The sequence below is a fragment of the Scleropages formosus genome, chromosome 2 (assembly GCF_900964775.1).
Source record: "Scleropages formosus chromosome 2, fSclFor1.1, whole genome shotgun sequence".
Lineage (NCBI taxonomy): Eukaryota > Metazoa > Chordata > Actinopteri > Osteoglossiformes > Osteoglossidae > Scleropages > Scleropages formosus.
The window spans coordinates 1,755,107-1,858,541 of record NC_041807.1 but is presented as its reverse complement, the minus strand read 5'-3'; the positions used below and the strand labels follow the sequence as shown (position 1 = coordinate 1,858,541).

Sequence of the window (103,435 nt, the reverse complement as noted above, 5' to 3'; positions counted from 1 at the left end):
TCTGCGCTCGCCTGCTTTGAAACCGACCGTCTTGAAACTGTACTGATCGGAGTGGCCACGCTGCTGAGGCACCACGCACCCGGCGTGCTTGGATTTCTTAATGAAAAGTTAACCTTTTATTTAAGGACCTTAAACTGTGTTATACTTTTGCAGTACGCATTTATTAATACACAGCCACCGTACGTAGAACCTTAATGGAGCCTCTGCGCTCGCCTGCCTTTGAAACCCGACCGTCTTGAACTCGTACTGATCGGAGCTGGCCACGCTTGCTGAGGCACCACGCACCGGCGTGCTTGGATTTCTTAATAAAGTTCACCTTTTATTTAAGGACTTAAACTGTATACTTTGCATTACATTATAATACACAGCACCGTAAATGGCAACTTAAATGGAGCCTCTGCGCTCGCCTGCTTTGAAACCCGACCGTCTTGAAACTCGTACTGATCGGAGCTGGCCACGCTTGCTGAGGCACCACGCACCCGGCGTGCTTGGATTTCTTAATAAAAGTTCACCTTTTATTTAAGGACTTAAACGTGTATACTTGCAGTACATTTATAATACACAGCACCGAACGTAGCACCTTAAATGGAGCCTCTGCGCTCGCCTGCTTTGAAACCCGACCGTCTTGAAACTCGTACTGATCGGAGCTGGCCACGCTTGCTGAGGCACCACGCACCCGGCGTGCTTGGATTTCTTATAAAAGTTCACCTTTTATTTAAGGACTTAAACGTGTATACTTTGCAGTACATTTATAATACACAGCACCGTACGTAGCACCTTAAATGGAGCCTCTGCGCTCGCCTGCTTTGAAACCCGACCGTCTTGAAACTCGTACTGATCGGAGCCTGGCCACGCTTGCTGAGGCACCACGCACCCGGCGTGCTTGGATTTCTTAATAAAAGTTCACCTTTTATTTAAGGACTTAAACGTGTATACTTTGCAGTACATTTATAATACACAGCACCGTAAAGTAGCACCTTAAATGGAGCCTCTGCGCTCGCCTGCTTTGAAACCCGACCGTCTTGAAACTCGTACTGATCGGACCTGGCCACGCTTGCTGAGGCACCACGCACCGGCGTGCTTGGATTTCTTAATAAAAGTTCACCTTTTATTTAAGGACTTAAACGTGTATACTTTGCAGTACATTTATAATACACAGCACCGTACGTAGCACCTTAAATGGAGCCTCTGCGCTCGCCTGCTTTGAAACCCGACCGTCTTGAAACTCGTACTGATCGGAGCCTGGCCACGCTTGCTGAGGCACCACGCACCCGGCGTGCTTGGATTTCTTAATAAAAGTTCACCTTTTATTTAAGGACTTAAACGTGTATACTTTGCAGTACATTTATAATACACAGCACCGTACGTAGCACCTTAAATGGAGCCTCTGCGCTCGCCTGCTTTGAAACCCGACCGTCTTGAAACTCGTACTGATCGGAGCTGGCCACGCTTGCTGAGGCACCACGCACCCGGCGTGCTTGGATTTCTTAATAAAAGTTCACCTTTTATTTAAGGACTTAAACGTGTATACTTTGCAGTACATTTATAATACACAGCACCGTACGTAGCACCTTAAATGGAGCCTCTGCGCTCGCCTGCTTTGAAACCCGACCGTCTTGAAACTCGTACTGATCGGAGCTGGCCACGCTTGCTGAGGCACCACGCACCCGGCGTGCTTGGATTTCTTAATAAAAGTTCACCTTTTATTTAAGGACTTAAACGTGTATACTTTGCAGTACATTTATAATACACAGCACCGTACGTAGCACCTTAAATGGAGCCTCTGCGCTCGCCTGCTTTGAAACCCGACCGTCTTGAAACTCGTACTGATCGGAGCTGGCCACGCTTGCTGAGGCACCACGCACCCGGCGTGCTTGGATTTCTTAATAAAAGTTCACCTTTTATTTAAGGACTTAAACGTGTATACTTTGCAGTACATTTATAATACACAGCACCGTACGTAGCACCTTAAATGGAGCCTCTGCGCTCGCCTGCTTTGAAACCCGACCGTCTTGAAACTCGTACTGATCGGAGCTGGCCACGCTTGCTGAGGCACCACGCACCCGGCGTGCTTGGATTTCTTAATAAAAGGTGAACTTTTATTAAGGACTTAAACGTGTATACTTTGCAGTACATTTATAATACACAGCACCGTACGTAGCACCTTAAATGGAGCCTCTGCGCTCGCCTGCTTTGAAACCCGACCGTCTTGAAACTCGTACTGATCGGAGCTGGCCACGCTTGCTGAGGCACCACGCACCCGGCGTGCTTGGATTTCTTAATAAAAGTTCACCTTTTATTTAAGGACTTAAACGTGTATACTTTGCAGTACATTTATAATACACAGCACCGTACGTAGCACCTTAAATGGAGCCTCTGCGCTCGCCTGCTTTGAAACCCGACCGTCTTGAAACTCGTACTGATCGGAGCTGGCCACGCTTGCTGAGGCACCACGCACCCGGCGTGCTTGGATTTCTTAATAAAAGTTCACCTTTTATTTAAGGACTTAAACGTGTATACTTTGCAGTACATTTATAATACACAGCACCGTACGTAGCACCTTAAATGGAGCCTCTGCGCTCGCCTGCTTTGAAACCCGACCGTCTTGAAACTCGTACTGATCGGAGCTGGCCACGCTTGCTGAGGCACCACGCACCCGGCGTGCTTGGATTTCTTAATAAAGTTCACCTTTTATTTAAGGACTTAAACGTGTATACTTTGCAGTACATTTATAATACACAGCACCGTACGTAGCACCTTAAATGGAGCCTCTGCGCTCGCCTGCTTTGAAACCCGACCGTCTTGAAACTCGTACTGATCGGAGCTGGCCACGCTTGCTGAGGCACCACGCACCCGGCGTGCTTGGATTTCTTAATAAAAGTTCACCTTTTATTTAAGGACTTAAACGTGTATACTTTGCAGTACATTTATAATACACAGCACCGTACGTAGCACCTTAAATGGAGCCTCTGCGCTCGCCTGCTTTGAAACCCGACCGTCTTGAAACTCGTACTGATCGGAGCTGGCCACGCTTGCTGAGGCACCACGCACCCGGCGTGCTTGGATTTCTTAATAAAAGTTCACCTTTTATTTAAGGACTTAAACGTGTATACTTTGCAGTACATTTATAATACACAGCACCGTACGTAGCACCTTAAATGGAGCCTCTGCGCTCGCCTGCTTTGAAACCCGACCGTCTTGAAACTCGTACTGATCGGAGCTGGCCACGCTTGCTGAGGCACCACGCACCCGGCGTGCTTGGATTTCTTAATAAAAGTTCACCTTTTATTTAAGGACTTAAACGTGTATACTTTGCAGTACATTTATAATACACAGCACCGTACGTAGCACCTTAAATGGAGCCTCTGCGCTCGCCTGCTTTGAAACCCGACCGTCTTGAAACTCGTACTGATCGGAGCTGGCCACGCTTGCTGAGGCACCACGCACCCGGCGTGCTTGGATTTCTTAATAAAAGTTCACCTTTTATTTAAGGACTTAAACGTGTATACTTTGCAGTACATTTATAATACACAGCACCGTACGTAGCACCTTAAATGGAGCCTCTGCGCTCGCCTGCTTTGAAACCCGACCGTCTTGAAACTCGTACTCATCGGAGCTGGCCACGCTTGCTGAGGCACCACGCACCCGGCGTGCTTGGATTTCTTAATAAAAGTTCACCTTTTATTTAAGGACTTAAACGTGTATACTTTGCAGTACATTTATAATACACAGCACCGTACGTAGCACCTTAAATGGAGCCTCTGCGCTCGCCTGCTTTGAAACCCGACCGTCTTGAAACTCGTACTGATCGGAGCTGGCCACGCTTGCTGAGGCACCACGCACCCGGCGTGCTTGGATTTCTTAATAAAAGTTCACCTTTTATTTAAGGACTTAAACGTGTATACTTTGCAGTACATTTATAATACACAGCACCGTAAGTAGCAACTTAAATGGAGCCTCTGCGCTCGCCTGCTTTGAAACCCGACCGTCTTGAAACTCGTACTGATCGGAGCTGGCCACGCTTGCTGAGGCACCACGCACCCGGCGTGCTTGGATTTCTTAATAAAAGTTCACCTTTTATTTAAGGACTTAAACGTGTATACTTTGCAGTACATTTATAATACACAGCACCGTACGTAGCACCTTAAATGGAGCCTCTGCGCTCGCCTGCTTTGAAACCCGACCGTCTTGAAACTCGTACTGATCGGAGCTGGCCACGCTTGCTGAGGCACCACGCACCCGGCGTGCTTGGATTTCTTAATAAAAGTTCACCTTTTATTTAAGGACTTAAACGTGTATACTTTGCAGTACATTTATAATACACAGCACCGTACGTAGCACCTTAAATGGAGCCTCTGCGCTCGCCTGCTTTGAAACCCGACCGTCTTGAAACTCGTACTGATCGGAGCTGGCCACGCTTGCTGAGGCACCACGCACCCGGCGTGCTTGGATTTCTTAATAAAAGTTCACCTTTTATTTAAGGACTTAAACGTGTATACTTTGCAGTACATTTATAATACACAGCACCGTACGTAGCACCTTAAATGGAGCCTCTGCGCTCGCCTGCTTTGAAACCCGACCGTCTTGAAACTCGTACTGATCGGAGCTGGCCACGCTTGCTGAGGCACCACGCACCCGGCGTGCTTGGATTTCTTAATAAAAGTTCACCTTTTATTTAAGGACTTAAACGTGTATACTTTGCAGTACATTTATAATACACAGCACCGTACGTAGCACCTTAAATGGAGCCTCTGCGCTCGCCTGCTTTGAAACCCGACCGTCTTGAAACTCGTACTGATCGGAGCTGGCCACGCTTGCTGAGGCACCACGCACCCGGCGTGCTTGGATTTCTTAATAAAAGTTCACCTTTTATTTAAGGACTTAAACGTGTATACTTTGCAGTACATTTATAATACACAGCACCGTACGTAGCACCTTAAATGGAGCCTCTGCGCTCGCCTGCTTTGAAACCCGACCGTCTTGAAACTCGTACTGATCGGAGCTGGCCACGCTTGCTGAGGCACCACGCACCCGGCGTGCTTGGATTTCTTAATAAAAGTTCACCTTTTATTTAAGGACTTAAACGTGTATACTTTGCAGTACATTTATAATACACAGCACCGTACGTAGCACCTTAAATGGAGCCTCTGCGCTCGCCTGCTTTGAAACCCGACCGTCTTGAAACTCGTACTGATCGGAGCTGGCCACGCTTGCTGAGGCACCACGCACCCGGCGTGCTTGGATTTCTTAATAAAAGTTCACCTTTTATTTAAGGACTTAAACGTGTATACTTTGCAGTACATTTATAATACACAGCACCGTACGTAGCACCTTAAATGGAGCCTCTGCGCTCGCCTGCTTTGAAACCCGACCGTCTTGAAACTCGTACTGATCGGAGCTGGCCACGCTTGCTGAGGCACCACGCACCCGGCGTGCTTGGATTTCTTAATAAAAGTTCACCTTTTATTTAAGGACTTAAACGTGTATACTTTGCAGTACATTTATAATACACAGCACCGTACGTAGCACCTTAAATGGAGCCTCTGCGCTCGCCTGCTTTGAAACCCGACCGTCTTGAAACTCGTACTGATCGGAGCTGGCCACGCTTGCTGAGGCACCACGCACCCGGCGTGCTTGGATTTCTTAATAAAAGTTCACCTTTTATTTAAGGACTTAAACGTGTATACTTTGCAGTACATTTATAATACACAGCACCGTACGTAGCACCTTAAATGGAGCCTCTGCGCTCGCCTGCTTTGAAACCCGACCGTCTTGAAACTCGTACTGATCGGAGCTGGCCACGCTTGCTGAGGCACCACGCACCCGGCGTGCTTGGATTTCTTAATAAAAGTTCACCTTTTATTTAAGGACTTAAACGTGTATACTTTGCAGTACATTTATAATACACAGCACCGTACGTAGCACCTTAAATGGAGCCTCTGCGCTCGCCTGCTTTGAAACCCGACCGTCTTGAAACTCGTACTGATCGGAGCTGGCCACGCTTGCTGAGGCACCACGCACCCGGCGTGCTTGGATTTCTTAATAAAAGTTCACCTTTTATTTAAGAACTTAAACGTGTATACTTTGCAGTACATTTATAATACACAGCACCGTACGTAGCACCTTAAATGGAGCCTCTGCGCTCGCCTGCTTTGAAACCCGACCGTCTTGAAACTCGTACTGATCGGAGCTGGCCACGCTTGCTGAGGCACCACGCACCCGGCGTGCTTGGATTTCTTAATAAAAGTTCACCTTTTATTTAAGGACTTAAACGTGTATACTTTGCAGTACATTTATAATACACAGCACCGTACGTAGCACCTTAAATGGAGCCTCTGCGCTCGCCTGCTTTGAAACCCGACCGTCTTGAAACTCGTACTGATCGGAGCTGGCCACGCTTGCTGAGGCACCACGCACCCGGCGTGCTTGGATTTCTTAATAAAAGTTCACCTTTTATTTAAGGACTTAAACGTGTATACTTTGCAGTACATTTATAATACACAGCACCGTACGTAGCACCTTAAATGGAGCCTCTGCGCTCGCCTGCTTTGAAACCCGACCGTCTTGAAACTCGTACTGATCGGAGCTGGCCACGCTTGCTGAGGCACCACGCACCCGGCGTGCTTGGATTTCTTAATAAAAGTTCACCTTTTATTTAAGGACTTAAACGTGTATACTTTGCAGTACATTTATAATACACAGCACCGTACGTAGCACCTTAAATGGAGCCTCTGCGCTCGCCTGCTTTGAAACCCGACCGTCTTGAAACTCGTACTGATCGGAGCTGGCCACGCTTGCTGAGGCACCACGCACCCGGCGTGCTTGGATTTCTTAATAAAAGTTCACCTTTTATTTAAGAACTTAAACGTGTATACTTTGCAGTACATTTATAATACACAGCACCGTACGTAGCACCTTAAATGGAGCCTCTGCGCTCGCCTGCTTTGAAACCCGACCGTCTTGAAACTCGTACTGATCGGAGCTGGCCACGCTTGCTGAGGCACCACGCACCCGGCGTGCTTGGATTTCTTAATAAAAGTTCACCTTTTATTTAAGGACTTAAACGTGTATACTTTGCAGTACATTTATAATACACAGCACCGTACGTAGCACCTTAAATGGAGCCTCTGCGCTCGCCTGCTTTGAAACCCGACCGTCTTGAAACTCGTACTGATCGGAGCTGGCCACGCTTGCTGAGGCACCACGCACCCGGCGTGCTTGGATTTCTTAATAAAAGTTCACCTTTTATTTAAGGACTTAAACGTGTATACTTTGCAGTACATTTATAATACACAGCACCGTACGTAGCACCTTAAATGGAGCCTCTGCGCTCGCCTGCTTTGAAACCCGACCGTCTTGAAACTCGTACTGATCGGAGCTGGCCACGCTTGCTGAGGCACCACGCACCCGGCGTGCTTGGATTTCTTAATAAAAGTTCACCTTTTATTTAAGGACTTAAACGTGTATACTTTGCAGTACATTTATAATACACAGCACCGTACGTAGCACCTTAAATGGAGCCTCTGCGCTCGCCTGCTTTGAAACCCGACCGTCTTGAAACTCGTACTGATCGGAGCTGGCCACGCTTGCTGAGGCACCACGCACCCGGCGTGCTTGGATTTCTTAATAAAAGTTCACCTTTTATTTAAGGACTTAAACGTGTATACTTTGCAGTACATTTATAATACACAGCACCGTACGTAGCACCTTAAATGGAGCCTCTGCGCTCGCCTGCTTTGAAACCCGACCGTCTTGAAACTCGTACTGATCGGAGCTGGCCACGCTTGCTGAGGCACCACGCACCCGGCGTGCTTGGATTTCTTAATAAAAGTTCACCTTTTATTTAAGGACTTAAACGTGTATACTTTGCAGTACATTTATAATACACAGCACCGTACGTAGCACCTTAAATGGAGCCTCTGCGCTCGCCTGCTTTGAAACCCGACCGTCTTGAAACTCGTACTGATCGGAGCTGGCCACGCTTGCTGAGGCACCACGCACCCGGCGTGCTTGGATTTCTTAATAAAAGTTCACCTTTTATTTAAGGACTTAAACGTGTATACTTTGCAGTACATTTATAATACACAGCACCGTAAGTAGCAACTTAAATGGAGCCTCTGCGCTCGCCTGCTTTGAAACCCGACCGTCTTGAAACTCGTACTGATCGGAGCTGGCCACGCTTGCTGAGGCACCACGCACCCGGCGTGCTTGGATTTCTTAATAAAAGTTCACCTTTTATTTAAGGACTTAAACGTGTATACTTTGCAGTACATTTATAATACACAGCACCGTACGTAGCACCTTAAATGGAGCCTCTGCGCTCGCCTGCTTTGAAACCCGACCGTCTTGAAACTCGTACTGATCGGAGCTGGCCACGCTTGCTGAGGCACCACGCACCCGGCGTGCTTGGATTTCTTAATAAAAGTTCACCTTTTATTTAAGGACTTAAACGTGTATACTTTGCAGTACATTTATAATACACAGCACCGTACGTAGCACCTTAAATGGAGCCTCTGCGCTCGCCTGCTTTGAAACCCGACCGTCTTGAAACTCGTACTGATCGGAGCTGGCCACGCCCCCTGAGGCACCACGCACCCGGCGTGCTTGGATTTCTTAATAAAAGTTCACCTTTTATTTAAGGACTTAAACGTGTATACTTTGCAGTACATTTATAATACACAGCACCGTACGTAGCACCTTAAATGGAGCCTCTGCGCTCGCCTGCTTTGAAACCCGACCGTCTTGAAACTCGTACTGATCGGAGCTGGCCACGCTTGCTGAGGCACCACGCACCCGGCGTGCTTGGATTTCTTAATAAAAGTTCACCTTTTATTTAAGGACTTAAACGTGTATACTTTGCAGTACATTTATAATACACAGCACCGTACGTAGCACCTTAAATGGAGCCTCTGCGCTCGCCTGCTTTGAAACCCGACCGTCTTGAAACTCGTACTGATCGGAGCCTGGCCACGCTTGCTGAGGCACCACGCACCCGGCGTGCTTGGATTTCTTAATAAAAGTTCACCTTTTATTTAAGGACTTAAACGTGTATACTTTGCAGTACATTTATAATACACAGCACCGTACGTAGCACCTTAAATGGAGCCTCTGCGCTCGCCTGCTTTGAAACCCGACCGTCTTGAAACTCGTACTGATCGGAGCTGGCCACGCTTGCTGAGGCACCACGCACCCGGCGTGCTTGGATTTCTTAATAAAAGTTCACCTTTTATTTAAGGACTTAAACGTGTATACTTTGCAGTACATTTATAATACACAGCACCGTACGTAGCACCTTAAATGGAGCCTCTGCGCTCGCCTGCTTTGAAACCCGACCGTCTTGAAACTCGTACTGATCGGAGCTGGCCACGCTTGCTGAGGCACCACGCACCCGGCGTGCTTGGATTTCTTAATAAAAGTTCACCTTTTATTTAAGGACTTAAACGTGTATACTTTGCAGTACATTTATAATACACAGCACCGTACGTAGCACCTTAAATGGAGCCTCTGCGCTCGCCTGCTTTGAAACCCGACCGTCTTGAAACTCGTACTGATCGGAGCTGGCCACGCCTGCTGAGGCACCACGCACCCGGCGTGCTTGGATTTCTTAATAAAAGTTCACCTTTTATTTAAGGACTTAAACGTGTATACTTTGCAGTACATTTATAATACACAGCACCGTAAGTAGCAACTTAAATGGAGCCTCTGCGCTCGCCTGCTTTGAAACCCGACCGTCTTGAAACTCGTACTGATCGGAGCTGGCCACGCTTGCTGAGGCACCACGCACCCGGCGTGCTTGGATTTCTTAATAAAAGTTCACCTTTTATTTAAGGACTTAAACGTGTATACTTTGCAGTACATTTATAATACACAGCACCGTACGTAGCACCTTAAATGGAGCCTCTGCGCTCGCCTGCTTTGAAACCCGACCGTCTTGAAACTCGTACTGATCGGAGCTGGCCACGCTTGCTGAGGCACCACGCACCCGGCGTGCTTGGATTTCTTAATAAAAGTTCACCTTTTATTTAAGGACTTAAACGTGTATACTTTGCAGTACATTTATAATACACAGCACCGTAAATGGCAACTTAAATGGAGCCTCTGCGCTCGCCTGCTTTGAAACCCGACCGTCTTGAAACTCGTACTGATCGGAGCTGGCCACGCTTGCTGAGGCACCACGCACCCGGCGTGCTTGGATTTCTTAATAAAAGTTCACCTTTTATTTAAGGACTTAAACGTGTATACTTTGCAGTACATTTATAATACACAGCACCGTAAGTAGCAACTTAAATGGAGCCTCTGCGCTCGCCTGCTTTGAAACCCGACCGTCTTGAAACTCGTACTGATCGGAGCTGGCCACGCTTGCTGAGGCACCACGCACCCGGCGTGCTTGGATTTCTTAATAAAAGTTCACCTTTTATTTAAGGACTTAAACGTGTATACTTTGCAGTACATTTATAATACACAGCACCGTACGTAGCACCTTAAATGGAGCCTCTGCGCTCGCCTGCTTTGAAACCCGACCGTCTTGAAACTCGTACTGATCGGAGCTGGCCACGCTTGCTGAGGCACCACGCACCCGGCGTGCTTGGATTTCTTAATAAAAGTTCACCTTTTATTTAAGGACTTAAACGTGTATACTTTGCAGTACATTTATAATACACAGCACCGTACGTAGCACCTTAAATGGAGCCTCTGCGCTCGCCTGCTTTGAAACCCGACCGTCTTGAAACTCGTACTGATCGGAGCTGGCCACGCTTGCTGAGGCACCACGCACCCGGCGTGCTTGGATTTCTTAATAAAAGTTCACCTTTTATTTAAGGACTTAAACGTGTATACTTTGCAGTACATTTATAATACACAGCACCGTACGTAGCACCTTAAATGGAGCCTCTGCGCTCGCCTGCTTTGAAACCCGACCGTCTTGAAACTCGTACTGATCGGAGCTGGCCACGCCCCCTGAGGCACCACGCACCCGGCGTGCTTGGATTTCTTAATAAAAGTTCACCTTTTATTTAAGGACTTAAACGTGTATACTTTGCAGTACATTTATAATACACAGCACCGTAAGTAGCACCTTAAATGGAGCCTCTGCGCTCGCCTGCTTTGAAACCCGACCGTCTTGAAACTCGTACTGATCGGAGCTGGCCACGCTTGCTGAGGCACCACGCACCCGGCGTGCTTGGATTTCTTAATAAAAGTTCACCTTTTATTTAAGGACTTAAACGTGTATACTTTGCAGTACATTTATAATACACAGCACCGTACGTAGCACCTTAAATGGAGCCTCTGCGCTCGCCTGCTTTGAAACCCGACCGTCTTGAAACTCGTACTGATCGGAGCTGGCCACGCTTGCTGAGGCACCACGCACCCGGCGTGCTTGGATTTCTTAATAAAAGTTCACCTTTTATTTAAGGACTTAAACGTGTATACTTTGCAGTACATTTATAATACACAGCACCGTAAGTAGCACCTTAAATGGAGCCTCTGCGCTCGCCTGCTTTGAAACCCGACCGTCTTGAAACTCGTACTGATCGGAGCTGGCCACGCTTGCTGAGGCACCACGCACCCGGCGTGCTTGGATTTCTTAATAAAAGTTCACCTTTTATTTAAGGACTTAAACGTGTATACTTTGCAGTACATTTATAATACACAGCACCGTACGTAGCACCTTAAATGGAGCCTCTGCGCTCGCCTGCTTTGAAACCCGACCGTCTTGAAACTCGTACTGATCGGAGCTGGCCACGCTTGCTGAGGCACCACGCACCCGGCGTGCTTGGATTTCTTAATAAAAGTTCACCTTTTATTTAAGGACTTAAACGTGTATACTTTGCAGTACATTTATAATACACAGCACCGTACGTAGCACCTTAAATGGAGCCTCTGCGCTCGCCTGCTTTGAAACCCGACCGTCTTGAAACTCGTACTGATCGGAGCTGGCCACGCTTGCTGAGGCACCACGCACCCGGCGTGCTTGGATTTCTTAATAAAAGTTCACCTTTTATTTAAGGACTTAAACGTGTATACTTTGCAGTACATTTATAATACACAGCACCGTACGTAGCACCTTAAATGGAGCCTCTGCGCTCGCCTGCTTTGAAACCCGACCGTCTTGAAACTCGTACTGATCGGAGCTGGCCACGCTTGCTGAGGCACCACGCACCCGGCGTGCTTGGATTTCTTAATAAAAGTTCACCTTTTATTTAAGGACTTAAACGTGTATACTTTGCAGTACATTTATAATACACAGCACCGTACGTAGCACCTTAAATGGAGCCTCTGCGCTCGCCTGCTTTGAAACCCGACCGTCTTGAAACTCGTACTGATCGGAGCTGGCCACGCTTGCTGAGGCACCACGCACCCGGCGTGCTTGGATTTCTTAATAAAAGTTCACCTTTTATTTAAGGACTTAAACGTGTATACTTTGCAGTACATTTATAATACACAGCACCGTAAATGGCAACTTAAATGGAGCCTCTGCGCTCGCCTGCTTTGAAACCCGACCGTCTTGAAACTCGTACTGATCGGAGCTGGCCACGCCTGCCTGAGGCACCACGCACCCGGCGTGCTTGGATTTCTTAATAAAAGTTCACCTTTTATTTAAGGACTTAAACGTGTATACTTTGCAGTACATTTATAATACACAGCACCGTACGTAGCACCTTAAATGGAGCCTCTGCGCTCGCCTGCTTTGAAACCCGACCGTCTTGAAACTCGTACTGATCGGAGCTGGCCACGCTTGCTGAGGCACCACGCACCCGGCGTGCTTGGATTTCTTAATAAAAGTTCACCTTTTATTTAAGGACTTAAACGTGTATACTTTGCAGTACATTTATAATACACAGCACCGTACGTAGCACCTTAAATGGAGCCTCTGCGCTCGCCTGCTTTGAAACCCGACCGTCTTGAAACTCGTACTGATCGGAGCTGGCCACGCTTGCTCAGGCACCACGCACCCGGCGTGCTTGGATTTCTTAATAAAAGTTCACCTTTTATTTAAGGACTTAAACGTGTATACTTTGCAGTACATTTATAATACACAGCACCGTACGTAGCACCTTAAATGGAGCCTCTGCGCTCGCCTGCTTTGAAACCCGACCGTCTTGAAACTCGTACTGATCGGACCTGGCCACGCTTGCTGAGGCACCACGCACCCGGCGTGCTTGGATTTCTTAATAAAAGTTCACCTTTTATTTAAGGACTTAAACGTGTATACTTTGCAGTACATTTATAATACACAGCACCGTAAATGGCAACTTAAATGGAGCCTCTGCGCTCGCCTGCTTTGAAACCCGACCGTCTTGAAACTCGTACTGATCGGACCTGGCCACGCTTGCTGAGGCACCACGCACCCGGCGTGCTTGGATTTCTTAATAAAAGTTCACCTTTTATTTAAGGACTTAAACGTGTATACTTTGCAGTACATTTATAATACACAGCACCGTACGTAGCACCTTAAATGGAGCCTCTGCGCTCGCCTGCTTTGAAACCCGACCGTCTTGAAACTCGTACTGATCGGACCTGGCCACGCTTGCTGAGGCACCACGCACCCGGCGTGCTTGGATTTCTTAATAAAAGTTCACCTTTTATTTAAGGACTTAAACGTGTATACTTTGCAGTACATTTATAATACACAGCACCGTACGTAGCACCTTAAATGGAGCCTCTGCGCTCGCCTGCTTTGAAACCCGACCGTCTTGAAACTCGTACTGATCGGACCTGGCCACGCTTGCTGAGGCACCACGCACCCGGCGTGCTTGGATTTCTTAATAAAAGTTCACCTTTTATTTAAGGACTTAAACGTGTATACTTTGCAGTACATTTATAATACACAGCACCGTACTTAGCGTGTGTTTGTTTTGTGCTCCTTCTCTCACAGTGAATACACACACACAGCCCTGTGAAGTCCATTGTACATGCTCATCCTCACAGATCCACAGCGTTCCATAACCAGTCTCCATGGCAAGAAAAAAGGTTTCCCTGGCAACCGAATCTTCACTTCGTTCAGGATCAGTGTTGGTGTTTTGGAAAAACACCACAGTGGTGAGCAGATGGAGAGACGTGACATACATCCTACAGCAGTGAGACTCGGAGAGAGACACCACACACGGTAGCACTCAGCGGGCGTCTCTAAGAAAGTGCACAAAGAGTGCCCAGCTGGACAGCAGCGGGAAACGCACCACACACAGCTGGGTGTTAATCTAAGTGACGCTACGCACAGATGGGGGGCAGTCTGAGTGAGAAAACACACACAGTGGAAGGATGACCGCAGGTCACGTTTGGGGGGTTGTCACACACTCTCACGTGGTGGTTGTCGGTGCCGCGGCACGAGTGTCAGTCAGCACAGGTGAGATCTGCACCTTGGTCGAGGCCACGTTGCTGACGGAGCGGTGCGTTTCGATGATCTCCAGCTGGTCCAAGCACCAGTCCAGCTCCTCCAAGGTCTCGCGAGCCAGCTGCTGGTAGGTCTCCTCTGTGAGGTCACATGAAGGCAACATCAAGATCACATGACTGTGCTGATGTTTGTGCGTGGATGAGTGCGATTGTGAATGTGAGTGATGCAAAGGGTATCGAACTAAACGTACCGGAGAGCACTGTCCTGGGAGTGGTTTGCTGCATTCCCAGTGGAGACCTCCTGCATGTTACAACAGGGATACGTGAACAGCGCCACCTACTGGCCATTGTGGGGAATGTAACATTATTTTGAGGCCGATGGAAAAAAGGCTTCACCACGTTCGAGGAAGCACACAAAGCATCATACTTTCACAGTTCAGTGACACAATGCTACTCACACACACTCTGTCAAACACGCTCTCACACACTCACAGACTGTCACAGACGAGGTGGTAACATGGTTTTCATTGACTGCAGTGACAGTTTGGATTGGCAGGTTTCACCGAAAGCAAGACACTGACTTGACCGTGGGTGATGAGACGTTGGCGAGGAGGGCAAAGTTGCTTCTTACAGATCACAGACTTGCCAGAACCTGGAAAGAGAGGAGAGCCCGATGAGTGATTGTGAGCGATGCTCTAGGCTGGATGAGTCGTCCTCAGGGGTAAACCCAGCTGGAATTCAGGGCTCAAGAACCGAGGGACTCGGATCACCAACTCCGTGTGCAAAACAGCCTCACCTGAGCAAAAGGGGGGACAATGAAGTCTTCTGTGAGCCTGAGGAGAGGAACGACAAGGACGTAAAAGTCAAGCGTGCTAGCAACAATTAGTGAATAAAACAAAGTACATAAAATTTCCTCCCACAGTGCAAAGACATTCTGTTCAGGTGAGCTGGGAACTACAAACTGACCTTTCTGAACATCAGCGCATGTGTGAGAAACGTCCAAAGAAAGGTCAGGAATGAGGAAGGTGATGGCATGTGAAGGTACAAACAATGGGACTTCAAAGTCACAGTGAATGAAACACGCAGTATTGGAGGAGAAGTGATTACTAAGCATTTTACGCACAGGCTCCTCAGGTTTTGGATGTCTGAGCCACAAATTGCTAAAGGCAAAAACATCTTCCAGTTTATTTGTGATTGCACTTTTCTTTAACTCTTTTTTAAAAACATCTGTGGAGGAACAAATATGACCTGCATTTACCCTCTGAGCTGAGAGATGGCAGTAAAGAGCAGCCAAATGGAAGAGGAGTGTGGGACCACCTGAATTCAGCTCACTTCCACAGTGTTTACAGCTCCTGCCTGGGGATCCTGAGTGTCAGCGATCAACAGCAAGATGAGGAACGCTACGTACGCTTATGGGATCAATCAATCAGTCATTAACTGGCATTCAATGAGAACTTGTGGAGGTCACATATTTTTATTTACATTTATTCAGTTAGCAGACACTTTTCTCCGAGGCGACGTACATCCCAGCGAAAATACAATGTGTTCATTACATTAGGAGAAAGAGACGGGTGATTCTTAAGTACAGTTAGTTTGTTTCTTTCCACCATATGAACCAATGTTCAGTCATATTTTGAGTCATTGTTAAATTCTGCAACGGAGTGTCATCACATGCAGAGTGTACCCTGCCTAGCCTTGGGCTCTGTGTTTCTGGAACAGGCTCTGGACCACCAGGACCCCAAACTGGCCAAGTGGTTAACAACAGGAAAGGTGAAGTGGATCATTTTTCAGTTGGAACACAGCTTGAAGTCCATCCAAGATGCCATTCACCAACATTATAATTACTTGTTAAACACTGGCTTACAAATTGTTATGTTCTAGAATGTCCAGGAGGGGTGGGCTACCACTGGCCCATGGACCCCCAGAGGTTTTTTTCTCCCTCAACTTTCAGTTGGGAGTTTTTGTTCCTTTCCCCGGTGGCTAGTAGGTATACTTATAGCTCTATAATAAGTTCTTCATTATGGCAGCCATTAGTTGACCGTCTTCTTTGTTTGTATCTGTTTTTCTTGCCTCATGTCTGTGTTAAAGCGCTCTGTGTCACTGCATGAGAAGAGCGCTTTATAAAAAAATAAAATAATAATAAAAATACTAATGTCTCTAAAGGTTTTTTTTTTTAACCTATTATAGCTATCTGAGACATTTACAGAAACCAATCAGCAAATCAATCAAGTGACACCTCAATAACAATTAACCTTCCATGGATTATGGATTGTGACTCGGTGGTGAAAAATGACTTTGGACTTACAAACAAAAAAGACTTCCGAACACACATGGAGCCCCAGTTGTGTTTGCAGCTGTGAGTTCCGAGGACTAGTCAGTGAGTTTGTGAGATACACAATGCATTTAGAGACTGTGCAGAGATATGGAGCGGGAGCCTCTTACCCTTCGCTGGTAAGAGAGGAGTTGCGGGACATGGCCCTGGGAGACGGGTCATAGTCGGAGTCCGAACGGTACAGGAAGGACTCGCTCCGCTGGCTCAGTGGGAAGTAGGGGTGCAGCAGCAGACCTGGACTCTCCTGCAAAGCCAGAGGACTCCGTTCTTGGGATGGAACATTGTCCACCTCCAGGCTATGAGAAACACGCAACTTGTGAGACCAGGGAGGGACTAGTGGAAACATTCACCTGGCCAGGTGCACCTCCCGCACGGCTCCTACCTGTCCGAGTCAGCGTGAGCGATGACGATACGCATTCTGCTGTCAGACGATACATTCGGGATGGAACTTACGTCGAACAGGGACTCGATTCTTTCGAAAGACGCCATCTCGGCTACCGGTGTTCGACTCCTCGCTCTGGACGCTCTGCACGCTCTGCCTCCCTCTCTAAAGGAGAGATGTAACGCTGCACACTGTATGAAGGAGCAGGAACTAACAAAGACAAACTGGGTAAGAAAACTGTTGTGTTGATGCTCTCATACACAAGTAGAGACCGAAACAGGGCACGGTGACCCAAAGCTGGAGACAAAAAAAATAACGCATTTGCGTCAAGTGCGGAAAACAGAATAAGGTTCACATGTTTGCAAAATCCCCAGAAAAGAAGAAGCCCAAGAAAGAGGAAAGATCCAGCCCTAACCATAGCTCTAGCCATAACCTTAGCTCCAATCCCAACCCTAGCTCCAACCCTAACTGTCACATCCTGAGTTGTGACAGGCATGCTGGTAGTAAAGAATCAGTAAGATGCTAGCAAAAATTTGTTCAATGAAGTACTGAATCATGTTGTTGCTGCTACTTGTTCACATGCATTTCACTTTGTACTGTTGTACTGTTTGTTTTGGTCCAGTATTTCACTTAACATTTTCTGTTTGAACCAGGTTGGGTGTTGGGAAAGGCTTACCGGTATCCGTTTGTCATTAACTATTAACATTTCCTTAATTAAAATATGACAAGTACATGCATGTGGTTGTTAAAAGTAAAGACATTTACTGCAGTTTTCAAGGATCATTTTTGTAGTTTCTTTGCTTACCATTCAGCAGTTGAACATCTTTGTTGTGCTGGTTAGCCTGTATTGCAAACCAGATGGACTGAATCACTCAGGGTATTTCTAGGTAGGAGTCCTTGGGCACAACCAACTTGACAGGGGTGATTTACTGTGTAATGGGATAAATGTAGGGGGTGCGGTGGCATGGTGGGTTGGACCACAGTCCTGCTCTCTGGTGGGTCTGGGTTTCGAGTCCCGCTTGGGGTGCCTTGCGACGGACTGGCGTCCCGTCCTGGGTGTGTCCCCTCCGGCCTTACGCCCTGTGTTACCGGGTTGGCTCCGCAACCCCGTATGGGACAAGCGGTTCTGAGAATGTGTGTGTGTGTGTGTGTGTGTGTGTGTGTGTGTGTGTGTGTGTGGGTGGGTGGGATAAATGTTTTATACATTGTAAGATAGGGATATTTATAATAGACAAATGTTTCATATGGTTTGTATGCTTTTGTATTTATGTTGGGTGTTATTTTTGCGGAATATGCATTTTGGAATTAGTTGTTGAGGCTGTTATGGTGTAGCCAGAAGGGCGAAGTTTCTGCTCTAAAGCTTGTATTTGGTCACTAATTAGGAGACTCACGCAGACTCATGCAAACAGGCACTCACTCAGAGAATGGGAGAGCTGTGTATTGCTGTTGGTGTGAGGGGATTAAGCCCATGGCTCATAGGCCTTATTTTATTTTGTAACCCACTGTTTATTTTTGTATTTGGCTGGGGTTAAAGTGTTCTTGAATACCATCTTTTTAATTAGAGAAAAATAAAAATTTTTGGTCCTACTACTTCGGTTCTCCACTGTTGCTTCCATCCATTGTCCAAACCCTCACACTAACTCCAAACCTAACTATAGCACCAACCCAAAACCTAGCTCCAACCTTTTCCATATCTCCAGCTCTAACCCATGCTCCAACTCTAATCCTATCTCTAGCCCTAGCTCCAGCCCTAACCCAAGCTGCAGCCCAAGCCCAAGCTCCAGCCCTAACCCTAGCTCCAAACCAAACCCCACATCTAACCCTAACCATAGTTCCAACCCCAAAACTAGCCCCAGCCTACACACGACTCATACACACTCAAAATTTTTTTTTTTCTTAAAAAATTTCCCATCCACAGCCTACCCCTATCCAAGAATACAAACCTGCTCTGGATACCTAAACCCCAACCACATCACAGCACATTCACCACAGAAATTTCAACCTACCTGCAATTCCATACAAGACTCACAAGGGGGGGACATTACTCTGCAGCAAAAAACTAAAAAAATTCTCTGACAACACATGCTCTCCCACAACTGGACACCCCATAAACACACAGACACACATACGTAACGCCTTTACACACCTCCCAGCAACGCTTCATTCACCAGCATCACTCCACCATGCACAAACACACCGAAAACAAAACTGACATGCTAGAACCTGGAAGAGAATTCGTGTTGCCAGAACAACTGAAATACAATTGTGTAAACGAAGTCCATAACTCTCCTCAGCCTAACCTTAACCCTAGCTCCAACCCTCAGCCTTGCTCCAACCCTAACCTTAGCTCCAACCTTAACCCTAGCTCCAACCCTAGCCCAAGCTCACACCCAAAGACTTGCTCCAACCCTAGCCCTAGCTCACACCGTAACCCAAGCTCTATGTGTAGCTCCAGCCCTAACCCTAGCTCCAACCCTAGCCCAAGCTCCAACCCTAGCTCCTGCTCTATCCATAGTTCCAACCCTAAAACTAGCTCCAACCCTTCGCCTTCCTCCTACCCTAACCCTAGCTGCAGCCCTATCCCTAACTCCAACTTTAACCCTAGCTCCAAGCCTACCCTAAGCTCCAACCATAACCCTGGCTCCAACCCTACCCCTAGCTCAAACCCTGACCTAAGCTCTAACCCCAGCTCCAGCTGAAACCTTAGCCCCTACCTTAACCATTGCTCCTGCCCTATCCATAGATCCAGCTCTTACCCTAGCTCCAACCCTAACCATAGCTCCATCCATAACCCTTGCTGCAACCCTAAGCCTAGCTCCAACCCTAACCTAAGCTCCAACTATAACCCTTGCTGCAACCCTATGCCTACCTCCAAATAACCCATTTTATTAAACCTTCCTCACCTAACAACATTACGTGACAGACAGTACAAAAAAAACATGGAGGCCTGGATGAAAAGTAACATGTATATACTCCAGGCCCATTATGAAGGCACAATACATACACAAAATCCCATTTCTGACTTAGCCAGGGAGGCAGAATGGGAGGTGGTAGTGAAGTTGGCAAAAAGTAGATACAGACACCAATTAAAAGAAGAAACATTGATCAGAATGAAACATACCCTGGGTCTTAATAAACAAACGGAAAACAGTAAGGAAAAAGACAGGGTCAGAACATTAACCTGTCTGGGGCCGGCAAACAGCCACTGGACATACACACAAGTAACAAACACGGAACAGAACAGAGTAGGAACGGGTAGGACAGGTAAAACAATAGCACAAGTACATAGGGAAGCAGACACACCACCCAGGGCTCCACAGGACAGACAGAGCGGGACAAAAGGAAAAACAAAATAAACAGAAAATGGATACAGTGAAGTAAATAAACAGAATGACAAAGGGAAGGAGACGGAAGAAACAGGCAAGGGAACGGGAGGAAAGGGACAGAGACGTACAGGACCTATAAGAACCAGCACTAGTGTAGGGTCCCAGGAGGTAGCAATAATTGAGGCCCTCCCGGAGAGCAGAACAGTTGTGGAAAAACAGACAAGCGGGGAGGAAAATAGACAGACTACAGTGGAAAGGACACAGAATTTACTGAAAGTAGAACAGGCCATAGACGGCAGTGCAACACTCAGTACAGAAAGGGGTGTAGAACAGGAGCAAACCGATAACATAAGAAACATGCACAGGAGCCGGAGCCCCCCCTGTCAGTTCGGAGGAGGAATTGGTGCCACAGACTGCAGTAGCACTTCGGAAACCTACACGACACTCGGCCACAGAGAGGAAGATTGCAGAGTGAGAATTACAAACGCCATTTCCAGAAAAGTTGGGACACTTTCTAAAATGCAGTAAAAACAAAAATCTGCTATTTGTAAATTCTCTTGAACCTTTGTTTAACTGAAAAAAAAGTACAAAGAAATTTCTTTTAATCTTTTGGCTGACCAGTTTGATTCTATTTTGTAAATATAAGCAAATTTAGAATCTGATGCCATCAACACACTCCAAAAAAGTTGGGACAGAGGCAAAATAAGAGTGAAAGCTTATAGAATATTCAAGTAACACCGTTTTGGAAGATTCCACAATAAGCAGGTGAATTGGTAACTGGTGAGGGTATCGTGATTGGATCTAAGAGGAGCATCCACCAAAGACACAGTCTTTGCAGACAAGGATGGGTCGTGGCTCACCAGTTTGTGCCAAACTTTGTGAGAGAATTGTCAATCAGTTCAAAAAGAACATTTCTCAATGCAGGATTGCAAAGAATTTAGGTCTTTCACCATCTACAGTACATAATATTCATGTAACCATGAAAAGATTTATGGACTCCAGAGAAATTTCAGTGCATAAAGGGCAAGGCGTGACCTTCGAGCCCTTAGATGGCATTGCATAAAAAACCGTCATGCTACTGTGACAAATATAGCCACATGGGCTCGGGAGTATTTCAGCAGACCATTGTCACTTAACACAGTCCGCTGCTGCATTTAGAAATGTAACCTGAAACTCTATTATGCAAGGAAGGCATATATCAGTTCTATGAGGAAACGTTGCCGAGATCTCTGGGGCTGAGCTCATCTCAGATGGACTGAAATGTCGTGGAAATGTGTGCTGTGATCAGATGAGTCCACGTTTCAGCTCGTTTTTGGGAAAAATGGATGTTGAGTTCTCCGTCCCAAAGACAAAAAGAACCATCCAGAGTGTTAGCAGTGAAAGGTGCAAAAGCCAGCATCTGTGATGGTATGGGGGTCCATCAGTGCCCACGGCATGGGTGACTTGCGTATGTGTGAAGGTTAGGCGTATATTGGGATTTTAGAGACATATGCTGCCATCAAGGCAACATCTTTTCCCAGGAAGTCAATGGTTATTTCAGCAAGACAATGCCAGGCCTCATTCTGGACGTGCAACAACAGGGTGGCTTTGTGGACACAGAGTGCATGTGCTTGACTGGCCTGCCAGCAGTCCAGATCTGTCCTATTGAAAATGTATGCCACATCGCAAAGAAGAGAATCAGACAATGACAATCATGGACTGCTGAGCAGCTGAAGTCTTGTATCAAGCAAAAATGGGCAGAAATTCCACTTGCAAAATTGTAACAATTAGTATTCTCAGTTCCCAAGTGATAAAAAAGTGTATTTAAAAAGAAAGGTGATGTAACAGAGTGGTAAACATGCCTCTGTCCCAACTTTTTTGGAGTGTGTTGCAGGCATCAGTTTCTAAATTTGTTTATTTTCAACAAATAGAATTAAGTTCATCAGTGAAAACACTGAAAATCTTTGATTGTCCTTTTGTCTCTTGAATAAAGGTTCAAGTGAATGAACAGATTACAGTTTTTAGTTTTTGTTGCATTTTTAGAAAGTGTCCCAGCGTTTCTGGAAATGGGGTTTGTAGAAGCAAGGGAACCGACCGTAATTATAGGGGATGGAAATATAGGAAGAATTGCAGGCACCACGCCAAACGGGGTTCAGGTAGACCGCTACCCAGAAGCCAACTTCTTTCACATAGCCAAAATATTAGAAAAACAAATGTACACCTTCAAACACAACAGGTAATATTAGCTGTAGGACTTCATAACCATCTGCAACAACCATACAAGACAGCTATCAAGCAACTACAGCACATGTGGAGGGAGGCAAGGGAAACTTTCTCAAATGCCTCCATACACACGCCCCTGATACAATACTCAGACATGTTACCCAGGTGTCATGCCCCTGGGAATGAGCCAGGCAGCTGCACCTGCATCCACTCAAGAAGACCGGGCATAAAAGGGCTCTGAGTCCACACTCGGGTGTGGATTCTTGCAATCGCCTCGTGCTTTGCCTGTTTCCTGTTCCTGACCCTTGGCCTGTTCTCCTCGACCACAACTTGGATTACCCCATATATGATGTTTGCGCCTCTCAGACCTTCGACTGTCCCCGACCTTGATTTCGCCTTGTCCCTGGAACCTGGTAGCTTGAATAAAAACTCACCCACACTTGGGTCCTCCACTTACCTGTCTCCAGTGTTCATCCCTGACACCAGGGATCAACAGAACACACTGGATGCCATCAGCAAACACATTGAGCAACACGGGAGTTTGTTACCAATGATCAGCAAACTTCTATTCAAAGTTGACCATATTAACGTAACACGGTGGACAACAGGAACAGCGCATTTGACCGTCGGACACTGGCTGGACCAGTTAAACTTTTAAGGGTGGAGACGTGTGACAAAAACACAAAGCACACCAACATTATCAACTTGTCCAAAACGTTCACCCTGACAAAACCGGAAGAGGAACTTCTGGAGAGAGGCCTCACTTTCATTCCCACACCAGATGGACCAGACTTGGGGGAACTCCACAGGGACATCCATTCATACAACAGAAAATTAAAACTATTAGACTACTTCAATTTCCATCAAAAGAAACAGCTAACTCCATTTACCAAATTATCTAAATGGGAACAAAATTTAAAACAAGTCAGTCCCAATATTCAGAAATTAATCAAATACAAAAATACACACATACACACACAACCAAAAACGTAACCTCAGCCCACCCCTAAGGGGGCCAATACAGACACTAAGGAAAAACAAACACATAGTCATTAAACCAGCAGACAAAGGTTCTCCAATCGTAATAATGGACGCACAACAGTACAAATAAAAGGCCACATGACAACTAAGTAATACGGAACATTACACTCCGCTCCCGCATCCACTGGGACCGAAAACAAGTCGAGATTTTAACAGTTACAAATCAAACAGTACATAACACACATACACACATTTTCAGAACCGCTTGTCCCATACGGGGTTGCGGGGAACCGGAGCCTACCCGGTAACACAGGGCGTAGGGCCGGAAGGGGAGGGGACACACCCCAGAGGGGACGCCAGTCCATCGCAAGGCACCCCAAGCAGGACTTGAACCCCAGACCCACAGGAGAGCAGGACTGTGGTCCAACCTACCGCGCCACCGCGCCACCGCACCCCCCACCAGTACATAACAAAGAAACAAAAACATTACTTAATGGGACCTGAAATTTCTACCTCCTCCCAAAAATACGCGCAGACCCTGAAACATGGATGATCCCTGGAGAGATCCCTAAAGGAAGATCTATAGTGTCAGACTGCAATAGTGAAATGTACCATATAGCAGAGTACATTGACAGCTACCTGAACCCTCTGTCCCAGCTACATCCCAGCTACCTGAAGGACATATACGAATTCATTAGCAAGCTGGAGAACGTTTCCATTCCAGAGGATGCAATTTTATTCACTATTGACATCAACAGCTTGTACACAAACATTGCCGCAGATCTGGGCCTAGAAGCGGTAAGGAGACTCTTCAAGAATCCAGACCAGAATAGACCAGATGTAGAAATACTAAAACTACCGGACATAAGCCTAACCAGAAATGACTTTGTATTTGACTCCAAAAGCTACTTACAGATCCAGGACACAGCAATGGGCAAGAAATTTGCAGCAGCCTATGCTAACATATATATGGCAGACTGGAAGCAAACATTATTTGACAAATGCCCAATCAAACCACTTCTCTACTACAGATATCTAGATGACATTTTTGTAGTCTGGCACCACAGCCTCGCAGACTTCAACATTTTCACAGCTATAATGAACACACACCATCCAAAAATAACAGTAAAACTACACTGGGACACACAGGAAGTAAACTTCCTGGACACCACTGTATCTCACAGTGAATCTCAGAATGGCCTTAAATCACGAAAAACTAAGGTCTTTTTTCAAAAAAAAAAAACATTGTCTGCTACACAAATCCAGTTATCACCCTAAGCACACATTCAGAAAACTAATAAAATCGCAGCTGATCAGGTTCCACAGAATCTGTTCAGAATGAATTCGTTTGAGGAATACAGCCACAGTTTTGTTCCAGGCTCTCCGACCAAGAGGGTTCACAAGACAATTGTTAGGCCACATAAAATCACAAACACTGAAATCATTACAACAGCAACAGTGCGCAGGGGTGCCGGGCTCCGAAAATGTCATATCTCTGATAACAAAGTACTCTCTCCGGAACACAACACTCAACCACAAACTAAAAAACTGTTTTACTGAAATCAAGGAGGGTCATCCACCACTGCAAAGCTTTAGAATAATTTCAGCATACAAAAGGAAGAAAAATTTAAAAGAGTTATTAGTCAGGGACAAATTTAACTCAGGTTCAAAGGAACCACCAGACTACTACAAACATTTCACACCGTTAAAATACATTATACAGGGAGGAGGGGGACAGCCTGTCCGACAATCAATCACACTGTCCACAAAAAAACGCAGTGTACCTGATCACCTGCAACAGGTGTCAAAAAACGTTGGGGAGACCAAACACAAGCTCAACACCACGCTGAAACAACACCTATACAGCATCTCCCACAGAACTAGGACCACTGCATTTATTAACCACTTCATAGACCACGGATTGGACAGCCTAAACATCACAGGTCTAGAAGCTAACATCCACTGGTCCACCAGGAACAGGCGTAAAATGGAACGAAAGTGGATTCATGCGCTCTGCACATGAACTCCCGAGGAGCTCAATGAAAAGTGAGGTGGACCAAGCACACACAACCCTAACCCTAGCTGTAACCCTAACCCAAACTCCATCCCTGAAATTCGTTCCAACCCTAACCTAGGGGAGCAGCTTAGAATGCATTGCACCCACCCTACACGTCTCCAACACCCTCTGATTACATTCGTCGGTTGCCAGCGTGACGTCAAAAAAGGACAACCGCCCATTCAATTCACACACACACACACATTGTCAGAACCGCTTGTCCCTTACGGGGTCACGGGGAACCGGAGCCTACCCGGCAACACAGGGCGTAAGGCCGGAGGGGGAGGGGACACACCCAGGACGGGACGCCAGTCCGTCGCAAGGCACCCCAAGCGGGACTTGAACCCCAGACCCACCGGAGAGCAGGACTGCGGTCCAACCCACTGCGCCACCGCGCCCCCCCCCCCATTCAATTCAATTCAATTCAATTCAATTCAATTCAATTCAATTCAACTCAATTCATTTTTATAGAGTGCTCTTCTCACGCAGTGACACAGAGCACTTTAACACAGGCATATGGCAAGAAAAAACATACAAACAAAGAAGACAGTTGACTAATGACTACCATAATATAGTACTTTTATAGAGCTATAAGTATGCCTACTGGCCACCGGGGAAAGGAACAAAAACTCCCACCTGAATGTTTGAGGGAGAAAAAAATCTCTGGGGGTCCATGGGCCAGTGGTTGCCAACCCCTCCTGGGCATTCTAGATTAAGTAACAATTGTAAGGCAGTGTAACAAGTAATAATGATATTGTTGCTAAATGGTATCTTGGATCCCCAGCTCAGCATGAAACACTTCATTCATCATGGCAGTTGATCATCATCCTCAGTCAGCATGGGATTTGTCTGTCACCACTGGCCAGCTTCCGCAGGTCTTATGTAGCGAGGTAGTGCTCAACAAGAAGAAAGAACAGAGTTAGTAATTTGTTACTTAAGTTAATTTATTATGCATTCTTATAATAGTGGTGGGGGGCACAGTGGAGCAGTGGGTTGGACCTTGTCCTGCTCTCCAGTGGGTCTGGGGTTCGAGTCCTGCTTGGGGTGCCTTGTGATAGACTGGCATCCCGTCCTAGGTGTGCCCCCTCCAGCCTCATGCCCTGTGTTGCCGGGTTAGGCTCCAGCTCCCTGCAACCCCATATGGGACAAGTGGTTCAGACGGTGTGTATGTGTGTATAATGGTGGTAAAAAACAACCAAGAGAAGTGGAATTACATTTTGAGGTGGAATGCCTGAGTGAAAATGTAAGTCTTTAGTCAGAATTTGAAAACAAAAACAGACAGGGCATTTCTGACAGTAACTGGTAGACTATTCCACAGTTTAGGTGCTCTATAGCTAAAGGTGCAACCTCCTACTAAGGACTTATTGATCACAGGTACTTTAAGGTAACCTGCATCTAATGAACAAAGATATCATCCAGGGATATGAGAATCGATAATCTCACAAAGGTAAGCCAGAGCAATGCCACGTACTGCCTTATAGGTCAAAAGAAGGATTTTATAATAAACTCTAAATGTGAGCAGGAGCCAATGTAATGATTTAAGTACCGGTGTTATATGGTCATACTTCCTACTTGTAGTGACAATTCTTTCAGCAGCATTTTGTACCAGCTATAGCCTGGATACAGTCTGGTATGGACAACCCAATAATAAAGCATTACAATAATCCAGCCTGCTTGAAACAAAAACATAAACCACTTTCTCAGCATCCCATCTAGATATGAATCGCCATAATTTAGCTATGTTTCTTAACTGAAGGAAGCACGACTTAGTCAAAGCATTTACATGAGATACAAATGACAGCTTTCCATCCAGCAGGACACTCAAATCCTTGACACAATCTGAACGCTTGAAGCTAATACCATTTGTTGTAATGATTGGCATGATAATGTTGAGAGTTTTGGCATCACCACCCACCACAAGTACTTCTGTTTTACTGGCATTTAGAGATAAAAGATTTTTACTCATCCATAATTTTATACTGGTAAAACAATTAGCTAAAGACACAACACATGAGGGATCATCAGGCTTAAACAATACGTACAGCTGTGTGTCATCGGCATACGAATGTAAATTCACATTGTGTTTGTGAATAATGTCACCCAACGGTAACATATAGAGTGAGAACAGTAATGGTCCCAACACAGAGCCCTGTGGCACACCATACCAAACTGTAGTTGAGATGGAGGGGGTGCAGTCATCAGATTTCAATACAAATTGTTCAAAGTTAGTTAGATACGATTCAAACCACTTCAGAAGGGTACTTCTTAGTCCAACCAGGTATTCAAGTCTGCTCAGTAGGATACTACGGTTTACAATATTGAATGCAGCACTCAAGTCCAGTAACATAAGAATAGAGATCCGACCAGCACCAGAAAAGGTGAGAATATCATTAACAACACGTGTGAGCGCCGTTTCAGTGCTGTGACCAATGCGAAAACTAGACTGAAATTTTTCAAATATATTATGATGATTAAGATATTTTACAATTTGGGAAGCTATGATTTTTTCTAGAATTTTGGATAAAAATGGTAGATTGGAGATGGGTCTATAATTACATGGGTTATTACAATCCAGATCCGATTTCTTTAGTAGGGGCCTAATAACGGCTATTTTAGAAGCTTTCAGAACACAGCCATTTAGTAATGATGTATTAATATTAACAATAGTTTCTGCAAGCACCGGAACTGCAGCTTTCAGTAATTTAGTGGGGATTGGGTCTAAAGGACAGGTAGTACCTTTCATAGAGCGAATTAGCACGGTAAATTCCTCTACAGTTATTACGTCGAAGCAGCTGAGATGGTGCGAACAACTAATATTATCATCATCATAAGCACTTACACTGGCTAAGACGGAATTAGAGGGCACTATGGATTTGCGGATATTCTCTAATTTATTATTGAAAAACTATATAAATTCATTGTTAGTAATGGAAGCAGAATTACATTGTTTCTCTTTGTGTTTACCAGTTACAGTTCAAATAAATTTATTTTTTGTTGGAGCCGCAGAGTCTATGGTGAATTTTACCACCGAATTATAATCTAAAGCCATTTGATCAATATCTACGCTCATTCCAAAATCTGAGCTTCTATATGATCAACAATTTTAGTAGTAGTATTTTCATCAATACACCTCACGATTTTGGTCTAACTGTGGTCGGACGGCACCGGCAGATATCAAAGGTTAATAAGTAATGATCAGAAATAGCCTCGTTTAAAGGAATAATATCAACATCATGAACATCTACGCCGTAGGTTATGACGAGATCGAGTGTATGGTTACGGGAATGAGTAGGACCATTAACAACTTCAGTAACCGACGGAGTTTAAGAGAGACGTAAAACTATTAGCGACAGTATCCGACGACATGTCTGTATGAATATTGAAATCACCCATCAGGATTATTTTGTCATGATTAATGACTAAATCAGATAGGAAGTTGCTAAATTCCTCAAGAAAAGTCTGAGGAGTACGGTCCAAGTGGACGGAAGTCAAGTAATAGAATTATATTGGGTTTTGACTTGAAATCGAGCTCTAAAACTTCAAATGAGGTAAAATTCTCACGATTTCTCAATGTTATTTGTAATGTATTATTGAAAAGAACGCCGACTCCACCTCCATGACGTACAGAACAAGATTTATGGAAATAATCATATCTGTCCGGAGCAGTGTCTATTAGCGGAATCGTATCGGACTCACCTAGCAGGTTTCAGTAAGAAAGAATAGATCGGACTTGTAACTTAATATTAAGTAATTTACTTGAACAGCTTTACTTGTTAGAGAACAAATATTTAACAGATAGCATTTTATATTACAGTTTGGCCTCGGTGGTAAGTTGAGAATGTTTTAATGTATTTTAGGTTTCTGCAAGCGCTCCTATCACTAAGTCTAATTAAACGCCGTGGCCTTATAATAGTTTGTATGTTTCGGCTGCATTTAATGCTTTTATTTAAAGTTTTGAGGCCCACACTGGACAAAGCACAAGAAACCCCATCACATGAGAAATGACCGCTGGTACCAGAACGAGTAACAGACCCATCAGTACACACAGCTGCTAAAGGAGGCGACCCATGGATGAGTCAGTCCTGTAGCTTGCAGGCCAAGTTCTGGGAGAGAACAAATGAACCCCTCCGGTTGAGGTGTACACCATCATGCGTGAAAAACCTAGATATTTCCCAGAAATCATCCTAGTTATTAACAAATGATATACAATTAGAGCGACACCACGTCTCCAACCACCTGGTAAAGGACATCAGTCTACTTTAGACTATGTCCCCCATGAAGAGTCTAGGTAAAAGGCCAGACATTATTAGATTACAACATTTCCTTCTGGCCTCTTTAACACCTCAAACTGTTGAAAACGAATATCATTACCACCAACATGAACCATCATAGTTGACATGACATTATCGGCCAGAGAACTGACACGAGCCTTCATGTCGGACACACGTGCGCGTGGGAAACACTTTACATTAACACTTTGATCCCCAGGCCCCTGAACCTTAACATTTCAGATAGCCGAGTCCCCCAAAATAAGCACATTATTATTATTATTATTATTATTACTATTATTATTATTATTGGGGGCGCGATAGCGCAGTGGGTTGGACCGGGTCCTGCTCTCCAGTAGGTCTGGGGTTCGAGTCCCGCTTGGGGTGCCTTACGACGGACTGGCGTCCCGTCCTGGGTGTGTCCCCTCCCCCTCCAGCCTTATGCCCTCTGTTGCCAGGTAGGCTCTGGTTACCTGCGACCCTGTATGGGACAAGCGGTTCAGAAAATGTGTGTGTGAGTGTGAGTGTGTGTGTGATTATTATATTATTATGTGAACTGCTAAGAGCCGAATATCTATTTTGGGTTTGGACAGGAGAACCCGAACTAGGAACCCATGGCTTAGGCTTCGCTTTATTTGACTTACTCCAAACAGTAACCCAGTCGCCGTGAGAGCACTCTGGGGTACCCGGCTTCTCATTAGCTGTACTGGGGACTGTAAGTGTCGACGCCGAGTTTGACACTACGGAGGCATTGGGACACACCGAGTCGAGCCAACTCTCCGTTTCTTGGACAGAAATCAAACTCTTAATGCGTTCTTCTAAATCACGGACCTTCCACAATAAGTCATTATTTGTCACGCATTTCGAGCAAATGAAATGTTCAACAATGTTACTAGGTGCAACTAAGCAATACATGCTACGTGATACACAACACATAGGTGTGCTGTCAGATGATACATTCAGGGTGGAACTTACGTTGAACAGGGACTCCATTCTTTCCAAAGACTTCATCTCATCTACCGGTGTTGGACTCCATGCTCTGCCTCGCTCTGGACGCTCTGCCTCTCTCTGGATGCTCTTCTGGATGCAGACAATGTCCTCCGCCAGAAGTCCCAGGAGTCCGAAGACAATCTCAGAAAAGAATGGAATGTGCTTGTGAAATCCGACGACGTTGTCCCGGAAGTGGATGATATTCTTCAATGCCTGCATCCTTCCAGCCATCGTCCCTGCTGCCAGTGATGGTCTCTCGTTCTCCCCAGGGGTTGCCAACGTCTTCAAGGGAAACCCTACTCTGGACAATCTAGTACAAAACGGTTAAAATCAAAATCTCTGCGTCACCCTGTGGGGACGGCGGACAAGCCACCCAAAGCCCTGCACCTTAGGCTTAGTGGGCTACTTAAAAATAAAATAAAACTCTACGAGGAAGCAGAGCTCCACCCCAGGAAAGCTGCGGACATGCCACACGCAGTCCTGAACACGGCTCCACTCTGCCCCCTGCTAAAATCTCCGATACTACACTTTGATCTTAGCCAAAAGGCCGAGAAGTTTAGGGCTACAGGTAGTGTTAAGGGCTTCATGTTTAGGGCAACGGTAGGGGGTTTGGGGTTAGAGTTAAGATAATACTTAGTGCCAAGGCTTAGGGTGATGGATAGGAGTTTGGGGTTAGGGTTAATTACTAGGGTAATTGCTTAAAGTTGAGGGCTACAGTTAGACTTAAGGGCTTGGCATTAGGACTTTATGTTCAGGACAACAGTAGGGGGTTTGGGTTTAGGGTGACAGAAGTTTGGGGTAAGGGTTAATGAATAGGGTAATTGCTTAAGGTTGAGGGCTACAGGTAGCTTTAAGGGTTTGGCATTAGAACTAAAAGTTTAGGGCAACAGTAGGGAGCTTAGGGTTAGAATAATACTTTGTGTCAGGGCTCAGGGATTAGGGTGATGGTTAGGAGTTTGGGATTTGGGTCAATTAATAGGGTAATTGCTTCAGATTTAGGGGTACAGGTAGTGTTAAGGGTTTGGTGTGAAGGCTTAATGTTTAGGGCAACAGTGGGGGTTTGGGCATAGGGTTGGGATAAGACTTTGTGTCAAGGCTTAGGGTTTAGGGCGACGGGTAGGAGTTTGTGGTTAGGGTTAAGTAATAGGAATATTGCTTAAGGTTTCAGGCTACAGCAGTGGCAAGGGTTGGAGCTAGGGTTAAGGTTGGAGGTAGAGAAAGAATTAGAGCTAGGGTTAGGGTTGGACCTAAAGAAAGGGTTGGAGCTTTGGTTTTGCTTGGACTTAGAGTTAGAGCGAGGGTTAGGGGTGAAGCAAGGATTAGGGATGCAGCAAGGGTTAGGTTTGCAGCTAAGGTTAGGGTTAGAGCTACCCCTCACCCTAGCTCCAGCCCTAACCTATGTTCCAACCCTAACCGAAGCTTCAATCCTATGCCTTGCTCCAACCCTAACTCTGACTTTAACCCTAGCTCCAACCCTAACCATAGCTCCTGCTCTTAATCTAGCTCCATCCCTAACCCATGCTTTAACCCTACCTGAAGCTCCAACCCTATACCTTGCTAAAACCCTAACCCTAACCCTAGCTCTAACCCTAACCCTAGCTCCAACCCTAACCCCACCTGCAGCCCTAACCCTAGCCCTAATCTCCTCTATTCATTTCTCTGCACTGGCTTCCTATAGCTGCCCGTATCAAATTCAAAACCCTGGTTACTGTGTACAGATGCATCAATAAAACTGCTCCTGGCTGTTTACAGGACTTGATCAACCAGTACACCCCAGCCAGGCCCCTTCGCTCATCTACTTCTGCTTGCTTGGTGGTCCCGCACACGAAAGGCAAAGCTCAGAGGTTCTCGGTTCTGGGTCCGTTGTGGTGGAATGACCTTCCCCTGTCACTCAGAACTGCGGAATCTCTGTCTGTTTTCAAGAACGGTCTGAAAACCCACCTTTTCCAGATCCACTTTGCCCAAGATCTCTTCAGACCATCTATGGTGTAACTGTTCACGCATCGTGATTCCAGAAGCATCCCCAGATACAACCTTTATTCAGTCATTACTCTGGTATTGTACTGCTCATTTGTGTATCTTATAATATTTAATTAAAAAATTTTTAAAAAATTTAAAAAATTGGTGTGGGTATCGGGATTTGTCTGTATCTTATGCATCTACTTGAATAATGAACCTCGGTGTAGCAAGTGGTAGGGAACAAACTAGGTTTGCTTGAGACTTTCATGTCTGCAGCTATGTCTCCTCTCAATGTAATGCATGAATTCTACTTTTGCTGAGATGTACATCACTTTGGACAAAATCGTCTGCTAAATGAAGAAATGTAAATGTAAACCCTAGCTCCAACCTTCTACCTTAGCTGTAGCCCTAAACCTAGCTCCAACCCAAACTTTAGCTGCAGCCCTAAACCTACCTCCAACCCTAACCCAAGTTCCAACTCTAAGCCTTGCTCAAACCCTAACCCTAGCTCCCAACCCTAACCCAAGCTCCAACTCTAAGCCTTGCTCCAACCCTAACCCTAGCTCCCAACCCTAACCCTAGCTTCAACCCTAACCAGAGCTCCAACCATAACCATAGCTGCAGCCCTAATCCTAGCTCCAACCCTAACCATAGCTCTTGCCCTTACCCTAGCTCCAACCCTTACCCAAGATCTAACCCTAGCTCCTACCCTAACTATAGCACCTGCCCTTACCCTAGCTCCAACCCTAATAAATGCTCCAACCCTAGCCCTAGCTCTAACCATATCACTAGCTCCACCTCATATCGTTGCTCCAACCCTGACCTAATCTCAACCCCAACCCTAGCTCTAACAATATCCCTAGCTCCAACCCAAACCTAAGCTCCAATAGATACCCTAGCTCTAACTTTAAGCCTTACTCCAACCATAACCCTAGCTCTAACTCTAGCTCCAACCCTAACCCCTGCTCCAACCCTAATTCTAGCTGCAGCCCTAACCCTAGCTCAGACTCTAACCCTTGCTGCATCCCTAACCCTAACCCTAGCTCCAAACCCTAACTCCAACCCTAACCCAAGCTCCAACCCTAATCCTAGCTCCAACCCTAATCCAAGCTCCAACCCTAACCCTAGCTCCAACTCTAACCTAAACTCCTCCCCAAGCCTTGCTCCAACCCTTAACCCCAGTCCCGACCATAACCCTAGCTCCAACCTTAACCCTAGCTGCAGCCATTACCCTAGCTCCAACCCTAACCCGAGCTGCAGCCCTAACCCTAGCTCCAACCCTAACCCTTCCTTTAACCTTAACCCTAGCTGTAACTCTAACCCTCATGGTCCGCATACTCGGCATTAAGTCAAGCTCTTTCAATGTGGGTGTTGGAGTCCGCCAAAGTTGTTCCTTGTCCCCACTCCCGTTTGTGGTTTTCATGGACAGGATATGAAGACGCAGCCCAGGTCAGGAGGGCATTCTGTGTGGGGGCCGGAAGGTGGTGTGTCTGCTTTTTGTGGATGATGTTGTCCTTTCGGCATTGTCACATGGATGCTTCCAGCATGCACTGGACTGGTTTGCAGCCAAACTTGAAGCAAGTGGTATAAGGACCAGCACCTCCAAGTCTGAGTCCATGCTTCTTTCATGGAAAAGGGTGGCATGTCCTCTTCAAGTGAGCAGAGAAAATCCGCCCCAGGTGGAAGAGTTTAAGTATCTTGGGCTCTTATTCACGAGTGAGGATGAGAAGGGAGCGTGAGATCGGTTGCACAGCGGCAGTAGCGGCTGCAGTAATGCAGTTGCTGTATCAGACTGTAGTAGTGAAGGGAGAGCTAAGCTATAAGGCAAAGCTTTTCATTTACTGATCAGTTAGTCTGCATCCCTACCCTCACCTATGCTCATGAACTCTGGGTAATGACCAAAAAGAATAAGATCACGGATACAAGAGGCTGAAAGGACTTTTCTCCGCAGGGTGGTGGGACTCGCTCTCCATGACGGGGTGAGGAGTTCAACCATCCAGGAGGACCTCAGAGTAGAGCCGCTTCTCCTCCGCATTGAGAGGACCCAGTTGAGATGGTTCGGGAATCTGCTAAGATTGTCTCCTGGGCATCTCCCTTTGTGGGTATACCAGGCATGGCCAACTGGGACGGGACCCAGAGGTTGGCCCAGGACCCGCTGGAGAGATTATACCTCACAGTTGTCCTGGGAGCGCCTAGGGATCCCCTGGGTTGAGATGGAGGAAGTTGTGAGGGGCAGGGACGTCTGGGCTTCTCACCTCTCCCTATTGTCACCATGATCCTAGAAGGACAAGCGGGCGAGAAAATGGATGGATGGATGTAATACACTGCTGCAAGCTTAATGGAAGCATAGCAAACGCAGCTCGGAAAAGTCTTGCGCACTCCGTGTCAGGGAATGGAATTTCTCTCTCCCATGTGACAGGCAGGGATATTCGCTATTATACTAACGGGGAGGCAGCTCCATACTGCTCTTCGCTTCTCGGTGCCACTCGAAAGCCCACCCTGACAGCGCCTCGGCCTCCACAAGTCATGTAACAAGTGCAGGAGGGCTAGGTCAAGATGGCTGAGCAGTCTAAGGCCCTGTGTTAAGGTTACAGACCCCCAGGAGACGTGGGTTCGACTCCCACTTTGGACAGCTCATCAAGGGTCTTTGGCTGGTTTCTTTTGCCAGTTTACACTGGGAGGCAGGGGTGTCTTACTTTCCAGTTAGTCGTGGCCAAGTGGTTAAGGCGATGGACTTGAAATCCATTGGGGTCTCCCTACAGAGGTTCAAGTCCTGATAACTATGTTTTGCAAGCGGTGGGTGCTGGTGCTTTCATGCACCGTTGCTTGAGGTACTGTAGCAAACACAGCCTTGTACTTACTCTTCCTTTATTTTATTTATTTATTTATTTAATGCGAAAAAGTCCACAAGTAGCCGGACAACGCGCAACCCTCCATATCGAGGACAGACTTCCAGCTGGACTTGGTGGCACAGATCAGTAATCTTTGCATCTGGGAGACTGAGGTTGCTGGACTGCTTGAGGTGGGGGTTGCAGTCCTTGTGTGCGCTATAGCGAATGGGAGTCCTGGTGACGATCAGCATCAACATGATGCTTCTTGGGAGGCTCGGCACACCAGGTCATCTAGGGAGGGGTGAACCAACCCAGGCTGGTGACAGAGCAGGTGAACGCCCCTGTGGTTTTGCACCTGTGAGTAGCAGCTACGGTGCTGCCAAGACAACACAGCAGGCCTTTTGCTTTTCGCTACAAAGCGCTGTTGCAAAACAAACACCATATTCGAACACAAGCATGCTCATAAGTATACTTGGTACCAGAGCTCCTTGGATCAAAGGTCAACAATCAATTTTGTAATCGTTTCATCTGACTCGAGGCCACATGTTCTGGGCGCTCGGGTGAAGAGAGGTGCTGAACTGTCAACCGGTCACCGATCAGGGTGGTGAGCTGGATCAGATGGAGGGGAAAACTGACAGACAGATCCGGGAGACCCGAGCACATAGTGAGGGTGTGCCGGGAACGACTGTCAGAGGACCCTGTCCAGAATGATTATAATTCCCGTCTCCATGAGAACTTCTCCCATGTCTCGGAGGAGACAGGGGACATGGCATCTGAATGGACCTTGTTGAAAAGCTCCACTGAGGAAGCAGCCAGGCGCAGCTGTAGCCACAAGCTTGTTAGCACCAGTCACAGCGGCAACCCAAGAACCTGCTGGTGGACAGCGGTGCTGAGGGAAGACATCAAGCTGAAGAAGGAGACCTTTAGGGCTTGTTTGGCTCTGGGGATTCCCGACTCAGCAGATAGGTACCGGCAGGCAAAAAAGGCGGCAGCAGCTGTGGTTGCAGAAGCCATATCCAGAGCACGGAAGGAGTTTGGAGAGGCTATGGAAAATGATTTTGGGTTGGCCTCAAAGATGTTCTGGAGCGGCTTAGGAGGGGTCGGAGGAGCTTCGCTCAAGCTGTGCTCAGCAAAGGTGGAGAAACTCTGACCTCAAATGAGGACATTGTCAGGAGGTGGAAGGAGCACTTTAAGGAACTCCTAAACCCGAGAGATTTGTCTCCCTTACAGGAGTCAGGGCCCAAGGCTCCCAGGGTATCAGAGTCTAGTTCCCTGCTGGAAGTCACTGAGGTGATAGCTGGAAAGCTCCAGAGTGGCAAAGCATCGGTGGTGGACGAGATTTGCCTGGAATTGCTTAAGGCTCCGGATGTTGTGGAGCTGTCATGGCTGACACGCCTCTGCAATGTTGCATGGACCTCGGGGACAGTGCCTTTGGATTGGCAAACTGGGCTGGTGCTCCCTATCTTTCAGAAAGGGGACAGGAAAGTGTGTTCCAACTATGGGGTATCGCACTTCTCAGCCTCCTTGGGAAAGTTTATGCCAGGGTGCTGGAAAGCAGGCTCCAGCCGACAGCTGAACCTCACATTGAAGAAGAACAATGCAGGCTCTGTCCTGGCTGTGGAGCAGCACATCAGCTTTTTACCCTCTCGCCGATACTTGAGGGGGCATGGGAGTCTGCTAATCCAGTCCACATGTGTTTTATGGGCTTGGAGAAGGCCTAAAACCAAATTCGCCGAGAAATTCTGTGGGAGGAGCTTTGGAACACGGGGTGCCAGGGCTTCCTGTGATTCTCAGACACACTCCTGGGTACTAGTTGTGGAAGTCTTTCCTCGAGCTTTCCGTTTTTATTTTTTGAGCCGTCAGGTTAACTCTGAAGCTCAGCTCTGTCCTCCCAACGATCATGCTTGGACTATGTTCCTTCGCTGACTCGCTCAACACCCAGCAGAGCAGAGCTGGCTTTGGCATCAGCTCACTTCAGGCGAACTCAACACAAACCTTTAATATATATCTTAAGCCCAGTCCTTCACATGACCGCCCTGTCGAAGCCAATGAAGAGCATTTGATGCCACAGCGTCGGGGGCCTACACTGGAAATCAAGACTGGGGTGTGGAAGCCTGTCACAGGTGCTCAATTCTCCCTGGAAACAATAGCCGAGTCAGGCAGAACTCATTCCGGTGAGCTGTGTGCAACTTAATTGTAAGAAGACTGAATTATTTCTGTCTTTGGAGAGCACAGTGGAGAAGGCGAGGCAGGAGGTTTGCTCCTGTCAGTTTAACCTCCTACGCTATGCTGATTAAAATGCCCCGCCATGGATTACAGTTGCTACCACATCAGCCTTCCTCTGCACCACTGGATCTTGCAGCTGCTGTGATAAACAGATTCATCACATAAGCTGCTATCACCTTTGTAAACGGATGTCAGGAGGAAACTACGTATGGATTTCTCAGGCAAAGCTCTCAGGAAGAAGCTAAACAAAGGCAAATATATTGGTAGGAATTCTGACACAGCAAATGAATGTCATTGGAAATGGAGCCCAACTTAATCTCAGCTTTACAGCTCGCAGCCAGAAAGCATTTTACTGGTTCCAGTTAAACTGTTATGCACCAAGTGGCTGAAAAATGAAAACTTCAGCTGAAGGAAATTACTTTCTCAAAACATAGAGGGAGCACTGGGGGCTGGGAGTAACGACCATTCCTTTTTATTATTTTTCACTGGTTCCACACCCACTGAGTACAGTCAACTTTTGCCTGGCACAGACATGTACATGGTCAACGTTCTCTGCTCCAGAGCTCAAACCTGGGACTACCACACATTGAGGGCAGAAGTACTACATCAGAAGTATTCTACTCAAACATGACCTCTCCTGGACAATCAAGGAATAACCAGCAAAAACTAAGCTCAGGTGCAATTACTTGTTTCATAAGACAGTAAGGACGGGGATGAGCGGTGCAGGCTGCTCTTCCAATGAAAAGACAACTTTTCACTTCTTTGATAAGGATAAAATTAAAAGAAAGTAATGAATTCCTTACTAGATTTTTTTATTATACATTAAATAGCAGTGGTGAAATTTATGACAAAATATAGTAATTTCATCCCACCATACAGCACAACCCCTTCAAACACCATACAAGAACTTGTTAAATAGTGGTCAGTTTCCAGACATGAAGCGGACCCTTCCACAGTCCACACTCAAAGAAAGAAAAAGGTTGAACCTGGATCACAGCACCATTCATTGAAAATAAAGCACAATCTTACGCACCTTCACAATTGTTACCATACAACCATGACAAAACATTTTACATAAAAATTATATATCAGTAATTTAGCCCGAGCTTGGCACCCAAAAAAGAAATCTGGGGGGGTGTAATTGCAAACCTTTTTGCTTCACATGCTTTTTAGAGCATTTATCACAAAATGTTTCTGGTCTTAATACACATACATTGCATATTTTATAAAAAGCAGAAAAGATGCAAAAAAGTTCAAAAGAAGGAATGACAAAGTGTGTATGCTATTTTGAGAGAACTGTAGTTTGGTTCCAGTCAATACTATTATAGCCTGCCGTTACAGACAAGGTGTTGAAAAAGTGACTGCTTCCAGTATGTTAGAGCGCATACTTAAACCAGAAGTCTGCTTTCCCCCAGCACTAACAGTGTTTTGGAGCTGCTTCTTACATCCAACATTAAAACTGCAATCCCAGCCAATATTCGTATGAAGTGACTGCAAATGATGAACCACTGAATTCTCACTGTATCACAAGTTCATGATTACAGAGAAGCTTCCTCCTGCAGGGATAGGACCGCTTCCACAACTAATTCTGAAGCAGGATACTCAGCGTAACAACGTCACATCAGATTGTGCGATTCATCCACTGAGGAGTGAGGCTTGTCTTCAGAGAGAAGAGGAAAGAAGGGTTTTTCTTAAAAAAATGCAGAAGTCCCATCTGTTACAAGAGGGCTGGAGAGTTCTAGAGATTAACACACAGCATTTCAAAAAGTCTCATCTGACAAGAAGCAAGACAAGATCTGGTGTAACAAAGGTTACCGTTCAGATCTTCCATCACTTAAAGTTTACAAAAATGCCCAATGAAATTTGAACTATATCCGAGACAACAACAAAAAAAATTTACACTGATCTGGATGGCTGGGTGTACCGTTTGTATGTTTTCCTCACAGTTTCAGCACCTTCTCTAAGATGCTAAGACACTATTGGTATTATGCTGTACAGTTAAAAATTCTTTGGCAACTTGTATTACTATGGGGATGGATTACACTATAAAAATTTCAACCAGAAAATGAGAACTTAACCTTTCATTTAACTGAAAAACAGTTAGCCAGTTAAATTTAAAAAAAAAAAAAAAAAAAAAAAAAAAGGTTATGTATCCTGTCCAGAGCTGTGCATCTACAGACTAGGTTGCCTGTATGTGAATAAACTCAGCTGGCTGTTCCACTTGCATTTTGTACACTTCCATGTTTAAGGTCCTTGAAGCAGCCAGAGCACAGCCTTAGGGGACTGGTAAGCACAGGCCAGGCAAGGTTATTGAGGATCATGTCAGCACAGCTGTCTTAGCACAACACAGCACTCACTGGATCAGTAAGCAGGGAAGACAGCTCAAGGGTTTCATTTACACCAACATCAGAGTGGACAGGGTTAATAATTTAGTGTGAATTACAAAAATGTAACACTCTTGACAGAGAGTATTTAGGATGCCATTTGCTGGTTTGCTTGTGCTACAGGGAACAACAACCCTTCACATGACCATACACTTGTTCTTTGACTTCTTTTTCTTCTTCCCCTCTTTGCTCATCTTCTCCTTGTGTTTGCGAATTTCCCTCACTAAAGTGTAGAAGGCGTCATCCACACCCTGGAAGATGAGATAGAACATACACTTACAGATGCATCCCCAGCCTCGCCACCGCGGTTAAATTAAGAAATCTGTAGTTACATTTTCATGTGCGTCTCTCGTGCGCTTTTCCCTACAAAGCAAGATAAGACTGAACGCACAAAGGTGTATTCAACAGAAGACAAAGAGCTTTATATGCATATTCAAATATAAAAGCAGAACTTCATCTGATAGCTAGTTATATGTCAGTAAAATGGTGTTATCTATAGCAACATTTAAATAGCATACACATGCACAGTAGTAACAGAATGTATTGGACTAATGTTCTGTCAGGTGATTGTTAAAGAACTGATCAAGAAAGATGGTGTTTCGGGCCCTTCAGGAATGCTGGAAAGGATTCAGCAGTTCTGAGGGAGAAAATGAGCTGATTCTAACACAGTGAAACTGACTTGAAACTAAGAACCACTAGACTTGTGGTTTTGGACCCCTTGTGAACAAGGTACCAAAACAGAGGAGCATAGTGCTCTTTCTGGGGCATAAGCATCATCTAGATACCGACAACCCAAGGAAAAAAAATGAGGCAATTCAAGAACAAGTCCGCTTCAGCTACCGCTGCACTTACCTGTCTTGTCTTAGCAGATGTCTCTATGAAGGGAATGCCATAGCTCCTGGCCAGATCCTGAGCTTGCTTTGTGTCCACTGTTCGGGATGGCAGGTCACACTTGTTTCCCACCAGCACCATTGGGACATCCTCAGAGTCTTTCACACGCTTGATCTGTTCTCTGGTGTAACAGAAGGAGACAGCAGTCAACCACAGACCTACCTACATTATCACCTTTACCAATCAGCTGTGAATGTTCCTATCGCTCATTACCTGTAGTTGTGAATGTCCTCGAACGACTTGCTATTGTTGATGGCAAAGACACATAGGAAGCCCTCTCCTGTTCTCATATACTGGTCTCGCATGGCGCTATACTCTTCCTGCCCTGCCGTGTCCAGAATGTCCAGCAGACATGTCTCCCCATCGATCACCACCTGCTTACGATAGGAGTCCTATGAGGAAAAAGAAGAGGGAGCATGAGAAAGAACCCATAGTGACGCCAAACACCTTTCTGAGATAGCCTACAGCCTCTCAGGACCCAGGCTATAGCTGGATACTGCATCTCATCACTGAACGGAAGCTCTACCACCCGCAGGTACGAGAACACTAAGGGTTGTCTTGAATCCAAGTATAAAACACGTATTAAGCCAAAGAAAACATTATTATGGCAACAACGCAGTCTCAAACATTAAAGGTACATAATTGTACACAAGAAGCCACTAATTCATAACCACAGCTGGGTGTTCAATCCTCAGCAAGTCAAACCTGCTCTTACTAATTTTTTCTTCCAAAAGTACTTCTGGCTGGAAGCTGAGACATGTACCTCATTGCGCAACGCACGGGGGACATGAAGAATGACCGAAGCGCGAAGTAGACATTACCTCAATGGTGGGATCGTACTCGTCCACAAAGTGGTTCTGAATCAGCTGTATTGTCAGCGCACTCTTCCCGACGCCTCCCGCCCCCACCACCACCAGCTTGTACTCCGTCATGGCTCACCTGCAGGGGGTTTATAGAGTCAGCGCGTGCGGACGGCGTGCGTGACACAGACCTCAGGCCGACTGCTCGGAGCACATCGCCGCAAGACCTGCGATGGACTAACCAGTCCAGCCTGTCGGTTCACCTGCATACAATACCTGCGGTCTTGCTGGAGCAGGGCTGTAGAGCCATGGGCTGAAATTCCAGGAAAGAATGTGAACGTATCGCCTCTGTGCCCAACTGTGACACAGGCCACTGTAAAAATGACACACCTCAAAAAACACCCAGGACTTTGAAAAATGTGGCCTCCACACATTCCCATGAACAAGTTTTTATTTTCATAAAGTTTCAATTTTCTTCAAATTCCTACAATTTACCCTTTTCCTTCAGCAAAGATGGGGGTCAGGGTGGGGACCCCTCCGGTCCATTCGGATTGAAAGGCACACCAACAACTAGTCAGCAGGAAAGGCAAATGGTACAGCACCCTCCCAGGCCTGGGTGTCACTTTGGTTATAACATTCACATTTATTTGCACAGCTGATGCTTTTCGGGTTTTCTCCAAAACAACTTGCAATGTTTAGCTACCTACTATTTGAACCCATTTTTATACAGCTGGGTATACACCCGAACAGTCAATAACACAATGGTCCATTCTTTTTTCTGGGCCAATGAATGTGAAAACTGATTCACTCTCTGCACGCAGCAGGGTGGCCAGCAGACACACCGCTTATCAATAATTATCGCTTTACTTTACAATTTGCTTCAAATGAGCGCCATACAACGATGGGCAAAACGCGCTGCGTCGCGCGCCCGCAGGAACCGCTCAACCACAACGACGTCCGCGAGAGCGCATTCCGCACGTCAGCCTCGCGCTCTTTTGTCATCTTTTCGCCCGTAATTTGCGCGCACGGAAGTCCGAAGGGAGACGCGCGCTGGCAGAAGAGAGTAAGAGAACGGTAATAGCGATAAGAGGCTTGCAGGAGGAGCATTCCTCGAGACGTCTGGGCGCATTCAGTCCGCTGAGAGAGACCGCAATGTCATTAATGGCGACACACTTCAAACAGAGGAGGGGAACCCAACAGCGAACGTCCAGAAAGAGCCACATGATGATGGGCGTGTGGGCACTGCAGCAGGCCGGCAGACACTGACTGCGTTAACCGCCGATCGGCTCCTACACGGTTTCATTTCATCCTCGGAGCAAAACTACACCGCGGTGGAGCAATAAAGCGCTAAAATCATGTGTGTTACTTACTGGGTGGGTTTAACAGCTTTTTTTGTGTCGTGTGTGTGTGTGTGTGTGTGTGTGAGTGAGAGAGAGCACGACACGAGTCACCCGGGGCCCGGGCCGGCTCGCACCTCGCCTCAGTAGGGTCGCGGAGCGAGCACTTCTCAGGCTCTTGACTTCATTATAATTATTAGGATTAGTATTTAACTATGACTGAGGAGGAAATGCAGCGAAATGTGTGAAGTGTTGCTGGCTACCGTGCGCCGGGACGCGGCGGAAAGGAGCGCGCGTGTTACCTCGGAGAGTCGGCGCTCCGCCGCCCTCTTCGCTCTTCCCGACACCCACCGTTACTGGGACCTTCCTGGGCGCGATTCCGGCATCGTGGCGGATACTTCGTTCACGAGCGACGATGCGGACACGAGCAATGTTGTAAACGGCGAGGAGCGGACCTTCCCACGGCCACGCCGGCAAACGATTACTTGCACACAGGCGGGTGCGCGTCCTCGCCGGGCGGATATCGAGTGTTGGGAGAGTTCATTCGCCGAGTTCATCACTTACCCAGAAAGCCGAAAGAGGGAAGCCGCTGGCTTCCTAGTTTCCCCTCCTTCCCTTCCCTTTCCGTCCCGTTCCTTTCCTTGTCGCCACTACAGTATTATTATTCCACCATTGTAGTTTTTTTTTTGTTTTGTTTTTAAAGTAGAGATTATGGTGAAGTGGCCGGGAGGAGCGTTTGGGTTCCTGACGGGGCAGAGGGAGAAGAACAGCCCCAGATCACTTACAATAAGCCACTTCACCCGAGTAGGGGCCGTTAAGAAAACGACACGAAACCCCCCCCCGCTTTGATCACAGCGAGTGTTTACTGGAAGGTCAGACAGTCCGCATGCAGGCTATGCGTTCAAAATAATATGTTGTGGTCCTAATGCGGAGAACAAAACAATCGAACGAACGAAATGAAATCCAGATTCAATGGAGTTCACACGCTTGGTTTAGAGCTACCGTTTGCACTTCGCCTACTTATGATAGCAACTGAAGGAGAAAACAAAGGTGTTTTAATGTAGACTTTGCGTCATTCACAAGGAGACGCTACTACGTGTCAGTGCAATATGCGCACTGTTTCACTGCAGACAACAATCGCGCACTAAGCTCGGTGCAGCCTTTAAATAGGCTCTATAAATACACCCGGAAGGACCTAGAAACTTCGTCACTGCCTGTGCAAAATGTGATTGGTCAGCGTCCTGCCCGTCGCAACCCTACGCAAAACCGGGCACGCGACTGCGAGGGAGACAGCGCTCCCACGCGTTAGTGTTACGCGGTACACCTTTAGTAGCATTCTTAAAATAACTTAAGTCCTAAAAGCATTTTTATTAACATTAGTCACGATTTAGTCTGGCTTTGGTATTGTTTACGTGGACCACTGGTTCATTTGGGTTTTTCGCCAAAAGGGTCTTACAATGCAGATACAATTTAAGTTCATAATTCAATAATAGATGAGATCTTCAAACTTACTATGCAAACCATTCCCTCGGTTGTTAAACAGTTCATGTCAACTCTCGGTGAGCCCATTGCTATAGATTGCCTCCTTGAGCTGGAGGAGAGTGCGTCTTGTCATTGTGACTGACTCCATTCATGTGCTTGCTGGTCATCTTTTTTGCTTTTAATCAAGCTTTTCTGAGCATTATGGTCTTTTTGACAGAGTCAGGTCTTCTCATGATGAGTTCAAAGTGTGAATTTTAACATCAGTGCCTTCATCTGTGCTTCCAGTGTGATTTCTGGCTGGATTTGATCAAAGATCCGTCTGGTTGCTCTCCTGGCCTTCCAGGATATTCTAAGAAGTCTTCTCCAGCAGCACAGTGTGTTTGTCCTATGCCACTTTTTCAATGTCCAGCTATCATATCCTTGTTGCCTTACTGAAAATGACTGCCATTGCCTGAACAATTCTAATCCTTGTTCTACTGAAAACATGAGCACATCTGAGGACCCTTTCTAGATATTCCACTGAAGCTTTAAGTGCTAGTTTTCTGTGCATCTCTCGAATGTTCAGCCCCTTGCTGCTGTTGTTCCCAAGGGCCAAAGTTGTCAAGTACGTCTGTGTCTTCACCATTGAAGCTAATGTTCATTGTGGAGGAAGTTGTCATGATTTCAGTTTTATTCAGATTTATTTGCAGCCCCACATGGCACTGCAACTCCACTGTTGCTATGAATCTAATTGGCAGTAAAAACATTTTTAGAAATGCAAGAGTTGCTTAAACAACTGTGGCTGTGTGCATCATGTGATTGCTCTGCAACAGAAGTGTCCCATCTTTATGGATCACTGTAACACACAATAACCGGTTAAAATGGATGGGTACACACACAATATCCACAACCGCTTGTCCCAAGCAGGGTCGCAGTGAACCAGAGCCTAACCCAGCAACACAGGGCGCAAAGCTAGAGGGGACACACCCCAGAGAGGATGCCAGTCCACTGCAAGGCACCCCAGAGTAAAGAACTTGAACCCCAGACCCACCACACAGCGGGCCCCAGCCAAACCTGCTGTGCCACTGCATGGGTAGAATAGTGAAAGCTATAACCAAAAATACTGAATATATTTGCTGATATTCGTCTATAAAGTTGAATTTCCTGCATCATTAATAAGTTGTTAAAACAATGCAACTGTCTTCTAAAACTACATGTACTGTAGTTAGAAAACTTTTAGCATATTAGATACAAATATAAACTATCTTTAGTTCTGCAATGGAATAAGTAAACTTTCCCAGAGTAGCTTAATTTCTCTTCCTCAGGGTAACAGTGTCTCCCAGCAAATGTGGTCCTAGGTATTGGGAAGCTTGCTGAAGCCGATCTTGCTGGTGTAACAGTTAGCATCACAGTAGCGCTGGAGAGGGGAAGTTAAAGGAGAGACAGGGCCCACAAACATCACTCCTCCTAGACAGGGCTGGTGAAAAAGGAGCAGAAACATTTTGTTAGGCAGATTCACTAGACTTACAGTAACTTGCCCAGCTGCAGAAAGCCCTTACATTAGAAAGCCTGCAAAAGAAATGGAATGGAAATGACTGACGGCACCCCCTACCCCTGCTGAGCGAGTCGGCCTTCTTCTGGAACTGGCAGTTTTTCCATGCTGATCTCCTGCATGTCCACAAAAAAATACAAACAAACAAACAAGCAAACAAACATGAGTTAGACTAACGCTGGAGACCAGCTGGAGGTGTCTGGGCAATGAGATACAGATAAAATGGACAACCCTCACCAATGATGATCTTTGCTGGGGCAGGGTTAGACTGGCACAGCAATGGCCAGTTATTCCTATTTGGCAGGCCCCTGAAGTCCACTTTGCCTGGCTGAATGTGTGCAGGGTGTGTTAAGCAGCAGGGGTCCTGGGTCCAGGGGCTGCAGGACATCCGGGTAGTCTGCATCTTCCTGTGGGAAATTGGACATAGAGCTGGACTGATGAGCAGCTTCTGCCTGGATATCTGCATCACTGCTAGTTTATTATTATTATTATTATTATTATTATTATTATTATTAGTTTAGCTGATACTGTCCTCCAAAGCGAGGGGGCGTGGTGGGGCAGTGGGTTGGCCTGGGGCCTGCTCTCCAGTGGGTCTGGGGTTCAAGTCCTGCTTGGGGTGCCTCGTGACAGACTGGCATCCTGTCCTGGGTGTGTCCCCTCCCCCTCCAGCCTTACGCCCCGTGTTGTCGGGTTAGGCTCCGGCTCCCCGCAACCCCGAATGGGACAGGCGGTTTAGAAAATGTGTGTGTTCTCCAAAGCGACTTGTGTTTGTATACTAAGCCACTTGCAATTATTTTCTAATTTCACCTCAGGACTTTTTCATTTGAATAATTTAAATTAAGTACTTTGCTCAAGTGTACTACAGCACGAGTGGAGATATGAACCCAGGACATATCGACTGCAAAGCAGCAAGTTTAACTCGCATGCTACCTGTACCATGCTAACTGTACCAGTGCTTCCAGAGTCAGCCAACATAAAAACATAAATAAGACAATTACACCATGTCATCAGCATTGCAAGCTGTGAAAATGTCCAAAATAAGTCACAACCACTTACCCCACAGGCAAAACACAAGTATCCACCCTGAATGACTGTGCTGCCATAATTGAGGGTCTTGCAGTCCAACCTTACCTTTTTAGCAGTAAAAAGGGCCTCTTGTCCTTTCTGTCTGAATAGGTCACTCCCCCTGGAGGAGTGTAAAATGGGTATTGACGTGCTTCCTTGCCCATCTTCTGGTCTCTGGACAGCAGAGATGACTGGCACCTTGTCTGAACACTCCCATGATGATGTGGTCTTTTCCAGGCTTGCCATGACTCAGTGGTGCAGAGTGCTGGGGTGTACCATGCTACGACCTGAGTGGATCACAAAGACGGTGAGCAGCTGTGAGTCTGCCGGATGAAGGTGTGAAGAGGGTCTTCTGCTTTGGTCTATGGGGAGCTACATTTAAGTTGAGGAGCCGAACACAAAGACTTAGGAAGTGTAAGAAACTTTCAGAATTGTGGCTTCAAAACTACAGTAAAGCCTAGTATCATTTTCTCCTGTTACCTGTACTAAGAGTAATACAGTATTGTTTACTGAATGGACAGACCTAGTCCTGTTGACTGAATTATTGGCCATCTCCTTCAGGAAGTTGAAGAAGGTGATATCATTATTACCTGTCCGTCCTCCTGACATAGTATGGTGGTGACCCATGGCTCTGCTCCAAGGTGGTCCATTCCTCTCCAGAGGAATTGCGCTGGAGGAATATGAGGTCTTTGTGAAGCCTCTGCCCACACCTTTGAATGAAGACGGCAATCCTTACTGCTGCATCATCAGTGAACTTCAGATGATATGTACCAAATTATTTTTTTGCTACATAATACAGTTAACCCTCACAAGACTGAGGACACGGCAGTGGAAAAATGCATTGCCCTTTTGTGCATTTTGAGTTGTGATCATACATTTGCATTTTGCTTGATAAGATGTTATTAATAAGGAACTTTATTTGCCAAGAGCATAGCCCTCCATAACCCTGTACCTGCATACACCTACTGTAGATTTCAACACAGATAGACTTTCAGCCCTTGCAGAACTTCTGAGTTGTGAAGACCGTCAATATATCCCTTTTAGGTTTATGAAAAAGTGTTTATAAACAATTCCCATATTTTTAATGATCACCACATTCATGCCGTCTGAAACCACTTGTCCCGAGCGGGGACATGGCAAACCGGGGCCTAATCCAGCACCACAGGGCGCAAGGCCAAGGGGGGAGGGGACACACCCCGGACATGACCCCAGTCCGTCGCTTGGCACCCCAAGCAGGACTCGAATCCCAGACCCACCAGAGAGTGGGACCCGGCCAAGCCCGCTGCACCCCCCTCTCACCACATTCACTAGTTTTCAAAATGTTGTATTTATTAGTGCAATAAGATAACACATGACAGACCTGTTTAAATGGAAGAAGATACGTCAGAAAGGAAAGCTATATTTCATAAAGCTGCTTTCCTACATCAACACACAGCACATGCAAACTTTCAACTAGCACACTAGTGACTTGCACTAAGGATGGTGGTGAAGAAAATGTGACAGGTGGTAGCATAGTAGTTAGAGTTACTGTCTTTGGATCCAAAGGTTGTAGGTTTGATCGCCAGCTTAGGCTGTAGTACCCTTGAGCAATGTACTTACCCTAAAATTGCTCCAGTGAAATTACCCAGCTGTATAAATGGGTAATTGTAACTTTAACATTGTAAGAGAAAAGTGTCAGGTAAATGAATAAATGTAAAACATCTAGAAGACAAGAGTCTACACTGGAGAAGTTAGTTACAGAGGGAGTGGCTCACCATAAGAGAAGCATGAGGTGGGATGAGGGCCCTGTGAGGGAAGTGGAAGACTGCAGTGGGGTGCCCTTCTATGTTCTGCTGAAGACGGAAGTCTCCGACATCCTGCTCTTCCCTTGAGGAATTGTGTAGCCTCACGAACAAGCCCTGTGGATGCAGCTCTGCAATGCTCACAGGTCCAATAGCACTGCAGCAAAGTGGTCCATGTTAGGTAACAAAATGACATTTCAGTGATCGATGTAGTTTAGATGTGCTACCTCCAGTATTTTAGATAGCAGAACTACAGTATTGTCAGCCAGCAGGATTATATCACACTGAACTATGTTAGCAGCAGTACAGCACTGTGAACTATCCATTTACGCCATGAATTTTCAGAAACCTCATCATCCTTATGGAGCAACAGGCCAAATAGGGCAGAGCAGACTTGGCTTTCTGCAACAGTTGTCTCCAACTCCTGAAACTTCTCCAGGCATTCCCAAGCCAACTGACCAATATGATCTTTCCAGCATATACTGATTCTGCTCTGGGTCCTCTTTTCCTTGGGGTTTGCGCAGCATACATCTTGAAACGGATGCTTTAACCATAAGTATCTCCATTCAGTCTGAAGGAGTAGCAGCTCAACTCCAAGGGCCTCTGTAACTGCCAAGCTCTTTCCTTTGTTTCCAGGTGTGAATTTTCACTGATTACACCTACATTGTATTCCATATGGTCACTATCCAAAATCTGTTACTATAAGTGATGATGGAGATGTAGACCAAGACTAAAAACCCAAGCTTTCCCCATGAACTGAGCTTCTGTACCACTGTACCACCATCGTCCTATACAGCATTCTCAGTACTGCAGCTGCCCTACTGAAGCACTGGTCAGTCTAGCAGTTCCTTGCCTTCATGTGTATAAAGGACCTCAAGGTACTGAAGTCCCTCCACCTGGGGCAGCATTTGTTATTCTCCCAAAAAGAGAGAACATCACCACTAGAAGTGGTGAGCTTCATCCCAGCTCTGTCACTCTTAGCTGTTTGTCAGACAGTGAGCACAGACTGAACATATTGATGTGTTTTAAGATTAGCTTTTCACCTCTGCTTTTTTGTGAAACTAACTTATACATTCACTAACTATCCATAACTGCTTTTGCCAGCATAGGTTCATAGTGGTTCAGAATCCATACTGCAAGGATAGGGCAATAGCTGATGCAGGGAAAACCATAGTATAGATAGCAGTCTGTTACAGAGTATTCTTTTTAAACTGAGGTCCTTCATTTATTTTTTTGGTAATTGAGCTCACACACACACTGGCTGAAACTGCTTGTCCCAAGCAAGATCGTGGCAAACCGGAGCTTAACCAGGCAACACAGGGCGTAAGGCTGGAGGGGGAGGGCGCACATCCAGGATGGGATGCCAGTCCATCACAAGGCACCCGAAGCGGGACTCAACCCCCAGACCCACCAGAGAGCAGGACCTAGCCAAACCCACTGTGCCACCGCACCCCCTGCTAATTGAACTAATTTTGTATTACACAATCCAGTTAACTTGATGTATAAAACACAACCTTCAAAAGGCATTGCTTGAATAAAAAAAAATATTGCTTAAATGAATCAAAGGTTTTGCTGTGAAGGGAAATCAACACTGAGGAGAATCCCCCCTTAACCTTGACAATCACTTAATGTGTTACACCCTTTAATGTCATTCCTAGTCATTAGCACAAGTTCTATACTTCTTTTTGGAACGTATGGTCCACAGACCCGTGGTGGCACAGGGGGTTTGGCTGGGTCCTGCTCTCTCGTGGGCCTGGGGTTTGAGTTCCACTTGGGGTGCCTTGCAATGGACTGGTGGCCCATCCTGGGTGTGTCACTGGCCTTATGCTCTGTGTTGCCAGGGAAGGCTCTGGCTTGCTGCAACCCTGTATGGGACAAGCAGCTTCAACTAGTGTGCGTGATGGGGTTTAGAGACCTTATTTACTTGAAATGATACTGTATGTGTTTGGACTTCTGAATCTAGCTTTTGGTGCTCTGTTCTTTATTAGAGTTTCACCCATTAATTTCCTGTAACTAGCCAGACCCGATTAGACACACCCTAGCTGTACCAAATCTGAATAAAACATGTAAAATTCAGTGAATGTGGTGATCACTAATTTTTATATGTTCAGATGCCTAGTGTGGTGGATCTCATGAAGCCTTATAACAGTCTGATGAAAGAAATCATATTTATGGTATATAAGTGTATAAAGAAACCTGAGGAATGATATAGTAAATATTGTCACAGTTAGGTTTATCTCAGTAGCAAAGGCACAATGAGCTGAAGAAGAGATGAGATGTGACACTTTGTATAATTAGACATGCCTGGAATATTCATTACTGTGCTCCTTTGCTGTGCATGGCCTGTGCCTTCTCTCTTGAACACAGGGGGGTAAAATTTCTGTTTCAACTCCCTTGGCCAACAAGTTCCAGAGATCCCAAGTTTTCACTGCACTAGATTCATCCAGTGTGCAGTGCTTGGAACGAGTCTTCTTCCCAGGCTTACCTGCAGAGAAAGGAATTTTGCTGTTAAACAGCCACAGTGAAGCCCTCTAATGCTTTATCTGTCTTTCTATGCCTTAGCCCTATAACTTTTTGTGGTGGTAGAAGTGGGATACACCCTGTTGTTGACACCATTGCAGAATTTAACATTAGCAGATGACTCTTCTAAGGAATCCCATTACACATTAGTTCTCAGTATGATAGTGTTGATGCCACTGGTGACTGCCAGTGTCCTGAGGATGGCATGAGTGTCAGACAACAGAGCAGTTTCATTTGATTCAATTGGTTGTTTCAGTCTAGTTGATAAAACAGAGAATCATGTGAGTGTGCTTAGTAGTGACAATGTACTTTGGAATTGTGGAGAATATATACATTTATATTTATTCATTGACACTTTTCTCCACAGCAACTTGACATTGTAAGTTGGAATGGGGATAATTTTACTGGAGTAATGTGGGGCACATGCAACCACTCCCTGTTTTTTATATCCTTGCCCCCTGTAAAATTCACCAAGTGGCAGCTCTAACACCCATATATACAGTACGTACAATATAGTGACATTGGTTTATTTACATTTATGTTTAGCAGACACTTCTGTCCAAAGAGACTTCTACTGAACTCTATGTAGTGTTATCAGCCCACACACCTTATTCACCAAGGTGACTTACACTGCTAGATACACTACTTACAGTGGGTCCCTCATCCATGCATCACTGGAATACACTCTCTCTGTCACTCACTCACACACTATGGGTGAACCTGAACAGCATGTCTTTGGACTGTGGAAGGAAACCAGAGCACCCAGAGGAAATCCATGCAGACAGGGGGAGAACATGCAAATTCCACATAGACTGAGTAGGGATCGAATCCACATCCTCTCACACCACCCAGGTACTGAGAGACAGCAGCACTACTCACTGTGCCACCGTGCTCACTCATTGGTATGACTAACTGAGTCTCACAGTTCCTGCTTTATGGAAAGTTGGGTGACTCACCATTCAGGATAATTTCTCTCGCTCATAGTTTTCTAGGTCTAATTAAAAACGAAAACATAAATCCTAATCAGTAGTTGGGAAAATCGGCTTCAGGATGGGGTAAAAGAAGGCCATGGTGGGTTTACAAACATGCGTTTGTATGCTGTTCATTGGGTGGAACACAGGTGGTACATCTTTGTTAATGTATAGGTTTATGATGAAAATGCAGGCAGTGCAATGAAATAAAATCTGTTTGTCCAAACACTGTTAATGGTGCCATTCACTTCTTGGTGATGGTGAAATGTGTAACATTTAATGAATGAATGAATGAATTTAGGTAAAATGACCTGAAATATTCTAGCATAGCCGGAGTGATGAAGATATAGAGAGGAGCTTCTCGCTCCATCCATGGCCAGCTCGACATGCAAAAAAGCGCAAACTCCACATAGACTAAGCAGGGCTTGAACTCATATCTCCCAGGTGCTGTGAGACAGCAGTACTACTTGCTGTGCTACTGTGCCCGCCCTGCACCCCCCATCTTTAAAATCCAAAGTCTCCAGTTGTGAAAGTCTTTTTGGATCTTCCTAGTTGGTACTATATCACCACCCCTGCTAAACACTGCAACCCTTTGCCTTTCAGTTGTATTATCCACATGCATGCATCTTTATTTTTTAAGTACAGTACACTATTTCCCAAGGAATGATAAACTTAATGAAATTCATTATCTTTGAAATCGTGTCATGTGTGCAATACAAACAGTTGAAGAAATGAACTGCAAACTGTGTATGGCATCATTATACTTCCTCCTGTAGGGAGCGCTGTCTGCTTTTTTACACAATGTTTGGCTTGACACAGGATAGCTGCTGGGCTTCTGAGGTTTCTTAAGTGTTCAAACTTTTAAAGATCAAAAGTATCTCCTTCGTGCCAGCTGAGCACAACATATTTTTATGACCCTGAATGTAAGTCCACTCCTAAAGTATCACACAAAGTTTCCTCTGCTTTAATGAACCACACTCTGTGTTAGATGGGTTTGTACTGACAGAGGACTCTGGTCAACTCATCTGAATGAAGCAGAGGACAAAAGAAATGGACCTATAGGCAAATGTTAAATTCACACTCGTCAAATTTAGCCAGACCTGCTGTAGTGAAGAACCTATGTCAGCACCTCACACATGCCATGCAGGAAGCCCTGATGATGTCACAATCAGCACAGATTTCAGTCATGAAAACCACTATTCAAGGCTTTTTTTTTTAACCATACACTGTTTCTAGACTCTTCTAAGGAAAAGAACATAAATTCAAAGGATTGGAGCTCCTTTAGGCTTAATGCATCAGTAAAAATTATGAAATGAAGCATACAGAAAAAGAACAAATTGTTTACCTTGATTTCACACATCCTCCTGTACATTTTTCTATTACATACATACTCACCACAACATTTTAACAGAACATACAAAATTTCATTATACATGAACTCCCCCTAAGTTAAAATAGCACACTTTGTGGAGATGTACACTGGCTCCTGCTAGAAACTGTGCAGTTGGACATTTTTATAGACACACCCATTGCTTGCTTAACAATGTTATTTGCTCCATGAAGTCACCCAAATTCCCACTGTGAGGGGGTCAAAGTATAGCCTTATTTCTTTTGGAAATAACAGATGAAAACTAGATTAAAATGGCATTAATATACAAATAAAGTATTTTATGCAGGGCACGAATAACACCGACATATATGTATAACAGATTTATTATTAATGACTTCAGTCACCAAATTATTCAAATAGGCACTATGAATTCTGCAGGGGAGTGAATTTTTTTTTTTTTTTTACCATCAGTATTACCTTTAACAGCAATTTGTAAACCACCAGAGAAACACTTTGTGTTTTTTTTACTGAAGGCTTTTTTCAGAGAAACTTTTTCAGTCCTCTGTTGGAAGGCTCACGGGCGAATGCACCATCGGAGCTGGTTTTGCTTAATTTTCTTTTTTTTTGGGGGCGGCTCTCTTCCACACGCTTGTCTTCAATCTTTCTTTCTTTCCCCCTTTGCCTTTTCTCATGCTGTGAATAAGACACATTGTAATGTACCTCTAAAATGTCCATAACATTTTTATTATGATAGCTTTATCCAGGACTTTTACAGGACCTAACCTGTTAATATGCTGAGAGACATCTGTATCGTTAACTTTCTATTGACTGTGACTTAGTAGATTAAGTGACATCAGAATTACAAACAAATCAAATTATGAACACATCTGGTCCCAGTTGTTCCCCTAAGCTAAAGAGCCAGTGTGCAGATAATTATGTTTAATGGCACTGTTATTCTGCTACGGTAATTCCTTACTGGTAGGCTCCACATAACCTCAGCCTCAAGCTAAACTTGGTTATCTGCCACAAGTCTTTACTCAGCACTGCAGCCAAGCACAACAAAATTCACTCACCATAACAATACCAATAACACGAACATAACAATGACATTCACAAACGGAATACTAAATCAACCACAACACCACCAGCACTCACTCACCAACAAAACAGCAGCAACACCACCATCACAGCCAAAACACCAGTAACACCAATACTCACCACCACAGAATCACCAGATACAGCACCAGTAGTTGTGACCAGAACATCAAGCACAGCATTCACAACCATAACACCAACAGAACAGTAGCAACACCAGGACTCATAAGCAAAACCACCACATCAACCCTCCACACCACATTCACCGCACCATCTGGTGATGAAAAACAAATGTAAGTTGCTTCTGCATGCCATAGAAATACAGGGAGAGAGACTTTATAGTGATTTGACAGGCATACCATAGGAGGGACCCATGAGTGTGTTGAGGATCTTCAGTAGAATGAGTATATTTAGGACTGGTGTCACTTATTCCTTTTTTTTTTTTTTTTTTTTTTTTTTTTTTTTTTTTATAACAGCCACTTCCCCTCCTTCCACAGGATTTCATGTCCCTGTACTGCTAAACCCCCTTCCTAATCCCTTTTCCAGAAATCCATTTTTGTAATCCCATTTTGTGCTTCAAAAGCTGCTGCTGTAAGTGAATGGGACACAGTTTTATCCTTTGTGTCCCAGCATATTTTCCATAGTAGGCTCGTAGCGTAACTCCGAGACAGGGGTCAGCCAAAACATCACCTCTGACAGCAAACAATTCCAAAACCCGTCTCAAGAGCTGGAAGCACTTTGTAGGGCTTATTACAACCAGCCTTTTTTTGCCATACTGAGGTTAACCTTAACCAGTGCTAATTCCTTTCTATTGCTAACAGCTGTATGTGAGAGCATAAACTAAACTGACACTTAACAAATACCCATTTGTTCATTCACTTTGCTGTCAAACAGCAGCTGAGTGACACATGGCACCCACCCAGCCTTCGGCAGTGGTTGCCATGGCAAGACAAGGATCCAATTAGCCGGCGGGAAGATGGGATGATGAGATGTGCAGTTTAAGGACCTGGTTTGCGCAAGTAGTCAAAGCAGGGGTTAACGCCATGAACAGACATTTCGAAGTAATGTCTATGGCAAGCTCAGTTTCCTTAAGTAGGCTAAATAACTTCTCCAGAAGGTCAAGGCAATTGATCCCTACATTTAATCTTACTGTTTGTAAGAGTAAGAAGATGAAACTGAATCGTAAACTAGAAATTTGTTGACATCATCTGAGTTTTGACAGATTTCACTTTTCACTGCACTTCTATGTGTATGCACTGTACACAATGAACAAAACACTAGGCGTAAGATGCTGTACATCCCAGAGCAGAACTCTGTTTCCTCACAATGGCTTAGCAACCCAGGGCCAGCATGACTTCATGTCAAGCCTATCATCGAAAGCAAAGGCAGGCTCTGACATCCAACAAGAAGCACCTGGAAACAATCGAGTACTCGGTGATTCCAGAAAGGATGAACCTGCACCATCAGCAGGTTGTGAAAAATGATGTAATTCTTCAAAGAATATGACAACAATGTGGAGAGAACATCACAATGACTGCAGTGATGAAGGAGAAAAGATGGTGTGTTTTCACTACCGTGGGGGGGTCTGAGGGGTTTGGCTGCAGAAATATGGGAGAGAGGGAGGAGACCTGTGGTCCATTCCCTCTGTAGGGGGAGAAGCATTTCCTTTTTGCTACAGTATATACAGTACACCCATATAGCAACTGTATGGAGAACTTCGCAATAAACGTTCTGCTTCATCAAAATGTTGGTCTGTAATGTTGTCTATATGAATCTAAAAATTCATGTAGGAAAACAGTCACAAAGGAACTTTAAAATATAACTGTTATAGCACAAGAGGGTGCAGTGATGCAGGAGGTTTGGCTGGGTCCCGCTCTTGGGTGGGTCTGGGGTTCAAGTCCTGCTTGGGTCGCCTTGCGACTGACTGGTGTCCTGTCCTGGGTGTGTCCCCTCCCCTCCAGCCTTGTGCCCTGTGTTGTTCGATTAGGCTCTCGTTCACCGCAGCCCCGCTTGGGACAAGTGATCTGTGTGTGTGTGTGTGTGTGTGTGTGTGTGTGTGTGTTTGTTATAGCACAGACAATATGATTGGTTCCCGTTATGCTTCTGCCTTGCACAAGCTGGGTTAAAACTGCATTATAAGCCACATCCTGGTTCTGGAAAGTAGTACCATGCTACACTGGTGTCACAGTTGGTGAAATCAGGAAGTCTCTTCTTAAGAGCAATCTCAGTCTCTGACTCTCCATGGACATTCTATAAAAATGTGTACTATTACAATTTAGATTATTGGGTACTGAAACAGGGGGTGCGGTGGCGCAGTGGGTTGGACCGCAGTCCTGCTCTCCGGTGGGTCTGGGGTTCAAGTCCCGCTTGGGGTGCCTTGCGGCGGACTGGTGTCCCGTCCTGGGTGTGTCCCCTTCCCCCTCTGGCCTTATGCCCTGTGTTGCCGGGTAGGCTCCGGTTCCCCGTGACCCCGTAAGGGACAAGCGGTTCTGAAAATGTGTGTGTGTGTGTGGGTACTGAAACAGGTAGGCAGACCAGACAGAGCCAGTGACGATGACAATGAACACACCCCTTTCAACACTAAAGACACAAGCAGGGATGACAGTTTCCAGAGCCATTCTATTTATGCGGACACCAAGAGTCAACATCAATTTAATGACACTTAACAACAACTTATAAGCAGAAGGGTTGCATACCATGTATCAGCACTGAAAGGCAGCCTGCAGACATGTATGTGAGACAGACAGCTGGACATTAATTAACAGTGGCAATAATATTTTAGGTTGGAACATGTGTTTCCCGATTAGCCCGATAATCCTGGGATAATTCCATTTCATCTTTAAATCTGACATGTAAAGTCTTTGACACAAGCGAAAGATAACAGCAATTAAGTCACGCATTAAAATTAGTTATGCTATTCAGTTTGTTCATTTCAAATATAATCTATTTCAACAATCCTGGCTTTTCTGAGATGTTCTTCACAAGTGCATGCATTTGTGCTGTACTTGGTATCATGGCTCATGTTCATACATATTGTTTAAAAGAATCAAAACTGAATTCCAGTATGTTTATTTTAAGAAACATTAATTTTCAAAGTTGCATTTAATGGACACCTTGTTTCTTACTTGGCTCTGAAAGAATGAAAGAAAAATTACCGTTAGGCCATTCATTCCACATTGTTACGGACAGGAGCCACAACACCAAGTACAGCACAAATGCATGCACTTGTGAAGAACGTACCAGAAAAGCCCCCCCACACACACACACACACACATACTTTCTGACCCAGTTGTCCTATACAGGGTCACGGGGAACCGGAGCCTAACCCGGCAACACAGGGCATAAGGCTGGAGGGGGAGGGGACACACCCAGGATGGGACGCGAGTCCATCACAAGGCACCCCAAGCGGGACTCAAACCCCAGACCCACCGGAGAGCAGGACCCAGTCCAACCCACTGTGCCACCCCCCCCCCCAGAAAAGCCAGTATTGTTGAAATAGATTATATTTAAAATGAACTTTAAAAGTACATACAAAAGAACATTGTACAATTCATCTTCAGAAGTTGTACACATGAACAGAAGGCTATAGAAAATACTATCCTATATTTTCCTGTGGCTGTCAGGGGAAAAAAAAGTGTGCTAAATATTAACAAGATCAAGTAAAAGTTAAACTCACCGGAAGACATTTAGCAAAGTGTTGTCAGAGCAGAGGGTTTGCAAAGGAGAGAAGTTAATGCACACCGAGGAGCTGGTGGATTCCCATGAGAGCCTGCTTCTGCTCGGCATGTGGCCTCGGTTTGTTGGTAGTTGCCATGGAGGTGAGGACTGCAGAGCACAGTTTGCCACAGGACGGTGACCAAAAAGTCGCTTCTGCAGCATAAAGGAACCTGGACACTAAAACTGCAATGTGGCCAAAGCCAATTTTAAATTCACTGCTAATTACTACAGCTGGCAAATCTTGAACACTTTGGAACCCCTGCGATTTCTATTTTAAATCCCAGAATGGCAATTTGAGCAAGCTGTGCAACTATGCCGACCACCTGATCTGATTATTTACCAACATTGAACATTTGTGTATCTGTGATGTTAAAGAATGCACACACACACACACACACACACACACACACACACACACACACACACACACACACACATTTTCAGAACCGCTTGTTCCTTACAGGGTCACGGGGAACCGGAGCCTACCCGGCAACACAGGGCGTAAGGCCAGAGGGGGAGGGGACACACCCAGGACGGGACACCAGTCCACCACAAGGCACCCCAAGCAGGACTCGAACCCCAGACCCACTGGAGAGCAGGACTGTGGTCCAACCCACTGCGCCACCGCGCCCCACAGGTTAAAGAATGCAATTTCTTATTAAATAGAAATGTATATTATTAATATAATAGCCAGTAGAATGAGTGTGTTAACAATAACCACTTGCCCAAGTTAGGAGCGTGGTGGTCTGGATCCTATCCCAGGAGCACAAGGCATGAGGCAGGGTACACCCTGGGCAGGACGTCACTCCATTGCAGGACAACCACACACATTCATTCAAGCACAAGGAAGAGTCACCAGCTGACATGAAGTTCCTGTTTTTGAATTGTGGAAGGAAAGCTGTGTGAACCTGGGCAGAACATGCAAACTCCACACAGACTTAACAACCCAGGTCCGAATCAACAGCTGCAAGAAATCACCGTCACCCGCTGCGCCACCGTGTCGCCCATAACTATCGCGATATTAATAATGGTGCAATATTACTGATAGTCAATGATTCATAATTAGGCCTACAATATGGCTGAAATGCATTTTGTTTTCTGACTGGTGTTCAGTGCCAACTTATTTTCCTTAATACAGTAGCGAGGAATCGTACAGAATGCGGTTCGGCAGCGAACCTGGGAACGCGCAGAGGCGCTTTAAAAGAGCCCATGATGCCTTGCGCCGTCCCTGTTCCGTTACAATGTGCTTAACGGGCAGGGAAAGCCGAGTGTCGGATGTACAGTACGGACTGCAGCACACGTGAGCGTGTGTGTGTATGTGAGAGAGAGAGAGAGAGAGAGAGAGAGAGAGCGAGAGAGTGTGTGTGTGTGTGTGTGGTGCGACTGTGTGTTCAGTGTTCAGTGAGGGCGGGCGGCATCGGCGACCTTGTGCCACCCGTCCCGGCGCATCTTCTGCGCTCCTCGTCGGTTTTGCGCTGCGAACGAGCAGGTAAGACTGACACATCATGTGTCAAAGCACTGAGTTGGACTCTTTTCTTTCTTTCTTTCTTTCTTTCTTTCTTTCTTTCTTTCTTTCTTTTCTTTTCTGTTTTTTTTTTTTGTAACAAAGGCGAGAGCGTCTCAGCACTTTTACAGTAAAAATTTCCATTGCCGGAACGAGCCCGAGAGTCATTTTTGCCAGATAAAAGTATGTATATATATATATATTATATAGTTTTTAGCGACTGCAGTTTATATTTGTGGAGAAATCTGTGTCCGCAAATGTTCTTCAATCATCAATGCAGCGTAAAAAGATGGCAAATATTCCAATTTCCCTGCATCCGTCTGCTTCTATTATAACATTGATTGATGATCGGACCGTCCGTGTTGCTTCCATACACGGACACGTCTCCGATTAACTGAATTAAGTGAAGTAAATTGAACCGCCCTGGATCGTCTCTTGCGCGCTTCGATTTTATTGGACTCGAACTATTGAGTGTCCACAGTACGACCTGCTCTTAACTTCACTGCTCGGCCGGGATCTGTGTGTGAAATTTAGTCATCACAGCTGTGCATTTACGTTAGAAATATACTACGACGTCCCTGTCTTTTTTTTTTTTCCTCTATTCTTGAGTTTTACACGATCGCGTCGATCACTATTCGTGCGGAGATTTGATGGAACTTGGAGAGCGCGTGCAGTGTGATTGCTGAGGTGTGTGCGCGTGTGGTTGAGTGTTGTTTTGGTGGTAAATTTTGTGTGCGTGTGTTAATTTACAGCAAACACTGCGCTGCTCTGGCTGCTGCGCTCACTTTTTGCCCCCTCGTCACATCCGATCACCTCCGATCACCTCTGCCACGTGCTGTTGTCTCTCTAGCCCACATTCAAAAAAAAGAGCGCTCGTCCGGGCTCGCGCGCGCACCCCGCGTTTCTACCGCATCCTCGCGCCGCGGGTCTCCCGTGACGTGACCACAGCGCAGTGACGCCGGATACGATCGCTCCGCTCAAGTTCTACAAAAACTGCTGGAGATTCAACACAGGCCTGGGCAGCTTTGATTTACTCATGCTGCACTAAGCAGGCCCTTCCTAGAAAAGTAGGGGGCATCCCTACCAGTTCCTTCTACTTGGTTATTCTTCGTGTTTGAAAGAAGCGCTGTGGAAGGAAGAAGGTCATGTTTTCAGTGGTAAATCCAAGGCTGATGTAAGAACGTGAAAACATCCACTGCCAGGTGTCACGTGAGCCACGGAGTGTGCATCATCCCAGCAAAAACACACGATTCTGTCCCCGAGAGGTACCTGTGCTCTAGCCCCACACCCACATGTGGTGCAGCCTCCTTGGGTCTACGTTTAGCATTCAGCAGCAGGTGGCGTAGTGGTTAAGGTGGGTGCCTTGCAGTCTGAAGTATCCTGGTTCTAATTCCTCTCCTGCTGCAGACCCTGCTCAAGGTGCTTACATTGAATGGATACTGTTAGAACGCACTGCTGTATAAACGGGTAAATCATGGTGAAGTTTATTGTGTACCACAGTAAAATTCCTTGGGCGAAGTATTCAAAGGTTAATATTCTCTTTGACAGAAACGTGGTCGCACGGCACATGCGTTGTCTTTCCATGTACTGTGTCACAGTTTGAGTGTTGGCTGCATTGAAGTTACACCCTAAAAATTATTGGCTTTGAGTATTTGCAGCTCTAATTTTTAATTTAAATTTAAAAAAAAAAAATCATGAATCATTTTAAAGTCTACTTTTCAAAACAAAAGTAACGCTTTGAAGATGAGGAGTCTCGAAGCGACTAAGATCTCCTGTTGTGTTCAAACTAAGTCATTTCTCACAAGGTGTGACCATCAAGCAGCCATCTGCAACCAGTAAGAGTTAGCGGTCCTTTTGTCTCGAGCACCTCACCACTATGGAATGTGCATTCTTGATGCTATCAGTCCCCATGGAAACGGATGCAAGGGCAAAGCTTTCGATAGCCCGTCGAGTACAGTGAGCATTGATAGTGCTGGCAAACGGCCTTTGTTTTTTGGGTGCATTAACTTGTCTTTCTCAAGCTGTGCTACTTTCACCTGTGTCTCACATTATGCCCAGTGCTTGGTGTGTGGCATAAGTGACCCTCTGGCTACTGTAGTTTGCTGTAGGTTTGACATGCACTCAACCACCTGTGATTAAAGCGGTGTCTTGCTGTTCTACACCATGCTTTCACCTGTGCCACCTGGGACCCTTCACCTAGATTAAGTACACTCAATCTATCTGAAGACACCTCTCTCACCAGAGCTCTGTGTCCAATTATGTTTAAGAATAAAGTGCTGAAGTTCAAGTAACTACATGTAGCCCACGAGGAAGTGCTTCAAATTCCAGCTTGACATGGAAACACTATGGGGCAACAGGAAAGCTGCTAAGGACTGAGGACTCCAAAGTTCTAATCTAATTCTGGTTTGTTTGTTTTGTAATTATTTCGATTTATTTATTTCTGTTTATTTATTATCAATATGGGGGTGCTGTGGCGCAGTGGGTTGGACTGGGTCCTGCTTTCCAGTGGGTCTGGGGTTCGAGTCCCGCTTGGGGTGCCTTGCGACGGACTGGCGTCCCGTCCTGGGTGTGTCCCCTCCCTCTCCGGCCTTACGCCCTGAGTTGCCGGGTAGGCTCAGGTTCCCCGCAACCCCGTATAGGACAAGCGGTTCAGAAAATGTGTGTGTGTGTATTATCAGTATGAGTGTTTTTTCTGCTGCAGTTCTGAGGGTCACCACACAAAATTTCACTTTACTGCATAAAATGACAAAGTAACTGCAACAGACGGAGGCGGACCCAGGTAGGTGCGCGGTTATCACTGGTGTTTATTTACAGAAGTGCAGGGGAGAAGACAAAAGGTGGGGAGGACCGGGAACAGATGAGTCGGGGCAGTGTTACGGGGACGGCTGCGTCGTCCGGGGGCTCGGGAACCAGGGTACGGGCGTGATTGGGCTCGGGAACAGGGTCTATGTCAGTCGGGGTTTCTCTGGGTTTTTCTCTCTCTCTCTCTCTTCACTGGTGGGTCCGGGGGAAGAAAGAGAGACAGCAATCGGTCCCAGCTGCAGCTGTCTTACCTCGGGCTCCGCCCCCTTCCCCGCCGCCTTGGCGTGCTTATCATATCTTATCTGTTGTTAACAATTCTTTTAACCCTTTTTATTTATCTCAGAACAAAACAGCCCTTGTTAAATAAAAGTTACAGGCTAGAAAGAAAAGTAAAAAATTTACCATGGTCTACTATTTGTCAGTGTAAAAGAGCATTATATATATACACACACACCTGGTGTCCAGGACTACTGGTATGAATGTCTGTATAGTGCAGAAGAGTCATCTAACACCTGTTTGGTGTCATGTTGAATCCCTGCAGACTGGACCAGCTTCTTCTTCTTCTTCTTCAGATGAAGAGCTTAAAACACACTTGCAATCCTGGAGCATTGGAGTCATTCAGTTTAGTCAGTGTTCATCCAGCACACTTTGGTAAACATGTTGCCAGACGTCAGCATTTCCGTTGGTTGAGTGGGCTTTCCTGCGTAGTGAAAAAACACATAGGCTTTATTTGCCATAAGCTGAAGGTTAATGACTTTTGTCAGTGTTATATGTACAATTTCTCTGTGCCGGGGGGGATTTCTCCTCAGAGACTGACCACAATGTCACACCAGTGTCCAAGTTCTCTAAAGGATAGACAGGCATGCAACAGAGCATTAGCACTCAGTACAGCCACATGCTTCATTATTTCTTATAGTAACATTTTCAATTTGTCAAGAAACTGGGATCATGATTCTCAAAGTATTCTTGGTTACCACAGAGTGCGGTACATTAATATAAAAAAGTATGGTATAGTGGTGTCCCATTCTGTGCACTGCCTTGCGCTCAGTGTCTGCCAGGACTGCCTCAAGATCACTGTCAGTGACTAGTAGACAGATTTTGGGAATGTTTAGATGTAGAACATTTTTTATTTTCCTGAAGACAGTAGTAGTTCCCAAACCACCGAAAACTGCTGGAACAGCGATTTTTTTATTTTTAAAGTGTGCGTTAAGGTTGAAGACTCCAACCTTCTCTGATGTTCACCAAAGCCTACGTTTTATCACTAATACGTCAGAGCTCCGTAGGTCCTAAGGCAAAGCCCCGCACCCCAGGTCTATTCTCAGAATAATGTTTGCTGTTAAGTCTTTTCAATAGTCAATGCAGTGAGAAGAACTGCTCTTGCCCAATGGAGATGGTCTTACTGCAAGACTGTGCTCTGCACTGATTGTGTATGTGATGTTGGACAAGGCCAACAGAGCTGTATGTTTGCATTAACTATGTTCTCAGATGATGCTACAAGTATTTCACAAACTAGCAACAGAAGGGGAAACTCCTGAGGCCCGCTGCCTGATGCAGGCATGAACAAGATGTCTTTCCTTCACAGTAAGATTTAGGCCAGGACAGCACATGGCTGCTTGTGGCACTCAAGCCAGAAAGATCTGGCATTTAATCAGTCTTCAGAGCTGATTAGATTAAGATGAGCTCACAGCCCTGTTTCTGCTTTGCCTACAGTCTCACCGTGCATGATCTGCTGTTGTGTGTATTTTCTTACGAAGGGACAGAGAGAGTGAGGCCTGGGGGTGTTGTCCTTCTGGATGGAGAGAGAGTGAGTTTGTGAGTGTGGCCCTACTGGAGGGCGTTTTCAAACCTGGTTGTGGCAAAGTTCTTGTGTACGCTGGCAATGCTCTTTACCAATTTGCCATCATAGTTGAGCCGTACTCTTCAGCCTTTGTTAATCCGAACGGTAGAGGACTAGTTATGCTTTTTTCAGTCATGTGAAACTGAATTTTTCTCTGTCTCGGCCCTGTAACGCACTGTATCTTACCCAATTAAAGGTAGTATGAAGTTCTTCGTGTCATTTCCAGTTCCATTCTGTAAGAGCATTAACAAAGCTAAGACAAGTCCCTGTGAAGGGTTAATTTCAGCGGCTGGCTCTTTGTCTCTTCATTTTTCACCTCAATTTCATCTGAAAGTGTAACATCACCCTGACGCTTGATATTCCCTAACTCCTCATCCTGCAGCAGTTAATGGCAGTTTGAAAAGTATTAAAATGGCAGAGATACTGGCACTCCTGGGAGAAGAGCTTGATTTGCCAGTAAAACCATAGCAGCATGTTGCTCGAGGACTGCTTTCCAGAACAGAACCCCAGAGCTCCAATGTGTCATATGGCCAGAGCACACTAAGCTTTTCCAGTGAGCCTGGCACTCTGTTGACTTTATGAACGGAGGCGTCCCGATACATGCCAGCTCTTTGGTTCAACTAGCAGCTCTGAACTTGGCACACAAATGCGCACGTGATGGTGGGTGAGGGTAATGGAGCTACTGTAGGTGAGGGAGCTTGCGTCACAATCCCAAATGCATACTTACATTCTATGATATTCCTTCCGCTCATTCCGCAGAGCAGTCTGGTTTAAATGATAGGATGATGCGCTCATACAGGGGTTAATGCTTCCTCTTCTAAAGCCCAGTATAGTTCCTGTATCCTGTCTTCAAGGTGATGGGGTCAGAGATGATGGCAGCATAGTACTGCAGATGTACAGAGCAGAAAGGCCTACAGAATCCTGGCTCTCAATCACACTGTCAGCTTAGTCTTCCAGCTATAGCCATGTAACTAATGTGGTTGGCTCATCCAAATAGGACAACTTGGGGACAATGTCCCCTACCTCTTGGAAGACTGCAAGGATAGGTGTGGTGCAGCTGGAGATGGAAACCTAGAAAATGTGCACCCCTGCTTTTTTCAGTTATGAAATATAACATTAAAAGAAATGGCATTGCTGAAAATGTTCCGGAAGGGCCATTAAGGGTTGCCACTTTCAGATTCCCCAACATTATTTAATGTCCCTGGAGAAAAGGGAAGACTTAAAATAAGTTCAAAGCTGAATTAGTAATCACTTTTTTATAACTGTCATACAAATTCTGGAAATCTTTGAGACAAGATGTAACCTGAAGGTAACAGATTTAAAATTTTTGTGAAGTCCTAAAGAAGCCGCAAGACCCCAGTCAATAGATGTTATTGTTAAACAAATTGCCACAGGACAGATGCTGTACATCATTATTCATTAATAGTCAGTAAAACAGTTTTGACTGTATAAATTACGAATTTTTTCCCCTAACATTATATCCTTTTTCTGTGAGTCATACTTGGGTCTTGAGTCACAAAACATCTGTCCTACTTGAACTGCTATCGTAATCACCCTTGTCCATATACAAACACCATGATCTCCGTAAACCATTTCTCTGTTTATAATGTAGCATTCTGGCTGGTCCCACACATTCTATAACATCATTCATCTAAAATCCCTAATTCCCATACTATTTTTCTTACTATAAATTGTACACACATAAATAAAGAAGAGGCGCTAAAGCATATATTATGGAACAGTCCTCTACTTACCTCCAGCACCGATAAATGTATTAAATGTATATCCTGTGTCAATTCCCCAGTTTAGTTTTAGTTTGTCTTATCAGGTCTAAGCTTTACCTGGGCACCTTTACCTTTACTTGGGAAAAGAAAAACCGTAAGAAAAAAGTTTAAAAATATGGATTTCTGCATATGGATAACACAGTGAATACACTGAGGTCACATCTTGCCAGAAATTTACATTTATATTTATTCATTTAGCAGATGCTTTTCTACAAAGCAGGGGGGCGTGGTGGTGCAGCGGGTTTGACCGGGCTCTGCTCTCTGATGGGTCTGGGGTTCGAGCCTTGCTTGGGGTGCCCTACGTTGGACTGGCGTCCCACCCTGGGTGTGTGTACCGTCCCATCCCCAGCCCCGCACCCTGTGCCACCAGGCTAGGTGCCGGTTCGCTGCGACCCCACTTGGGACAATCGGTTTCGCCCTGTGGGTGTGTTCTCTACAAAGCAGCATACATCTCCAAGGAAATAAAATTTGTGCATTACATTACGAGAGAAAGAGACATAGTTGCAGACGTGATGCTTAAGTAAATTTGTTCATCTTCATCGCTCAAGTAGGTGCATAAAAAGCAGGATAGACAAATCCTGATCACATTCCTACAAAATATTTTTGCTGTGCGGGTTCGAATTGACCTAAGCCGTTTTGCAGATGGTAGGGAAGAGAAAAGTGCCCGTGTGGGGTGACCATGGTTCTCTCATGATGCGCATCGTCTTTCTGAAGCAGCGTGTGATGTAGGTGTCCTCAACTGCTGGTAGCTGTGTGCCGATGATTTCCTGAGCTCTTTTGACCACCCTCTGTAGGGCTTTTTTGTCCTGTACGGAACAGCTGCCACCCCAGAATGTAATACACCCTGAGGACGGACTCCACAGCACACCTGTAGAAAGTTGTGAGGACTGTAGTGGACATCCTGGCTTTCTTCAGACGCCTGAGGAAGTGGAGGCGTTGATGGGCCTTTTTGATGGTCGATGGTGCTCAGTCCATGTGAATTTGGCAGTGAAGGTGACCCCGAGGAATTTGAAGCTGTTGACCCTCTTTTTGAATGTAGACAGTTTCGGCAGTTCTGAGCGAGAGGGGGGAGATCATTCCACCAGAACGGAGCCAGAACCAAGAACCTCCGCGCTTTAGCTTTCGTGCGGAGGGCCACCAAGTGAGCAGAAGTAGACGAGCGAAGCGGTCTGGTTGGGGGGTAGCGGTGTATTTAGGTGTATGCCTAAATACCTTCTCGTGTATCTCCCCCTTTCTCAGTTCACATATGTCCTCTTATGTATTACTGTTATTGCTATTGCATACAGTACAGGACTGTATAGTATATGTCAGTGTTTTCTGTTTCACATTTTCACTGAACTTATGAGTAATTACAATGTATTTTCCGTAAACATGTTCATTATATGTACAAGTGCACACAAAGACACACACGCACACATACATGTACAAAAGGAACAGATCAGTCACATTTCAGGCTACCTTATACACTGTTACAGCACAGCCGAATGAGGGAAGCAACCATAAAAAAATGTGAGCAATAAAAATGATTGTTTTTAAAGAAAACAAAAGTTTAAAACCAGACTTTCTTTTATGGTTCCGTGCATTTGCTCTCACGAGTGTGTTTGCAGTGCTGTTTTTTACGTCAGAAACACTGCATTCACCTTGGTTGGTGGTTGCAGCAGCCCACCCCCCTCCAGTTTAAAAAGAGTAAAAGGCAGAGTTTAAAAACCAGCTAAAACACTTTATTCTTCACACCTGATGCAGAAAACGAGCCCATTAGTGTTTTCATGAAAAAAACAGAATACGGGTGAAGCGGTTCAGCAAAGTTTAAAATACCCTTTAAAATAGGATAATAAAGCAGCAGCTTTCTCAGAAACACAATGAGGTATGAATGAGATAAAAATACAGTAAAAGAGACCGCTGTTACTAACAGACTTACCCCCAGAGGAGAAAAGCTCCGCAGCTGTTTCCTCAGCTGGCATCCAAACCATGTTTGAAATATGACGAAAACCCGTGAGCCCAATAAGGAGAATGTCTCCGGATCAAGGTGTACCCTGCCACGCATCCTGTGCTCCCTGGATATATTCTGACTTGCGTGGCCTTGCATTGCTCTCGCAATTATCAATAAGACAAGCAAGGAATAGTTTTAATTAAGAATATTATAAAATAGGTTGGTGTCCATCGCACATAAAAATACCCTTTATTTTGAATATAGCTGACATTCTCTATCGTGGCAGTGGTTATTTTTTTCCCCCAAAGAAATAAAGATAATTTGGCGTTGTCGCAGCAGGAATTTGCCTAAGAGAACGATTTCCCAGAACAAATTAAGTCGCGTGTTATGTGAGGAACGAGTGTGTTTCCAGTCTGGCGAGTCATATTTTCTGCAGACACAGTAGTTAGGAATTTGGTGTAACATTACACAACCCGGTCTGGCCTCTGGTGTTCGGTGATGCGCTCACCCTTCAGTCAGCACAGCTCCATTTCATATTGAAGCTGATAGTAAATAATAAGCTTAGTAATTGAAGTGTATTTCTTGTCGTTTTCATGTTCCCTGGGTCTTGCGGACAAGGAGCGGTAGAGGACAAGGCTGCTCCCAGCCACCTCTTCCTGCTCAGCTGGAAATGGGTTTCCTGTTTGTGTCCAAACGGGAGGTCGGGAACCTCGCCTCTCAGGTGGGGTTTTTGTTTTGAGGAGAACGGCGTGGTAAATATTCCACTGACCGAATCTGAAGTGAAGAAACGCAAGCATGTAGAACATCAAAGTATCATCCAGGATCCTGTTATTTCGTTTTTTTTTTCCTTTGCTTCTGCATTTTGAGCAATCCAGTTAGTCCAGGAAACATATAATTGTCTTCATTCCTTCAGAGAATGTATTTTATGTTTCTGCGGGTGTTATGAGACGTGTTAAACGGCTTTTAAGTTTTTTCCCCGACTTGAGGTAATTGTGGGCAATGCTGTCATTATGGGAAGGTTTTTTTTTTTCTTTTTCTTTTTCTTTTTTTTGCAAGGGTCTGGTTTTGACCCTTTACAGTTCTGTTGCAAAATGTAAAAATGAGAGAGCTTCTTCATGTTACTATGAAGATGATGACATCTAATTATTTATTACGCAGGTTCCTTCGCTCATCAAGCCTTTCATTAGCAGCTGCCGCAGTCAAGAGTGGTTGGTGTTTTCATTCAGGTCCTCTTTAATCAGACAAGCGTAAGTAGACATATAGGCCATTAAATTATAAACAGCTACAGAGAAAAACAGCATCTATGCAGGCTGGAAAAACATCCACTTTATACTAAAGAGCATGCCTTCCTTTCGGTTTTCCAAGAGGCTGCAAATGTTAAAACAACAAAACGCACGCACCACAGCTCTTGAAGTCTTCAACGAAAGCAGGTTAAAAAAATACTGATATAAAAATTAAGAAGAATTATAACAAAGCTTCCATTCAGGCCAGCAGAGGAAAATTATACAGCCCCCACCACCTTCCACATTATGCCTTCCTGGAAAACCCTTTGTAAGTTTAATTCTCTCGAATTAGACATAATTACCATTAGTTCAATGGTAAAAATTGATTACATTCCAGTGCTCCAACACTGAAACCCATTTTGGTTAAAATATTACCAAATCCCATAAAATTGGACATAATTCTTTCAGTAGTTAAGATTAGTTATCATAGCACAAAAAGGCAGTTTCTCTTCATTAATTACTCCGTAATATTGTACGACTCTGGATCTGCGCTTCTTCAGCTCTTTCATGGCTATAAGATGCGATACACTTAGCAAACTTACAAAAAATACATTTATCTGATGCATTTTTCCAAAACAACTTATAGTGATGAGGTTATAATTAGCTACCCATTTATAGAAGGGGGGTCATTTTAGTGGAGTAACTAAGGGTAAGTACCTTTCTCAAGGGTACTACAACTGGAGGTGGGGATCCAACCTACAACCTATGGAGCCAAAGGCAGTAATCCTAGCCGCTATGTTACCAGGTGTCCTGTATGAGCAGCCATAATACATACAGATGGTCCCTGACTTATGAGGGGGTTACGTTCCAATAAACTCATCGTAAGCCAAAAATGCATTTAATACACCTAACCTACCGAACATCATCGCTTCTTATCCATTAAGATGGTCGAGATCGTTGATTGTGAAAGTCCAAGTTCATGTGCAATGGCCATCACGGACTTGCCGCCTTCATCAAAGTCAAAGTGGCTTTATTGCCATTTCAACCATATTGGGCTGGTACAGTGTGCAGTGAAACGAAACAATGTTCCTCCAGGACCCTGGTGCTACACAGAAACAACACAAAGCTACTTACACAAGACTACATAAAATGTACATGTATGAGATGTGTGCAAAACAGCACAAGACAGTGCAGTAATTACTAAAAAAAAACAAACAGTAAAAAAAGAAGATATTACAATATAACAATAAATACTACAGATATAAACATACTAAATAGAGTCTCAAGAGTAACTGCCTTCCTCTTCTCTTTTTTTCACCAGTAGCAGGAGACACGGATGAGTGTTTCATACACATGAGGGATGCAGAAATCACAACTTAGATATGGGGGATATGCAAAAAAATGCTGGAAACACAGGACACTGAGTATCGGTTGTATACGCTAGCGACCGCATGACAGACTGGGAGATGCAGGTCGCTGCCGCTGCCTAGCATCACAAGAGAGTATCGTACCACATATTGCTTGCCTGGGGGAAAAAATCTAAATTTGAAGTACGGTTTCTACTGAATATCTATTACTAGCGCACCATTGTAAAGTCAAAAAATCATAAGTTGAGGAGCATCTGTATAACATGCAGAATGAAACCACTTGCCCCAGTGGGGTCACGGCAAGCCAGAGCCTAACCCGGCAACACAGGGCACGAGGCTGGAGGGGACACACCCCAGAGGGGACACCAGTGCATTGCAAGGCAACCCAAGCAGGATTCAAACCCCAAACCCACTAGAGAGTAGGCACAGGTCAAACCCACTGCACCACCACACTCCCCACATTTGTATAATGCTCTACATATTAATTCAACCTTTCATGCAAAAAAAAAAGTAGACCAGTAAAAACAAAAGAAATTGATGGAAAGCAGTAAAAACAAGTCCATACTCACCAAACAAGTTGGAATTGTTTGGACACTTCAAGCAGATGCCATGAAAAAGCAGGTGAAGCAAGCTGGATACAGGTTTGTCCAATAACTTTAACTTAATGCAGCATGAGCCAAATTATCACTGCAAAGATGATTGCTTCGTGACTCTGGTCTTCTACTGCTCAGTCCTTGTGGCACATGCATAGAGGCAGAGAAATGCCTCTTAGGTCAGACTAGGGGTATTGAATGAAACTCCTCATAAATTTGAATAAGCATATTTCAGGGTATGACTATTTGAAGGAGAACAATGTTCTTGAGAACCCAGTAACTTCACATTTTTTAATGTTGCAGTAGTCGGACATCATGGGACAACCGACCAGCTCACCCAAACTAACACCTCAAGACAGTGTACTTTTCCTGCCAGTATCTGGGCCATGATCTTGCTTTTACTTTCCCCAAAATACTTCAGAGGCAAGGGGTTCTATGTTTACGGTCCAACACTCCAAAACCCTCTAAAAGAGTGACCTCCAGCTATCATCCGTTCTTTGCCCTTCATAGTCTTCTGTTGCCCTGGCAGAGAGAGGACAGCAACACTATGTTTCTGTACCACCACAAAAATCACACTTTACTCTGCTGCCAATCAGTTGCACTGGTATTTATGTCAAAGGAATTACCTTATTCTGCAGATTTTTTTAATGCAGCCACTAAGCTCATAATTACTTGATTGGAGACATTAAGTTATTAAGTGAAGCCATTTAATTACACTCAATGAGTGAGCAATCAATAATCTCGAGAAGAAAACCGATTGAACTGGAGCATTTCACTGACTGAATAGTCAGCAATAAAGATCAACACCATTGAAGATGCCTTTGGGTCTGCTACTGGAAAACAGTCGCCTAGAAGCAAAATCAAACATCAATAACCCTTAGTGCAGCCTACATCTGCGGTAAGACACAAGCATCCTACACGATTACTGTATAGGGGGCATTGGCTACTTAACCCCAATCACTTCAGCACAATTCGATAAAAGGGCCAATAGCTTGACGGCTGATAAAGTCACTTTATATGAAGGCAGCTTTAAAAGACACAGTGATGCAGCAAATAGCACCTGGATGGGTGAGAAGACGTGGCTTCGATCCCCACTCAGTCTGTTGGGAGTTTTCATGTTCTCCCTGTGTTTGTGGGGGTTTCCTCTGGGTGCTCTGGTTTCTTCCCAAAAAAATTTGTTCAAGTGAGCTGGAGACTCTGAATTGGCCATCGTGTGTGTGAGGGAGAGTGTTTCTCTGGTGTATAGATGAGTGATTTGCTGTCGGTAGTCTGTCTAGCATCGTAAGTGACTTTGAGTGGGAAAGTGTGGGCTAAATACTACATGGTGTTCCTTGGAAGTCCCTTTGGAGAAAAGCATCTGGTAAATGAATAAATGTGACACTCAGAGTTCACATGAACAATAGGTAGTTATCAAGAAATGACTGGAAGTGCTGGTGTGTAATTGTTATTAGAGGGTGGCACCTAACACACCTGGAAATTTCTGATTCATTTACATTTAGAGAGAATATCACATATCCAGTCAAAAACTGCAGAAGGAAGTCTACCTGAATGGCAGAGTCTTGAAGCAGAGCTTTTGGAGAAATAATGCACAATGAAAAAGATTATTATTTAATGGCAATTTATTCACTATGAAAGATTTGATTCCGTGGGGTTTATCTCTGCTACTACACTGCTAAGCATCACAGAGACATTGCAAACATAACTGACAAAGGATGGGGATCTGGAACGAATAGCTCCTTAGGACAACACCTGAACAGACACTGCTTCGGTATTACATTTACATTTATTTATTTAACAGATGCTTTTCTCCAAAGCGACTTACAATGGATGCTATGTAGTGTTATCAGCCCACACAATTATTCACCAAGGTGATTCACACTGCTAGATACACTACTTACAATGGGTCACTCATCCATACATCAGTGGAAGACACACACTCTCTCCGTCACTCAAACACTATGGGGGAAACTGAACAGCATGTCTTTGGGCTGTGGGAGGAAACCCATGCAGACAGGGGGAGAACATCCAAACTCCACATAGACTGAGTAGGGATCGAATCCACATCCTCTCACACCACCCAGGTACTGAGAGACAGCAGCACTACTCACTGTGCCACCGTGCTCACTCATTGGTATGACTAACTGAGTCTCACAGTTCCTGCTTTATGGAAAGTTGGGTGACTCACCATTCAGGATAATTTCTCTCGCTCATAGTTTTCTAGGTCTAATTAAAAACGAAAACATAAATCCTAATCAGTAGTTGGGAAAATCGGCTTCAGGATGGGGTAAAAGAAGGCCATGGTGGGTTTACAAACATGCGTTTGTATGCTGTTCAGTGGGTGGAACACAGGTGGTACATCTTTGTTAATGTATAGGTTTATGATGAAAATGCAGGCAGTGCAATGAAATAAAATCTGTTTGTCCAAACACTGTTAATGGTGCCATTCACTTCTTGGTGATGGTGAAATGTGTAACATTTAATGAATGAATGAATGAATTTAGGTAAAATGGCCTGAAATAGGGGGGTGCGGTGGTGCAGTGGGTTGGACCGCAGTCCTGCTCTCCAGTGGGTCTGGGGTTCGAGTCCCGCTTGGGGTGCCTTGCGGCGGACTGGCGTCCCGTCCTGGGTGTGTCCCCTTCCCCCTCTGGCCTTACGCCCTGTGTTGCCGGGTAGGCTCCGGTTCCCCGTGACCCCGTATGGGACAAGCGGTTCTGAAAATGTGTGTGTGTGTGTGTGTGTGTGACCTGAAATATTCTACCATAGCCGGAGTGATGAAGATATAGAGAGGAGCTTCTCGCTCCATCCATAGCCAGCTCGACTCCATAGAAGCAAAAGCAGTCGACTTGTGCTCAACCCATTTTACTGGGCCTCTTGTTTATAGTAGCACAGGCCGACTGTCCAAGCGCTAGCCGAGTTCACAAGCAAAGATTACCGTTAATAAAGTACTAAGTGTGCGCAAGTAATGGATTCCATGGAGCTGGACAAGTAATTATTTCCATTATTTTCCATATAAAATGAAGGAAATGTCTGCTGCATTCAGTTGGACACCATTCTATTGTTTAATGAGATATAATCAGCACAGTCGCAGCACAATCTCAGCAGGCTGTGGCCCAGGCCTACGTCTTGGCAGCACATTCCTGCTCCTCGGGGATATGTGCTGTGGAGGCGGGCAGGAAACAGCATGATGGCCAGCTGGTACCCCAGTCCCTGCCTGGATTCCACCACAATAGCCAACTGTTCACACCTTGCCCGTGATTCTTTAGCAGGGCCCAAAAATAGCAGCTCGGATGTCAGCACGGGAGCCATCGGCGCCCCTTCCCTGCAACTATCAATTACCACCTCTCTGGGCAGTTTCTCTTCGCAGCATTATTTATGTCATGTGTCTTGGGGTTTCTCCCTCATGCAACAGACAAATGAAACATGCCATAACATTCCACTATGGGTATTTTGAGGCAGCTTAAACCCAGAGACTCTGTGGGGCTCCGCAACTGATGCCCCACCCACTGTTATGACGTATGACTGCATCTGCATAGATGCGGGCCTCCAGATCCAACAGCCACCTGCCATCTTGCAGGAAGTCAGGCATCGGCTGTGGGTATAAATACAGGAGAATCTCAGTACCCTTTAGGTAAGTCAGATGAGAAAATCCAGTGTTATCACTTGGTATCTGCAAAATACCTCCAACTCAACATCTCCAAAACGGAGACTCTTTACCTCCCACCTGGCCTGTCCTCCTGTCACAACCTCTCAATCAAACTGGACAACTCACTCATTTCCCCTAGCTCCTTTGCTAAGAGTCTGGGAGTAACGATTGATGTGAGTCTGTCATTCTCTCAACATATTGAAGTCACAACACAGTCCTGCAGATACATCCTGCATAATATTCGTAGGATCCGTCCCTACCTCATTACTGACTCCGCCCAACTACTTGTCCAGGCCATGGTGACTTCCCATCTGGATGCTGCACCTCTCTTCTGTGTGGCCTTCCTGCTAATGCCATCAAACCTCTGCAGCTTTTACAGAATGCTGCTGCACGAGTTGTGTTTGATTTGCCAAAGTGCTCCCATGTATCTCCTCTACTCATCTCTCTGCACTGGCTTCCTATAGCTGCCCGAATCAAATTCAAAACCCTGGTTACTGTGTACAAATGCATCAATAGAACTGCTCCCAGCTATTTACAAGACTTAATCAACCGGTACACCCCAGCCAGGCCCCTTCGCTCATCTACTTCTGCTCGCTTGGTGGTCCCGCGCACGAAAGGCAAAGCTCGAAGGTTCTCGGTTCTGGATCCGTTGTGGTGGAATGACCTTCCCCTGTCACTCTGAACTGTGGAAACTGTCTATTTTCAAGAAGGGTCTGAAAACCCACCTTTTCCAGATCCACTTCGCCCCAAGATCTCTCCAGCTCATCTATGGTTTCACTGTTCACGCATCGTAACTCCAGAAGCATCCCCAGATACACCCTTTATTCAGCCATTACTCTGGTATTGTACTGCTCATTTGTGTATCTTATAATATTTGATAAAAAAAAAATTAAAATAAAAAAAAATTGGTGTGGGTATCAGGATTTGTCTATCCTGTGTCTTATGCACCTACTCGAACGATGAACCTCGGTGCAGCAAGTGGCAGGGAACAAACTAGGTTTGCTTGAGACTTTCATGTCTGCAGCTGTGTCTCCTTCTCTCAATGTAATACATAAATTGTACTTTTTGCTGAGAATGTACGTCGGTTTGGACAAAAGCATCTGCTAAATGAATAAATGTAAAGGTAAATGTAGTTTATAGAATTCCCTTGGTGTGATGGAGAAGTCTGGGGCAACTGATATGTAAAACCATAGACTTAACAGAGGGAAGACTCTCTTTTTTACATCAGTCTATGTTATATACAGTTGACCCTTGAACAACGTGGGGGTCAGGGGCGCTGACCCTCAGCGCGGTCGAAATTCCGCGTATAACTTCTGACTCCCCAAAAACTTAACTACTAAGAGCCTACTATTGAACGGAAGCCTTACCAATAACATAAACAGTCGACTAACACATATTTTGTATGTTATATGTATCATATACGCCATTCTTACAATAAAGTAAGGTAGAGAAAAGAACATGTTATTGAGAAAATACATTTACGTTAGTCTACTGTATTTATCGATACCGTAGGTTTACATCGTCCGTTTACAAGAGGAATCGTCTGTCTATCTGTCGTTACCAACATCGGTACTGTTTTACATCATACAAAACACTGTAGATGTTATACGTATTACTAACACTAGACATCAAAAATGAAAAGATAATCTGAAAAAGAAATTCATATTTATATACAAGTATAACGATTCATGCGTATATAACATAGACTGATGCAAAAAAGAAAGTTTTCCCCAGTCTTGATAACGAAGACGCAGCAATACGATTGCTTCACGGTAGCCTAACTTACACACTAATGAACGGATCGTTATAAAATGTTCATGGCATACAGTATTACAGTCATATTCATAATACAGAAAAAAATCCGCGGGTAAGCGGACCCGCACAGTTCAGACCCGTGCTGTCCAAGGGTCAACTGTATATATTTTTTAGGGAAATCTGGAGAGAGGTACATCTTGGGACAAGCAGGGTGAGGCAGGATCGTGACTACATTCAAAATATTGTTGTTTTTTTACACCACAAAGGTTACCTGTCATTGCCCTGCCACTGTTTCTGTTTCTGCTTTTCTTTTCACCCTTTTTTTGGTGAACCAACAACACCACTTGGATGCATCAGTTAGCAAGAGACGGATACAAACCGAGACCAGCTCGGTTTGTTGGCCATCTATTCCCACAGCCTGAAAACCGAACAAGCACATGTACACTGCCTGACCCCTCTTCTTCCTTCTCAAGCATGTCAGCTGGACTCCAGGAGCTTCCCCTCATTTGACATGGAGGAATGAAGGGCCACAGCATGGAGCTGAAAGTGTGGGTGGATGGTGTCCAGCGTGTCGTCTGTGGGGTCACTGAGGCCACAACCTGCCAAGAGGTGGTGATAGCCCTCGCTCAAGCCATAGGTGAGTGAGCATCTGCTGAGGGTAAGGACTAGAGCTGTTTACTAGAACACCATATATATTTTATCCACAAAGACCCAACCAAGGAAATAAGATCGATACTGGACAAAACAAAAGCCACAGTAACCGTTTCCAGAGGGCTGTCCTATTCTTCCAAAAATGAGTAGATCTTGTCCGATCAGCAGCGCTGGCCTGTGGCCGAACAGTAATGTTCTTCAAGCATGGATGAATATCTGAGGCATGTGCAGGGACATTCACTGCGATGTTCAGTTCCACATAATTCTCTGTTCGTCCATTCTGAAACATTCACATTTATTCATTTAGCAGACAGTTTTCTCCCAAGAGATACAACTGAGACCAGCCAATAGAGGTACTGATCCAGACACGTGATTCTCGTGACACAATCAGTTTGTCCAGTTCTACTGCTTATTCCAGCGCACAAGTAGCTACCTGTACAACTGCTAGGAAATACAGAAGTGATCATGATAAATGCTGTAAGGTAAGTTTATGGAGGAGCAGTTAAGAGATCCGGAGAGAAGGGGGTTCAAAACAGACCCCCTGGGAGTTCTGAGGAACTGAGGGAGATCATTCCACCCAAAACCAAGCGCCTGTAGATGTTGGATCTCTACATTCTAACTTTTGAGGTCAACGTGTACGTAGTAGTCAAAGATACAACAATGATATGTAATGAGTTTTTTTAAACGCATTTCTTGAATGTGGTCTTCATAGCTCTGATGTGGCATGTATTGTTCACAGGCCGCACTGGGAGGTACACCCTGACAGAGAAGTGGCAGGGGACCGAGCGGCCCCTAGCTCCCTTTGAGAGTCCAGTGATCTCACTAAATCGGTGGGGCCAACATGCCGGCGACGTGCAACTCATCCTTCATCATACAGGATCTTCACCGAGTGAGCGCCTTGTTTCTGATGGCCGCGTGCGCATCCCTGAGCGCACCCTGTATCGCCAGAGCCTCCCACCCTTGGCAAAGCTCCATCCCCTTGGAGACCGTTCCCTTAGGCGCAAGGAGCCGAAGCGCAAGTCACTCACCCTCACCGGCGGGGCCAAGAGCTTTCTGGATATCTTCGGGAGGCCACGGGAACTAGAGGCCAAACATCGAGCCCTACACCACAGTAACAGCATTGCCGCAGTGCCCGGGGTGAGGGCAGGTCCAGCCGGTGAACTGGCCCATCTGGTGCAGCTGCAGAAGGAAAAGCTCCAACTCCTGGAGCGGAGGATCGGGGGCTGTGAAACGGAGCTACGTGCCTGGGCAGCACGTGGTGCCGGAGTCACCACCGGGGTAGGTGGGGCGGTCAGGTTGCAGGAAGAGATCCGGATCTTGGAGCAGAAGGTGCGGAGGAACGATGCAGAGATCGATGAGGAGGAGTTCTGGGAGAACGAGCTGCAGATCGAGCAAGAAAACGAGAGACAGCTGAAGGAGCAGCTACAGGATCTGTTGCGTCGGATCTATGACTGCGAGGCAAAGCTGAGCGGCTATTTTACCCACATCCAAAGCATGGAGGCCGGCATGGAGGTGGAGCGAATGCAACAGGAGACGCAGGAAGTGCAAAGGGTGAAAGAGGAAGAGGTTCATGCCAGGGTGCTGAAGTTGAAGACAGAACTGGATGCGCAGACCCAACAAAGTGCCAGACTGGAATGCAGCTGCAGAGCCGTGGAGAGGTCACTGGGGCACTCCAGTCGGAGGTTACAGGTGAGCCATACCTGCACTTCACAGCCATTTGAGGAGCAGCAAACAACTGTCAGAAACGTCTTTGTACAAAGATGAAAACGGGGAGAATCAATGCGTCACTGCAGTACTGCTTAAGAGGATCGTCAGAGGAGAAGGATGGCTCATGAAAAAAGATAGATGTTTTATTTAAAGGGTGAGACACTGACACTTGTGGCATGTTCTATGGACCTGCCTGCATAGAGTATGGAGAGAAGGATGTGCAGGAGGGAAGGGTGTGAGCAGGGCCTTGGAGAACCATTCTGGTCTGCAAGAAAACACAGGCGTCACAACAGAGAGTACGGAGAAGGAGGTTTCTGTGAAGGCTGGGATGAAGGAAGGGAGGAATGTATTTAGTCTAGAGCCAATGCAGGCAAAACAGTGGATTATACATCCTTTAGTAACCGCATGTCTTCATATCAGGTGGGTTACTAGACAATGGAATATAGTGATTACCACCATATAGTATTGTATTTGGTTTCACACTCAGATGGTCATTCCCACTGCAGCTGTATTGCTGGTGTAGTATTGTTCTGTTATCTACCCTTTTATCTTACAGCAATGACAGAGTGGGTCACTTTCACTGAGAATAGTTAAATAAGCGCTTGCACACCTCCCTGCAGGAGAAGGAGGAGGAGCTGGAACAGCTGACCAAGGAGCTGCGGCAGGTCAACCTTCAACAGTTCATCCAGCAGACAGGCACCAAGGTCACCGTGCTGCCGACTGAGGAGACTTCCATCCACGTCCAGCTGGACACAGGTCAGTCCAGAGAACTGAGGAGTGTCCATGCATCAGCAGATGGAGTCTCTCCACAAGAACTGACCTTTCGTGGTTTGCTTTTGTGTTCCAGATGGGTATCACACTTAATTTGCTTCTGGTGTAAAAGTGCATTATATATATATACACATAGTCTGAAACCACTTGTCCCAAGCAGGGTCATGGCAAATTAGAGCTTAACCCAGCAACACAGGGCACAAGGCTGGAGGGAGAGGGGACACACCCAGGACAGGCCACCAGTACATCACAGGGCATCCCAGGGCATCCCAAGCAGGACTCAAACCCCAGACTCACCAGAGAGCAGGACTGGGTCAAACCCACTGTGCCACAGTGCCCCCCAAGTGCATAATGGATAACATATAATAATATGGGACAGTTGGTAGTGTAGTGGTTAGATGTACTGCCTCTGGATCCAAAAGCCACAGGTTTGATTCCCCCCCCCCTCCTCCTGTAGTACCCTTGAGCAATGTACTTACCCTACATGGTACAGCTTTCTTTTCCCCCACACATTGCACTTTTTTATTTAACCTTTAATATTGAATTCCACATATATATAGCATTTTTCTCTCCTTGAATACATTCTATTTTGCTGTATATTTCTAATACATTTTTATTATATTTCTGTTATTCCACATGTGTAGACCACTATATTTTTATTTTACCACAATATTTTTTTTTTATCTGTAAGGGGGTGCGGTGGCGCAGTGGGTTGGACCACAGTCCTGCTCTCCGGTGGGTCTGGGGTTCGAGTCCCGCTTGGGGTGCCTTGCGACGGACTGACGTCCCATCCTGGGTGTGTCTCCTCCCCCTCTGGCCTTATGCCCTGTGTTGCCGGGTTAGGCTCCAGTTCCCTGTGACCCTGTATGGGACAAGGGGTTCCAAAAGTGTATGTGTATTTTTATCTAACTTTCTTTATTTTATCCTATTTTCATCATTATGTAATCTTCATATTTCTGTAGTATGTTTCTAATTTCTATTTTATTTGTATTGCCTTATTTTTATTATCTCTACTATTAGTCTGTATTACGGACAGTCGGAAAAGCATTTCACTACACGTTGTACCAAGTATGATTGTGTATATGACAAATAAAACTTGAACTTGAACTTGAAATTACTTCAGTAAAATTACCCAGTTGTATAAATGGGTAAATAACTTGTAATGTAACTGTAACCTTAACATTGTAAGTTGCTTTGGAGAAAAGCATCACCTGAACGAATAAACCTAAATAATATAAAGCACAAAAAAAAGTCAAACCCTTTTATAACAAAATTGTAAATCAAGTCTGCCTGAGCCAAACTGTTATAAAACTCTCCACCGCTACTGTGTAATGCAGTTTGACTCACATCTCCCACTTTCTGTCCTCCTATATTTACATTTATTTATTTAGCAGACACTTTTCTCCAAAGCAGCTTCCAATGAACTCTATGCAGTGTTACCAGCCCCCACACCTTATTCACCGTGGTGACTTACACTGCTAGATACACTACTTACACTGGGCCACTCATCCCTACATCAGTGAAACACACATACTATGGGTGAACCTGAGCAGCATGTCTTTGGAGGGTGGGAGGAAACCCACACAGATACTGGGAGAACATGCACACTCCATACAGACTGGGCAGGGATCAAACCCATGTCTTCTCATACCACCAAGGTGCTGTGAGACAGCAGCACTACTCACTTTGCCACTGTGCCGCCCAGCCCTGGATTTGGAATAAATACCAAATTGGACTCTGTTCCAGTCCAACATGTGTGGAAAAGTCACTTTTGCAGAGATGTTATTGCAATCGGAGCTGACCGCATGGCAGAGCGTGGCACCCCTGTGCTTCCCAGCAGGCCGATCCCTCCTCACGCTCAGGTGGAACTGCGTGATGGAGATTGACAGCCAGTGAAAGCTATTAAATTTTTTAAAACCTCCATCTTGGTTGAGAAGGTGATTAAAATTTTCTGTCAATGCACACATGCTTTCTGAGCAAGACTTTTTATGCAAAGTCGTGCTCTGAAAACGCGGTCACTGCAGCAAAGGGGATAAATAATTGCAAGTGGCTTTGAAGAAAAGTGTCAGTTAAATGAATAAATGTTCACAACTGAGCTCTTCACCCATAAGTACAGATAATGTGCTTGGCAGAGCGAGTAGCACTACTGTCTCACAGTGCCAGCCTGGCTGGTGCAAAAGAATGTGGGTTTGATCCCTGCTCAGTCTATGTGGAGTTTGCATGGGTTTCCTCCCACAGTCCAAAGACATGCTGTTGGGGTTCCCCATAGTGTGTGTATGAGTGACAGAAAGAGTGTGTTCTACTGATGTATGGATGAGTGACCCAGTGTAAGTAGTGTATCTAGCAGTGTAAGTCACCATGGTGGATAAGGTGTGTGGGCTGGTAACACCGCATAGAGTTCATTGGAAGTCGCTTTGGAGAAAAGCATCTGCTAAAAAATGTAAATAACAAACTCAGTGATGCTGAACTATGTTTGTTACCAGTGGTGTAGGTTTGTGCTCCTTGTCACCTTTCACCCCTTCACTATAAATGGCTCTCAGTAGGGTGTAGAGACAAGCAGTGTGGCCTGCTCAGCACGCTGCCCCTCCTCTCATCCTCCACTCTCATGGGCTCCCCGTTGTCCACAGATCCACAGGTGTGGAGACACAGACTAAGAGTCTGCATAGAGAACTGCAGCTCTTACACCAACTCCTCCCTCACTCTCATTGGCCGCCATTATGAAGGGTTTATGTCCAATGTGCATATTTGCTCCGTCTTCTCTTTTTTGCTCCCGTATATCTTGGACACCCCCCCACTCGGCCCATACCCTCCTGAAATGCTGTCACTGCTGACACTCGCTGTGGTGAGCCTGGGTGACGGAATCCCCTCACAATTCCCCCGTTAATTAGCGTTTTAACACCCGGCTCGTCTCCAGTGCTGCACTTTTGCACGTTGTTCGTCTAACTTTGAATAAAAAAAATGGGTTGCGATGCATCTTATTGCGTAATATCTCGGCAGACTTTACATTTTCTCCCCACATCTCTTTTCTGCCTCTTGCGAGGGTTCCCCAGATGTTGCCCCCCAGTCCGGCTCCCTGAAGTGTCCGGCGACCTCCCGACAGCTGCCTGGGAACCTGCGACATCCACAGAGCCCCCCGCTGCTCGGCTTCAATCCAGAGGGCATCTACGTCTGAGACACTGAGCACTGAAGTCCTGCAGCAGCAACACTATGAGCTCCCCGTTCTTCTGAAGAATGAAAAGTCGCTCCTGTGGCCACACAGAGGTGCAGCACAGACTGTCTGTCAGTCACATAGAAGGAATCTTATTGGCTCAAATTAGAGCATAGAGCATGTCTGGCATGCTCCTCAAGTCTTAACTGACAGGCATACTACCTGTGATTTTCTTGCACTTATTAATTTCATGGACTAACTTTCAAACACCTGCAGCGTGCGAGACCTTCTAGCTGAACTTAGAGCTTCTCCGCAATGTCAAGCATGCAGACCGGTCTCGCAGACCCAGTATGCGGGTGACCGTGCGATGAGCAACGGCATTTTTGACCGGATGGTGACATGCTGGTGAAATGCAGAGCATCACGGTTAAGAGCCCTTGTACCCACGCGGTTGAAATACTTTAACCTTCGTTTAGAATTACTTTCAGTGCCAAAAGTCTAACATTAAAAGCCATGTGTATTTTCTAAACCTGTCTGGCTGGTAGTAAAAATTGCCAATGATAAAGAGTACTGTACTACTATTAATTACTTAGTTGATGCTCTTATCCAGAGCAATGAACACAGCTGACCCCTTCATACACCTGGGTATTTTACTGGAATAATCAAACCTAAGTACATTGCCCACGGGCAGTGCAGCAGCAGCAGTAGGAGGTGGGGTCTGAACCAAGAGCCTTCAGGTAACGCAGAAACGTAGACCCTGCGCACTAATGGACTCAGACGCAGTTTGTTCAGTGCGCGCGATGGTCGTTCGCTCCCATTAATGAGGGAATTGCTTTAAAGGTGCAGCTTTTTTCCTCTTAAAAGCAGAACTTTGAATTTACCATCATATGGTAGTGAGAGTTACCAACAGCACTTTCCCTTACTGTATTCTCACTCTATGGCAAGTGGTGTGATCCAGCGCGTGGACACACTCGGGAGTCGGCGTCACCTCTCATGGCTACTCGTGGTCACAGGTCTGAGGTGCCAAACCACTTACGATAAGCGGCCGTGCATTTACAGATGTTTAGTTTAGGGATCTTGTGTTCAATTTTTCATTGTTAAAGTCAAGACCCAAATAATGAGGTTTGTAGATACAGCGAAATGTTACACTGTCCACTATGCATTTTCTCCAAAACAGGTGCATCATTTTTGACAGAGGTCTGTACCTGTATCCTTTTTCACTGAAGCAAGCAGATGTCACGTTCTATTATATGCAAATGTTTTCTTAATAAGATTGTGTGTTTTTTCCACTTATGTACGAGTAGAACACAAATATTGCTGTTATCTCATGTTTTCCCTGTTATTGATTTCTACGGAGAGGGGGGTGTGGTGGCGCGGTGGATTTGGCCTGTGCCTACGCTGTGCTGGGTCTGGGGTTCGAGTCCTGTTTGGGGTGCCTTGCGACAGACTGATGTCTTGTCCTGGGTGTGTCCTCTCCAGCCTCACGCCCTGTGTTGCCGGGTTAGGCTCCGGTTTGCCACGACCCTACTCGCAACAAGTGGCTTGAGACAGCGTATGTGTGTTTTTTACCGTTTTATTTACAAATGACAAATACTTTGTATGTATTTTCCTGGCCCCACACCCCTGCTCATGTACCAAAAGACGTTGGATTAAACGAAACGTTTTTTCCTGCTGTATTACATGTGTGACGCTCGTTATTCCCTATGCGCCCCATTCAAATTGATACAAGCGCTACACTGCCCCCTAGTGGCCGACCTGTGGTTTCGGCGTGGGCTCCGCGGCTCTTTCCTGTTCTGCTTGACCGGTGTCACTTGAGCTGTTGCAGAAGAAACACGTGAGCCGTCTTGTCACGGTCATCACGGATCGACAGGCGACCGAGGCGCATAACTTTGATGGGGGAAAATCAGGAAAAAAAAATTACACTTAAGGTGCATTAAAAATACAGTGTAGTGACACGTAACAAATTATACTGCCCACCAGATGGCGCAAGTGCGTCATTTCCCCACGAGCGCTTTGTAATCGCAATAGTATTTATTAGTCTTTTTATCCGTGTGAAATGTTCGTTCTTGTATTTGGTGGTATGCGCCTGTGTGTATTAGCTACACTTTTTGGAACGCTTTTCCCAACCAGATCACAGTAGGACTGTGTTTATGTTCATGTCTGAGCAACCAGTTACACAGAGGACGTGTGTATGTTTTTTTTCAAGTACTGCGGTACTAAATTCCTTGACATTCCTAGTTCATACATGATTCCCTCAGTTCCAAGTCTGCAAACAAAGGTTTGCACATTTCAAGTCTGACAAAAAAATACAAAACACTTATTTAACAACTGTCTTGCAAACGTCAATAAAATGTCCTGCAATTATACCGCATAGTAGAAAGCGATGATCAGCCCAATATTAATCAACTCCTTACCTATCGATGATGAATTATATATCGCTGCTGAACATTTTCCAATCTATAGCAGCGCTTTCCCCCATAACCTGTTAATCTTTCCCGTTATTGGGTTCATAAATACCGTTCTCAAACGCATGCGCTGTTTTTACTACTTCCCTCACTGCAGTTGTTTTACGGATTCCTATCGTGTCCAGATAGCTTTCAGAGATATTTTAAAACTAATATAAATGATATTATTGTGTGTTTTATGATAACGAAATATTTCTTGCTATACGACGCCGGCACCCCCGGTATACTCTGGGATCTGCGTCACTTTTTCTGTCCAAACTGGAGTCGTGTAGCGGAGTCCCCCCTGCACTCCTGCACTCACTCACTGTGTCCCCGAACTCACACGAAGCGCGCTCTCTCTCTCTGACACACACACACACAGAGAGAGAGAGAGAGAGAGGCACCGGTCCGGTCACGTTTGCCGCACGCCGCTCAGAGGCGCCCCGCCGTCACACGAATAATAACGCGCCTGCTTATGTAACTGCGCCGCGCTGCCGTGTGATCAAAGCGCATAAAGCGCATGGACACACCTGTGTGTCGCGTTCGCGAGACCACCCAGGCGAAAAAGTTACATTCCTGCGAGGGCGGAGTCCCCGTTCTCCATTCAGCAAAGTCCCGCGGCCAAGGTAACCCTTCCGATCACCTGTCTCCCCCACACCTGCCACACCGCCGCTGCACATGGACGGCTGCGTGTCTGCGAACGCGCCTGTGCGAGCGCACGTGACAATCCTGCGGTGACCCTGGAGCGCTAAGCGGGGCCGGTGACGTCACGGTCTCGGGCCACTTCATCGCGATGAACTGCTGAACCCGAGTACCTGGTGGGCGGAGGGGACGGACGTGCGGGGGTAACAGGTGGTCGCCGTCGTCTTTATTACCAACTTAGTGTACTGTGTTGAGACTGCGGTTCGGCCCTTTAACTATTTACCAAAAGCGCATAAACAAAAAGGTGCTAAAATTTCAAATATCATATAATCTGATAGGTGACTGGATACGGACGTATTATCTTTATTCCCCAGTTTGTTTTTTTTACATGATTATGAACTTTGCCTAACAGCAAAAATCATCATGCTGCTGAGGGACATCATTATTGATAACACTGTTGCTAAAGGGCTTTTTTTTTTTCAGAAAATCTTTGTCCCGCACCATCTTGCCAAGTACAGAAGATAAGGTCCCCGATATATTATCTAAGTGTAGTTATCTCTGTCATTCACATAATGCAGTTACATAATCATCATAGATAAGCTACGATAACATAATGGCAAATGCGATTTACACTGATAAATCACACTTGTAATTACCTCTGTATCTGGTGAAGTTTAAATAGAAGAATTTAACTTTCTTTAAATACTACAAAAAAAAAAACTTTTTGGTGGTGTGTACCGTATCACCTAACATGATAATAGGTATGATAATAGTGTTTAAATTGCCTGTGCGAAATATTCTTTTATATACTTTCTTAAAACAAGTGATTTGGCTCCGTCTTCCATGTGCATGATCTGGAGATGTTGCTCCCCTGGTCCGAGACAAAAATAGCTGCAGCACACCTGCCATATGAGCCACAGCCAGTGGAATTCTGGGAAAGCTGTGCGACACCATTTCTCAGGGATAATGAGGATAATTTAGTTCATTTATGGAGAGAATGTTTCTTTATGCTTCGGTCTCACTTTCCAGCCTAATATTTCAAGGAAAACCCTCCCTGCGCCTCGGTTGAGACCCCAGCAAAGAACTGTTTTAAGCAGCAGCAGAAGCTGAAGGAACTCAGCATGCAGAGAGGCCTTTCACCAAACAACTCCCCGGGGACATTCATACAAGAGACAAACAAGTATTTCTTGCTGATTTTTATTTAATAACTTTTCATAAAATAATTTAGGGCAGCTTTAGCCTAGAATAACTAACAAAAAAATGCACATTGCTCACTGAAATCCTGTAAAAATCTGCACAGTTAACCTACAACATTACATCAGACATTTAATTGCGTATTAACAAAGTATATATATACACAACAAACCACTCTTTTGGCAATGATACCATTGAAAATGCAGCTTTTGAGGGAAACATCAGAAAGCAGCATTATATATTAAAAGGTAAAGAACTATATACATGAATATTTACATGAACGACTTATTGTGAGATTTTACCCTCTCTGACTAAACATTCTAGGACAGCACTCGTGCAGTGCTGTGGGATCATGGGTATAGACCCCATAGCCACCTCACTGAGGAGAGATGGATCAAATTCTGGGTAGAAGATGATTGAAGAAAAAAAAAATAAAAATTTCCTGCTCCACGCATGTCCTGTAAGCTCTCGGTGTATGGGTGTGTATGTATGTGAAGCAGCAGAAGAAGCCTGACCAACCTAGTACATGGACTGCTTCATCTGAAAGCTGGAGCTGCTTTAAATTATTTTGATACATTTCGCGCATCAGTACTTTACAAATTCACATTTATGGAACAGCAGCAACTGAGACGGTGAACATATCTTAATGATAGTAGTCTAATGGTTTGTTATGTTAAGAGCTTAAAGCAAAGTCAACAGCAAAGGGTTGTTGTTGTATTTCATTTCCTTTACCAGTTGTACATCCCTGCATGACACAAAACATTTGGAGCTACATTTTCTGGTTTTAATAGTTCTTTTACAGTATATATACTGTAGATATATAGATGTGTGCTTTAAATCTGTTTTACATCCCATTCTGTCTTCCACGTCTGAAACAATGTGTGTCTGCAATTCGCAGGCACATATTAAAGATGTCATTTTGTCTGTTAGCTTACATCATCTAATTAGGAAAATATATTTAATTACAATTCCTGAACTATAACATCAGGGAGAAGGGAGAGTGTAAAAAATAATCTTTAAAAGGCAGGAACAAGTGCACTTCACTTTGCGAAAAAGCAGACACCTGGAATCCGACGTGGTTTAAATATACACTCGTGTATTCTTAGAAAATAATTACATTCAATATCAAAACTTCACGAGGGAGGGTGCCAAGCCCGGACAGGGTACTTTGTGCACGTGCCCCAGTAGCGGTCACGTGCTCCCGTCCGCGCGCGAGACGCGACTCGTGGTGAGATGGAGGGAAACCTCGCCGTGGTCCACTACTTCCGCTCACAATATGACACCGACTTACAAACACGGTAAACACAAATGTGGGACCTAGAAACGGCAGGCAAAGCACGTTATTTTAAGCAGAATATTATAACCGTCTGGCTAAATGCGAGTAAATGTTACAAATATGTATATTCTGAGAAAATAACCCGCTTTGTTTCATGGGAATGGGAATCATATGACATTCATCCAGAACACGTTGAAAGAGCCATTCTTCTCCGCTTTCTTTCATTCATTCATTCATTCATTCATTCGTTCATTCTTTCTGCTTATCGACAAAGCTAACGGAGGAGGAGCACGGGCACATGTTTAATCCCCGTCGCTTCCCCTCTCCTCCTGCGGCTCTTCCTCGTCCCCACACTCTTCCAGGTCCTCCACAGGTAGTGACTCCAGCTCCAGCTCGTTGGAGGAGTCCGTGTCCGGCTCCGGCTCCGGCTTCTGGCTCTGGGCGCCAGGGCTCCCTCCCCACAGGCCGCTGCCCGCGCCCGGGAAGGTGGCGGGGAAGCCCGGGTAGAGCAGCGGGAACGGGGAGCCCACGGCGGCCGTGGCGGAAAGGACGTACTTCTCCAGAGTGGACTTGTCCATGAGGGGCACGTAGGAGGCGGCCGCCGAAGGGTTGATGAAGTAGAAAGGCATGCAGAAGGAGCCCTGTCCGAAAGGCGCCGCGGCGCCCAGTCCCATCAGCGAGTTCAGGACACCGGCGTCGGGCCCGCACCTGGCGCTCGGCTCCGGCTTCACGACGGCTGCGCCGCCGGGACGCGGACCGTGACCGTCCAGCCTCGCTCTCTTCGCGCGGGGCTCCTCCTCCGTTTCCTGCTTGATCCGCAGCGCCGCGGCTCCCTGCGCCTTCGCGCCGCCACATTCGAGCTCCGCTTTGCCTAGTTCGTGCTTCTCCGCCTCCCCGCCGTAGCCGCTGTCGGTGTCCGTGTCGTTTTCGTTGAGCTCGCCGTTGTGAGTCCGCTGGATGACGGGCACGCAGTTGGCCTGCGGCTCCTGCGCGCGAGGGGAAGCGGAGCCGGCGGAGAGGAGCTGCTGCGGGAGCAGCTGGGCGCCGGGCAGCAGCTGAGCGCACACTTTCTGCAGGTGACCCACGAGCTGCGCGCACCTCTCCTCGCGCGCGCTCCACTTCTCCGACCTCCGCAGGTACTGCAGCACTTCCTTGGCACAAGTTTGGAAACCGGAGTGGAAAGCCTCTACATCGGCCTGGATGGACGATTTAGTCGTGGATCGATCGCCTGTGAGCGAAGCATTCGGCAGTGAAACACACCGATCCGGCTCGACACATTCTCCGAAAACCGATTAAATTTTTTTTTCCCTTTTTTATGGGGGGGGGGGTGTGCAAAATTATCAATAATATTCAGTGTAGTTTTACAGAAATACTCGTACTCCACACCAGGTATTTAAGCGTCACTGATGGATACGTTCAGCAGAACGTTTCGTTTGAGACGAGTTCAAGCATTAACAATTTCTCGGACGAACCCCCACCCCCCCTTGACCGGGCTGTGTGTCGCGCGGCTCCGGGACTCACCGCTCTGCAGCGCTACGATCGTCTGGTGCTGCTGCTCGGTGACGGCGGTGAGCGCGTTTAAATGCTTCAGGGTCAACTCCAGAACCACAGCCTTCTCTAGGTGTCCGAGCGTCTGTCATAAGAGACACAAGGCGACAGTGACAGCTAACGCAACCGTGGCTGAGTCGTTAAAGCACAAGAAAAATCTGTCCACGCTGTAAGAAAGCAACAAGAACAAACTTACTGTCAGTTTAAGATGCTCCGGCAGCAGATCTTTCAGCTGCCCAATACATTCGTTAATTCTGTCCCGCCTCTTCTTCTCGATCAGCCTGTGGGGCAACTTATAGGCATCCTATTGACAGAAATTACTCTCAGATGGACGGTAACAGTACATACATAGTGATGCATGAAAACAAGAGGAACAATACAATAGGGAGACAAAATAGCGGACTTACTTTGCTCTCCTCTCTTTTCATCCCTCTCTTCGACTTGCACATGTACAACGACGAATATTCCACCCTGTTATTAAAACATTAAATCCGCGTAACGTTACAGATGCTGTCGAACGCATGCAAACAAAATGCTTTAAGAGTAACAAGTCCCTTGTAATAACAACAAAGGAGAAGAAAAATAATAAGAATGTATTAAAACTTGCCCGAGGAAATTTGCGTGATCGATAGATTGTCTCTCCTGAAGACGCGGTATTCTGTCACCCATAACTTCTCCCTTTGCAGTAGTTTTTTTTTGTGTTTTTTATTCCTAGAAGGAGGGAGCAGATGCACGTCCAGTTAAGCCCCACTTTAGACTGACAAGCGCTCGCCTCCGCCGACACTTTGCAACAAAATCGCGCGAGCACGGCGCACGCGCATCTCCCAGCGGCTTCCAGCTCACGTGTAGGACGCGCGAGCTCGCGCGGGCTTGTAATTAGCGACTAATTAAATGTCGCGTGCTGACGTCGTGGCGTTGCCGTGCAGTCCGTGATGCTGCGGTTGCCCGAGATGAACATTCCCCAAAACAGGAGGACAAAAAAAAAAAAAAAAAAAAAAAAAAAACAATAATGTCCCCCTTTAAAAGTTTTGTCCAAGCAAGTGCGCGCGGTCCCGGAGCACTCGTCCCTCTGCAGAGACCACATGGACGCCAATGTGCCGGGGCACGCGCAGTCGGCGCCTTTGTGATGTGCAGCGTTTAGCTCCGCTGTCCTGCTGGCACACGGCTCCTTAACTCTTGCCTGCCAGCCTCGTGCCAGCCTGTGGCAGGTAACCATGGCAGCGAGATAACCGCGTGTTCAAGCACGTGCCGTACGTGGGACAGAAAGGACGCGCTTGCCACCATTGGATATCGCCATATTTTCATCTTCCAATGGCTTTCCGAGGGGGGGATTTCATTTTTACTTTTGCTTTCGTTGTGTGAGTCCTAAATGTGAAATCGCACTGGACTTGAAGGAGGGAACACTGCTCATGGAGGAAAGTAGAACTGTCTACACGAGTACAACTGTGCATCTCGTCAGATCTTAACCTCAAATGCCTACTTGAAATACTACTTTAAAAACGGTCTGACTACCAATATACTAGCCTTGGCAAATTAAAGAGCTTCTGTTGATGAGAATAGTAATTATGCTCAGCAGATGTTCCTCACAATAACTCCCATTTAGCTGTGGAACAAATCCTACATTAGACCTGCTTTTTCTTATTTTCTTATAACAGACATGGTTGACTGTTAAAACAAACACAGATACCACATATCAGAGTTTGTATTGCAATATTCAAATGTATCAAAGAAGTTCTCCCAAGTATGAGGAGTACAGTGGCTTTTGTTTAATAAAACCTCACTCAGGTGCAAGATCTTGAGGTGTTATGGGGAGATCAAAAATATTACGAAATAGTACTCAGTGGAGTTATACATAAATACTGGGGGTCACACTAGCCTTTCATAACCTTTCAAAGGTGGCAGATTTGATCCCCCCCTCCACCTGTAGTACCCTGGAACAAGGTACTTACCCAAAAAAAAGATGCTCCCGGTAACATTACCCGGCTGTATAAATGGGTAAATAATTGTAAGTAACATTTAAGTTGCTTTGGAGAAAAGTGTTAGTTAAATGAATAAATATTATAACCCCAGCGGAGACTCAGTCTCTGGCATTTTTAATCCAGAATACTGGGGCCGTAAGTTCAACATGCAAAACATTAGACGCTGCAATGCAGTTATTCTGGAAAGGTTGTTTAACATGCAAGAGATGTTACAACTTGTCAGGTAATGGGGGACCAAAACATTAGCAACAGCACTTAGTGGAGTTATACACAAATATTTTGGGGGGTACATTAGATTTTCTTGAATGCTGAGGGGACCTTATTTTGCCAATACTGTAAATATATTATATCCTCCATATCCCCCTGAGGAGGCTCAGCTTTTTGTCCGCTGTCCACAGGGGCAGATCGACAGATGCTGCTAGAATCACAGGTGCCACAGGAGACACAGAAAACAGTGCTATCCTAACATGACCTGCTCGCTTTCTGGTGTCAGAGAGAACAACACTCTCCGCCACCCACCATTGCACTGAGAGCCCTCCTTTAGCATCACTGTTACTCCCATCGAGTTTTACCACGCTTCTCTGAGTTTTGGCTATAAATACCTTTGGGGTTCCTTTGCCTGAGCTTAGGTAATTCTGAAAAAACACCTACAAGTGAATGTTTCTGCCAGTTTTTTTATATTTTTAATTTCAACATAAAATGTCCATTAAATATGTTACCAGGTATGTTTCCGGGAAAGGCTGATATGTTCTGCAGCTTTACATCCACAGTAACAGAAGAATAACAAAGCAAGATGTCTCATTATAGTCGGCCTCATTATACATCCCGCTCATATTTCATTACATCAGAATTAATGTGAGGATTCCAAAATTTGCTTACATTTTTAATTTGTTTTGAATAAATAAAAAAACAAATGGAAGATTCATGCTAGCCTATAAAGTGTCCTCCTGTATTTGTGTGTAACACCACTGAGTATCACTGGTAAGTGTTTTGGTCCTCCCAAAGCCTGACAAGCTGTAAGGTTTACAAAACAGTATGTACTTTATATATTCTAGTAACTGACGTGTTTTGAATGCTGGTGGCAAGACCAACATCTTCTCGGAGGAACTTGGCTGGCTTCCCTGCTCGAACTACATGACTATAATAACTTATTCAGACCTCAGCTAAAACTTGGTGTTAAGTGCCCCAGATACCCACCAATCTTCTTGGCTACAGATCTTTTTTTTTTTAAATTCAACTTACGAGAACTGAATATTGTGTCATGACCTAGCATGATGCCAAATTGCAAAATTTGTAATTAGCCTTCGGACCCTTTAAGCTACTGTCGGCTTTCTTGACGTAACTAGAAAGAAATAGAATAAAAAGTCCATTATATAAATCCATAAGTGCTAAGCTGATTTTCAAAAAGCATCAGTTAAATACAGAAATAATAATCATTTGTTATAGATACTCTAGCTGCGTTGCCAGTGATCTGGCCATACCTAATGCAGCTGTGGGTAGCTAAGCCAGTTTTGTACAGTGATCTGGATGAAGCTAATCCAGCCGTGACTGGTGGCCAGGCTGTATCGTATTCAGCTAATTTGTCTGCTGCAATGCTGGATACAGACTTTAAGCCGTACGCATTGTGATACTCCGTTTATAAACCAGAATCGTGTTGTTAAAATGCAGACACGTTGAAAGGCGTAATCATTTCTCTGCGACTGGACATTGTAATGTGACGCACGGGCAATTTGTGAGGATAGCTCTCACTGCTCTTGCACGTTCCACCTGTCTGCGCAGAGACTCACACGTTGTTTGTCTTGCATCTACCTGCTTAACGTCGTTATCTCTGTGTCATGTGGACCAGAAGTCACCGGGTAGCTGCGCACATGTACATTAACCAGAGAAAGCTTCTCACAAGACAGTGATTTGGAAAAGAGCAATGTCAGCATTGTTCTCCATCTGTAAACAGTCTGGGGAAAACAGTCCAATTAGGTGCTGTATGACAGTCACAAGACTTTGCAAGAGGCTTGTGTCACAGCAACAGAAGGCTACTGAACCGACAGTTACATGTTAAGAATTCGTCGTGCACGACATTCACAAGCTTCTTCATAAAGTTCACTAATAGAGAGTTAAATTAGCATAATAAATATTGTATAAAATATAAATCTATGTTTGAAAACTCATTTCATGATATTAAACAGCTATTATAGGGGGTGCGGTGGCGCAGTGGGTTGGACCGCAGTCCTGCTGTTCGGTGGGTCTGGGGTTCGAGTCCCACTTGGGGTGCCTTGCGGTGGACTGGCGTCCCGTCCTGGGTGTGTCCCCTTCCCCCTCTGGCCTTACGCCCTGTGTTGCCGGGTAGGCTCCGGTTCCCCGTGACCCCGTAAGGGACAAGCGGTTCTGAAAATGTGTGTGTGTGTGTGTAAACAGCTATTATTGCCAACAATTATACCAAAAATTACAATGCATGACTGCCAAGCCAACAAGGTCTGGAAACAGCTTGTAGCATAGTGGTTAAATCTACTCCCTTTGGACCTAGAAGTCACAGGTTTGATCCCCACTGCTGGCTGTAGTACCCTTCAGCAAAGTACTTACTCTACATTGCTCCAGTAAAATTACCCAGCTGTATGAATGGGCGTAAGGCCAGAGGAGGAGGGGACACACCCAGGACGGGACGCCAGTCCGTCGCAAGGCACCCCGTGTGTGTGTGTATGAATGGGTAAATAATTGTAAATATCTCAACATTGTAAGCTGCTTTGGAGAAAAGTATTAGATAAATGTAACTACTCAAGCCTTAATACAATAATAGGCAGGATTGCTTCAGAATTTTGCCATCCTCACCAAGCTCTTGAATCCCCTTTGGGAAAATGTGATGTCAGACTGAGTCTTGTGCTCCTCACTGTTTACTGTACTTTTTAGAATATTGGACAACAAAGGGAAACAGTTCCCTGGTGTGTTTGCTGTTACTGAAAAGTGTTCCGGCTAGCTACTTAGCTGGGAATGTTAGAGGACTTTGCAAACACTACTTGCAATTTTAGAGTTTAAGTGGGTTTTGCTTCATAGCTACTACTTGTCCTCTTCTACGTCATAACTGTGTAAAGCTCACACGCACAGCGGCTGAAGCCACTTGTGCCAAGCAAGGTCGCGGTGAACCGGAGCCTAACCCGGCAATGCAGGGCACAAGGCTGGAGGAGGAGGGAACACACCCAGAACAGGACGCCAGTCTGCCGGAAGGCACCCCAAGTGGGACTCGAGTCCCAGCCCCGCCAGGGAGCAGGACCTGGCCAAACCCACTGCACCACTGTGCCACCACACCCTCCACCTGTGTAAAGCTGCAAGACTGTATTAGCCTTGCTGGTTAGATTATGACAGGTATAAACAACTGGAAAGAGAATCTCAGGGCAAACAACCAGAGAAGGAAAAGAGAGCCGGCGGAACTTGTTGCCAGGCCTCCTTCTGGCTCTAGCAGTTTCTGGACAGGGCCCATGTTGGGGGGAGGGAGCTCTTTAGCCTGTTCTACTATCCAGAGGTCTGTGGGAAGCACAGATTCACCCCAACCAACCTCACTGAGGCCAAGGTCAAGCATGAGGCAAGGCTGCACAAGTCCTCCTCATTGTGCGGCCAGTGACACTGACCCCACAGTGAACCGGGACACTTGAAGGAGAGACAGCCCTGATAGCCAAAGAGCCTGTTGGAACCAAAGGTCTGATTTCACCCTAATCTTTCCCATTCACCTCATTTATACATAGCAGCTTTCCTGCCATGGTTTCGTCAGAATGCTTAACACAAGGTCTCTGAAGAATGTGCAGAAGTATGATTACAGATGGATATACAGGCAATTAATCATAATGTGCTAAATGAGCAGAAGGTAACAGAAGAAGACATGGAACTGCTGAGGAGGCTGGTACAGGAGAGACTGCCTGCACATAGCTTACAAACACACCGATCCTTACACAGGCAGGCCAAAGTTTGAGTGTTGGGTGACACCTGCGGTATGTAAAGATGAGTGCACTCACACTGTGTAAAGCATTTTTGCCTTTCTTATAAAGTTGTTATTGTTAATTTGGCACAGAGAATGATTAATTTATCTAATGATACACACTTAAAGATCAGGCCCTGTTTAAGGTGTCATTTCTTCATCAAATCAAAAATCGTTGCATTCATCCATCCATCCATTTTCTTATCCGCTTGTCCTACTAGGGTCGCGGTGGCAATAGGGAGAGCAGAGCAGTCCAGACGCCCCTGTCCCCCGCAACTTCCTCCAGCTCAACCTGGGGGATTCCCAGCCGCTTCCAGGCCAACTGGGAGATATAATCTCTCCAGTGGGTCCTGGGCCGACGTCGGGGTGTCGTCCCAGTTGGCCATGCCTGGTATACCCCAAAAGGGAGGCGCCCAAGGGGCATCCTTACCAGATGCCCAAACCACCTCAATTGGCTCCTCTCAATGTGGAGGAGTAGCAGCTCTACTCTGAGTTCCTCCCAGATGGCCGAGTTCCTCACCCTGTCATGAAGAGTGAGTCCCACCACCCTGCGGAGAAAGCTCATTTCAGCCGCTTGTATCCGCAATCTTATTCTTTCAGTCATTACCGAGAGTTTATGACCATAGGTGACGGTAGGGACATTTGCCTTATGGCTCAGCTTCCCCTTTACCACTACAGTCCGGTACAGTGACCGCATTACTGCTGCAGCTGCTACCCAGTCTGCAGCTGATCTCACACTCCCTTCTCCCCTCACTCGTGAAGAAGACCCCAAGATACTTAAACTCCTCCACCTAGGGCAGATTCTTTCCCCTTACATGAAGGGGGCGTGCCATCCTTTTCTGTGAGAGAACCATGGATTCAGACTTGGAGGTGCTTATCCTCATACCAACTACTTCATCATGCTCAGCTGCAAACTGTTCCAACGCGTGCTGGAGGCAACCATGTGATGGTGCCAAAAGGACAACATCACCCGCAAAAAGCAGAGACATCCGGCCCCCACACAGAATGCCCTCCTGACCTCGGCTGCGCCTTGATATCCTGTCCGTGAAAATCACAAACAGGAGTGGAGACAAGGCACAACTTTGGTGCAGTCTAACACCCGTATTGAACGAGCTTGACTTAATGCCGAGACAGGTGGACACAGCTCTCACTCCATGCGTAGAGAGACCGAATGGCCCCCAGTAGTGGCCCTGGCACCCCATACTCCCAAAGCACCTCCCACAGAATTTCTTGGGGAACCTCGTCATAAGCCTTCTCCAAGTCCACAAAACACATGTAGACTGGATTAGCAAACTCTCATGCCCCCTCAATTATCTGTGAGAGGGTAAATAGCTGGTCCACTGTTCCATGGCCAAGACGGAATCTGCATTGTTCCTCTTCAATCCAAGGTTCAACTATCAGCTGGAGCCTCCTTTCCAGCACCCTGGCATAGACTTTCCCAGGGAGACTGAGAAGTGTGATACTCCGATTGTTGGCACACACTCTCCGGTCCCCTTTCTTGAAAATAGGGACCACCACCCCAGTTTACCAGTCCAAAGGCACTGTCCCCAAGATCCATGCAACATTGCAGAGACGTGTCAGCCATGACAGCCCCACAACATCCAGGGCCTTAAGCAGTTCCGGGTGAATCTCTTCCACCCCGGTGCTTTGCCACTGTGGAGCTCTCCAACTACCCCAGTGACTTCCACCAGGGAGATGTATTCTGATATCCCAGAAGCATCTGGCCCTGACTCCTGTAAGGGAGACATATCTCTCGGGTTTAGGAGTTTCTCAAAGTGCTCCTTCCACCACTTAACAATATCCTCATTTGAGGTCAGAGTTTCTTCACCTTTGCTGACACCAGCTTAGGCGAAGCTCCTCCGACCCTTCCTGAGTCGCCGGATGGTTCTCCAGAACCCGACCGAAAGTCGTTTTCCATAGCCTCCCCAAAGTCCTCCCATGGTCTGTATTTCACTTCTGCAGCCACAGCTGCTGCTGCTGCCTTTTCTGCCTGCCAGTACCTATCCGCTAAGTCAGGAGTCCCCAGAGCCAACCAGGCCCTAAAGGCCTCCTTCTTCAGCTTGACGGCTTCCCTCATCACCGGTGTCCACAACAGGTACTTGGGTTGCCGCCATGACTGGTACCAACAAGCTTTTGGTCACAGCTGCACCTGGCTGCTTCCACAAAGGAGGTTTTGAACAGGGTTCACTCAGACGCCATAGACCCTACCTCCTCCAGGACGTTAGAGAAGTTCTCGCAGAGGTGGGAGTTAAAATCACTGCGGACAGGGTCCTCCAACAGTCGTTCCCAACATACCCTCACTATGCGCTTGGGTCTACCGAGTCTGTCCATCAGTTTTCCTCGCCATCTGATCCAGCTCACCACCAGATGGTGATCAGTTGACAGCTCAGCACCTCTCTTCACGCAAGTGTCCAGAACACAATGCTTCAAGTCAGATGAAATGACTACAAAGTCAATCATTGACCTTTGGCCCAAGGAGCTCTGATACCAAATACGTTTATGAGCATCCTTGTGTTCGAACATGGTGTTTGTTATGGATAAACCATGACTACCACAGAAGTCCAATAACATTTCACCATTCGGGTTCAGATTGGGCAAGCCGTTCTTCCCAATCACCCCCCCGCCAGATTTCCTAGTCATTGCCAACGTGAGTGTTGAAGTCCCCCAGCAGGACTATGGAGTCTGTAGGTGGGGCCCTGTTCAGAACCCCACCCACCTTCTCCAAGAAGGCAGAATACTCTGAACTGCTGTTTGGTGCATAAGCACACACAACAGTCAGAATTTTCCTCTCTGCAACCCTAAGTCGCATTGAGGCGACCCTCTCGTCCACCGGGACAAACTCCAACTGTACAGTGTCAGCTGGGGGCTTGTGAGTATCCCCACACCCGCCCGACGCCTCTCACCCTGTGCAGCTCCTGAGTAGGAGAGAGACCACCCCCTACTGAGGAGTTTGGTTCCAGAGCCAACACTGTGAGTGGAGGTGAGCCCAACTATATCTAGTTGGTATCGCTCAACCTCCGGCACCAGTTCCAGCTCCTACTCCCCCAGTGAGGTTACATTCCACGTGCCAAGAGCCAGTTTCTGCCGCGAGGGGCCGTGATGCCACACGCCACCCCGCACCCTCCTGCTGCCTGAAAGGGATTAGACCTGATCCCCATGTAGGACCTTGTGGGTGGTGTGCCTTTTAAGGCTGAGCCCGGCCAGGTTACATGGGCTGCCTGACCACCAGGCGCTCACCTAGGAACACTACCCTCAGGCCTGGCTCCAGGGGTAGGTCCCAGTGACCCTATTCCAGGCAGGGTAAATGTTGTCTTGTCTGCCTGTTTCAGGGGAGTTTTTGAATTGTGTTAGTCTGGACCTTCACTCCAGACCTGTTCGCCTTGGGAGACCCTACCAGGAGCATACTGCTCACGATGATATCACTCTGGAGATCCCTAGATCACGCAAGCCCTTCTGCCACGACAAGGCCCCGATCCAGGAAGAGGTAATCGTTGCATTTTGTATTTTAAATAAATCAGCGCTTTCCAGCTGAAAGAAACATGCTATCTGCCACTCGAAACAGAAGATGCAGGGAAGGCTGGACCCAAGTGCAGGATCATTTATTTAGAAGTGAGGGATCAGGTGACTTTTCATTGTCGGGGACGGGCAAAGAATTAGTCAATTGGCGGTCAGATTGGGAGGAAAGATCTATAGCCAAAGCCAGAGAACAAAGAAAAGGAAGTAGGTACAAAGGAGCCCAGGCCATAGTCAAAAAGGGGGTCAGTTGTCTCAGTGAGATTCCACAAGTGCAAAGGGGCTGAGTAGGATCTTTTAAAGCCAGAAGTTCTGATTGTCATCAGGTGCTTGATCTGCATCAGGTACTGTAGATCGTGGTGTGGACATGACAGTATGCTTACATTGTTTAATTTCATTAGCATAACTTTGGTTACTGCTCAGACTGGAAAAGTTCCTCTTTACATTTTTTTACTTTTATATGAAAGGCAGGGGCAGCTGATAGTGTACTGGTTAGGACTGTTGCTTTTGAATCTGCAGGATGGTGGTTCGAATCTCACCTCCTGTTGTAGTACCCTTCAGCAAGGTATTTACTCTAAATTGCTCCAGTAAACATTACCCAGTTGTGTAAATGGGTGACTCCAGATAACTTAAGTCACTTTGGAGAAAAGTGTCAGCTAAATAAATGTAAGCAGTCACTGTTCAGTGAGTGATGCCTTATGGTAGAGCGACATGGAGCTCCATTCATTAATTTAGCAGACGTTTTTCTCCAAAGCAACTTCCATTGAACCCTATGTAGTGTTATCAGCCCACACACCTTATTCACCAAGGTGACTTACACTGCTAGATAGACTGACACTGGGTCACTCATCCATGTATCAGTGGAACACACGCACTCTCTCTGTCACCCACTCACACACTATGGGTGAACCTGAACAGCATGTCTTTGGACTATGGGAGGGAAACCCCTGCAGACACAGGGAGAATATGCAAACTCCACAGAGACTGAGTGGGGATTGAGCCCATCTCCTCTCGCACCACCCAGGTGCTGTGAGACAGCAGTGCTACTTGCTGTGCCACCGATTCAGCTTTTTGAAATTCCTGTTCTCCACCCCAGCTGACCAAACATAATGAGAGGGACATGCACCATGGAGGACACCTGGTGACCACACTTCTAACCAACATCAACTTGCACCAATTGGGGTAGCAGCAAGCCAGAGCCTAACCCAGAAACACAAGGCTAGAGGGGGAGGGGAAACACTCTGGATGGGATACTAGTCCATCATAAGGCACCCCAGTAAGATTTGAACCCCAGCCCCACCACACAGCAGGCACCAGCCAAATCCACTACACCACCACACCCTGTGCCTGTATGTTTGTACTTTGTACATAAAATTACCTCATGTGTAGAGTGCAACTCTGTCCAAGAGTATAATGTGCAGTATAAAGTGTGTGACTGACAGTGTCAGTGTCTGACCAGCTGTTGGAGTTTGTAACTTGCAGTTGAAGGGTGACCTGCTCTGTAGTTGGTTACCAAAAGCCATCTGTCATAAGAAGGAGGTAAATATGGATCTGTTTACCAGAGCCCATATTCAAATTTCCTGGGATGGGTTTTTGGGTGAAGTCTATTCATGAACACCATTTATAAATGGGTTTGTGTGAAAAGCACAGAGTAACAATATCTATCAGTGTTTATTCATATTACATAAGCTACAGCCCTGGTACCGAACAGGTGTCATATTAAACCTGTAGAAATAATCTTGGCACCAGAGCACAGAGTCAGGTGGGGTAAAGTCTGCAGGCAGTCGGGCTATCATGAGAAATGGGGAAGATCACAAAAACTTGTCTAGCCGCACACAGAAAAATCACTGTGTGTGTGTGTATATATATATATACTGATTATATATTTTATTATATAATATTTATTTATTTATTTATTTTTTTAATATATATATATATATATATATTTATTTATATATATGAGTGGCTGGATAGTGTACTGGTAAGATTGCTGCTTTTCACATGGGAAACTGGGGTTTGAATCCTGGTCATGGCCTACCTCCAATAGGGGGGTTGATAGGCAAGACCTCCTTATGCTTGGCTCTGCCTACCTTGGAGTGAAACAAACAAAGAGAGCCATGCTGACTCAGATGTTGCCTGGATTAACAAGGTCTTTGCCAGATGTTGGGGAACCAGGACATACTGATGATAAGTGGGTTACTAGAACAAGGCATGCATGGACAAGAGATGAGAATAGGGAACTGTTGGAATGCTACTACACAAGTAATCCCAGTGAAAGGGGTTACATGAAGAGGATGTGGGACCTATGGATACTTTGAAACCCAACATCAAGACTAATGCCTAAACAACTAGTAGCTCAGTGTTATAACAACTAGAGATTGATGAAGTATAACACAAATGTTATGGCAAGGGGGAGCCAGGTCAGGGAGGAGATATCATCATCCCCACACTCTGAGATTGGGTACCAAGCCCCAAGAACAATGAGCCCTTGTAAGATGAATGCAAGAGCAGCTGACCTAAGAGATAAGATCATGGCTAAGAAGGACACCTGGAGCCCCTGTGGCTGATTACCAAGTGAAGTACCTACTGAAAGTCTACTAGAAGATGTGAATGCAGCACTATGAACAATTCCTACTGAGACCAACCAGCTGATGTACAGCACATGAATACCAAGCATAAGAAGCAGTATCCTCCATGGAAAAAAAGGCTAGAGGCCAAGATCAAGGCAGCATGGAGGGAAGTTAGCCAGCTATCGGAACTGCAGAAAGGGGTGATGAAGACCATGCATAAGTACAGCAAGCTGTCTATACCTGAGGCCTTAGAAACTGCCAAGCAAAGACTCACAGCCTTGGCTAACTGCCTGAAGAGGTACACAAGAGAGATAGAGGACAGAAGAATAAACCAGATGTTCTCCACAGAATCATCCAAAGTGTACTCAGTGGCAGGGTAATAACATGAGAGTGGACCCACCAAGGTTGGAGACTGAGCAATACTGGAAAAACAGATGGGAGAAGGAGGCATCACATAACAACAAAGCCCAGTGGCTCTTGGATCTAAGAGCAGACCACAGCAACCTCCCTGAACAGGATCCAGTAACCATCACAGTGGCAGACATCCAAGAAAGAGTCTCACGTATGAAGAACTGGACAGCACCAGGCCCTGACATGATCCATGCCTTCTGGCTAAAGAAGCTAACTGCACTCCATGAGCCCATGGCAACACAAATGAATCAGCTGCTAATGGATGGGACCCACCCTGAATGGTTAACAGAAGGCTGGACAGTCTTGATCCTGAAGGACCCCCAGAAAGGAGCAGTCCCATCCAACTATTGCCCGATAACCTGCCTCTGCACAACATGGAAGCTGCTCTCAGGTAT

The 103,435-nt window shown here is 45.7% G+C and overlaps 4 protein-coding genes and 1 long non-coding RNA gene across 9 annotated transcripts; 1 reads left to right on the top strand and 4 right to left on the bottom strand.

Moving 5' to 3' along the window:
• Nucleotides 1-14,402: 14,402 nt before the first annotated feature.
• Nucleotides 14,403-14,966, bottom strand: LOC114912553 (uncharacterized). The gene is made up of 3 exons (XR_003798313.1): nt 14,913-14,966; nt 14,583-14,632; nt 14,403-14,470 (listed from the first exon to the last, which is right to left on the bottom strand). It is a non-coding gene; the product is annotated as an uncharacterized LOC114912553 (long non-coding RNA).
• Nucleotides 14,967-39,269: 24,303 nt separating this feature from the next.
• On the bottom strand, nt 39,270-43,988 carry LOC114909046 (GTPase KRas-like). 4 transcript variants are annotated; one of them, XM_029249628.1, is made up of 5 exons: nt 43,599-43,988; nt 41,981-42,098; nt 41,373-41,551; nt 41,121-41,280; nt 39,270-40,519 (listed from the first exon to the last, which is right to left on the bottom strand). In XM_029249628.1, the coding sequence occupies exons 2-5, from the start codon at nt 42,089-42,091 to the stop codon at nt 40,406-40,408; spliced, it is 564 nt and encodes a 187-aa protein (XP_029105461.1). In that variant the 5' UTR covers nt 42,092-42,098; nt 43,599-43,988; the 3' UTR covers nt 39,270-40,405. The 4 variants fall into 4 exon arrangements, with proteins under 4 accessions (XP_029105461.1, XP_029105462.1, XP_029105463.1 ...); XM_029249629.1 differs by having other exon boundaries at nt 43,648-43,988; XM_029249630.1 differs by having other exon boundaries at nt 43,861-43,988.
• A 2,111-nt stretch (nt 43,989-46,099) lies between these two features.
• Nucleotides 46,100-49,939, bottom strand: LOC108933878 (lamin tail domain-containing protein 1-like). The gene is made up of 7 exons (XM_018751268.1): nt 49,926-49,939; nt 49,129-49,312; nt 47,965-48,084; nt 47,441-47,661; nt 46,547-46,716; nt 46,370-46,425; nt 46,100-46,234 (listed from the first exon to the last, which is right to left on the bottom strand). The coding sequence occupies exons 1-7, from the start codon at nt 49,937-49,939 to the stop codon at nt 46,112-46,114; spliced, it is 888 nt and encodes a 295-aa protein (XP_018606784.1). The 3' UTR covers nt 46,100-46,111.
• Nucleotides 49,940-60,221: 10,282 nt separating this feature from the next.
• Nucleotides 60,222-85,131, top strand: LOC114909869 (ras association domain-containing protein 8-like). Of its 2 annotated transcripts, none has more exons than XM_029249837.1 (5): nt 60,222-60,277; nt 77,700-77,863; nt 78,617-79,566; nt 80,205-80,340; nt 83,406-85,131. In XM_029249837.1, exons 2-5 carry the CDS (start codon nt 77,746-77,748, stop codon nt 83,525-83,527), a joined length of 1,326 nt encoding a protein of 441 aa, XP_029105670.1. In that variant the 5' UTR covers nt 60,222-60,277; nt 77,700-77,745; the 3' UTR covers nt 83,528-85,131. The 2 variants fall into 2 exon arrangements, with proteins under 2 accessions (XP_029105670.1, XP_029105669.1); XM_029249836.1 differs by having other exon boundaries at nt 83,396-85,131.
• Nucleotides 85,132-87,771: 2,640 nt separating this feature from the next.
• Nucleotides 87,772-92,231, bottom strand: LOC114909868 (class E basic helix-loop-helix protein 41-like). The gene is made up of 5 exons (XM_029249835.1): nt 91,214-92,231; nt 91,014-91,077; nt 90,803-90,910; nt 90,580-90,691; nt 87,772-90,286 (listed from the first exon to the last, which is right to left on the bottom strand). Exons 1-5 carry the CDS (start codon nt 91,273-91,275, stop codon nt 89,361-89,363), a joined length of 1,272 nt encoding a protein of 423 aa, XP_029105668.1. The 5' UTR covers nt 91,276-92,231; the 3' UTR covers nt 87,772-89,360.
• Between the last annotated feature and the right edge of the window lie 11,204 nt (nt 92,232-103,435).

Coding starts and splice junctions, on each gene's coding strand:
- LOC114909869 (XM_029249836.1), top strand. CDS start 77,746: ATGAAGGGCCACAGCATGGAGCTGAAAGTGTGGGTGGATGGTGTCCAG. Junction 77,864..78,616: donor AGCCCTCGCTCAAGCCATAG/GTGAGTGAGCAT, acceptor TATTGTTCACAG/GCCGCACTGGGAGGTACACC. Junction 80,341..83,395: donor CCACGTCCAGCTGGACACAG/GTCAGTCCAGAG, acceptor GCCTCTTGCGAG/GGTTCCCCAGATGTTGCCCC.
- LOC114909046 (XM_029249628.1), bottom strand. CDS start 42,091: ATGACGGAGTACAAGCTGGTGGTGGTGGGGGCGGGAGGCGTCGGGAAG. Junction 41,552..41,980: donor AGTACGATCCCACCATTGAG/GTAATGTCTACT, acceptor TTTTCCTCATAG/GACTCCTATCGTAAGCAGGT. Junction 40,520..41,120: donor CATCTGCTAAGACAAGACAG/GTAAGTGCAGCG, acceptor CTCATCTTCCAG/GGTGTGGATGACGCCTTCTA.
- LOC114909868 (XM_029249835.1), bottom strand. CDS start 91,275: ATGGGTGACAGAATACCGCGTCTTCAGGAGAGACAATCTATCGATCAC. Junction 91,078..91,213: donor GATCACGCAAATTTCCTCGG/GCAAGTTTTAAT, acceptor TTTTAATAACAG/GGTGGAATATTCGTCGTTGT. Junction 90,287..90,579: donor GATCGTAGCGCTGCAGAGCG/GTGAGTCCCGGA, acceptor CTTCGCTCACAG/GCGATCGATCCACGACTAAA.
- LOC108933878 (XM_018751268.1), bottom strand. Junction 47,662..47,964: donor TATGTCAGGAGGACGGACAG/GTAATAATGATA, acceptor TGATCCACTCAG/GTCGTAGCATGGTACACCCC. Junction 46,426..46,546: donor CCCAGCAAAGATCATCATTG/GTGAGGGTTGTC, acceptor GTGGACATGCAG/GAGATCAGCATGGAAAAACT.